This window comes from Lathamus discolor, chromosome 1 (assembly GCF_037157495.1).
Source record: "Lathamus discolor isolate bLatDis1 chromosome 1, bLatDis1.hap1, whole genome shotgun sequence".
NCBI lineage: Eukaryota > Metazoa > Chordata > Aves > Psittaciformes > Psittacidae > Lathamus > Lathamus discolor.
In genome coordinates, this window is record NC_088884.1 from 138,499,937 (window position 1) to 138,607,108 (window position 107,172).

The 107,172-nt window shown below is 37.3% G+C and overlaps 1 protein-coding gene across 2 annotated transcripts; it reads left to right on the top strand.

The window, feature by feature from the left end:
• The first annotated feature begins 21,642 nt into the window (after nt 1-21,642).
• GABRA2 (gamma-aminobutyric acid type A receptor subunit alpha2) lies at nt 21,643-82,991 on the top strand. 2 transcript variants are annotated; one of them, XM_065665282.1, is made up of 10 exons: nt 21,643-21,836; nt 22,601-22,688; nt 25,170-25,285; nt 51,526-51,593; nt 62,519-62,739; nt 65,089-65,171; nt 67,941-68,084; nt 68,862-69,014; nt 78,264-78,466; nt 82,429-82,991. In XM_065665282.1, the coding sequence occupies exons 2-10, from the start codon at nt 22,618-22,620 to the stop codon at nt 82,735-82,737; spliced, it is 1,368 nt and encodes a 455-aa protein (XP_065521354.1). In that variant the 5' UTR covers nt 21,643-21,836; nt 22,601-22,617; the 3' UTR covers nt 82,738-82,991. The 2 variants fall into 2 exon arrangements, with proteins under 2 accessions (XP_065521354.1, XP_065521355.1); XM_065665283.1 differs by lacking the exon at nt 21,643-21,836 and adding an exon at nt 21,955-22,020.
• Nucleotides 82,992-107,172: the final 24,181 nt, after the last annotated feature.

The following is a 107,172-nucleotide window of genomic DNA, read 5'->3' on the forward strand; positions in this document are numbered from 1 at the left end:
TCTGGGGCAGCAATGACTTGCATTAGGAGCCTTAGATACTTCCATCAACAGCCTGATAGCCTGAAGAAGTCCAGAAAACTTGATTTTGGCATTATAAGGAAGTGCATTGACCGTGAGGCTACAAATTCCTAAAAGTAAGCAAAAAAATCCAGGCGGCAGATGCTTTTGAATACATAGTAAAGACTGTGAACCATGGCGGTCTGGCTACAGTCCAAGTATTTACTAAGTTTACGGAAAGTGGATGCCATGGTACCCTTGGAGCACACAGTCCCTTCTGGAAAATGGACATTTTTGCTCTTGGATGTATCAGAAGGCGTTCAACCCTGTGGCTTTTCTTATGGCAATAGATAAAATGAGTCCTTACTATTCTTTTTTCCTGGCTGTGGTGTAAGAATGGGTTTGCTGCCTGTACCTTAATATACAGCTTTCCTCAGTCTTGGACTCCATTCACAAATACATTCCCTGGTCCAATAAAGTAAACATAAGCTAAACAAAGACAGCAGTGCACAAACTCATATTATGAATGAATCCTGCAAGGTATGGAGTTCTTTTCTTAAGCTGCCAGAAGTGAGTCAGTGGAAACATAGGATCTTCCTAGGTGAGATTCTGTCCTGATACCAGGCTCTTATTTATCATTGTGAAGGGGAAGTTCACTGTGGCTAGCAATTGGTTAATAAGAAACAAACTCTCTCTATAAAAGGTAAAAGATACAACTTGGTGGGTATGTTCTTTTTTACACAACAGTTTGTGAACACATCATTAAATACTTATTCGACTGTGGGCTTGATTTATGGCAGACCAACTCAGGGATATATAATCAAGTTCCAGTCTTGCCTATTTAATTGATCGATGGGAAAGTAACTTGCTGTAATTTAATAAAACTGAAAGCATCAAACATTTTCAGAGTGGTGTTATTTATCTTGGGAAATTGATCATAAAATATGCAAGGCAACCCTCAGTACTTGCTGGAACTAAAGGTCCTAGCTGCCTTTTATGCTTGGGTTTCTTTTTTTTCCCCATAACACATCTAAGAGCCTTGTCTTTCTCTCTTTGTCAACATAGAGACTTAACACTTTCAGGCCTGAAGTATTCTACATTGTGAGCACTCAGACTGCTTTATTTCCCCCAACATTCCTATCACTTTCCCCTTTCCAACAGAAAAAAAAAAAAAAAAAGGCTACTAATATAATCTCCCTGCTCTGTCTCTGTAAATTGCTCTTTCTTGGAATCCTCATATCCACTGATCTCTATATCAACATCCGTAGTAATTTTTAAATGTAAAGTGGCGAGGAGAAAAATCATTACTGTTGTACATTTCTTAAGATATTTGTAAATGTTAACTTGAATCCTTTGTGCGAGCATTTTATTATTTGCTTATGTAAGTAAAGCCACAACTAATGAAGTCATTCGGTCAAAAGAAGCCTCAAAGGCTCAAAGCAGAAAGCATATACCCTCTGGTGACACAAAACTCACTATGTTTTTTAAGCGAACATAACATTGGGGCTTTATTGCAAAATGTTGCTGTAAGTTGTTCAGTTACAGAGAAGGAATATAAACATTTTATCCAGAGAGAATTAGCTGAAGAACACACTCTACTTATTCTTGCTCTTAAAGAAAGGTACAGAGAAATATGTTTGCCATTGTCATTGATTTTGAAAGGGATTTTTGGTACTGAGGTATTATTTTTACTTTGCAAATTTCCTCCTTAGAACAAATTTTACTGTTAGAAAAGCATAGTGGTAGAGGACATCCCTTGTGCTGGCAGGTTTCTCGAATCATAGTGGCTCAGTGTGCCTTATACATCTTGGCAGTGAGGATGCCCTGTAATATATGCTAATGCTCAATAGAACATTAGCAGCATCTGTGGTGGGAGGTGGTAAGAGTGGGAAGGCATGACTAGGGAGATGCAACAACCCAATTCCCAGATGAACTTAAAAAGTCTTTTTAGGGAAAGATGCAGTCAAGGGTTACAATAAAATCTTCACCATGACAGTAGCAAGGATTAGCATTGCTTAGCAGCCATTTATTTTAGTATTAAAGAGATACAGGAATTATAGCTGTGTGGCAAACCATGCACAGGGTGCAATTAGTGCTAGAGGATAAAAATAACACAAATCAAAGAAAGGTGGTTGGAATCCAGTCTTTCTTTAGAAACTGTTCCTCCTCAAAGTAACTAAATTGAATCAGCTATTAATAATGCAGCGACCTTCTGAGAGATTCAGCCCGTAGATGTGATTTACTCTTGATGTGCCCAGAGAGCAGTGTTTTAAGAGGATAAGCAAAAATTTCAGACTGCAGGTTTTTTTTGTTGATTATGTACTTATTGATCCTTCACTGGAAAGAGGACAGCAGGTATATGCTGGGATCTTACTTTAATATGAGACTCAAGGTAAGCCTGGATGTGCATCAGATCCTGAGAAGAAGAAAACACTCCAGTTTCAGATTGATCCGTGTGTCTGAGTCTGTTCATTAAGTGCATTTTCAGGTTTTAAGGAATTCATATTGCCCCCCTCCCAGCAGGGAAAAAAAAGAAAAATAAAGTACCTGTTCCTGCTTGTATCATGGTGGCAGACCTGGTCAGGTGTAACAGAACTCTGTTGAATAAAAATCTTCTTGGCTGACAGTGTGGCTGGAAGTACAGTTGAGCCTGTCAAACAGCTGCTGGCTGATACAAAGGCCAGACCTGTTCCTCTTCCTGCCTCCCAGTTAAGCTACTTCCTTTCTGAGTTCCAGCACAGGCTCATTACACTGGGGTCCTGTTCAGCAGCAAATTTGTTGAGGAAGCTGAGCCAACAGTAGTTAAGGTACAGTTGTGTTTGTTAGTTTACTGTTTGGGACTGGTTCACTGAAAGTGAATAAGCATAAGGAAAATGGTGGGACCACTTGGCTGCAGCTAGGGGTTATTTTTCCTTAGCTGCAGCATGAAAATGTATCTTAATTGCATATAAACATATGTGCATATGCATAGATACAAATCTACTAACAGGCTTTAAGGAAGAATCTGTATCAGTAGAACTGGACATTAGATGGGCACAGCTTTGCTGCCTTTATATTTACTGTCATCTGCTGTTATTTCCCTTTTTCTGTTTTCTTCCTCTTCTCCTCTGTGACTGGCACATTTCCCAGCAGTATGACCCAAACATCAGATCTATGTCCTAAGACAACTGATCTCCGAACGTCCTGGGGAAAAAAGACAATCCTGTGCCAGCCACAGCAAAGGCGACTCGCAGAAAGGCAGGCATTTGAATGCTGTGACTTTAGCTATGGTCCTGTGCAGTGGGTGTACTACAGCGGTCCTATCATACGTCTATTTTGCTAAAAAAAAAATATGCAGAGACTGAGTTCAAATATTGGTCTCCCGACTGTCTGAATTACCTAACAACTAGCCGTGGTTTGGACCATCCTATCTCACTTTCCAAGGCTATGTCAATGTCCTTTGTCATGTGGACACATCTGTCTGGCTTTTATTTAGCAATATATATATTATAATATATATATATTATATATATATATATAAATCTTATGTGATTTAGAGAAAAGTCTCCAGGGAAAATTGCTCCACATATCCCACAGCTGTAATTTAATCCTAGCCCTTTTAAGCAATTATCACCTTTTGTACTCCCTCTGATGAGTCAGGTACCTAGTTCAATGTGCAGGACTCCGGTGAGGACTCCCTTCCCCACATCTTATGACTGATGTGAGTAGGTCCTGCCCCTGCAGGCATGAGATTTTATTTCTTCGTCCATGAAGAGGCTAGGTTCTTGGGTAAGACCCAAGTCACAGACAAGCCCAATTTATGTGTGCAGAGAAAGATAATGTTACTCAGCAATTAGTTAATACTCTTGATCTTGGCATTCAAATTACATTTACTATCAGGTCTGTGAATCTGGTTGGAGTTTGTGTTGAGATCACAGAGTGCGTTTCCATGCTTATTTTTCTTCAGTCAAATCAGCTACTGAAAGAAAAGGGTGTTTTATCTAAGTCACCGCTGAATAAACCCTCAGGTCATGTTCTGGCACCCCTGCATACTAGGTACCTTTGCATTTGTCCAGCAATCCTACTGCATTTAGATTAATAATGAGGATGTGACCCCAGGAAAACAAAAACCATCTGGGTTCTCATGAGTCTTCGGAAGTGTAGTTCTCTGAGAGTAAAGCACTACTAGATAGTGAAAGTGATCAAAAGTTTGAAACAATATTAAAGTTAGTACATTGTTGCTTACTCCTTTTGTAAATCTGGAAAGAACTGTGTGAAGAAGCTGACTGTGGTTTAATTGAGACATAGCAGAAGGCAGTGTTCCTCTGATGTTACTTTAATTACAGCAGAAGGAAAAATAGCAATAGCAGAAAGTACTTGAGTAGTAGTTTCAGCAGGTGCATCAGCAGTAATAAGAAATCTCATTCTTTCTTAACATTGTCAACAGGGGGGATATTGTTCCTTCAGCCCTTTGCAGTGAATCACCAGATTATCACAAATCAGTCCCTAAGTGCTATTTCAACAGCCTGAATTCAGGAGACTACAATTTTCTGATGTACTCTCTATCTGATCATTTAAAAAAATGGCTCTTTCCAGTGAGTAATACAGGAAATAAATTCCTACCTCCTCCTGCTGCCACCATTGACACATTACTTGTGGGTACCATTATCTCCCTGATGTATACAGTGCAGTGATGTTCAACCACTACATGTCACCATGAAGACTAAAATGCTAGCCATACTAATTCTAGTGCCATAGTGAACAGGAAATGAGAAACTTGAGATGCATGTAGAAGTCAGAAATGTTTATTAGTTGTCCATATTAAAGGGATGTTGATTTAGAATGGATAGTAATAGGAGCTGATTGATAGATGCATAAAAGGACAGTATTTCTTTAAAAGTCATTTGTTTGTTTACTTTCTTTAAGATGCCAGAGCACATATCCCTGATGAGAGGGAGCTCCAACTGGTCACCAGAACTGAGCATTAAACAATGAGGGTATGTTCCAGTTTGATACAGGCTTTAACAGCAACTAAGTGTAACAAAGATACGGGTTCAAAATATCTTAGGTAGCATCTCTGGATTCTTTTAAGAGCTGAAATTAAAATTTCAAAGGATTGAAGTAATCTTCCTTTCTAAGTTCTTGGAAAAAAAAGAAAAAAAAATTCTCACATGGAGAAAAGAAAAGCTTTGCTATACTTTGGAATATCCAAGCAAAACATTGGGGATGAAAACTACTTCAGCCATACCCTTCCACTTCTGCATCCCTGTGTCAGAGCTGTCTAAAATATATTTGAAGAGACAGTGTTATCGGCTAGTGAGCCTTTACTTTTTTAAAGTTTTTTTGACAAATACAGTGTCTAGTAGCACCTCTAAGCACTGAGATCCACTGAAATGAAATGCTTTATCAGAAGTTTCTTTTATTCTTTTTGAGGTAAAGAAGTTTCAAGGCAAAAAACCCTGATAGCTAATGTCAATAATTCAACACTCATATGTTCCCATCTCTTTTTGGTGGTGAAGCTAAAACCATATTTTACAGAAAAGGTAGTGCCTTTTTGAGTAGGGCAAGGACAAGGACAGTGAGCAAGCTATTGATCTATTTCATAAAGCAGCTGATACTGCTGAAAAAGACAAACTCCTGCCCATTCAAATGACTGCACTTTCTGCCTCTTTCCTGGTACCGGACTCAACTGTAGCTATTGTGAAGTGTCATCAAAAATGTTAAAACTAGATTATTGGAAATGTTCTTTTCAATCGCTTGAATAACAGTGGGCAAAATAACCCAGATTACGTTTCCATAACATAGCATAGTGTTGAAATTGGATTACATGTAATTGATATCTCTAACCTGAATAACTAGGGTCATCTTTGCACAAAAAAGCAGTGATGTATTTGTCAGTGATGCCTGTGGGATGAAAGTAAATATTACATACCTGGGCTAAAATGTGCATTCCATATCACACGAGTTCACTGGAAAAGATACCCATGAGGCGGAACAACTCCCAGTTCTCTCGAAATCAAAGACAGAAAAGATTCTTATTGGGCCATGATGACTGAATTTCAGTAAATGTCTTCTTAAATAAGATATTACTTATTAAAGTAACCTTTAAGTCTTGAGAAAGGCCCTAAATTGACACATATTAATATAAAATCTGACATATTTGTATCCCTGGCCTGAAGAAATTTAAGAGCTGTTCAAACTCTAGATGTCTGTTTAAGCCTTTATTTGGATTGGAATGCTTATTGAAAAGTTCTTTTTTCTTATTCCCTGCCTTAAAAATTCCATATCACAAATGCAACGTAAAATTTGGAGGCTGATAGCAGAACTATACATATGAATTCAGAGCAAAAAGGAACATAGCAATTGTGTAGTTTGTCTCTTCCAACACTTGCTTTAAAGACTGATTATTTAACACCCTAGTTAAGTCTGATTAGGCATGTTAAAACTTTACATAAAATCAAAAGAACAGCATCTTAATATATTAAAATAACAAGGGATAAGGTCTGTTGAAACGGCTGGGGAGGGATTTGCTTTATACTGTAAAATAGGTTTTCATGCAACTTCTACATGGGAATGAGAGGTTGGGTTAATGGCTCTTTTAAGTACTCTAGTGAACTAGTTTTAAAAACTAGTACTTACTTTGCAGTTTCCCCTGCATAACACAGCTTGCATTTTCATGCAACATTTTCCTGTGTCATGTTGCATAACCCATTGAGGTTTAAACTTTTTCTCCAAAAATATGTTTTGTGTGACTTGGGTATTAGACACCTTTAGTAATTGGAAGAGAATAGTATTTCTTGCAATAGTATTGCACAACAAGTTCAGATATAGACTTATAGTCACAGGCACCTTTATTTCATAGTGTATATTAATTTGAGGTAATGGATTGATTAAAAGGATTTGCGTCAGTTAGGAATGCAGTCTGTCACCTATACGCAGAAGCTTGGAGGTTAGGCTCAATAATCATTTAAAGATCTTGCTGTTTCTCCTTTGATAGCTCCTTACACACTTTCTCCTCTGCCCAAAATGGAATAGATTCTGAGTCTTTATGCACAACTGGGGCAACTGTCATTGAATATCCACAAAACTCATGCACCACTCTATTTAAATTAGACAATTCTGAAACATGGAGAAAAAGAAACAGTAACTTAACTTTTGTAATAATTTTCGGTTTTAAGCCATTTCTTCAGGCATATGTGTGAGAATAACAGAACAGAAAGGTTGGTTTGTGGTGGGGTTTTGTTTTGTTTTTTTGGGGGGGTTTGGTTGTGTTTTGGGTTTTTTTTTTGTTTGTTTGGTTTTTTTTTTTTTTTGTGGTGGCAGTGGTGGTTTTGTGGGTTTTTTGCTTTTTTTTCTTTTTCCCTTCAGATCACATAGCTTCTGAAAATCACCTGTATAAAGTTTCTGCAGGCTGACTTCCGAGCCTGTCTTGATACTCAGCAATATTCTCAGGATTTCCATCCCTGTTTGGTCATTCCTTTTGCTTCTACATAACAGCATGGGGTCTCATAGTTGAGATGAGGTTTTTTAAAGTAGTTGTAAGCTCATGAGAAGACGTTTGTAACTACCATGTCCTCGACCTTGTTTTACCTCTCTCTTCCTCATGCCCTGTGTATTGAGGTATCAAACACGGGGTTTGGATTCTGCTTAAGTCCCAGTTTGGATGGAGCCTCAACTGCCTGTCTCAGCACAGTGGCCTAGGAGCTGGTGACTCTGCACACACTAACAACAGGAGTAATGAGGGACAGGCTGGACCATGATAGATTCCATTTTCCTCCTGCCTGCCATATGTGAGGTGACAACTGCATATGCAGAGAGAGGGTTTGCTCTCCAGAATACTCCTCTGGCCCTCAAGAACATGCACAGCGTTAAATTGAGTTTTTTAGTTTGTTGATACATTTTCCCTTTCCTGATAGAAATAAAGAGACTCTATCTGACTGAAGGAAGAATTTCTAATGAGTATATCCCTTTAAAATGAATCACCACAGGCAAAGCTCTTATATGCAATTCTGTTCAATATATGTAAGCCAATTCATCAGTTTAACACTGTTCAAATGGGAATTATATCCTTCTGCTTCCAGGCAAACCTTTACAATCAAATAGTACAAATGGTACATGGCACATTCACTGGTTGCAATCAAGAGAAGGCTTGAATGCTGTGGTGGTTTTTAATTTGTAATGTCTATGGATTCCTCCCTTGAGGGTCTGACAAATGGAACCATAAAAAGTTTTTTATTAGTAGGCTCAAATTTGCCATATATCTCTGCTGGGAGGTTTCTAGAGGTCTGCAGATTTATAACAAATGGAAAACAAACTGCATTAGGTCATTATATAAAAGGAGGGACAGAAGGATTATAAAAAAATGTATTTCAAACCTTTATATGGAAATCAGGGCTTTTTATTTGAAACATAAAAGTGTATGAGTTAGAAAGATGATCATTGTGTTTTCATAGGCATCAGAAGAACTAGTGGTCCAGTCTGAACTTGTTAAATGAAACAGAGAATATCTAGAGAGGGCAGAAGGCTTGTCTGGCAGGTAAGGGAGACAGAACAAGGGAGAAGAAGGCTCCCACTGGCTGAGTGCTGGTGTCAACCTACCTACAAACAACCTGCATAATGCTGAGATTTAACTGTATTGTACTTGCTGTATAATTAAGTCTTAGAGAAGTGCCTTTGTCATTTTAAATCTAAACAAATCCCTTTGTTCATTAGGGGGAAATGCAGCATTTTGATGTGTGTGTAGGGGTGCTTCTTTTGAAAGCTCGGGCACTTAACTGAACCTCCAGGTGGGCAGCTTTCCTGCTGCAGTCTGGTGAAAAGCAAAACTCTTTACCTGGCAGCAGCACTGCCCTGCAGGTGCCTTTTCTGCGTAACTAAGTCAGCTTCTGCTGGGCAGAGCATGACTCAGGCTTCAGCAGTCCCTCTCCTGGCCGAGTGTGTGAACAGCTATTCCTGCATTCCAAGAGACAATTCCTTTATTTTATCCTGATACTTACTTGCTTTTTGCTAAAGAAAGTATTCTAGCTTCAAGGTTTATGAACTCTTTGCTACATTTATCAGTGTATTTTATTCTTTAAAATAAGGGCAGTGTGTTCTGTAAAATCAGAGAATGACATTTTGCACAAACTTTTCTGTATTTCTGGTGTATAATTCTGGATAAGGAACTGGAAGCGAGCGGACAGTGATTGCAAGCTAGTCTTTTAACTGTATCCCATATAAATAACAGCCCAGTCATTGCAAACTGGTCTGTGCTCTGTAACTAAACAAGGTTGAAATGAAGGCTGTAGACTTCTTTGGGGAATACATCCCCTGTAAAAAGGGAAGAGAGGGGGATTCCTGACCATTGAGAATGGCTTTGTCAGATGATTGCACTGCAAGAAATCTATAAATGTGAAATCCAGCTTTAATGTAGCAAAACAACAGTATCCAATCTAGCTTGTAAAGAAGCTTTTTCGATTGAGTAAATACTTCTGCCCACCCACCTTTGTAAAACTGACTTGTCTCTACTAAAAAGCATTTGTGTTCCACATTTTCTTGTTTCAATGACATACAATTCTACATTCAGGTACGTCTGAACCTCTGGTTTCTACTTTTAGCCTTAGATATCAAAGTTCCTAATTGAATTTGTGAGATAATTTTCTTTCCTTATTATGATCTTCCATTAACCTTTCTCATTTCTCTGAGATTTATTATCTATCCTTTGCTTGCCAGTGGCTGGAATATATTTGCCATTTACTCTTGAAAGGTCTGGGTATTGTAATAGGGCTATGGATTCTAATCACATTAATTCTTAAATGACTTTGCTAATCTTTTACATTCATTTTTTACTTTCTTGATCCCTTTTGGAGCCCTAATCAATCACAGTTTTCTAGAGTGTATATATATATATATCTAAAAAAATCACGGCTAACTGATGGAGAAAGAATAAATTTGAGTAGCGTTTCAAAGAAATTACAGTGATGTTGTAGGACCAGTAATTCTTACTATACAGTAAAGTTATAATAAGACGTTATTTTGTGAAAAATATTGTTTTAAAAATACTTTAGCAGTTTCATAAAAATATTCTCCCATTCGGCAGAAAATCTCCAAACTTGATCTTCATCCATGCATACATTTTCATGAAATTTTAGAAACCTCACTTACTTCTGTTTTATGTAAGCACTTATTTTACCCTTCTGAGGCATTCAGAATATATATTGTTAGAAAATATACAACTGTGATATCACTGAATCCATACTGAGCACTAAGTGGGGAAAATCCTAAGCTTATTAAAAAAGGAAATGAGCCGTAGTCTGTTCTCCATGTCTTTGGAATAAGGTAGAGTTTGTCTCAACCCACTAAGAAATCTTGAAAATAAAAGTCATTATACATTTAAAAACTCTGGAGCAGACATGGTAAATATTTAGGATAACCAAAATACTCACTCATCATATTTTAATACTATATCTTTTTCTTAACCATAACCAGCTGACAGAGTGAGGTTGCCTGGAAAAGGGCAGGTCTCATGTGTGTTTGGGATGGAATCAACAAGAAATATTTGTTCTACTAAAACCCAATTTTCTACAAAGACAGCTGTGTCCAAAAACTTGACAGAGGTGGCATTTAAATACCTGTGCTATAGAAGTTATCACTGTTGGCAGGCTGATATTCATTAGGCTATTATGATAAATTGTGCTTCTCATTTTTGTACCATGTTCGTTGTGATATTATTGCTATCATTAATTAGTTTTTATTTTTCTTCTACCACCATGCAATAGTGCTGAAACATTTAAGATGTATAGAGGTAAAATGCATTACTCTGCTCTTACCTAAAGCTTTCCCAGTCAATGCTCTCTTTCAGTAGACCATACCACTGGGGATGCTGAAAGAGGGCTCTCCAGTCAATAATTTCAAAGTTAAAACAAAGAATATAAAACATACCCTAAACCAGCAAACATCCAAGAAAGGGATTGCTGTTCAAAGTGCTGCTTTGCTCCCTTTAGCTTGCCAGCTACTGTGTTTGTCCCTCCCTCAGTCTCCTGTTCCACTTTGATAGAAACCCTCTAATTTCTTGAGTATATCTATTAAGGATCTGTGGACACCCACACCTTTTGTCCTTCAGGGGCAATGCCTCTTTTTTACTTTGGTGTTTTCTAGAGACACTTCAGCAGAGATTCCTTTCTCTCTTTGTCCTTCATTCTCCAGCCTTTGCTATAGTAGGCACAAGAAGACAAGTCTTGACATTCTTCAGCAATACAAGTAGCCCTGTAATTTCAGTGGCCCTTTTGAACACACATTTTAAGTTTCAATTTCTTCTGAAACACCAGTTTAAAAATTGATCCTTAATATTTCTGACAGGGTCAAATAAGCATCTTATTCTCAAACTTTATTTCTCCTGCAAAAAAAATTCCTGGTGTGTCCTAGGATCACATTTACTTTATGGTGCCACTTTACATTAGTGATTCAGAACCACCTTTCTTCTCTGATTAAAGAACACCAAATTTAGCAACGCTATAAAAGGAGCTACTTACAGATGTGCGACACACTGTACAATGAAGACCCTGCCACAGTGGAGCAGCCACCATTCATACCTCCTGAGGGGAACTCGTATGCCTGGACTCCTGCATTGTTTATTCAATGATCTCACTGCATCCATGGGCCTGTTTGTAGTGCAGTAGTAGTGGTCACTATCTCCTGAGTAGACTTTGAGAATCTTAAGGAATCTTGCTCTTCTACAAATGCGAGAGATCTTCTTTTCTCTTTCCTATCACTTTGTACACACAAATTTATTCTTATTTCTCTTGCCTTTGATGTTTCATGCCTTGTGAAAAAAACATAGTGATTCACAAGGTCTTAACTACTCAAGGCCATAATATGCTGCATTTTAAACTAGTAACCCTGAAGTCTTTGAACAACCCCCAGTTCAACATTAATTTTCCTGGGTTACTTGCCTTGAGTTAATTAGTTTTCTGTACTGTCTGCCCACATCTTTGATTTGTTTTAGAGGTTTCCTTACTTGCACAGGAAAAGATTTCTTCTTTCTGCATGTGAGTGAAGTGAAATAATGGTCTTCAGTATTCTGCAAGATTACTAATTCAGGAAGTTGAAAATCATATTGTCATTCTCTATGGGGAAACCTATTATTATATCACCATTAAGTACTGATTAAATATTCACTGTCCTTGTATAAATATACTATGCTAATAGTTCTTCCATGATCTTATAATACTTCAGGATTATTGCAAAACCAATACATGCAGAAAATACCTCTTTTTCTTTTTCTTTTTTTTAAATTGATTATGTATTGAATTTCCTCTACACAATCTATCTGATAACAGGTATAGGAGAGAGATTATGGAGCTCAGACAAAACACTGGGGTTTTGCAACACACTTTATAAAAACTGTATAGCCATCATAAAGTTTTCAGGTGGACTCATCTTGATACAGCCAGTATATAGTAATCTGCATACAAGCCTGAATTAATAGCACTAAAGCCATTGTTAGCTGAAGTTACCTCCTACTACGTGTCCACCCTGCCATCTCAAAAGTGCCAATTCTATTGAGCAATTTTTGTTCTTCATACCACCAGATTCTACACCATTAACAGAATCTGAGCTGCTTCAAAGCTTCTTCACATTTTTCTCTCAAATAACTGCAGCATAAGAATACTGTCATTCAAGTATAACTTCATTCAAGTATGGCACAGGTATTTGGATGGAATAATGTGCTAGTCCTTGCCATTCTTGTGAGAAATATATCCAAAGGAATCACATTCAAATCAGACTCTGAAGTGAAGTCATGGAAAGAATTATGGGCCCTATGAAAGTCAAGAGCATTGGCTGGGATTTTAACACTACAGCTTGGATTGCCAGATGACTGGTATGCGGTGATACATAAGAATTTGAGGAGACATAGTCACAATGTGCAATTGGATGCATGTGATTAACATTTTACAAAGTGTATTTGTGAGAGAGTTGAAGTACGATCTATATAAAAACTAACAAAAATTGCAAACAAGCAGCGTTTGTTTAAATAATGTGTTAGAATAGTATCCAGGATCCATTTACATTTACTCTTTTATATTCAGCCAAATAAAGCCATTTTGTGTCATTTGAGGAGAGTTACATAGCTTTACAAGTACTATTCACACCTTTTGAGACGTTTTCAACACTGTTGGTCTATTAATGAAGTACAAAATTCTTCAGTGCAAGTATATTTTTTCTGTTTCTTTTAAGTGATGGAACACCACAGACTCATTTTCCATTTAAAATAATGTACACAAAAATAAATTAAAAGTGTTGAATAATATTTAACTTTGAAATACTCATTTTTCCAAAGTATTTATGATGTAACAGAGGAGCAACTTGAAGACTGTAATTTCTTTCTTAAGATGGAACAGGCTGGTAGAAAATGTAGGAAGCTGAGAAGAAAATCACCTTAAAGAAGGATGACAGTTGAGTAAGAGAGATATATTTGAAGAAAAAGTTATTTACGGCCTCTTTGGATAGCTGGATCCATTTGATTATGTTTGGGACTTTTTTATTTGTTTGTTTTGTGGGATTGTTAGTTTGTTTGGGTTTTACACAGGATAAGGATGAATTTGAGGAAACACTGTTTACACCTGAATTAAAGATAGACCGCTGCTGTGCCAAAAAAAATGCATTAAATATCCCCTATCTCCTGAATGTACTTGTGGGGGCTTGATTAAGCAACATAAAGCCAGGGAAGAAAGCTGTTCTCTGCCATCCAAAATACTCCAGTGAAAATGTGTGAAAGCTACAATTCTGGCAAATTGGGCTGCAGGTACATCTCTAATGTCACATAGACAGTGCATGAAGACTACTTTGCATATTTTGTTCAATTTTTGCACATAAGCTGTCGATGTTTTTTGGTAGGGTGGTCTCTTAGTTGGCTACTTATTATAATGTAGTCTTTAGGCAGAGCAATAGAAAGGTGCTTATGCAAACAGAGCCCCCTGCTAGTCCTTTAAAATTTCAAAAACTAAATAAGACTCAATTCAGCTACATTTTTTTCCTTGAAGAGGAACTGTGATTTGGAATCATAACAGCCATCTATACTTCTCTGTGGAAGTAATCCTGCTGGGCAAATACATAATTCAAAACCCCCACAAATAGTCAAGGATATGACAATATGAGGTTCCTAATGAACTGTTGCCTGTAGTACGTGGGAAGTAAAAGAGAAGTGGGAATTCTGTGAATAGTGTGGAGTTCAAGCTGGAGATATGTGACTTGGCAAGCTAGATTTAAAAAATGACTTTTTTTGTGTGTGTGTGTCTCCAGTCCCTTGCATCCCAGATCAACGCCCCTCTGCCTCCGGTGTTTGTGAGAACAGATTCAGATTTTCAGGGAGAGTCAGCACTGGGGAGTATTCCGCCCTGGCTAACAGGCGTGTTTGTGACTCCTGGCTGTGCTCATACCTGTTTTTCAATATAGCAGCAATTTGGGGTTAGCTAAAAGTTTCCTTCATCAGATGTGGCACTGCATTCCCTAAGAAGGATGGGGAAGGTGCTGCCCCTGTGCCCCTCACAGCATCCCTCAGCGCTTCCCAGGTGAAAAAAAGGAACAATACAGGGACTTGCAATACTCCAGAATATTCAAGCCTCTGAAGCCAGACAGTGCTGTGAGGACTCATCCATGTTCTTAGACAACAGGGACCATCAGCAAGAGATCAAAGCACAAAGTCAGGTACCACAGTGTCAATTAGAAAGAACATAAGTTCTCAAATAATGCTGGTGATGTTGACAAACTCTTGTCCTGGGCACCTCTTTTTGTGTAGCAGATGGGAACAGCTCTATCCAGAGCTTTTGGGTAACACAATACTTGTTTTGTAGAGGATAGCATAATATTTTGCTAGCAGCTGCTCAGTTGCTCTCTCTTGTCAAGCAGTTGCTAGTCAGATGCTCACTAGTACAATACCGTGTTGACACAAACTATCTGCCATGTGCAACTATTTACAGGTTCCTGCTGTTAGTGACGTATGAGGACAGCCTTGCTTTTCCTTAAAAATCCCTTTGCACTTAAGTCAGTTTTGATCCAGTGTTGTGAGAGCCAGTACTAAAATGCAGCCTAGTTTCCTCCCCCTTCAGAGCATGGACAGCCACTGCAGGCTCACATAGGAAAGAGAAGGTGCGCTTTGGATTCCTGTAGTGAGTCACCTCTGCTTCACTGGTGATTCATCGCTTGAAAGGAGAGGAAGGCAAATCAGGCCTGTTTACACCAAGTGTTATCCATTTATATGGTTATTTATTTATTGTAGCCCAGAGCATTCTCAAAGCAATATAATGTGGCTGGACTGACAGCTGCAGAAGGCTGATGATTTTTCTCAGGTCTTGGGCTGTGCTTGGCACCTGGATGTATGGAAGTGAGTAGAGATGAAGAACGTTCACTCGTGTAAAGAACACTTGCACTGAAGCATGAAAGCGTGGGGAAAGGATTCATACTGACAGCCCAGGAGTCTGCTGGGAGTGTCTTGTATTTGCGCATCCTTGGGTACTTCAGCCTCCTCAAGCAGGGCTGGCTGAGAATCCATCTAACCAGCTCCTCAGGAGCTGGGGTGGTACTCATCTGCCCAGCTAGGGAGTCTCCTGATCTCTCTATCTGTTGCTGCAGCAAGGGGAAATTTATAAAACAGCAATATATGGAGCAGGTACTGAAATCTAGCAGGTTGTTTATGCAAATGTCTTTACTATGATTCAATTATCATCCTTCATGATATGTCATCTGCAGTGTGCAGAAAAGCTAAATTCTTCTCTCCAATGTATAAAAATAGTATAATGGCAATTACTTAACCCAGATATGTTTATAAATAGCTCAATATTTTTGCAAAATATGAGCAAACTGTCACAGGCTACAGCTACATTCATAAGCAATTATGTGGTTTATGTTTTTATCTAACAAACAAGGGACGTGGCACAACACTTGTCCTAAATTTTACTATCTAGAGTCCACAGACAAAGAAGGTGCATTTGTGTTGACTCAGTATGGAGCAATGTGATTTTTTTGTTGTTCTTGTTGTATCTAGGCAAGACATTTCATGTTAGAGCTGTCTTTGGATTATTTGTTGTTAGTGATAGAAGAACACATTCGCATGTGTTTTAGCTAACATTAGTCACAGACAGGAGAAACTCTTTGAAGTCCTGGGAGGCAGAATCATTTTTAAAACACAGATTTTTTGCCACCCAAGATAAGGTAATCTTGGATCAGCAGCAAAAGCTTTCCTGACTAGGAGCAGTTATTGAACAGGCTCCTAAATTAATTCTGGCCATTCTTTTAAGCAGCTGAAATTAGGGCAAAGGCTGACATCTATTATTAAGATTTCAGAGAAGCATCCATGTTTAAAAATTCAAATTTTCATTGTCCTGTTAGCAGGAATAATAAAAAAACATCACCAACAAAAAAACCCCATGTTTTCTTTCTGCTCAAAATTGGTCACTGCCAGAACTGTCAATTTCAGCAGTTTTCAGGCAACCTGGAGGTCTATATTGTGCTTTTTATTCTAGAGTGACAAAAAGTGTCACAAAAGACAGTACCTTTTAAACCAGCTTGTCTGGAAAACTCATCCCTTGTTAATCCCTTTGTTTGCCATGCCTTTAGCTTTCTGCTTATTTTTACTAATCTTTCATGCTACTGAATCTCCAGAAGCAGAATTGAACTAATTAAATATTTTAGACATAAAAATATCACTTCTTACTTGCATCATCTGCCTACAGGCTGCATTGTGGTGGGGGAAAAGATGTTCAGGAACACTCTCAGAAGTCATCAGAGGCCTTGAAGCTTAGGCAAATCCATGGTCATTGATAGATTCATGTGTGTTGAACGTCATTTAGGATGGCCAATATTAGCTAGTGAAGACAGGAGATGAGGCCTTTGCAGAAGCAAAGACAACCACTGATGAATGATTCCTGCTATTTCCAGATTCAAAAGTCAGCATATGGCAATTTTGTGGGCAACGCAATGTGGCAGAAGTCCAGTGTTTCTCCTTTGTATTCCTGGAAAAAAAAGGTTCATCACAACTTGCCGTACATCTGTAAAATTTTCTCTGAACATCAATTTCATTGTAGCAATAAAGGAAGATTTTCTTTTGAACTTCAAAATATATTCAAACAAAATGAATCTCACAGTAGTTCCATATTGTAACTTTAATTTTTAGAAATGCTGTATATTTCTATCCCTCTAATAAACAAGCCCTACTTGCCCCAAGCTGGACAAGTGGAAATCGAAACACCACAGATATGCGATGCTTTACATGAAAAACATCTCCTGAGTCCAAGGAATATTTGAGTGAACAGCTGAAAGATAAAAATAGACTGTATATGTACAAGTAACAAAAATGTAAAGATACATATGAAATAACATATATTTGCGTTTTCTGAATTCTGTCTTGTCTACCCAGAGCAAAAGTCTTGCTTTGCTATAAACTTTCTTTCAGCCTGCTGTGATATGTGAGCTCCCCATAGATGTAAAAAGAAAACAGGAATTAGCAGCTGACGAAAACCATAGCTTTTAAAAACTTAGATCTTCCTCTTACTAAAACCAGGAGTTATGAACCAATTCCATATATCTGAGCTTTCCTTTCCCAGTTGGTGTGTATGTTGCATTGCCCTTTACCACTTGCCTTACGTTTGTGCCGTCGAGGAAGAGCTACTCTAAAAGGATGATGCAAGTCTCTCCGCTAATGATATTTAGCAAAGATTCTCTGCTCATTCTTCCTGTAGGTGTATTTGGAGAATGAAAAATCCTCATGTGTTTTTTAAGATTCAAATTTGGAAGAAGTATAATATCTAGGATGGGAAAGCTCGTTTCAATTTCCTGTTCTGCTGAACTTCCCAGCACACTTTGGAAAGTAACTTACAGCCAATTAAACAGTGTTGAATTAAAGCTGGCAATGGCCACTTCTGCTCTTCCATTAGGAAGTCTGCATGATAGAACTTCTGAACAAGCACAGCAAATCTTCTCAACCCATGAATGTTACACTTAGATGGAAAACCCTAAAGTTAAACGTTCTCAGGCACTTACAACAGTGGGTACTGCACAAGGCTGTACGATTGTTCTTGCTTTCTTGTTTATTATACTAGCATGTACTGTTGAACAGTGCATTCCAAAATAATTTAATCTCTCTGGGGGATTTCACAGAATCACAGAATGGTTCCGGTTGGAAGAGACCTTAAATATCATTGAGCTCCAAGTCCCTCTGGAATTTGGGGTGCAATCTTGCAGCAAGTTAGTGACTAGAGGTGTTGTGGAGATCCAAGTCTTCTTTTCTTACAGGAACCATATTTCCATCACCATTCAATGGGGAATAATGTAGAGCTGCTCCTGAATGGAGCCAGCTCTTCCCTCCTTTTTGCTCAGATTAGGATTCATGTTAGTTACATGATGAAATAGTCTAGGAACTTAGTCAGTCGAAACCTAATTTCCTCCTTTGACTTTTTATTTTGTCATTATTCACCTAAATAAAATAATGTACGTTTAAAATTACATAGACATTGTATCTTCATTAGATATCTCAAACACTTGCATGTGGATGGTTAATTATTTGATATCAATAGAAATTTTAAAAGAATAAAACAGTCTTTCCAATAATTAATATCATATCAATTGAGATGCGGTTTATGCCTTTTTAGAGATTAAAATTTTTTTTAATGCACTAAAAAAAAATCTGCTGCTGTATCACATATAAAAATTGGATATATCACTTCAGTTTTCACATATATGCATCGCTTCACTTAACTCCAATAATAATTGTTCTTATCCTTACAGCTAAGAGTGTTGCTGGCCTAGATATAAAGGTGAGGATTATTCTCAAGCAGCACAAACTATATGATGATTACCTCAATCTGCCAAAATTTTTGTCTGGAACTGGTATACTTCAGAACATACCCCAGATCAGCATACTGTGTTAAGTTCTGCTCAGCACTACCTGATTATATCCGCCTCTCCTGTGATTCTATTACTTCTAAACTGGAAGAAGTGCTTACAAAATGTCACATACTTGCCCTGCTATTCAATTTGTCCTCACAGAGGTAGTAATTCCAGTCTCACAGAAGTATTGTGAAACATCATTTATTAGCATGTGCAGAGTTTGAGACACTTGGCAAAGGGGAATAATAGAATTGTTAAGTGCTTTTTTTTTTTTAAATGTATTTTTTAATATCAAAATAGGGATTTAATTCTATTTATATATTTCAGTAAATACAGCAGAAAAGAAATAAAACCTTTTAAGTAAAATATTTTGCTTGTACTTTGAAAGTAACAATTTGTTATTGATGCCTTCCAATGGATTGTTTCAAGTCCTATTCAAGCCAATGGCGTGACTCTCTACTTCCAGGGCACTTGCATCCAGACTCAGGAGAGTATCACAAACCCCGGTGACATGTTGGACACTGTCCATGACTCAGAACTAACTGAAATTAGTTCAATAATGACAGAAATAATTCAATATCACTCCACAGATAATAACACAGAAGGAAGGGAGAGCCCTGTTGACTGTGCACCGGAGGGGGCTCAAGTTTCTAACCAATGAAAGTTACCACATCTAGTGTTTGTGAGCCATGCATGCATGCTCACAAACCAAGCAAAACAATAAAACCCAAGCAATACACTTTTCTTCTCAAATACTTTCCAGCTCGTTGGCAGCATGGGCTTTAAGCCTGTGGGACTAGCATAAAGAACCTTCACACTGGCAGTAATTACATTGCCTCTGATCTCTCACACCCTGTCACAGTAGTCTGTCCCTTTACTCAGCTTCCCGGTGATTCAGGATACCCCACAGGGCCGTGCAACTTGCCTGAAATGGGAATGAGGGGTTATTTTCAAGTTTCTGATAGTTTCAAGGTATGTGGTTTATCTGAAGTGTGACTTCAAGGCATGAAGCTATGGTAAATCTCAAAGAACATCACAGGCAATAATTGTGATTAGAGCCTCAAACCCAGCACATTTTTCTGGGGGAAGGCTTTGAGCACAAGCTCATTATAAATACATATCTACCCCATGTGGCTTTTGAAGAACGACAATATGTTATCACAGCAACAAGGAGCCACTGTGACTGCTTTCCTTAACAAATATGTTCTTCTATTTTTTGATTCATCTCACATACAAAGATTAGATTCTAGTTTCAGTATTATGGTTACTTGAAGTGTCATTTGGGAAGGAATGCTGTGAATGCCTGTGGAAAAAGTTATTCTGCTTCCATTATGCAATGTATTTCACATAAGAATAAATCACAAAGACTCTTCACTTTTAATGATTTTTTTTTTTTTCTGCATACTGATATTTGCGAAGTCACCTTTTCTTAGGACAAGCAGTTTTCTTTACTGTTGAGGGTTGATTCTGCCTTTATGTCAACTGTTAATTCCTAATACGTGGGGACTTACAGGCAAATCCAAAGAAGCCTTTAGGTCACACAATGAAGGTCTGTGAGCAGAGTGCATTTTCACATGTGGACAGGAAAGATGAGGGCCTCATACCTTAGACACAGTCAGGGTTAGATGACTGCTGAATGCGTGTTCTTTCGATTTTGGTTTTTGCACTTGAGCCCTTGTCTTTGTCATTTCCCACAGTCTGGACTGTCATTTTACTGGTTATTTAAAACCCCCCAAATCCAGCTTGCTCTCTCTCTCTTCCCAGTCTTATTGCAAGTTATGAAATATCTCAAAGTTGGAAGTAGCAAATTATCTTGACAGCCCAAGCACTTTTCTTCCTTCTATTGCCTCTCATTGCTCTGTTGTGGAGTTGTTACTCCACTAAAGGAGAAGAAAAATGAGGGGACCTCCAGGTGCAAGCACCACAGGAAACAAAGGGAAAACAGGAGAAAGGAGAGTGGGGAGAAGAATCCCCCAATTTTTGTAGTTGATTCTATAGTCAACTGAAGAATTTGATGTAATTTTTTTCTTTATTTTTTTCCCCCACCATGTCTGTGCATGTGACTTCACATGTTCAGTTTGGAACTGGTAATGATTCAGAAGCAAACTTCAGCAAAGCAGCTTCAGTCAAAACACAGTAAGCAGGTAGGCCAGTGATGCTAAGAGAATAACTGAGCTGTATTTTTAGCAGTTCAGAAATTGAAAAAAAGATAGATGGGGATTAGTTAAAAAAAAAAAAAAAAAAAAAGAAAGAAAAAAAGCTGCAATGTTACTGTGTTATTGCAGGTGTTATTTAACTATTTCCAAGTTAACAATGCGAAATGGGGGTACACTAAATATAACCCCTCATCTGTAATTGTCAAACCTGTCCTGATCTACTTGTGCTGCAAAAGCTAAAATCAATGTGGATGAATCCTAGCAGGGGTCCAGTTCCTACCAGAGAAGGGCTGCGTGTAAGAAAGGAGGGCAGCGTGCTTTAGAAGGCAACACAGCCGAAAGTGGTGCCATCTGAGCGGAACGAGCGAGGTTTGTTTTCTTGGCTGCCTGCATCCTGAGCTCACTTTAAATGACAGACTTCCCTCCGCATTTCAATTAGACTGTGCCAGTGGGCAAGCGGGGAATATTAATGAGGCAGCCTCGGAGGACCACGAGGGCGGGAGCCGCGGTCTGCGAGTTGTTCGTTCCCCCCCAGCAGACCGGAAAGGGCGCGGGGCCGTTGTTGGGGTTGTGCCCTGTCACACCCGCACTTAACGAGAGGTGATTAAAGGGTCGGGAAGGGCCGCGGGAAAGGTGGCGTGTCGTCCAGGGCAGCACTCGGTTTACTGCTCGCGCACAGGCGGAGTTGTCGCGCAGGCTGCAGGGCCGCGGCTGAGCCGCCGCTCGCCAGGGTGACTTGCATCTTCCCTGCCCCGCGCGCCCTGGGGCGCACCCGCACCCCTCCGTCGCGCCGCGCCCCGTGGGGCAACTCCGCGCCCGCGCAGCCGCCGCCCGCGCTCGCCGGTACGCGCAACCCTCCCCCCCCACCCCCTTTCCCCGCCCGCCTCCGCGCACCGGCACGCGCGCGCCCGCCGCTCGGGATCCGCTCGGTCCTGGCCGCGCTCCGCCGCCGCCTCCTGCCCCGCTCGCTGTCGGCACCCTCCGCCCCTGTTCCCCCCTCCCTACCCCAGCCGCACGCTGGCTCCAGGTACGGTCCCCGGGGGTCCCCGCCCTGCCCCTAGCAGAGCTCTGCTGCCGACCGCAACTTGTCGCCCTGCGGGGCTGTCCCCCCCCCCCCCGCCGCCGGTGTACTGCCGAGCAGCTGTCAAACGTGCTGGGCGGCCGGCGGCGGCGGCGGCTGGGGGCGGCTCGACCGCGGTCTCCGCACCGAGCCCCCGCGAATGGCGTGACACCCCCCCGCCGCCCCCCTGCTGCGGAGTGCCTTGTGAGGCGAGGAATGGTTAAACCCAGGTCCTTTTGTACATGCGGGGGGTATTTTTATTTTTTTTCCCCCATTCCTTTTCGTCTTGGGGCTTACGGAAAAGGAAAGCATCTGATGCGTCTGCTCACATGCCACTTTTGATCATACGTTGCCTCTTTGCACAGAGCAGGATCGTTGGGAAAGATGGAGATACAATAAGTTGCTAGTAGTGAGAAGTGCTGCAGAAACCCAGTGGTTTCCTCTCTCCACCGAAGTGACATATTTTTCCTCGGGTTAAGTTGAAAGCACTGCGTGGCGAAGACTGACTGTAGCTGAGAGTGGGTTTGTGTTTTTCTTGCACGGTTAGGTTTTGCAGGAGCAGTGATGAAGAGGAAGCTGGTGCTCTCCGAGATGCAGTTGGTTCTTCTCGTTTTATTGGTGTGGCTACCAACAAGGTGAGAGGATGTTTAGTTTTCTTGTTCCATACAAACATGTATGTTACGGTCTGGTAAGGGTAAGCCTGTGTGAGAGGTTATGAAAGTATGGTGTATAGTAATGTCATAAAAAAATCTTTCTTGGCTCTTTGAATGCAGTTTTACATAGTTTCCAGAGCAAATGCATTAGAAGGTAGTCTAGGGACCGTATAAGCCTAATTGCTTGTCCTTAAACAGTTCGTGAATAGATGTTTTATTTCACCATTAAAAACCAATTCCTTTAAATGCCTTATTGAATCTTAAAGATTTAATGGAATTACTGTACCACTGTGATTGTGTACCATACAGAGGAGTTAAGATGGAGACATAGATTAGTCTATATAGCAAATCACAGTCTCTGAATTAATGCTTGCATGTTTTTTATTACAGGCATGCCATGTTTTTTGGTTTTGCTTTTTTTTCTTGATCAACATAACAGAATTCAAAACGATACTTAAGCTTTAAACCTCTAGGTGGAGATAGCATACAACTTCACACATGCAATAAAACAATAGCCTCATTTACTAATCAGCTTTTCTTATGTTGTTTAAAGTTCTCCATTTCTAAAGTGACTGCATAAGAGAAAGTAATTTTAATCACCTAATAGTTTGGTGTTGCTCACAGTCCCTAAATGTGCGATTAGTTGCAGTTTGTAACTTGGGTTCACTTGCTTTGGTTCTGACTGCAGTAGGTCTCGTCCTGCACTGGTAAGGGTTATAAGCTAAATAATGCAAGTTTCCTATGATTTAAAAACTCTGCATTTATTTTTGTCTATTTCCTAGCTAACAAAACATTTCCTGAAACTATCTCCATGCCTAACTCTGGTGCAGTATTAGTTGAGTCACAGTGGGCCAGATCCTGCAAACCCTACTCAAGTGAGTAATCTCACTGACGTCAAAGAGACTACATGCGTAATTAAGGAGTTCATGCCTGAGTAAAGTTTGCAGGATTCGACCCTAATTTGATATTGTATGATCTGATTTTTTAGTGGTATCTCTGAGATACAACAGTTCTTTTAACTCAAAAGAGGCTTAAAAGATGACAGAGACAGTCCAGAAAATAATTTTTTTTTTAAATGACCCATCTAGTAATTAAAATTAAGAAAAAACCTCACACATCAGTGAAATCACACATGACATTTTGGTATGGGCTTCGTAAGTTAGTTCTGTGACAGAAAGCACAGACTGCAATGATTTACATTTAAATACTTCCTCCATGCTGTTGAATTGGGGACCAACATAAAGCCCTGCCTTTCATAATTTTATAGCTTGCTTTAGGGAAAATGCCACCCAAGCCTACTTTTGGCTTGGAGGAGGAAGGAAACATTCTTGGTTTTATGGCATTCAGGATGCCTTGATCAGTAGTTCATGTAGAGACAACAAATACTGATATGTTTCAGGTTAAAAATGTAGATGGCTAGAAAAGGTGTAGATGAGTGTAGCATATGATGCTTTACTTCTGGATACTAATATTCTACAATTAAACAGGTAGGACTGATGAGCTCATGCATTTCACATGCATGGTGCTTAAAATTGTTGGCACAGTAACATTTGCTTGTGTACATCTTTCTGCAAGGGAGTGTTTCCCTAGCAGACAAAAGCTTTGATCTGGGTCTCCAGATCATCACCACAGCCAGCTGGGCAGCAAATTCATGCTCCAGCCCCTAGTGTTTTCTATAGAGATATGACCCATGAAGGCTGTAACATCTCTTTCTTCATCGGGGAAGTTAGAAACAATTGACGATCTATAGATTGTTCCTGATGCTTCATTTAATGTTTTTCTATCCAAATTTTACAAGGTCTGTCTGCATCTAGTGGAGCGTCAGATACTGCTTCTATAACAAAATAGCATTTTAGTAACATGAAATCAACCCACAGCTGTCCTGCAGCTTGCTAGTCAGCATCATTGTTCCCACCCACCAAACACTGACATCAGAGGACTCCCTGAGCATGATCACCGGAGTTTTCCCTCATGTTAGTGCTTCTAGTCATGTACGTTACATGACCATTGGGTGGAAGCATATCCACAGGATTTATCCAGAGATAGGGTATGCTTAGGTGAGGACAGCTAGAATAGAGCTGGAAGGAGACAGTTTGGTGTGTGGGAACCCAGGTTGTCTGTCCAGGAGTGACATGCCACTGAGGCCTGGGAAGCTCTTTTAGAGTTTTGTGCCTGCACAGCCAAATCTGTTAGTGGAACTTGAAGTGACACCCATGGTGGTGCAATGTTGACTAGATGTAGAGGCTACTGGAGAATTACTTCCTGGAAATTTTAAGTAGTAAATCATCTACTTTTATGTTTCTGAACTTGTTATGTACAAATTGTGTATTCATATATCCGTAACTACACCCTTCCTGTTAGTGGGCAGAAAACGAAGTATTCAGGGCCAGCCTGCAAAAACTGCATGTTGAGTGTACATTAAAAATTACATAGCACTTTCTAAAATGTAAAATGTCCATTTAGATCAGTGCTGGCTGACTCCCTGGAAGATGAAGCTAAGAATAACATCACCATCTTTACAAGAATTCTAGACAGACTTCTGGATGGTTATGATAATCGTCTCAGACCTGGATTAGGAGGTAATAAAAACAAAGATTGATTAAAAAAAATAAGCTTTAATGTTCAGATTTTATGCAGTGATATGCCTTCAGGGCTTTCTTTTTTTTTTTTTTTTCCCCAAACAACTGGTATGTATCTTGAAAAGTTATTTATAACTTTATATTCACCCAGCTGATTCATGTGAAGTTTGAGGAAAATAGCATCTGTGAATGGAAAGGAGGAAAGGAAGCACTTTCACACATTTATCTTAAGGAAAAAGAAAACAAAAATCTAGTGATTTAACATAGTAAAACAGAATGAGAACAAAAGTAACATCTAAAGCTGTTATTCCAGTCAGGAAATTCTGGTTGAACAAGGAATGCAGGCTTGATTCCCTGCAATGCGATGAACATATTGTTTTCAGAAATCTGCACAAGTGTTCTGTGTGGTGTGTGCACAATCCACATTTAAATTCATTCCTTATTCCAGTAAATTCAATGGATATGTTGTATTTTTCACTTCATTGGAATTAGGGTTTTGCTGGTAAATAGCATTTTGTTTCTGGGTACCTTGCATGTATTTGGGTATTTGAAAAAAAACCCCAAAACACCAAAAGAAACAAGGGAATATTAGAGGGTAGAGGTCACTGCACTCTTGTGCCATGACTGTCAGTTATTTCTCAAAATGTCAGTTCACATTTTCTTTTCAAAGCTGTATGCCAGCTCATGTAGATATGTAAGCAAGAAATTTAAGCAATTTGTTTGGTGTTGGAAAAATCAGAATCATAGAATTACCGTGCAAAAAGGTCTCTGTGGTATGGGGAGGGGCAGAATATCTTGAGTTTGATAATATTTTATCTACTATTATTGTTTATCTGCTATTGAGGCTAACAAATATAAATATTCATGTATCAAATAGAACACTGTTATTATCTGTAAGAGTTTTGGTAATTGTCATTTTCAACCTGGAGACTGTTTTAACTTGCTTAAACTGATTTTAGTGCAAAATCCCTGGGAGCCATTTCTATTCCTGTTGATTTCAGTAAGATCAGCCCCAAAGCTAGAGACCTGCTCACAACTCTGATCAAATCAGGAATTAGTTAAAACTCACAGTTTTTAGCCAACCGTCTTCCATCCTGACCCGTGGCTCTGCTGCTGTTCTGGTTCTGGAGAATCTTGGTTTATAGCTGACACAGCAAAAAGTGGGAGCTGGCACTGGCTGGAAACCACTTTCTAATGTGCATTAATCTTAACCTAGGATATCTTTTTATTTCCATTTCTGGACTCTGCACAGGGGAAATATGAAATATTTTATATTTAAGGACTTTTCAATTTAGGTGATACACAGAAAGAGACTTGATGTGAGAATTTCTGTAGTGTTTTACACAGGGATTCAATTAATTTGCAAAATACTCAAATTTTAGAATTTAGATATAGTATGAGCATACAAATGCCTTGCAGGTGACTTGCAGAAACATTTCATATCACAGAGCTCATGTTTAATTGGCAGAGCTTTTAAAATCCTGGTTTTTATTAGAAAAATAATGAAGAATTCTGTTCTTGTTTACCAAAAGGACTGTGCCATTTAATAAGAGCAGTCTGCAGTTCTTTTGCATATCATGTATGCTTTTTCATATTAAAATGTATGCTGTTGAAAATAATTCCAAAAATTATTTTGATAATGGATTTTAATTTTAGATTGTCTATTAAATCCAATTCAAAATGCCTCCCTCTTTTTCTTTGCCAAGCCTCCTAGGTAATTAAAATATACTTTGGGAGCATAAAACTAAAGAATTAACATCTGTTTGATGTTGGCATACATGGCAATCAATCCATGCAGAACATGTGTGAAATGAAACTGTGTCATGCACATTAGACCATGATGATTCATGATACATTAATCTTAATCTGTGAGAATACTTCAGTGGTGGATGGGCTAATTCTTGTAGTTAAAAGAATGCTTATAAAAGCCAGTTGTGATAATCCGTGATCTGACATACACCAAACAATGCCTTTGTACGTAATGCTTAGTAGTTACGGAATTTCATATTTCAGGAATTTTGTAGCACTTTATTCCTTTTTTTCTATTAACCTGTATTCAAAAAATAAAAATGGAAAGAATTATTTTTTTTTTAAACACTGTGTGCATAGTAAGTCCTCATAGTTTCTAAGTGTTGTTGTGTAGACTGCTGCATTTTGACCATGTCACGTCATTAATTTAATATGCTTAGTCTCAGTTCTGTTCCACTTGCATTTATATGAATCTGAAAGAATTTAACTGAAACTAGTACAGCATTTACTTTGCATAGCAGCTTGCATTATCCTGACTACACTACTAGGACCGAGATCATCCGACCTAAAATGCTGCAACAGAAACAGGCCAGGGTCTGAGATGGGTTCTTCTAAGGTCTTTTGAAAGCAAGAGCTTTTCACCAGCCCACTTTCACTTGTTGTGACAGACATTTCTAGAGATGACTTACAGCAAAAATTCAGCTCGTTGCAAAGAACTATTGATCACATAAATGTTTTTAATAATGAAAAGTGTTAGCTTCACATTGGAGTTGTATGTAGCTACTGACCAACCAAATAGAAATGTATAGGCTCCTTCAAAGACTCTGTATAAATTCAACTAATTAATTGTCTGTTTGGGAATTTGGTCTTGAATTTATAATTAGTTTTACTGGCAGACTTGGTGTGAGTACTTACAGTATGTAACTTGATGTTTTTCTGAGACATCAGTACAATTCGGAACTGAATACTATTTTCTATAGACTGTTAAGGCAGCTTTAACTTTTACTGATGGCGCAGCTCTGTCATATAAACAGGTTTTGGCTGTTGGTAGTTCTAGGACCTGGGATCCTTGAACACTCTAGTGATGAAGTAGCCTGCAAATGGGTGCGGACAGGGAAAAGAAGGCACTGCATTGTCCCCTAAATCCAGGGACATCTCATATGAATTAGGTAATACCCTGACCTACTATGTTGATATGGGTAGGCATGAGAGTATTCAAGGAAAGATATTTTTTTCTCTGTACTCATTTTATGCTAAGCACAGGACCAGAACACTCTTGACTGCACTTTCAGTTCTGACATAAGCAATTTTACCCAAACATTCCATACCATTTCTGTTGAGACATCAAAACAAGTTATAAGCTCAGTTTCAAAACAAATTCCGCATGTCATTAGCACTGATTTGCATGAAATACAGCCATGTAAATTACAACTTATAAAGAGTTTGTTTATGAATTTCTTCAAAATCATGAAGGTATTTTGCTCTATTTATTTGTTGTAATGTTTGCTTTACTATGAATCCTTTGATTTTTGTTAGCATATAGCAAAATAAATACACAAAACAACGGACACTAAAATTAAGGAAGAGACCAAAAGAGTTTAGATCTTCAAATAATAAGACAGTAGAATGCTGAAACTGAGATACAGCTGCATTAAAATCTCAAAGTGATTGAATTATGTGTCTGTTCTGTTTGCTTTCCTCTACCCCATGGACAGATACAATTAAAGGAAAAAGGGACATATGTTAAGGCAGTCTGCTCTTTTAATATGTTGATGTTCTTGTGTATTAGGTATATCAGCAAAAACATACAGATTTTTTTAAATGGCATCTTCTTTTTAAAGATGAAAAAGAGAAAGGAAAGGAGAAATAATGGGGATGGTGCTAGGTTTTTGATATCATGTTGGATACTTCAGGAGTCTTACCATAAGCTATTCAGCCTGCTTTGCTTTCGATTCTCCTCTTTGTCCCTCTGGGAGTAGGGGGAGGGCAAGATAAGGTGGGGGGGGGAGTGAGTGGACAGGCTGTGTGGCTGGGTTTAAACCACGACATCACGTTTGAAATTCATAGAATCATATAATGGTTTGGGTTGGAAGAGACCTTAAAGATCAGCTAGTTCCAACCCCTCTGCCACGGGACACTTTTCACTAGACCAAGTTGATAATTTTCAGCAGCTATAGAATGTCTGTCTGTTCTACTCTCCCAAATTTATAAAATATAATTGAGTGCAAGACTTAGGATCTATAAAATTCAAATCTTGGGAGAAAAAGCCCAAAACAAACCCTCCACCCCAAAACCCCACAAAGGGAAGTTACAAAGACACAGGACTGGGCCTCACAGCTTGAAGGCCAGATTTTGAGATGCTACATTAACATCGGAAAGAGCTATGCAAATTGATACAACTTGAGGGTCTTTCCACAAACTGTGGTCAGTCTCACCAGCTTCTGGAATGGTGTTCCATTGTAACCAAAGAGGTGAATTTGGGTTATTAAGGAAACTGAGGAAGATCAAACAGTAGGTAGGTGAAAACTAAATACCACTGTGCTTCCATTTTGAAGGATCCATCTCTGTTGCAAGATGACTTTCAGATGCTCTAATTGCTTTAAAAAAGAATCTCCGTTGTGTTTCACTTATAGAAATGCCAAAACCTTTTTTTCCCACAATGTTTTCTAAATAAATTGAGCAGGAAAACTGATGAGAACCGAGAAGAATTATTACTATCAGGGAGATGATGAGCAGTGTGTACTTAAGGGTATGATCATTTATCTTTGCAGCACTGAATATATTGTTGCATACAATTGGTGTAATAGCACAGAGTATTAGACTCCGGGATAAAAAGTTGTATGATGTATTTATATGAGCTAAAAGAGAAAAAAACAATTTATTTCATAGAAAACTTTTCCCCCATTCCTCACCAGATCAGGAGATCTATATATACATATGTATGTGTATGTGTTTATCAAAGAGTTGTATCTCTTCAGTTGCCAGGAAACAAGGCCATGATCACATGCTTATAATTGGGAATATGTTAAATTTAGGACAGTATATTTATATGTCTCTGTGATTCAGAGTTTTAATCAGCTGTAGAAGAGTTTGTATCTGCAGCAATCCCCTAGCTAGTCATTCAAAACTTAGCAGTGTTTGTCAGCCTCATCATGCTTAATACACATTCAGAATACCCTAGAAAAAGGTCCTTCGACTATTTTTGATGTAGAACACTACAGGAAAGCTTTCATTACTGTTTTTAAAGGAAAAAATGCAGGTCACCTGCTCAGTTCTTGTTGCTTCCTTAGCCCTTCTTTGTTCTAGTTTAATCTTTCGGAAATCGTAATCTCTCTTTCCCAGTGCTAGTGCAGAGCAATTCAGAGCAGCACCTGCTGGGATACAAAGGAGTAAACTACTGTATGCTCACTCTTAGACATACCTGGAAGGGTCACATGGAATCTGGCTGTAACAGTGCTTTCAGAAGAGTCAGTGAGAAACTCAGATTAATTTATGTTAAGAGTTGTGGATAATGTATATTGGCAAAAAGCATTCCTTATAAAAAATGGAAAAGCAATAGAGATGAGGATATGAAAATCTAATTAGTTATCCAGGGCATGCAGATGGTGTTAAAATCCAAGAACAGAACTAACTCAGTAGTTATAAGCATTCTGGGAAATGAACCATTAGGAAAGTGAAAGGATAAAAACCCCTCAGAAGCTGTTGTGATACTGAAGAACAAACCAGCAAAAATGCTGTAGGATAGGATAGTGGCTGAAGAGCTAAACAAAACTTACTTATGTATGCATGTATCTGTCTATTTATTGGAAGTCTGTGGATAAATCAACAGTGAAAATATCAAAATAAAATTTACATTGCAACTGTGCAGAGTATTGCAGTTGTACAGGGGTAAAATGCTATGCTTCACCACAGTTAACAAAAATCTATATGCTTTACTGTAAAGTTTATATGCCTATAAAGGAGCTCGTCTGGAAGGATCTCCCAGTTTGCTGAACATGTTTGTTCAGTATATTTTTATTTTTATTTTTTAATTTTTTTTTCTTCCTCTCTTATCATCAGCATTTACTTCTAATGCTTGAAATACTGCTGATGACACCATGGCTGAATTAAGGTTTTGCTTACTTTTATCTCAGCTACAAGGAAGATGTGAAAGCAGATACTGCAGATTTCTGTGGAGCTTATTGAAGCTCATTGTAAAACAGACTGTTGGGATGGTTTCATTTTTCAGCCAGATTTGATGGGCTGAGATAAACTGCCTTCTTTCAGTGATAAATTTATTCTGGATTGTTTAGAAACTGTTTGAAAAGCAGCGTCCTTGCTGATACCCGAAGTATTCTGCTGTTGAGTACTTCCCACTAAGGCCTCTTACCATGTTACATAAACCTTGCAATGAGTTTGCTATCCAAAATACAGAGCTGCTTCTCACTCAGGCTGACTAGTTTTAAGAGCCAAGTACCAAAGGACTACTGTATCTATATTATAGTTCAAAAATTTTTAAATTTTTATTACCCTTGTGAAATGACAGAATATGTCTAATGCCACCTGAATTGGAAAAATAATTATTTAAATAATCTAACTCTGAAACGTTTTCAGAAATGTTTAAATGCATTAAAAAATTCATCCAGGATATCTTTGGGGGATTTTAATGGATTTAATGGGTTTTTAGTAGTGGATTTTAACCAAGCAAAAAGTGATTTTAAAATACAGAAATCAATGTATATCTTACTTACAATGAAAAAAATGTTGGTCATTCTGTAGCAGCGGAGACATATTTTGTAATGCAAAAGTAACAGTATTCTGGCTCACACTTAAAGTTGAACTTCTATGATTCTATGATTCTACTTACAAACAGTATCAGGGAAATCCTTTAATGTTTACTGCTTTGATGTAGTCATGGAGTACTCAGTTTCACATATCCTTTCTATAGGAGGCACAGAGAAAGTTATGTTTCAAATATTTCTTTATACCAAAAAAAGTCATAACTAAAGAATGTAAGAGGGAAACTATAGAAATCTCAACTATACAATCACCTAAATTGTTAAGAAAGTTTTGGTGAAGAAAATACTCCATTCCTGGCAGCATTCAAGGCCAGGCTGGACAGAGCCTTGGGTGATATGGTCTAGTGTGAGGTGTCCCTGCCCATGGCAGGGGGTTGGAACTTTATGATCTTAATTTGCTTTCCAACCCTAACTATTCTGATTCTATGAAGAACTATTAAACCAGCAGTTAATAAAAGCATTAATGCTCTTTGAATTCTTAGGTTTAGATATATTAGACAATATTTGGAATACACTGTCCTTCACTGAGTTGGAAAAATAGACCTTAGGAGTATTTTGGTTTAAAGAAAATGGTAGTTACAGCATACTGTGATATGAGTAGGCACCACTGTTTTAGTGATGTTATTTCTGCTTATGTGACAGCAACCAATATTTAAGCAAATAATCATAGAATCATAGTATGGTGAGGGTTGTAAGGGGTCTTAAAGATCACCTGTTTCCACCCCCCCTGCCAAGGGCAGGGACACCTTCTACTAGACCAGGTTGCTCAAAGCCCTGTCCTATAATGAATAACTTACTTTCAAGACATTTCATTGTCAATTTTTGACATTTTGTTTTTAATGGAAACTAAGACCTTGTGATTAAGTAGACATGCAGAGCTCCTTCAGCTTCTTTGTGTAGAAAGGTTTGAGTTTTTTTTAAACTGAGTTCTTGCAGCCTCTATGAGCAAATATGTATTTATTTCCTGTATTTTAGCACCTCATAAATGAATACTGCTGTAAGACATCCCTCTTACTATGTGTTTCATTCTGCATAGCACAACAGGCTTCTACGCTATTCAAGGTCTGATTGTAGTGAAAACGATGTAACAATACTATCTTTTATTTATGAGACATAATCTAAAATGATAAAATAATGAAGAAATATTACTTTTTCCCCACGTCCTTAGCTGTAGTAGGCAGGGTCATAACTAAGGCAAATGATGGTGATTTTCAACACAGTTGCAGATGTAATGGCTACTGAGTGGCGAAACTTCTGTGGAGACACTTAAAATTTGACAGATTTTTGGGCAACCTGATCTGCCTTCAGAGTTGTCTCTGCTTTGGACCTTCCAAAGGTGCTTTTTAAACTTACTTATTGTAAGATTTCTTGACTTACAACCAGCAAGACATTGAAAATAGCTGAAGTTTTCCATTTTAATTGGCAAGTGTGAAAAAAAAAAATAGAATGTCAGTTCTGGAAGATACAGATGAATAAATATACCTGTGTAGATGAAAGGTTTAGACTGCCTATGGACAACAGAATGCACAGTGTTATACAACTCCTGAGTGTATTGTTCATAAGCAATCCACTGTCATGAATTAGAGTTAGGGTAAATGGGAAAGATCTGGAAAAACGCAGAAGACTTAAGCTTTTTTAATGGTGTTCACCTTGGATTTTCTAACATTCAGCAAAACCGGGGACTTGACTAATGAAATTACTCTAGCCACATTTTTCCCACTGTCACCATAACCTGGAGTTCTGAAAAGGGTTAAATATGGGAAAAGACAGTATTTTAAAGGAGGGGCACTATACTTCATGGAATCATTCTCAGTTTACTTTGTCATCCCTGGACAGGCTACAGGGAACTGAACAATGCTGTATCCTAGAGCTCAACATCTCCTCAGGACACACCCAGGAGCCTCTAACCCTGCCCTTCTGAAGTGTCCTGATGGAGGTGTTAATTTTTGTTCTGTTTTCATGTCTTACATTCTAGAAAATGCCCAACTCTTACTTGTCAAAAATGTAATGAATTTATTATACTCCATCTAAGCACAGCTTTCCCCAAATAACATGACATGTAGATGCAGCTGTAGAAAGCAAAGATCCTTCTCTACCCAAAGATTGTATGCCATTACTTTTGTGCCAGTGTAATTTTATTGGTAGTGTTGAGTGGTTTGAGATAGATCTGTTGCTTCTGGCAGTATTCCTGACTACATATTCCTGCTTCTTCATTCTTGCAGTACCACTGTTTCATGACCTTTCTTAATAACCTTTTCAATGCACAATCTAGTGCATCTGATGTTTAGAATTAGTGGTGTGTGGAGAGAGGTATTTCATCAACAAGGATCATGGAGAAGGACATTGTAATTGCCTGTACATTAAAAATGCATCTGCTTTGTCTTTTACAGTATTTTGGTCTCTACTAATTGTTGATGTTAGCAGCTCCTGTTAGTGGCTACTATCTAACAGTAGCTTCTAAAGACTCCCAGGAAACAGACATGAAGTAAAACATAACACTGTTTTCAACAAACTAGCATTAGGACAATACAAGCCAAGGCAAAAAAACCCCACTCTGAGCAAGGAACAGGGGAAAGGGCAGACCGAAAGAAATAGGAGAGTGAAGGAGGGAGATAAAATGGCAATACTAACACTGGCTGCTTTTAAACAACTGGCATATTAAGACAGCTGAATGAGTTTTTTCAATTACCCTTTGGAAACTTGATAGTAGAATAATGTAAACAGTTCTATCATTATGATATATGTATGTATTTACATTTCTGATGTTAATGTTTTTCAACAATGAGTCATCTGTCTCAAGAAGCAGCTATAGTGTTGCTGTACAATTCACCAGCCTGCTAAATTAAAGCATCAGCAGAAGATTTTGAATTAATACTGTCAAAAGTCTAATAAATTTTAATGATAAGAATCAAAGCACTTTAATATGCTGAGATTAATCTTTAAACACATTTTTATAGCTGTTTTTTTCAGGCTAACACTCAATCACAAGCAAAAGGAAGTTTTGTTTACTACTCTCATCCGAATAATAGTTTGCATTATAACGCAGAGTATGTCAGTACTAGTTTTCTAAAACTGTCTGTATTTCACTAAAGTATGATTCTGCTAACCTTCTGGAAGTCATGTTGCTGTTTGGGAGCCATTTGTGTGATTACTTTGCAGCACATGGCTCTCAATTTACATTCTGTAATTCCTTGCCATATGCGAGGGCTATTTAATAATTAGAGCAGTTAACTCTGTGAAAGCAGTGTAGGTCAATTTCCCTCTTACCTGGGATTATTGTGCACATCAGAGGACATGAAACACTTCATTAGTGTAGCTGCAGTGTGAGTTTGGAGGTAGTTGCATCTGACCAAATTCCATTTTTTTTTTTTTTATGTCCTTATGTATTTGGTCCTGCACATGCAGTTTTTGTTGAATCAATAGGGGTCATGCATTCTAATCTGTAATTTGGTTGGTAAAAGCATGGGTTCCCCATATTCTATCTGCTTAATTTGTGTTTTTACAAACTATAAATTAAGTATCTTGTAATCTTGTAGTGTTGTAACTAATAGATCTGATTGCAATCCAAATTCAGTGCATAGACCACTGACCTTCACTCTGTTCTGACACATACAGTTCAGTAAGAACAAGTTAAAAACTGATCAGTGCTGTAGAACTACATGGCCATTATATGTACATCATGGTTTTTCTCACAGCAGGAACACTAAAATTTTGTATCTGAGTAAATACAAAAGGTACGTGAGGGTGAAGTAATTGGGAGGTATGATCCGCTATTGGCAATGGAAGAGATCCATGTCTCCAAGCCCCAGTACAGTGCTCTGTTTTACAGGTCACATAATTTCTAACACAGATTTGACTTGAGTGGAGAGGTTTATGCAGAAGTCCACCTGGAAAGATGACTTCTAAATAAGCTGTTTTTTGAAACTTCTATTTTTTTTCTTGGAGTGTTTATAGACTGCTTGCATTTGTGATTTTTCATGTGATTGTAGTTTCCTGGAGTTACCTATCTGCATTTAACACCTTCTTCTGTTTAAATTTTTAAAGTTGCATCCAGTTGTCTTCTGGCACATTCCCTGCTTTTTCTTTCTTGTATTAATTTTCAATTGTCATAAGATAATAGGTTCTTCAGATAACTTCCATCAGGAGACTAGGAGTTATTAGAGCCATCCTTTTCTAATCCCTCAAGCATATGAGCCTTTTAGCAGGACACTAGAGAGCAGAAAGGGAATGGAGAGGGAAGGAGAGTCTGCATTTGTCTGTAAGAATTGAGAGGGGGGTTGAAGGGGCGAATCCTGCTCTAAATGAAACAGCCTAATGTTTTAGATACTTCCTTCTGACTGAGAGTCTAAAGGCTCCTGTAGATGCCTTTTTATTCTCATTATTTGAAGTAATTTATGTGTTTTTCAAAATTTATAGGCCCACTGAAAGAGAAATTGAAGTCCCTCTGGATGAGAGGAAGCTGAGAAGCAGTTGTAGTGTGGCATATATAAATGAGGAAAACCAGAAGTCTGAGCCTTAGATTCAATGGTGTGTTGATAAATGTCCTCTACCATACTGATGGCATGCCATAGCACTTCATACACTGTCCTTATCAGTGTCCATAGTATTAACTGAATACCAGTGAACTTCTTTCTACTAGATCTTTAAATGTTAACTTGGTACTGCATTACTTCATGCAGTTTCTGAACAAAAGGGAAGACATTTTCCTCCTGGAAAAATAAATAAATATGAGAAGGGAGAAGTATAAATGCCTCTTGTTTGAGGTAAGGGAATGGTTACATCCATAATAATCCCTTCCCATCTGCTGGGTGCTAAAAGCTGTCAGGATTCTTTATTTTTTTTTTAACAGGCATTTTGTATTTAGCTGCCTATTAAAAAAAGAGCAGATAACCTTTTTGTTACTGCATAATATGCTATTTTTAAAATAACCAGTTGTTTTAAAATAATATTGTGTGGTAGATGCTGTCTGCCTTCACAAAGCCTTAGTATCTGCTTAGAAGAATACGCACTTTAAGAAACTGGGTTCCAATTAAACTCATATTTGGTATTGCTTCAAAGAAAAAAACCACACCTGTTCTTTATTTTTAAATTTTTACCCCCCCCAACCTGTTAATTTAATATTAAAAGCAGATTCTTGTCTCAAATATATAGCTTTTCCACATACAGCAGCTCGATGGGTTCTGAATGTCCCAGTGATGCTCTCATGAACAGCCAGAGGGGAATTCTCTTGTCACAGTCAACCATAAAAGACAAATTTGAGGCTGCTTAATCTAAGCCCTAGGAGTATCCTGGGAATATGTTTTAGAGGAGATTCTGGGAAACACTGCTATCTGTAAAATAGCTTGGAGACATTCAAGTGACTCAGCTGTGGGACTTTTTGAGTGTTACAGTGCACTTGTACGCGCATTACACAGCCTTAATCTAAGACCTTGGTTTTTTATTATTAACTAGATGACAGTAGATGACAGAAGAGTAACTGACAACTCTGGAACATGTTAAAATGAGATTTAAAAAAAGATTGCCCCCTTACTGTCCATGTTACTATTTTTTTGCTCATTTGGGGGTACTTGTTCAATTGAAGTATTAATATGATTCTCTGTGCGTTCAAGCCATGAACTCACGGTTTGTCAGTGCTCCTGTTTAGTAAGAAGCTTATTATCCATGACCAGCCCACAGGTTGTCCTGCCAAACAAAATGATGTTAAGAATTAAAAAAAACCCAGGTGGCTTGGCAGCCAGTCTGATTTGTGCTGTCCCTGAAACCCTGTACCTCTCTTCCTTCTTTCCCTGCATTTCAGCAGCTGTGGGCATCAGGGAAGTTTAAAGAAAAAGTCTGCTTAACTGTTCTTATTCACCCTGGGTATTTGGGGTGTTAACATACACACAGTCTCCTGCTGATTTTAGTAAATCCATGCTAGCTTTTTTTGGGACTATTAGGGCAGTCTGGATAAACATTAATTTCCTATACCTCATAGTTATTTCACCTGGCTTAAAATGAGAGATGCTGGCTGGTTGATAGAAGGATTAGAATGCTTTCTAGTTTTTTTTTAACAGTTTGTCACAATCTCCTGAATGCTATTACAGAATTTCATGAAGTGTTACCTATTAAAAATATATTTGAGGCTCCTGCTGCAAAAAATGTATTGAGTGCCCACTAATACATGCCTCTATTAAATAAAGGCTCTACCTTTTTCTGCCATTGGTTCCTGTCATGCTTGAATGCAAAGTACAAGACTAGCAAAAGATAAAAGAACTGTAGCTCCATTTTTAATGACTCTACAATCCTGGACTGTAGTAACCAGGCACTATATATGGACAATAAAATTAATCTGTCTGAAAGGATTATAGTTTTCAATGCTTTTCTAAATCTGTTGATTTCTAGAGGAACTCCATCAGTCTTTGGGACTTAAGAACATGTGAATTTCATACTTTGCTCTGATAGCAACAAGCCTTGGAAAGATGCTGACATTTAGTGATAGTGAATGTTTGCCACAGAACAAGCAAGACTGTTCTTCCCAGGGCATCATCCTGGTCTGTCATCTCCAAGGTGGCAACGCTTTTTGCCATGGCTGACCACAGAGAAAGGCGTTCTCCAAAGGCTTCTTCTGACGTTGGCCGTCATCAGGGGAAACCCTTCACTGACCTCAGTGGGTTCTAGTGTGCTACCCAAATCTTCATTAAATTATTAGCAAGGGTAATAAGGACTGAGACAGTGCCTGATTCAGCTTAGAAAAAGTGTTTAGCCAGAGGGTGAAATCCTGTATGTATTATGTATGTATTACTACAGTTCCTTGGTCATTCCAGCATGAGTTCTGCAGCCGTTTCACATGTCCTTGGTGAGGAATGACTTTGACTTCTGATGTTCTTCCAGGGAATTATGAGAATTTCTTTTTTTTAATGTTTGGAATATAGGAAGGCAGTGGAGAAAAGCTGCCTTTCATAGCCTATACTTTCACCTGCAAGTTGACACGTTACCAGCCTAAGCCAAAGTGGCTCCTGAAATCCAACGTGAAGAAAACCTAAGCTCAGTGATCTTGGTTAAAAAAGAACCTGGCCCTGCGTAGGAGGAGATAAACAATCAAATAAGCTAGCAACTAATATCAAGTTAGTCAAGAGCCACTGTGCAATAAAGGCCTATCTTATGCAGCTCAGACTTGGCCACTTCATCACCAAGAAGAGAAACTAGAAGCTGCTGCTTTTTAAAAATGATACTGCTGTTATGGGGACATGTGTTTTGGAGTACAGGAGGGGCTGGCAGAGTGATCTTATCAAATGAGATGAATTATAAATGCTGTGACTTGGAATAAAACACAGATTAAACCAGAAATTAACGTAGAAGAGTAATGCAGCAGAATTTTACATGGTCTTGCATGACTCTTAAGTACCAAGGTCATACAATTCAAACATTAAAAGAAAAAAAAAAGAAATTCTGACTCTAAGTTTCTAAATCTGGAATATTTTTGGGAATTGTTCTGCCTTATGTGCATGTTATGATTTCCTTTCTAATAGCACAAGTGTCTAAGCAGAGTAGATGGAAATACAGTTGCATGGGAATAATAACTTTGCCATCCCTACTTATGTGATGGCACTGATTTAGGTTGGTCCAAATAATTACTGCTCCACTTGATCAAAGACCGCTCCCTTCCATTTCTAGACTTGAGTGCTCATTCTCTTTGTCTTCCTCTGTCACATTCTTTAGATTGTGCTGGGTCAGTCTGGTTCATTTTAGCTTTATCATGCTCATCCAGTTGATCTAAACAATGCAGTAGTCCCATTTGTTACTCAGCCTGGTTATTATATACAACCTCTTTGTGTCTTGATGGAAGCTGTAGTGTCTAGAGGGATAAGGTTTAGTGCTGATGTTTTATTTTTCATTTGAGTGCCATGCAGTTTTGGTTTGCTGCCAAATGCATTGTGTTAGCTAAGTTCATTTTACTTCGACCTTTTAAGTAATCCATCTCAGCAAGATCACTTCTAGCCAAACTCAACTATGTTTTCACTTTCATGTTTCTACTGAACATTTTGTGCAACTCCAGCTTACATTTGTTGTTTATTTTAGAGCTGAATGCTCTTTAATTACTTTCCTTTTTTCTTTTTTTGGTGTGGTTCTGAAACTGTCTTCCACTTTTCCAGCTCTGTTAACTAGACACAGGGCTTTTGATCCTTCTGGTAGAGTGATTTCTTCCACTGGGGATATTTTACTTTTTATAAAAGATCTACATATGTGTCAGAACATGGAGCGAGACCTATTTTTTGTACTGCTGGATGTACAGCCATTCACAGTCTGTCTAGTCAGCCCCATACAGACTTAAGGCTTAGGTGTGGCAGTGCCTACATCTCCTGGAATCCAGGTATTGTGCAATTAATTGCACAATTAATTGCTTCAGGTCTCCTTTGTAAAACATGGGGAAAGCTAGGAGGCTTGGCACACCTCAGAAATGGTGTGGGCATGGCCTTAATGGTCTGCAAAAGCAGTTCACAAGGTCAGTAAACTGAGTGTGAATCTGTCAGCTAATTAAAAAATGCTGAAGAGAGACATGCAGCTGAAGCCTTTTCTTACCAACACAGGTGAAACATCCAGGCTTGGATGAGAAAACATAACCAGTCTCCACTTCATCTTTCCACAGTGGTGTGCTTTCTCTACAGCTCATGCCATTCCTCCTTTCCTGAAAGGACCCATGAGTGTAGCTGATAGCCTGGGATGACGGAAACTTGTGGGAGAGTAACTATCGTCAAATGCATGCTCTGATTTAAAGCAGAAATATGAACTAAGGTTACTGTGTGTCAGGGTCTTTCCTGACCACAAAGGTGAATTTTCTAAGGGCATGCATCATCAGTCTTTGAAAGGAATTGTTCTGCTTTGTGTAAATAATTAGATATTGAGCAGAGACTTCAATTTATGCCTACTACATCCCATGAGTACTGCTGGGCTGTGGAATCAGTCTCTTGCTTGATTTCTTGCTTTCTCTCTCAAAGTCTTTCTGGCACAGTAAATTTGTAATTATTTATAGTCTGAAGAACTCATTGGGATTTGGTTGAGAGCCAGTTCTTTAAGCTGCTTGGCAGTATTAGGGTATTTTTTTTCTCTTAAGGTGGAAATAAAAGCAGCCAGGGAATTTTGGGTACTGATAGTGTTAGGAATTTCAAAGTAAAGGGGGACTCAGATATCATGCAAAACAGAGCCATTATGATCTGGACAACAGCAACATTCAGATTAACTTTTATCGATTTAAGTGGAAACTTGGAGCCTGAATAACTTTTTGGAGCTTGTCCAATATACTGAAAGAGATAATTGGGCACCAAAATCAGTCTGTGGCACTATCCTTGAGTGACTTTTTCAAACTCGTGGAGGAAGCCTATAATAAAGTTAAAACTTCATCTCAAATGTCACTTGTATCCAAGGCACTTAATTTATAGGACCCTTTGGAAATGTGTTTGGTTTTGTTACCTGAAGTAATAAGATTTGTAAATTAAAGGTTTCTTGTTAGAGAAGAAAAAGTAGCAAAGATAGTGTTTGTGTATGTGAGCTGTACTCTTTTGTGTGAGAATTAAACCCTAAGTCTGTCATACGGATGTGAAAATTATCTTAGTAACGTGTAAATGTATCACTCGGCACAGAGAGAACATTTTAATTTTCTGTTCACTAGCTGGAAATAGTGCTTTTGGAGGTTGCACCAGTGTCTTAAATACATGACAAATCTCAGTATTCACCCTACTGTGGAGATGTATCATGTCATCCGAGTTGCAGGTATGACTAAATTTCATTCTGTGCACATTTTGTGGGTAACCTACAAAAGATGTTAGCTCAGCTAAGAATGTATCTGACAGTGTTTTCGCAAGTCATATCTTTTGCTACAGAAGAAAACTATGTTGGCAGTTAAGCTAGGTTAATGTGTAGTTTTTCGATGGTCAGAAACTCTTTGAAGGTACACCTACTTTTGACTGGATTTTTGTATTACAGTAAATTCTTCCTCAAGTTTAGATTTTCTTGATATTTCGGGCCTGCTATTCATCTAAATTCTGGAAAAAAAAAAAAAACTTTTCAGAACTCCAATTCGAGAACGGGCTTATACTCAGAACCAGGTATTTAGTTAATCTAAATGACATAATAGTATTTATTTCAAGAATACGGTATTGCTTTACAGGGTTACCCACCTTCATGACTTCTGTGTAAGCCTTTGGGAGGGACTCTTTGCAAGTAGCTATTTAGTATGTGGTGTTATGTCTGTTATTAGATGTAAGATATTGATAGGGAAATCAGTTGGGGTCTGTTAGCCTACTGGCTTTCAATTCCTCTATCTTCCTCCAGAATATTTTCTCCAGAATATATACTCTTGTTTCAGTCAACACCGTGAGAAGTCAAGTACAGCGCCTGATTCAGGTCACATTTACACCAAAACAAATCAAGAGAGCAACTGTTTGCAGTAACACTTACAGGTATTACTAGGTCTTACTGGTAAGCTTATTCTACATATGCTTCATGAAAGATGGAGATTTGAAAGAGAAGTCTATTTATGGTTCATATTAAGAAATTGTCTTGCTGATAGTTTGAGGATAGAGAGGCTACTGGAAATAAAGTGATGATGTCGAGGGAAGTGAATTTGTTTCTTCTCACAGCTGGCTTAAATTTACAAATTGGAAGTGTATTGTATAGGCACACATGGCTGGGTAATGAATGAAGATGATGAGCTGTTGGACAGATAAAACTGTCACATAAAGCACCAAAACCAAGTATAAAGAAGAATTGGCAGAACACTAATTTGAAATATTTGCATTCCTATGGATTTTGCTGTTCTTGCAGCTTCACTTTACACGACTTCCTCTGACCCCCATTCCCTGGCAGCCAGAGAGTGTCTTGAGCTGTCAACAGACATGCTAAGGAGCTTGTCAGATAAGGACAGCATGTTCAGTTGGAGCAGTGTTTGATGGATTAAGACCCTGGCTGTTTCACCTGTGCAATTTGTGACTTGTATTATGAATGACAATTTCAAAGCCTTTGGGCAATATTGCCAAGCATGCCCTTGGAGACCATATTACAATGTCAGAACAATGTCAATTCCAGTTAAATACTTTTCTGTAGCAAAATAATTAAAGTAACATCAGGCTTTTGACAGCATTCCCACAAAACCTCAGAAATCCTTAGTTAAGGCTCCCACAGCACTGCGACTTGACCTTTTTTATTTTTTGTTGACATAATTAAAGAGCAGTAGTTTATTTTAAACTGGTTTTTTTCATGGTGTAGCAGCCCTTCAGTTGCAGCTTGCAGTGTTCTCCTGGGTAATAATTACTTCACATTTAAAATGATGTTTGTAAGAAATTGAGCTCTGTATGTTTTTTTAAAAATCTCTGTCCCACCAAGCATGCTTCTGGTGGTTTTGGATTGTCTCAACCAGAATGGTTTGGGGGTTTTTTTTGTTGTTGTTTTTTTTTTTTTAGCTGACCAAACCCATTTTTAGTTTTATTGACAGAAAATTCAAGTGAAATAAAAGTCCAACCCAATTTGCTAGCCTGTTTTCTTGTGAAGGTAATTTTGACACATTAATGGATAATACAGCTAGCTTCTTGCAAATGAATATCTGGAACCTTGCTGATGGTCAATTCTGAAAACTCTCAATGATCACATTCCTTTCCCAACACACCCAGTCAGTTGCCAACACCTATAATAAATGCTCAGAGCAATGTAGATATATTCCAGCCACCCCAGCCAACGAGCCGGCTTCATTTGGAGCTTGGCTCAGATGCCTCTATACAAATGCCCGTAGCATGGGGAGCAAACAAGAGGAATTAGAGATGTGTGCCCATCTACGGGGGTATGATATAATAGGCATCACAGAAACATGGTGGGATGGCTCCTATGACTGGAGTGTTGGAATGGAAGGTTACAGGCTCTTTAGAAAAGACAGGCCTGGCAGGCGGGGAGGGGGAGTTGCCCTTTATGTTAGGGATAGGCTGGAGAGTATGGAACTCTGTCTGGGGGCAGGTGAGCAGTTTACAGAGAGTTTGTGGGTCAGGGTTAAAGGGAAAACAGCCGTGGGAGACATTACTGTGGGGATCTGTTACAGGCCGCCTGATCAAGGAGAACCTGTGGATATAGCACTCTACAGACAGATAGGAAAAGCCTCACGCTCACAGGCCCTTGTTCTCATTGATGACTTCAACCACCCTGATATCTGTTGGAATGATGGCACTGCACCGCACAAGCAATCCAGGAGGTTCCTCAATTGTGTGGAAGACAACTTCCTTCTGCAAGGAATAGAAGAGCCAACAAGGAGAGGTGCCATGCTTGACCTCGTGCTCACCAACAGGAAAGGGCTTATTGGAAATGTGACACTCCAGGGAAGCATTGGTTGTAGCGATCATGAGATGGTCAAATTTGAGATCCTCAGGACAGTGAGAAGAGTGTGCAGCAAGCTCACTGCTCTGGACTGCAAGAGAGCAGACTTTGGCCTCTTCAGGAGCCTGCTTAGTAAGGTTCCATGGGATGTAGCCCTGGAGGGCAGGGGGGCCCAAGACTGTTGGTTGATATTCAAGGATCACCTGCCCCAAGCTCAGGAGTGCTGCATCCCAACTAGAAGGAAGTGCAGCAGGAGGGCCAGGAGACCTCCTTGGATGGATAAGGAGCTGCTGAGGAAAGTTCAAAGGAAAAAAAGAGGATTATAAAAAGTGGAAACAAGGACAGGCGGCCTGAGTAGAGTACAGGGATGTTGTCCGGGAAGCTAGGGACCAGGTTAGGAAGGCTAACGCCCAGTTAGAATTAAACCTAGCCAGGGATGTTAAGGATAACAAGAAGGGATTCTATAGGTATGTAGCAAACAAAAAACAGACTAGGGACAACATAGGCCCCCCGAGGAAGCTCTCGGGAGAGCTGGCTACACAGGATTTGGAGAAGGCTGAGGTTCTGAATGACTTCTTTGCCTCAGTCTTCACTGGCAAAGGCTCTGACCGCACCACCCAAGTCTTGGAAAGCAGACGCAGGGAGTGTGAGAATGAAGACCTTGGGCCCACTGTAGGAGAGGATCTGGTTCGAGACCATCTTTAAAATCTGAACGTGCACAAGTCCGTGGGACCTGATGGAATCCATCTGCAGGTCCTGAAGGAGCTGGCGAATGAAGTTGCTAAGCCACTGGCCATCATATCTGAAAAATCATGGCAGTCAGGTGAAGTTCCCGATGACTGGAAAAAAGGGAAATATAACCCCCATTTTCAAGAAGGGGAAAATTGAAGACCTGGGGAATTACAGACCAGTCACCTCTGTGGCTGGCAAAATCTTGGAGCAGATTCTCCTGGAAGGCATGCTAAGGAATATGAAAAACAAGAAGGTGCTTGGTGACAGCCAGCATGGTTTCACTAAGGGGAAATCCTGCCTGACCAATTTGGTGGCCTTCTATGATGGGGCTACAGAATTGATGGACATGGGTAAAGCAGTTGATGTCATCTACCTGGACTTGTGCAAAGCGTTTGACACTGTCCCACAAAACATCCTTGTCTCTGAATTGGAGAGACATCAATTTGATGGATGGATCACTCGGTGGATAAAGAACTGGCTGGATGGCCGCACACAAAGAGTTGTGCTCAATGGCTCGATGTCCGGCTGGAGACCAGTAGCGAGTGGTGTCTCTCAGGGACCGGTGTTGGGACCGGTCTTGTTTAACATCTTCGTCACTGACATGGACAGTGGGATTGAGTGCGCCCTCAGCAAGTTTGCCGATGACACCAAGCTGTGTGGTCCGGTTGATACGCTGGAAGGAAGGGATGCCATCCAGAGGGACCTTGACACACTTGTGATGTGGGCTGATACCAAACTTATGAAGTTCAACCATGACAAGTGCAAGGTCCTACACCTGGGCCAGAGCAATCCCAGGCACAGCTACAGGCTGGGCAAAGAAGAGATTCAGAGCAGCCCTGCAGAGAAGGACTTGGGGGTGCTGGTCGATGAGAAAATGAACAAGAGCCGGCAGTGTGCACTTACAGCCCAGAAAGCCAACCGTACCCTGGGCTGCATCAAAAGGAGTGTGACCAGCAGGTCGAAGGAGGTGATCCTGCCCCTCTGCTCTGCTCTTGTGAGACCTCACCTGGAGTATTGTGTGCAGTTCTGGTGTCCTCAACATAAAAAGGACATGGAATTGTTGGAACAAGTCCAGAGGAGGGCCATGAGGATGATCAGGGGACTGGAGCACCTCCCGTATGAAGACAGGCTGAGAAAGGTGGAGCTGTTCAGCCTGGAGAAGAGAAGGCTGCGTGGAGACCTCATAGCAGCCTTCCAGTATCTGAAGGGGGCCTATAGGGATGCTGGGGAGGGACTCTTCCTTAGGGACTGTAGTGACAGGACAAGGGGTAATGGGTTAAAACTTAAACAGGGGAAGTTTAGATTGGATATAAGGAGGAAGTTCCTTACTGTAAGGGTGCTGAGGCGTTGGAATAGGTTGCCCAGGGAGGTTGTGAGTGCTCCATCCCTGACAGTGTTCAAGGCTAGGTTGGATGAAGCCTTGGGTGGCATGGTTTAGTGTGAGGTGTCCCTGCCCATGGCAGGGGGGTTGGAACTAGATGATCTTGAGGTCCTTTCCAACCCTGACTGTTCTGTGATTCTATGATTCTCTTCTTTTACACACACCTGGAACAAGCCATTCATCTTTTGTCACTACTCTCTGCAAAGAAAAGATTGTCAATTATTTTGGTCAGAAGAGAGATGGAATGAGCAAAACACAGGTCATTCTGGAATCTGAGAAATATTTGGAGAATTTATTTCAAGAAAGATAATCCTTCCTCAGAGTTCTCCAGGAAAGGGAGAGCTCTCAGGTGTCCCCAGCCTTGCATGTTGAACCCGGGACAGGACCCTACATTGCAGACACTGAAACTGCTTCAGAGGTGCAGGTACCCAAGAAGGGACATCGGAAAGAAAGCAGGAGTTTTGAAAACTTCCTGGCAGACAGCAGTCCAAAGAAACTCATTCAAAATAGAATTGCCTTTATGGAAATTTCCAATTTTGACAAATTGGTAAATGATGATGAGGAACCTTTTCATCCAACTTCTCTGACCACCTGCATCTTACTTAACCTGTGATTGATTTAGACTTTAGCCATCTCAAATTCTCTGCCAGGCAGCCTACATCAGCTGAGCCAGTTCTTCTACTGAGGAACAAGTATCTTTAGGATTTCAGGCCACCAAAACCGGTATCCCAGCAAAAGTGTTGGTATAATGCAGTGGGCAAAGGCACTAATATAAATTCTAAGTTCTGAACTCCTAATTTTTGGTTAGTCAATGATGCTGACATTTTCAAGTGTGGATACTTAATGTTGGACAGATGTAGTCAGATATGGTAAACACCCCTACTCCGTATTACTTACACTTCTTTAAGCCCTTCTACCTCAGATTCTCAAATACAGAAAAATGAAAATAATAAAATTAGTATCTTCAGAGAGAGGTTATTATAATTGTTTGTAAAATCTTAAATGTCTTTAAAGCACACAGTAAACCTTTCAGCTAAGGATCTATAAATCTTCTGAAATTTGGTGTATTTATTGCTTTTTCTTACTTTTTAAATTTTTTTTAATATTGTTATGACAGTTGAAGTAAGGAAAGGGAATCAGAAGAAACCAATGCTTCAGAACCACATGGAACATCATCTTGATTGGTTTTGCTTTTACTACTTTCATAGGGTGTTTTTCTTCCTCTCTTTATTCCTAATTTTCCTGACATTTTTTTCATTGTTTTACCTTTGGCTTCCATATTCTGAGAAATTGGCCTAAGCTAAGTCAGCTAAGGCTTCTCTTTTAACATTTTTTACCAGGGCAAGTTAGAAATGGTGCTATAATAGTATTTCTTGAATTTCAGAGCATTTCATGTGATGATTGCATCTACATGTCATCTTCAAGATTTTTTCCCCTAAAAGAAGCATGAGAAATAGAAACTATATCCTTACCCTTTCCTGTTTGTATTTGTTTAACCTTCAAAGGCAGTGATTCAGAACAATTTAAAAGCTTGCAAATAGAAATAAATCAGGCCCCACTCATCCCAACAGAGGTTTCTTTAAAAACTAGACTTTTTCAAAAGCATTAGGCTTTCATTGATTAAAGCTGTTTTGAAAGTCAGGCATTTTAGATACATGTTTACATGTCAATTGAAGAAAAAGATTTTTATAATTCAGGTGGAAAAAACTTGTCCTTAATTTTCCTCAAAAGAACGGACTCTAGATTGTTCATGAACACATGTTGCATTGAACATTTTTTAGCCGAGTACACTCCTTTGGCTTTTCCACAAGTACTGATTATCCAGAACTGTTTGAATCTCCAGTGGGTTGTGATAACTTCTGTTGTTCTTGACAGAACGTGAGTTATAAAAAGACTGTAACTGTGGTGCCTGCTGGGTGAATTCTGATTAGAGAGTCCATCTAAAACTGCTCTTTGTGCCTCTGAATTGTTTTCAGTGAGTTACTAGAGGGGCAAAGCAGTATGTTTTAATACAGACTTTATTTGACAAGCATGTATTCTTTCAAAGCAGTAACTGAAATATTTGTTGTAGAAAAGGAGGATTGTTTTGTTTTTTTTTTTTTTCTTTTCATAGACACTGATTCTGAAACCTTGGATTCAAATCAGTAATTCAGAGGAGTCTTTATTGTAACCCTAAGTAACAAAGGAGAAACTTGTACAAGGCTTAGGCTGCTAACGCTAACAGATGGTAACAGGAATAATTCAAAATTTATTACATTTCAGCCTCTTTTGTCTTTAAGGACCAGTTTCTTTTTATGTAGGGTATGAATAGAAGCTTATAAAATATGCAGCATTTTGAGAGAAAATAGGAGGCAGAAATAAAAATCTGCCAGTTCATTGCCATTGTACTTTTAATTTTTTTCACTGCCTTCCTTTGTTCTCTTTTCTTATCCTTCTTTTTTCTTCAGTCTTATAATTTCTTGTAACTTTTCAGCTTCTCTTATCCTTTCATACCCTTTTGCAAGACATTCTGTCTGCTCCCTTCACTGTGCCATGGCATGGCTCTCGCCTGAGGAGAAGCAGCCTGGTGGAGTGGCAGCTGTCAAGATGAACCCTCAACTTGGGGGAGAGCAATTGGTTTCGTTGAAATTCACTGCTGTCGCCATTGCCTGGAGCTACACTGGTTTAAGGCAGTTTTGGCAAAAAAAAAAAAAAAAAAAAAAAAAAAAAGAAGGTGCATGATTACTTTGCATCCATTCCCATTCCGGAGGCTATCATGGGTGAATTTTCCCCAGGACTTTTTATGTACATTGAAGAACTTATCTTAATTATATCATCCTTAAATGAAGCTCTTGCAGCTGAGGATCTGTGGATAGCAAGCCTCCTCTTCTTCCCATCCATATCCTCTCCAATGCCCAAGTCGTGATCCTTCACTCCAAGGGGAATCAACAGACTGTTGTAATATCATTCAGTAATATATAGTGTTCAGTTTGTTTGTTTTCAGCTCTGTCTTCTCTGCTCATTTCTGATGGGTGGATGGATCCTGCAACATGTAGAAATAATAGGATAGAATATGGGATGATTTTTTAATTAAAACTTAAAATACAAGGCAAGCCTGAAGATTCCATGTCCTGTAGTTTACTATATGCAAATTGCAAAGTCATTCCCATGTGTCAAGTAACATGTCAGATGCAAACAACTGATAGCAGTAGGATGAAGTTACAAGAGGACTATGCTTCCAACCATTTGAGGGGTGTGTGTGTAGATTAAGGTTTGCCAAGAGACTTTGTTGGCTACAGTAGGGCTCCATCAGATTATTATTGTTATTTGAAATTAGCTTTCATTCCCTGCTGTGGGGATACTTGACTGTCAGTCATATTTTTGTAACAACAGTGTTTTTCATGGAATTGTAATTAAGATTTTGTGTTGTCGTTAATAGCACAGGCCGAATTTCACAGTCCCTGCAGCCCTGTTTTACCCCCTGAAGAGTAGCTCTCCTGTCACTTTTCAATTTCATGTCAGCTGTGCCAGGTATCCATTTGGAGAGAATAATCTCTTTTTCTGGAAAGTCTCCCACAAGCAATTTCAGTCACTGGTTTTCTGGACTGCACCTGTGGTTTCCGTATGATATTTCAGCGAGACCCATACTTATCCTTGTTGAATACTAAGAATAGTGCAGACTCAGCTCCTCTTGTTGTCCACTGACTTAAAATTAATTTGTAAAATGTTTGGAGTAGAAATCAACTCAGCTTGTGTATGGATGCTGCATATGGGATCTATCACACAAATGAACATCTCCCTGGACATGGAGGGGAAGTGCAATTGTGAACTTTGTGTGACACATAATAAGAGTCAGTCTTTAGCTATTGGCTTAAAAGCAGAGATGATCCTGGAAAGAAGATTTTTTGGATAGGAGAGGCTTTACAAAGTCCTTTATTCTAATAAGCACATCTAGTGTTTGGCTGGAGAAGGAAATTCAAGTTTCCGTCGAGTTGAGAGTGCAGGAACGTGCCTCCTGCATGCTCCAGAAGGTTTCTCAAAGTACTCTATCGCCCCATCTCTGCTTTGGGTGCAGCTGCATCTCTTTCAAAATTAACTGCTCTCCATGCAGCTGCTCAGGGAACAGCCTCGCTTTTGCCTGGTGGCTGTTAGAGCATCTGCTACCATGGGTGAGCACTTCTGATTTCTCCCAATAGAGGGCAGTGATTATACTGTTGGCCTCAATGCAACGAAAATAAAAAATCTGCATGTGCTGCCTATTTGTGAACGGGTAGCTCTTAGGAATATAGAAATTATTAGCTATCAATATTAAATAATGATTAAATATGGAAATCATGATATAGCAGCAGGATCACTCATATAACAGGCAGCTGTATTTTTAGGAATGGGAAATTCTGGGGTAAGTCAACTTGTAGCTTGCAGCTACTTGTATTCGAATTTTTATTTTCCAGCCACCAACTGCCTTGAAGGCAGAGAATTCCTCGTGTTGACTCTCTTGAATGCAGACAGTAGTTGGCAACTGCTGTAAGAAATTTCCTGTGAGTGTGTTCTATCCTTCTTAGTGAATATCATTCCATTCTGAGCCTAATTGAAAACTGAAGATAGAAAACTGAGCAATTATTTGTCCTTGCAGTACAATATATAATATTCCTATTTCATGGCTGTCTGACTACCATGATTAGGAAGAACATTTTCTTACAGTATTTACAGTACCACAGCAATGTATCAGGAACATTGTGTATCAAGAGAAGGAACTGTTATGTTAAAATACGTGCCACTTAAAAACATACCTAATTAAAAAGTAGAATACTGTTGAATGTTACATTTGGTGTAGTCAATAATTGCTTTGTAAGCCTTTTCATGTCTTTGGCTTTGAAAAAGCTATTCAGGATGAAGAAAACAGCCTTGAACTAGAAAGTCTGTAGTGGGAATGATCTGCAACAAAGAAGAGAGAACCTCTGCGACGAAAGGCATTTCATGTTTAGAACTGTACTACTGTATTATGTCCGAAGCAGTGTGGTTATTTTTTCTGAAGAAATGTGAAATATGTGTGTAGCTGCTGATGGTTGCATAGTCTTTTAACTGAAACAAACTACTCAGTGGGACAAACTCTTATCTGGTAATCTCTGTGGAAGTGCGGTAGAGACCGTCAGTACTTACAACAGGATACTAGTTAGGAGAAGTAAATAAGATAGAAAATTGTTTAAAATGTCCAATAATTTTGCATAGACAGCTTGAAGAAGTACTATAAATTTAATGTATTTGTTTGTTTTTTCTTTTTATATCAGATAGTATTACTGAAGTCTTCACTAACATCTATGTGACCAGTTTTGGACCAGTTTCAGATACTGATATGGTGAGTTTCTCTATCTTTTTCACATATGCTAAATGATGTAAGCTATATACTGTTAACTTCATTTAAACTTGTATTCTACTTTTACTTACTGTGCACATGTTGGGAATAATTTCATTGAAGTCAGGAAGTGCCAAATCCCAATAGTTCTAGAGACGGGATTTGGTCTTCATAATAAGTACCTTGTGTTAGCTGTTTATTTTGCACTGGTGAATCTTCTGGTTGACCCCACTGACTATACTTTTGGTTATATTCTGGAGCAATCTTGAGATGGGTGAACTGGATTCCTCTTGGATGAAGCTAGAGCGGAAAATGCACTGTAGAAGCACACTTAATGTTGCCATCAGAATGAGGCATCTGACTGGACTCAGTCTAAACTGAACTTCTAGAAAGACGTGTTATTCTATAGACCTGTCCTTTATAGTTTGCACAACTTAAAGGAAGTTAGTGACATTAAATAAAGACAGAAACTGTCAGAATACTGCTCTGGATTGCAGTTTTTCATGAAAACAGAAAAAACTCTTAGGGTTCTTGCGTAGTCTCACTGCAAATTGTATATAGGTTAGGGAGAACGTGTCACACCAGAGAGAAAGATCTTCATAGGTATAACATCTCTAAAATGAAAGCAGGGAAGGACAATTTGAGAGTTACTTTAGCTGCTCTTGCCATTTTTGCAAGAAATTATTTCCTACTTGAAATTATTTTTTTAAGTGTTTTCAATGTTCATGATTATATATGAGACATATAAAATGCTACTTATGTGTATCTATAGGTATTAAAAATTGAGTGATTATAAAAATGGACAAATATGGAAACTTTCAGGTTACACATCATACAAACCAGGAAACATCTTGATGTTACCAGTTAGGCTGAAACATAACTAAATATTTCATGGTACAGTGTACATTTTAGAAGTTATTTGCCCACTAGTAGTCGTAGCTTTGGAAAATATATCCTGGAGTTTTGTGTTTGCATTTTGTGTGTGATAGTTTCAGTTTTCAAACTTTGTTTTGATTCTGATGAACACATTACTGAGGCCTCATATGAAAAGTCATTTTATAGGATAAATAGACATTTATTTTGTTTCTGTCACTATAAATGTTACTGATTCTCTTGTGGTCTTGTTTCATAATGAAGTTAATTTTCCAAAATTATTCTTGTTTTATTACTAATTATTAAAAACAAGTATCCACAGCTATATACAAAGGTTGTATGAACATCTTGACTTTGTTAGTCTGGTATCTCATGACTCCACAGTGTTCACATAGTATTCCCATGGAATGGAGAAATGATATTAACCCAGTTTTAAAGATCTGGTACTGAGGCACAAGTACTGAGACTTAACCAAGGCTGTGCTAGTCATCTATTCTTAAATGGAAATTTAATGAAAAGCTCCCTAAGCATAATCCCTGGATCCTGAAACGCTTTTGGTATCAGTGTGTAAATGTGTCAAGAACTCTGGGTGTTCATTTGCACAAACAGATTCGACCACACAGTAAGGGATCAGGTTGGTTGATGCTACAGGTCTAGCAGCTCTGTGCAGGGGTGTTAATCAAAACAGAGTGTCAGCTGTTACTGTAATGGGTAGGTCTGTTTACAGATAAGCAGATAGGTAAGTAAGAGCCATTTAACTTCCAAGTTTCGGGTTAATTTAGCTTGTTCAGTTGATAATTAAAAAATCATTTTGAAATGTATGAGCAGTCAATTAGAAAATTTCAACGTGTGAGTTTGGAAATAATAGCTTCCAGACTATCATATATTCCCTCAAACATGAAGGTGACATTAGGGTTTTTACCATGAATACTTTTTCATTTAGGTATTACATTACTGAATTGATAATGTAAGCTACTATATAGAGGGTTAACTGGTATTTTCTTCCGTAAATGTTGGAAGCTCTGGAATAGTCTCATTTTATAAGCTTCCTTCTTAAAAGGCTTGGAAGAATAAGTTTGACTCTTGCCTATGACCTCCTAAATCTCCAGAGGATGCTAAACTGAATCTTGGATCTTCTCAGGTCCCAGCCCTTGAGGTTCTCTGCATTCAAGGTATGAATGGGGAGGACCTCAGTCGCATGATGTTTTTGGGCTGGACACTTCTGTTGCCCAGAACTCTCGTAATCATTGCTGCCAGTAGGATTCTTTCCCCATCATTTTTCAGATCAACAAGTCAGCAGATGGATGACTGTGTCACTTTGCATTATCTCTTTGCCAGTTTGCTTTTTTTCCCCTTGGTTAGCATCTTGTGAAGAATAACAGTGCTTAGGGGAAAAGCGTATTGAAAATGGGAAGGGGCTCACTACCATGGGAGTTGTTTAATACATGTTTATAGTGTTGGAGAGGGAGGTGGCACATGGAAAATGATGGGTGGACAACACAGTTGTCGCATGGCAGTGTCGATTCACAAAGTTAATAAAATGTCATTCTAACCTTTGTTGTTGAATTGATAGCAATTCGTGAGGTTTCTGTTTTCCTCACTAAGTGTAGTAGTTCCCATTAATGACAATACAGTATCATGTGCAGTCTGTGACTCAGTATGATTGCAAGAATGTAAGCTTCTATTCATATTCCCTGTATTTTTCCAGTATCACAATTTTGCCAAAAAAAAAAATTAAATCCAGGGAGATTTGGTCTTTGATTTTAGGCTGGCTGAAGTTGTCATTGATGAATTTAGGAGATAAAAGCTGAGGTTGAGTTTTTTCTCCAAATGTGTGAAGAGTCAAAAATTTGTTGTGGTTTAATATTTTGGCTAAGTTAAAAAGATGTTACTCTCTGTTCCACTCCAAAAGAGTCAGCTACCAAATCTATTGACTCTTGGACAGAATTCTGTAGCAAACTGTCCTTAAAATGAACTGCTGTGACTAAAATATTGGTGTATCTGTATTAGCTGTGTCATAAAAATGCTATTGTATATCAGCCACCACATTTAATGTCAAAGGAAATGCCAGTACACAACAGGAATTTTCAACTTCATTTTGCAAACTAATGAGAATCAAGTAAGGCAAACCAAAACATGAGATTAAACAGATTTTGCTTTTACTTTTCTGTCTTTTTGAGTTATTTCTCTGAAATGTTTAAGTTCAGTATCATGATGCTATGCCTCATAGGCTTCCAAACAGATCAGTGATAAAAATTTATTTTGACGTTAGCCTTAGAGAAGAGCTGCATTGTTTAGAAAAACAAACAAACTGAAATTTGAACAGAACAATTGAAAAACTAAGCATATCTGAGTTTCTAAAGAGTTAGAAGAGTAAATGTTGATTAAAGAGGTTAATTAAAAAAAATGTAATTAACTTTAAATATTTAATATTTGAAAATTCTGAGGTGAAGAATAATTTTTGTTGGGTTATGATTTGTAGGATAACAAGTTGAAAATAATTTATTTAAACATTATAGCTAATTATTGTTCTGTTGGGTTTTTTTAGTTAATTATTTGAAATCTGGTAGAATGATGTCTATTTACCTATGCCGATAACTGATGTTAGCACTGCAAGCAAGATACTTTACAGCTTATCCTGAGACGTGCTTACTTTCCAGGGCCTTCTGAGACTTTGGCTTCTAAAATTTCCTTCTAAAGTGTATAGCTTTACGTGCTGATGTCCTTGATAGAAAAAAAAAAAAAAGAAAAGAGTAACATATTTACACCTCAAGCAATAGTTACTGCATTGTCCAGGACTGAACATAGGCATTAAAAGCCTCTACATGAGGTCTACTGTGAAGGAAGCCTTGCCAAGGTTTTGCCAAATTTTGCCTCAGACCAGTCTGCTGCAGCAGTAGGACTGTAGCAGTCCTACAACAGGTGACAGGACCTGAACCAGTTTTGATTGAATATTAAAACTAGCAACCTTTCTAAAAGTTTTGAGTTTCAGATTTCGACCTTAGCTTTTCATTGTCTTTGGGGAGTTCTGGTTACTGTGGTTACATCTTTGTTTTTCCCTATATGTTTGTATGAATTTTTTTTTTCTAGTTTCTTGATGGTAGACCTCTATTTTTTTACTCTTGAGTCAAGAAATATGAACATTCTCTGTAGAGACAGCCATACCCGGCTAGTTCATCACTACACACACTTCTGCCTTCTTAGTTTTTAATTAACTTTTCAATGAGTGTTTCTGATATATAGCTAGAGTGTTTCAAATATAGCTAGAACAGAAATTTTTAATGAAGGCTGTAGGTCAAATACAGAAATGACATAAAAGATTGTTATGGCATCTCTCACTAAAACTGAGGATGGTTCTTTAGAGACAGTTGCTGAAATGGGAACTGCATTTCTTTTTTTTCTGTGTCCTTTTTTCAAATTCCCTCATTCTATTTTAGATTTTTTTTCCTACAACATTTATTTTTCAACTGTTTCAAAGTCTAATTATTAGCTATGATTCCTTAGCTGGAGAAGAGCTTTAAAAGGGTTATATGATAGGTAAGTTAGGAAGAATAATGGAATGCACCAAGGTAATTTTTTCCCCCACAAAGATTAAAAGCATTGCAATAATCTTACTGTAGCTTTTATTTTAACAGAAGACTAAAGTGTAAGAGGCAAAAAGAAATTATAGATACACTTGGCTTTCTTGGATGTTGGAGAGCATATAGGTTATCTTTTTATCATTCATACGCTTCTGAAAAGTCAATAAATTGGTTGCACTATTCCCTTTTAGTCTCAGGTCATTGCCTTTGGAAGTAAAATGCATAGGCTGAAATTTTGATGAGGATATCTCTTGTGTTCTCACAGAATTTCTGCCCTTTTATTCTGTTGGGATGGCTTGTTCCCCTGTGCAGCATCCTGCCAAGTTGATCAGTATTGGAAATTGATTTGTCAGGGCCTGTGTCCAAGCCCTTCATTGACATTAGCTGTCAATGTACCTCTTGTTTGGATTCCTGTCCCTGGCACCAGGCATCCATTGTGTTTCTGGGTTGCTCTTTCTCCAAGTCTGAATAAAAAAAGGGTAATGAGAAGTGTTTATATTTTCAGTGGCAGCGCTGTGAATGATATCCTGCAGTCTCTTTTCTAAGTAATCCCTATTTGTGTCTTTTGTATTCCTCTCTTATCCCTCCTCAGTGCTTATTTTAGACTCAGAGTTCATTCTATATCAGGTCTGTGGAAAGAAAAAGAAAGAAAATTGTTCAGAGAAGGACCTTTTTCATAAATGAACATGAATAGGAAGACATTCTCTTCCCTAGACACTATCATTCAAAGTGGTTAAATACATTTTTTGCAAATTTTTTAAAATACTTCATGTTTAGATTAAACACTTAGACAAAAATGACTGAAGCTGGCAGATGAAGCAGAAATAAAAGGCTTAAAATGAGTTCTTCACATAGATGAAAATCATGCAACAATTCCCTAGGGATATACCAGACATTCTTATAGTATTAGAGGTTGTATACATCTGACAGACATTACTTAAATATTTAAAAATGCATACATGTTTGAAATGTAGTGATGCTATGGTGTTCAGGTTTTTAACAGGGCTATTAAGGACTTTGGTGAAAAATAACCAACAGTGTAGTTTGAAACCAAGACCCTCCTTCTAAGAAAATTTATTGAGAATATTTTCAAGAATTCTATTCACTGGTATATAAGATTCACCCCTCCCAAAGATCTGAAAGGAATTTCTGGCTGTCTGCTATTTTATTCTACATTCTGCATTTTGTACACACCAGAAGGTGAGTTTTGGTAAAGAGCAAATAGACACAGTTTATACATCTGTGCAATGAGATTTGATGTTAGATACACAGCTAATGAAGTACTTCTACAGAGCCTGAGCAGTCAGTGTTTGTGGCATTGAGGGGTTTTGGGGGAGAAGAGAATTGCATCCTGAACTCTTTTCAGTTCTAGTATTGTTAGACAATTAATTTTTTTTAGAGAGAAGTGGAGTGGAAACATCAGAAGCATTGTTTGTCCAAGTTTGTACCACTTGGTAAAGTCAAGCAGTGTACTTCAAGAATTACGCGGTTTTGCATACTGTTGTAGTGTGTTAGCCCTTGCGTATGCCGTTTACACCATGCATAAATCTGTTCCACACAGAATGAAATGACCAAGACAAGAAGACAATTATTTGATCCTCCCACTGTAAAGCTAATTTCATCATTCACTCAAAAGCTAGAATCCAAATGCTTAGTAAGGAAGTTTAGTAAATCAGTTTGCAGAAGTTGTCACAAACTTGCACTCATCAAACCCACAAATATCATATGATAACAAGAATGCATATACTTTGCATATTATTTTGGATTGAAAAACTACGTTTTTTTGCATCTCTTGTATAAAACTCATTCTTGGTTTTCTTGGAAGTAGTTTTGATACCTGCATACCCAACCATGTTAGTATTCAGCAGTACTAATTGTATACTAATATTATTCATGTTTTTAAGCTAAACTGAAAGAAAAATTGCACATTGCCTTAAGGCAGATATGATACCAAGAATGACCTTTTTAAAAAATGAAATTAAGAAATCACACTAATGTAAAAAATAATATTAATATGAAGCCCTTATATTTGTATGTGAGATTTAGGTCCACAAATCTTATGCGTTTATCTTGTCAATGTATAAACCACAGTGTTTCTGTCTTGGAGGAATCAATAAAAAGATACGTGTGCCATTTACACTTTCCTTTTTACTTTTTTTTTTTGTATTTGCCTTTTTAAAGTTTCATATTTTACAACACTTAAAATTTGCTTTCATGGTTACATATGTGTGTCAGTTTAACAGCTTTAAAGTAAAAGCCATACTTTCTTTAGAGAATTGACTGAGTAAAATCTTTACAAGTAGGGAATGAGGAACCTTGGCCAGAACCATCTACTTAACAAAATGCTGTGTTCCAGAGGATGCTTAATAAAATGTTCAATCTGCTCCACTACAGTACTGCTTGCTAATGGACACTAGCAATTTCTGAGATGTTTGGAACACTTTCATCTTTACTCCAGATGGAAAAAACTGCCAAAATCTGCCAACCATTATGAGAGGATGAGAGTACATTTTTTGTTGTTTGAACTTTTCCCATATAAATCTGGCCTTAGCAAAAAAGAAGATGGCCATGTAGTGAGAGGGATTGTTTATACTTGGGTCAGTGAAATCTTTTCCCAGAGATACTAGTATCTTTTTTTTTACTGTTGTCATGGTTTAGACCTAGCCGGTAACTCAGCACCATCAGACGTTCACGCACCCACCTCCTTTCCCCCTTTTCCCAGGGCGGTATGGAGAGGAGAATCAAAAGAATGTAAACCCCATAGGTTGAGATAAGAACAGTCCAATAACTAAAATAAAGCAACATATAATGATAATAAAAAGAATATCAATAATACCAATACTAATAATAATATGAAGCAACAAGAGAAGTAATGAAAGCTCAGAAAACACAAGTAATGCACAATACAATTTGTCACTACCTACCAGATGATACCCAGCCTGACCTGAGCAGCAATTGGTCCCTTCTGGGTAACTCCCCCTGGTTTATATACAGTGCACGATGTGCTGTGGTATGGAATATAAGCTGTTACAAAACATACTTGAAAGATTGTGTTTAATTGTACTGTGTTCCAGTCCAGCTGTGAAAGTACCTTTTGAGGCACAAATCAGTAGGAAGCATTCACTTGTTTAGAAATGATCACAGGAGTCCTTTATAGCCCTGAAAGTATGCTCTTGTGATTTTGTAGAGATACTGTACTATATACTGAGTGAGTGGTGGGTAATGTCCAGTAACAAAACAGATTTTTTTTCATATAGGAAACTATCTGCAGATTGCATGAAATGAGTATCAGGTATTAAATGGAGGGTTTTTTTCTAGAGTCCAGATTTGTTTCTGATACAATACTAGTGTTTCTTGGAAAGTAAACATTATACAGCATTTACCACAAAGTAGTACATGTATGGAATAGGAAATACTTATAAAATCTTTATGTAGCATCTTTTGATAAATGCTGGCCTTTTATCACATCAGTTTTATTCAAAATACTTTAATAGTTGCCTGTGTTTTAATTTGTTTTGTATGTTAATCATCATAAAGATATTGATGATCATAAGCAGAATAGATTTGGTTCTGAAGGGGACATGGGATTGATTAATATAGTGCTGGGAAGCAAAAGGCATACATTGTATTCTGCTTTTCATAATCAGTAAATGGACGGGGACAAGTTAATTTCATGTCTGTGCCTTGGTTTCTCTTCATACAAAATTGAGTTACCAGTACGTGAGGTCCTTTCCAACCCTAACTATTCTATTCTATGATTCTACTTTATTTGAAAACTGTACTGATGTTTATAGAAAGATAAGTTATTTAAGAACTACGTGAGATTTTATTGCTATTATGGTAAATGGAAGGCGAAGGCATTCATTCACACCAAACCTTGGTTCATTCTGTGCTTCCATCTTCTAAATGGGTTATTCAGCAAATAAAGATTTCCAACATGGATTGGATAGAGAGATTAGAATTACCTGTGAATCAGCCAGAGATTTATCAGTGGGATCATTCGAGGTTGCAGTTCAGATTCTCTCCTGCTTATTCCACTTCCTAGGCAGTTTCATGCATCGGATGTGGTTTTCTGAAATGTTGTTTTGATTTAGTGGCATTTAATGTTTGCTTTTTTTTCCCCCTGTTTTATATGTCATGTAATTCTTTTTATATATGGTGGAAGACAGTGAAGAAGTGGGACCTTTGAAATTCTTTATTGATGGAAACATTACCAAAACTTAAGATTTATATTTTAATCATTTATATGTGGGGGTATTTGTCAAAGGAGCCTGTAGGACTTACCACTCACTTCTGTTGAATTTCAGTGGCATTTCAAAGTCTTACTCCCTCAGGCTCTTCTTTCCACTTCTTTATACCTCAAACATCAATCTTATCATATAAAGCAATGATTTTTTGGCAAAGCCCCCCAGACAGAAACAACAAGGAGGCTTTCAGTACAATTGTTTTCCTTGAATTACCTGGTATTTCTAGCTAGATTTAATATATTCCCCCTGCTTCAAGCACACTGTTCCTTCTACTCCTAATCCTCTGTGATTTTATGCATTTTTTTTGGCTTTCCATGGTTTACAACGAAATTGATAGATAACTTCGAATTTGTAAATGTGATTTTAAGTCACATGATATTTAGCAAATAAACCAACATATAAATCAGCAAATAAAACTGGATACTTGAATGTGATCTATTGTAGAAAAATGGCAAACTATTTGTCATGAGGCTGTGTCTCTGGCAGTGATGAGAGACAGTAAAAGATCAGGTATAATGTCAAAGAAATTAATGTTTTAGAAGTCATAAATTTGTATTTCACAGTTATATTTGCTAAAATATTATTAGAGGTAATAGTAACTAGCATTAAAGAAATTGAAGCAAAATAATTTTCAGTGTACTGTAGTGTTAGTTTTATTTAGTATTTGTTTGAGTAACTATGATTTTAATTATAAAAATTGAAAAATTGTATTGTAGTAATGTGAGACCACTTGATATGGCTAAAAATTGTGCTTGTGGTTTTGTCAGATTAGTTTATAAGTATCCCATTACATCATTCCAGAAAGATGTCCCCAAGCACCTGTCACAGCTCCTAATGACAACTGCTTTCTCTCCTTCCCTGCCATGCTCCTTCAGGTATCAGGATTCTCTTTTCTTTATTCCGTATGCTTGTCTTAGCCCCTGGCCCTGACCTGGAAAATGCAACTCACAGCTCCTTGGCTCACAGACCAAAGGAGCTGAAAAGGGCTGTCGCCTCTCACTGTCTATGCAGCAGTCCTTTTATACTGCCATATGATTTACTGAGAAAGAACGTAAGCCTTGTTAATCAGCACACAAGGAAGCCAGCAGAAAGTGATGGGCACTGATAAGTTTCTTGAAATCACTTGGTTATTTTGTATTTGTATTTTATCAGGACTTTTTCATTCAAAGATAATTTACTCAAAAATGGTTTGTGTAAACTGTAGCATTTACAGTGTTATTGCAATACTACAGACTGTTGTAGCATACTAATATTTTGAAACAGTGGGTCCATTTTGCACCTGTGCAACAAAACTGAAATGGCACCCAGGCTGCATTTGCAAATACACAGAATACAGTTTGCTTCCAATAAAGTTTGTAAGCTCTTCCACTTTCAATTGGTATTCTGTGCTGACAGTAGCAAACCACTAAATGCATTTACAGGTCCAATTTGAAGTTAGTTGATGAATTTATATTATCAGTGTTTAATCGGTCTTTTTTTTTTTTTTCTTGTATATTTAGAAAAGCTACAAAATCCAGCAGATGGGATACCCACGTCTGGTCTAGGTCATCAGTCTGTTTCTGCTTACATCCTTTCCTCCAGTCTGTGCTTCCTTCCCAATATAAGGCATTGGAGTAAAGTTCAGTGGACAGTGTCACCTATTAATCATCAGCTATTGTTCCTTACTTATATACTCTTATTAATAAAATCCATACCACTGCAGAGCCTTACTTTCCTGTTTGGAAAAATCTTCCTTAATATCGCTCTGCTTCAATATATTGTGCCCTTTATGGGTAGCCTTGTTTCCTTCCTTCCAGTCCCAGCCATTCTCCTGTGCTCTTGAAATGATAGGTTATTCTCCTTCAGGTGCATCTGCTGCAGGAACTATTTAATATTCTTCCATTCAATATTCTTCTGTGTATTTTTTTCTTACCTCTTAATGTAAAATAGCTGTGTTCTTTAAAATTACCCTTGTCACACATACTGTCTGCATCAGGTACATAAATTAAAGACAGGAATGGAGCAATATACAAACAACAGCTAGAAATCATGAAGAAGAATGTCATACCTTTAATAAATGACTTCCTATTTATTATTCTCAGAATTATACAATTTCGTGTGATGGTTGTTCTCCCTTGACAATTTTACCACAGGAATTTTTGCAAGTAGAGCTTTTCCACTTTGGCCTTCAAAAAGCAGATTAATGTTTTGTTGCATCAAAACCAAGCACATCTTTATTCTGTTACAGGAATACACAATAGATGTTTTCTTCCGTCAGAGATGGAAGGATGAGAGATTAAAGTTTAAGGGCCCGATGAACATTCTTCGATTAAACAACTTAATGGCCAGCAAAATCTGGACTCCAGATACATTTTTCCACAATGGGAAGAAGTCAGTGGCTCATAACATGACAATGCCAAACAAACTTTTACGAATCCAAGATGATGGGACTCTCTTGTACACCATGAGGTAAGTCTTTTGGTCTGTTCTCTACCTAAGCTATTTTTTGATGTGATTTTTCAATATAACAAATTAGTTGCAGTAGTACTCTCCTTTGTTTCATTTCTGTCCGAGCAGAAAGAAAGCTAGGAAAACACATTTTGTTTCTAGTTTTGTTACAAGTCTGTTGGCTGATTATGAGTTGAGTCAGTTTTCCTACATGTTTCTCAGATTTCATGCCTCTATAATGTATTAAAAGATACTGATCACCTGCATAAAGTGCTTTGAGACCTTCAAATGAAATCAGTGTGTAAGAACTATTAAGAATACTCAAAGTTTACCAACTCCATCTCAGAACAATTAAAATAGTATATGTTAATTGCCTGCTACTTCACCCATCACACCAAACGCGTGAATCCTTAAGCAAATTTACTATTAAGATCAGTGGCAATAAAAAATAAAGAGGAAGAAGAAAGGGTTAATAAGGCCTCAAATTCTTTCCAGCAAGAGCTACAGGGAAAATATGTTTTATTCTGTAATAAATCTTTCTTTATCTCTAATTACAATATTTTACTCAGAGTTTTATTTTTTTGCATCCTGTGTATGATTAGCAGCTAAGATAAAGACGGTAAAATGTATGAAATTTGGTTATAAAATAATTTATGAAAAATCATAAATATTATGTTTGCATAGGCATAAGCAGCAGTTGTATAAGACTGATTTCTTCTTTGATTATTCTTTCTGCAATAATGTTACCTATATGAGTTTTCTGGAAAATCCTTATCCAAACTTCCAGAAACATCTGATTCATTTCTTTTTCTTTTTCTTTTTTTTTGAGAATATTTAAGAAATTGAATTTTTTGTAAATATAGACTTAAAATTCCCAGGCTAAGGAAAATATAAAATGTGAGCTGTAAAGCAAGCATGTACTGTGCCTTTTTTAACATGCAGCAGTGCCAGCATCTCTTAAGCCTGATTTACTACACAACACACTTATAGTATTGGGTGTTGATGGGTAGACTGGTAATAATGTTGAATGATGTGGTGGTTGGAGAGGTTCAGAAAGGTTTGCTGGAAATAAAGACCCCCATTTATAGTATTTTTGCTTGGGTTCAAATCAATATTTGCACTTGTATTTGTATAAATTGACTGAAATTCTCTTCCTCCAGAAGGCATTGTAATCATATGCTATAAATAATAAGAAATACTGTTTGAAAGCATTATGAATTTTTTTTTTAGAAAAGAAAAGATTGGTTATGTCAGCTAGAATTAGCTAAGCTTTTTCGTGACTTTTAAGTATGTTGCTTCTGAGGGTATGAGATTAACGTGTAAACTGTTTTCATTGTCTAGATTTTCAACAGCCATTTTTATCTGTATATTTAAAATCATAGTGTGATTTATATCAGGGGCTCATGTTCTTTCACCTTCAGCTGTTTGCTGACTCATCTCTCTGCCCCTTGTCTTCACTTTTATGTGGAGTGGGGGAATAGTAATATTTCATATTTTGGGATAGAAGGGTGGGAAAACATGGTGGAGAATACAATGACTGTGAACCACTGGGAGTACAGGAGGATGTAGCTGACTTTTGAAGCTGGATGAAATGGAATGAAGACATCTACAAAAAAATCTCTAACCAGAGAAGACTTTCAAGATATGAAGGAGAAATAGAGTTTTATATTGTTTGTTTGTTTGTTTGTTTTAAAAATAACAAGAAAGAAAAGTCTATCAAAATCCTTCTTCAAACTTTTTTTTTTTAAATCCCTATATTTGATACTGGGATATTGGTGGGATTTTTTTCACAAAAGAAGCAAAAGTGAATGAATTGTTAACATATTGTCGTGATTATATGTACATAATAATAATAATAGGAAGTAACATGCAGAATTAGTAATATCGGCAATCTTTTCAAAGAACACAAATGGGGTTTTGTCTATGTCTTCCACATCTTCAATTCAAACAGAAAAAAAAGCCCCAGGAAACTATGGAGTACAGTCCTTTGGCAAATTAACTGTATTTATGTGCTTTTGAAATGAGCCTTTGAGAGCCATATAATCACACATGTACCTCAGAATATTATGAGAAGAAAATGACTGTTCTTAACAACCTGCAGTTACATGGTTACATAACTTATGTTTTCATTTAAATGGCCTTTGCTCACAGTTTTGAGGTCAGTTCTTTCAAGTTTTTGATGTGATAAGTCAATGCCTTCCAAAGGAACACATAAAAGGGAAGAAGCAAGAACTGATTTAAATTTTAATTAGTTTAATGTAACATTTCAATTTCATCTACTAAAACAGCATGAACTCTGTTCATTTCTGTTGAAGTGATTTTCTTGTACTGTTAACTGACTTAAATGCATAGCGGTCTTTTGCCTTTTAGGCTTACAGTCCAAGCTGAATGTCCAATGCACTTGGAGGACTTCCCTATGGATGCCCACTCATGCCCATTGAAATTTGGCAGCTGTAAGTATATAATAAGTATAGCCTAGGTTAGTGAATACGAAACGTTGCCCACCATCACTTTGTTTCAGCAAGTTGTTACATGAGAGGTTTAAACACAAAATGGTTCTTTTTAAAAGGTTTGTAACCTGATATATCAAAATCTCTTTGTGTGGTATCTTCAAATGTATTTTAAAGCTTTCTTGACTCCAGTTAACAATAAACACTATACACCTAGTTCAGCATTTTATTCCAGTGTTGAAACCATACTGATGAATGCAGGCCTGGGAGCATGTAGCCCATGAAGCGTTAATGAAGAGCAGATTAAAGACTTCAAATAATGGGTTGGGTTTTTTTCATTTATTTAAACACCTACTTTCTCTATATTATTAGTGAGATTTGTTTTTAGATTCTTTGTCAATGAAGGCTTCTTGTGTTAAAAAGTTTCACTTAGCACATCTACATGTTATAAACCGGTGAACTTTGATCTCAGTAGTATTACTTTAAGAGCAGCCTAACTCCATTTACCTATACTACAGCCTTTCTTCTTCTCCATAAACTGGAATCACATTATTTTTATGTCCTGGATTTTGTACACAGAAAGTTTTCTTTTTTTCTTTGCCTGCAGTCTACACTCTCTGCTGGGCCCAGGAAAGAGAATGTTTTTTTTAGGAAACAAGTTATTCCCTTTAAATTCTGGCTCATTTTACACCACAGGTTACAAAACAGGTGGTAAGCTGCCACTAAGGACAGCATTAATCAAGTGAACATTGTCAGGGCCCTATGCACACTCTTTTCCTTGGAGTTTGAAGCAAATTAAACCAAGCCTGTGTTTCTGATGATGCTTCCACACTAGGGGGAAAACTTGGCTACGGAGATAAAGATCATTAGAACTAATGATATTTGTATCATGTAACATTACCCACCCCTAAATATTTTATGTATAATATATAATACAGCTTAACTAACACTAGAGATGTTAGCTGAAATCAGCTGCTGTCTAATACTTATTTATACGTATGTTCACAGCAAAGTATGTTTGATTTATAAGGTATGGTAAGAAAAAAACCTCATATGCAGCCTTATTTGGTTGGGTCTTTTTTGCTTACCAATTTATTCTTTGTTCTGTGCCCATGATTTCTGGTTTTCTGGTAAGAAGGAAAATTAAAGCTGTAAGCAATGTGATTTTAGAAAATCTGTCTTTCATTTCCCTCATACTCACCTGTGTACGTTCAAGGGACTGTTATTTCTGTCCATTTAGAATAGCTTCACACTCATTTTACTTCTTTACTGACAACTCATTTCTAGACTGCTGTGCATTTTTCAGCTGTTACTCTGGGATAGAATTTGAATGATGAATAGTCATAAAAATAAACAGGAATCCTGAGGATTTTGATTTAGCTGAGACAAGTTTGCCAATGACATATATTTGTTGCAGCTCTTCCTATGCTGCTACTCTTACATTGCTAGGAGGATCACAAGCCTGTTATGAGTGTCTGTTTGGGTGGTGTTTTTTTATACATAGGAGAAAAGCCAAACAGAACATTTTGGAAAAAACGTAGCTTAATAGATAGCTTAATAGCTTCTTTATCCTCACCATAAAATCTAGCCAACAGTGGGGAGAATTGGGACAAATCAGCAGTTGGCAATACTGTTGGTAATACTGTTGGTTTGCATCGAAGCAGAGGTCTTCTTGTGGGAAGCTGGAAAGATTGGAGGGAATTGTTAAAAATCTCTACATGCTACCCACCTACTAGATTTTGTTAGTCATGTAATCTATGGCTACTTGCATGAAAAAGCTTCTTTCTGGGCCTTCAGATATTTCTCAAGCAAAAAATATTTGCAGCCCAACAGAAATGAAATGTGGCTGCTTCCTTCTTTTTTTCTTTTTTTTTTTAATCCCCACTGCAGCACAGTTGTGGTATAAGACTTAAAATGTACTTGTCTCAGTCAATCAAACTGAACACAAAGTTTCATCCATCAGTGGTTTACCACTTTCCTTTCATTTTCCGTTTGTTGCTAGGGTGTTAGACTGGAAAAACTAGGAGCACATACTCAAATTATTTTCTTTTTTACTTATGGGAGAGGCATTTATTTAAAATTTAGTTTAAAATAAACTATATAAAATACAGTTTTCATTCTAGTTTATTTTGACAGACCCTAGGCTAAATGTGTGTACTGAGAGAGCAAGCAGCCTGCTTAATGTCAGTGTGTCCCACAAAAAGATGCTATTTAAGAGGGTAAAATTTAAGAGGGTACACAGAGCAAGGCACAGAGCAATTACAAGTTTGTTAACAGCATTATTACTGAACCTGACTTCCCATGTTTATGTATGAATTTTATTTAATATTAAAATGCTTATGATACAGTCCCAAAGCGGAGAGCGGGGACAAAGAAAGTCAGAACAATATAGGAATGAATTTTCAGAAATGTTGTACATTCTAAGTCTTGAACTCTGATGCTTTTTTCATCTGGTTTACATGAGTTTTAGGATACATATAATACCTGATTTCTGACAAGTTCTTTTAACAGTGTAGAAGATATGTTTGTAATTTAGCAGCAGTAAATTGTGGCTGATAAGATCACAAAGGAGTGCCCTGTTCCCATGCTGCAATAGGAATTTACCCTACAGTAAAGCAATTTTAAATGTCAAAGCATATTTTTCCCATATAAGTTTATGGTGTCAGCTTTTTTTTTTTTTAAGAAAAAAAAGGAAGTAGCTCTTCTAATTCTATGAGTTTTAATAGAAACTGTTTAAATTTCTGACAAAATATTTAATCTTATTTCCCACAGATGCATACACAACTTCAGAAGTGACATACATTTGGACTTATAATGCTTCGGATTCAGTGCAGGTGGCACCAGATGGCTCAAGATTGAATCAGTATGATCTTTTAGGCCAAACAATTGGAAAAGAGACAGTTAAATCCAGTACAGGTTAGTAAAAGTAATTTTGACAAAAAAGGCACTCACTTGGCTATGAAGAACATAGGCATTGCTGGTGGTGTTGGAAGGCTTCTGAAAAACACTTGCACAATGTGATAATGTATGGTACAAGTAACACATAGCAGCACTTTACTGACTCTTTCAAGTTAATAAGTAAACTGGTGATAGCAAAGGTGATCTTGTCCCCGGTAACTGTTTTTTTAACGCTGTATCTGGAGCTTAGCCTTGAATCCTAATGTTTTTAACGCAAGACTGGGATAATTGTTTAATTTCATGTGATAAATGACACTTTTTGTCCACTAAATGGTGAAGCATACAAGTTTCAGCCATTTTTCCCTTCCATCATGTTTTCGGCATAAAACAGTCTACCAGACTCTAGACTGTGTTCCTACATGTGCCAGGCTGTGATGGGCCCCCCTGATTGCCTTTTGATTGAGATTAAGTTCTGAGGGTGCCTTTGCGTGAGCACAGAATGTTGTTCATGTGCAGAAGCCTGCAAGACTAAAGTTCTTGTCAGGGTGTGCAGAGTTTCTGTAAATTCCCAAACACTGATCTTCCTTGGAGCTCAATGGGAATAAGATGTGGTTGTGCTCAAAAACTTCCTTTTATCCTGTGGGATGCTTTCTACTACAGAATATGTTCTGTGCAATTTAACCCTAGCACATTTAGTTCACATAAACATACCAAACTCTTTTTTACCAAAGAAATGGACTTCCTTAATATGATAACCTTTTGTTTCATTATATTTTGTTTGTTTGTGGCTCCTAGGTGAATATACAGTAATGACGGCTCATTTTCACTTGAAGAGAAAAATTGGTTATTTTGTCATTCAGACTTACCTGCCCTGTATCATGACTGTGATTCTCTCTCAAGTGTCATTCTGGCTGAACAGAGAATCTGTACCTGCCAGGACAGTTTTTGGTGAGTATACTGGGCAGCGTTAGCTTTGCGGCAGATGAAGCTGTTAGGAAGCATTTCTGAAGTATGCTTGGTAAAGGCCTTTTTCATCCAAATTGGTGTGCTTGTAGAATGTGATACTCTTTCTAGTCCAAATAGGTTTCATCTACAGCTCACAGATCTCCTGAGAATCCTGAAGTTTTTTTGAAATTAGTGCTTAGGAGAAAATTGTCCATATATGTGTGACTCTTTTGAGAGGAAAAAGTTTTCACAAAATAGAAAAAGACAATAATGTTTCTATTTAAAAAGTAAATTTAGATTATTTTCTGAAATGTCTGTCTTGATATTATATGAATAATATTTTGGTACTTGGTAGATAAGCACATTTCTAAATGCATTTTTTAAATTAAGCAAATTAAATTTGAATTGGTTGAACTTGAATGTGTTGAACTTTGCAAGCTGCAGTTGTTTAAAATTAACCCTGTTCTGGGAGTGTGGGCAAAACCTTCCCACTAATTCAAATTGGAATGTACTACAAGGCAGTGAACAGCATCAACAGTGCAAAATAATGTTGTTTCTCTTACAATAAATTTTTGCATTCTTCTTTATTAAAGCAAAGTAACAAATGTCTTTCTTATTTGCATAACCTAAAGTTATTTTAATTTGTTTGTTTTTAAAGAAAAAGAGACTAGTGCAACAAAAGAGGGAAAGCAGTGTCTGTGTGAAATCAGCCATCAGAAATGCTGCATAAATCATATGATTAGTCATCAGTAAACACTATGCACTCTTCAAAAAATAGGTCAAACTCACTTTCTGTCTCTCCTTGTAGAGAAAATGCCACACAAAGCATTGTGAAAATTGCAGATTCTAGTATGAGCCTTATTGAAGGCAGACGAAATGGATCAGTGCTTTTAGTGGGACCAGAATTCTGCCACGTTTTCCCAGGCAGTTATCCAGCCAAATTATTTTTTTTTTTTTTTCTGGCTTTCTTCAAAATCTTCTGTGAATGTGTCCATTTCTGCTCATCAAAATTCACATTTTTATTTTCCAGCCTTGCAAATATACTGTCAAATCCTTCTATATCTCTGACTTCGCCCCTTGTACTCTCTCCTGTACATTTAATGCAGTGTAACTGGTCTGTCCATAAAAAGTCTCACATCTTACTTTCTTAAAATGCACTTTCTATTACTGTGTCAGCAGTAACAAGGCATTAGGACAGTTTATATGAAATGTTGTGTCCCTTACTGCATACCTCTTTTCTTTCGTTTTTGTTTTTGTTTTTTTTTTTTTAATTTACGGTGTTTTCTTTGGAAATAAGTAATACCTGCATGGTAGCCTGCTGCTTTATTCTCCTGGGGGTTTAGCATAATATGGATAATAAACAGTGTCCTGTTTATTAGTCTCCTGAGGAGCTATTTCTTAATGTTCTTTTACATTCTAGATGAGATTGTCAGCATAAGATGCTGGTGGCTTCTCTAGTCACATAGACCCAGGTGAATCTCCTAGTCTTCATACTTAGTGGAAGCAATTGTCACTGCTTCAAAAGAAGCATGACCAGCAGGTCGAAGAAAGTGATTCTTCCCCTCTGCTTTCATGAGATCTCACTTGGAGTATTGAGTGCAGTTCTGTTGTCCTCAGCATAAGAAGGACATGGAGGTCTTGGAGCGAGTCCAGAGGAGGGCAACGAGGATGATCAGGGGACTGGAGCACCTCCTGTATGAGGACAGGCTGAGAAAGTTGGGACTGTTCAGCCTGGAGAAGAGAAAGCTGCGCAGAGACTTCACAGCACGCTTCCAGTATCTGAAGGGGGACTACAAGGATGCTGGGGAGGGGCTATTCATTAGGGACTGCAGTGACAGGACAAGGGGTAACAGGTTCAAACTTAAACAGGGAAAGTCCAGGTTAGATATAAGGAAGAAGTTCTTTACTGTGAGGGTGGTGAGGTACTGGCACAGGTTGCCCAAAGTAGTAGTGAATTCTCCATCCCTGGTAGCATTCAAGGCAAGGTTGGACAGAGTCTTGGATGACATGGTTTAGTGGGAAGTGTCCCTGCCCATGGCAGGGAGGTTGGAACTAGATGATCTTAAGGTCCTTTCCAACCCTAACCATTCTATGATTCTATATTTATGATACTCTTCTGGTCTCCTGCCTAAATTTGTTTCAAAAGTGTGAATTTAGGTACAGTTTCATAGCAAAGTTCATCTATTGCTTCTTACTGTTTTCTGCCTCTTACTGAATTAATCTTAACAATTAGAGTTGCGCAGGTGTACTCAAAATCTCATCTGGGTGCTACTTTCACGTATACTCCAGCAGTAATACATGAAGCCCGTATCACAACCAAGTTAATAAAATAAGATACTTCCAGCAGGGAATATAAAACTTGTAGGAGATTTCACTTTACATTTTTATTGATCATACTTAATTTTTAGTTTTTATCAGGAGTTGTCACTAGATACCCGTCTTTGCATTGTATAATAAATATATAGATATAGCAATAATATATTCTACATAATGTATAAACATAATAATGTCCTGGGTATATGGATATAATAGTATAGCAATAATTAATGTATAAATGTTAAAATATTATTAAGTAGATAATATTAGTTTTGATACAGTGTTTGTCAGAATAAATAAGAAATTTATTTCAAGTATCTTCTTGAGAGCTACCAAGTTCTGGAAAGGACTAACTCCTGGAGTACTGTTGTTTTCAAAGAAACATAACTGCCAGATATTCAGAACAGCACTTACCATTTATTATTTAATGTTTGAAAGAAGTTACTTTTCTTTCCCCTTTCTATTCTCTTGCAATATAGTTTCAAGTTCTAGGGTAACATTAACGGCTTGGTAGAATGAAGCTTCTTTTACAATCGAGCTCCTTAATCCCTTTCCTTTATGGCATCTATTTAATATTGTTGACCTAAGTTATCCCAAATGAATTATGGGCTAATGTTACATTGTTTCAACTTTGCTTTAAATTAATGGAAGAAGAAAGTTTTATCATCATTAATTAAGTCTTGAATATGTTTTCTCTAGCAGATAAATTTGAAAAGCATTTGATTGCATTTTTAATGAAAGAGAATGAGCTTGGTTCATAATGCTTTCATTTAGTGCAAGATTGCAATCTGTTTCATTTAGTAATGTGTTTATTGTTACACATTTAGTGTCAACAATGTTAGCAAAGCTAATCTTGTGCAGCTTATTGAATTCTCCATTTTTAATGGCCATAACCTTTAGAATCATCACATATATTTGAATTGCAGCACTACAGGCAGGTGACAGAAAAATCAGAAATTAGTTTTCTTAGTCCTATAGTTATCTATGTGGTTTAATTCTTACACAGAATAGGAATGAGACTGTAGTTTATATATATATATATAGTAGTTTATATATTATATAATATTATATAATATATATTTTATTATATATTTTTATAATTTATTATTTTATATTTATATTATTATTTATATTATTATTTATATTATTATTATATGTTTTATTATTATATAATATATAATATATATATATTTTTGCTTTTGCCTGCTTTGGTACCTAAAGCAGGCAAGAGCAAAAATTAGGAGTTGCATTATTTTTTAGTACATTGTCCAAGAAGCAGAATATTAAATTCACATAACCATGTTCTTTTGTCAGGACTGTATTCTCTGTGATCATATAATTATGCTGCTTTCCTGTCCCTGTGTTTTGCTTGCTCTTGGTTTATCTTTTCTGAACCTATATTAATTACTGTACATTTTGAAGCAAAAAGACATTTAGACCTGAGATAGGCAGACTATGTACAAGCACAGAAAGGGAAACCTAAGAAAAGTGCAGATTTGCTTTCTGGTTATTTTTACATGGTAATTCAATAATGTATACATTTCCTTTTGAACAATTCTGTATATACAAATTATATTTTCCCATTCTGTCGAAAAAAACTCTATTTGCTTCTCCTTTCACATGTTGCTGATTATAATTTGTGCCTTTAGAGTTGTCCCAGCACTTACAACTTTCAGTCTATAATTTCTTAATTGGGAATTTCTGCTAACTGTAGATATAACACTACTGGTAGGCAGTGGTCAAGCATACCTGGAAACTGTAGACCTTAAGTGACTGTGGTGGATGCAAACAAACTAATATGTCTTCTCAGCTCAGTGGTGGTGAAGACGGTAGCTCATGTTCCAATAGTGGCATAATGATATGTAACTTTTACTAGAGTTAGGGTAAATAGCACTTACTGTTTGGCTTTAGTTGTTGTCTTGGTTCAAGCCCAGCTGGTAACTCAGAACCACACAGCCAATCACTCACCCACTCCCTTCTCCCCTCCTAGGCAGGATGGGGAGGAGAATTGACAAAATGGAATCCCCACGGGTTGAGATAAGAACAGTCCAGTAACTGAACTATAATACAAAATAAATACTACTACCATTAATACTGGTAAGAGAAATAACAAGGGGGGAGAATATAAAGCTAAAAGAGGAGAAGGAAAAGAAAACAATAAACACAAGTGATGCACAATACAATTGCTCACCACGCGCCGACAGATACCCAGCCTGACCCAAGTAGCAATCTGCCCTTCCAGGTAACGCCCCCCCAGTTTATGTACTGAGCATGCCATGCTGTGATATGGAATACCTCTTTGGCTAGTTTGGGTCAGGTGTCCTGTCTCTGCTTCCTGCTGGCATCTTGTGCCCCTGCTCACTGGCAGAGCATGAGTGACTGAAAAGTCCCTGATCAGGGTAAGCATTGCTTAGCAACATCTAAAACATCGGTGTGTTATCAGTGTTGTTCTCAGACTAAAGCCAAAACACAGCACTGCACCAGCTACTAGGAAGAAAAATAACTTACAGCTGAACCCAGGACAATTCAGACTTAGTTGCCAGTGTCTAAGCAAAATCAATGTAAATTTCCTTTGTATTGTATTCTCAAGTAATACATTACATAAATAAAAAAGAAACAGTATGGTGTGTAGCCACAGTCATGGTATAATACTTCAAAATTACACTATCTATTTCCAGAATTTTTAAGCTTTTGTTTAGACCTCCAACTGTTTACTCTTGGCGTGATAAAATGGGGCAGCAATCTGTATCTTTCAAAAAGGTACAACAATCTTTTCTTTCTGTTATGTTATTTGTATTTATAAATCTATTCAGGTTTTGGACCAGGCTGGGTGATCTAATTGCCTAACAAAATTCACGATTACTTTTATTAAAAAAGAAAACATGAAATAATAGAGCAATTGAATTAATCTCCTCATACAAAAAGAGCAATTTATCAGTCCTTTTGTGAAATGTTCTTCAACTACCCTGTGTATCTTTGCAAAGTGTTCTGGTGAAAAGATAAAATTGTGGGAGGAGTAGCACGATATTATAAGAAATGGAACACATTTTAGACATTTTGTACAAATTATTTGCAGAGCTGAAGTACCACTTTTGTTACAGAAATGTTCTTTAGTAACTCACTGTTTAGGCCTTTGGCATTCAGTATAGAATCATAGAATCATAGAATAGTTGGGGTTTGAAAGGACGTTAAGATCATCTAGTTCCAGCCCCCCTGCCATGGGCAGGGACACCTCCCACTAAAGCATCTCACCCAAATGACCATGTCATTTTCAAAGGATGTGTCTACATTCTAACATGAGAAGGCTAGGACATGATATAGAATCATAGAATGGTTAGGGTTGGAAAGGACCTTAAGATCATCAAGTTCCAATCACCCTGCCATGAGCAGGGACACCATGCTAAACCATGTCTTGACCACCACCAGGGATGGAGCATTCACAGCTTCCTTGGGCAACCCGTTCCAGTGCCTCACCACCCTCACAGTAAAGAACTTCTTCCTTATATCTAATCTAAAGTTCTCCTGTTTATGTTTTGACCCATTACTTCTTGTCCTATCACTGCAGTCCCTAATGAAGAGTCCCTCCCCAGCATCCTTATAGGCCCCCTTTAGATACAGGTCACTAAAATCTGTTCAAGTTACAAAAATCAGTTGATACACAAGAGGTGAAATTAAGGTCCAAAAGAGCTTGCTGCTGTCAAGGAGTAGCTTGACTTTTTGTGCACAAATTTGGGCATAAACTATTCATCATGGAAGGATTTTAACTTTAATATTTATGTGATAACTCCTTCAATTTCCACTGAATGTTTTTAGCTAAACATTCCTTGGTTTTCAGTTTACCTCTTCTGCTGTTGTGTTTGACCAAAGGTGGCTGTCTGACTTAAAACTTATGTTAGATGGTATCCATCTGTCCTGGAATCAAAAATATGTCAGAGCTGGTATTTTCCACATATGTAAGTTTAGTGTGAGTTAAAAGTGTTGGAATCCTGGAGATGGGTATCTTCCCTCTGCTGAACAGATGCCACTTTAAAAGTGGCACCATAAAAAAATCCTAGGTAGTCAAATAGCTCCAGAATGGATAAAACTGCACTGGTATAATATATTTAGCATTTATAAGTATGCACTGCTGAGAAAAAAAAAAATTGTACAATGTTGGGTTATATCTACTGTCAAGTATAAAATGCTTGGTCCTCTTTGGAGAAGAGATACATCAATGGTTTATGTTTTGGATCTTTTTTAAAGACAAATTGATGGCTACTCATGGTCTCTTACAAGACGGTATGTGGCCATGTCCTTCTGGCGCCTGCTGAGTGCCATATCTGCTATAGATGATAGTTCTTGACATGTCTATAAACTGGTCTTTCTACATCATAGTGAGATAGCATGCAGTCTTTATGTAGCATGTTAAATTATTTAGGCTCTTCATAGTCGTATATGATTTAGGAGAGCAGATTGTTTTTCTCTAATTGTTTGGCTACCTCATTGTACGGGGACAATCTACTCAGTGGGTTTTATACCAGTTTTAGTTCACTAGTGTTACAAATTAGTGGAAAGAGGAACGTTTTTGCTCTGGTCAGTGTATGGGGTTTGAGTTAAATCTTTGTGAAATAATTGTGTTTTGTTTTAAAAGTTGACCATATTCTTCCACATTAATAATTTTTCAGTCTTATCAAATTTAGCAGTGACAAGGAGGGAGGTTATTTCCATTCAGTCCATTTTTGTAAAGAAGACTTCATAATACTGATGTTTTAAATGAACAATAATGTGCAAAAATATCTGTCTTTTGACTGAAGAAAAATAGCAAGTATAAAAATATAAGAGATTCCAATACTGACAGGTTTCACAAGTGAAATTTTCTGTCAATTTTTTTCCCACTCTGATGTTCAAGCTATCACAGGTTAAATCACTGTGGTAGCTTGAACATGTCTGAATTTATAGGGTGAACGAGTAAATGAAAGTGCACTGGCAATTGTCTGACAATGGGCTGTTCAGCTGACATTTGGGTCCCAAAGTGGTGTGGTTTTGCTTAACTTTTTAGAGAAAGTGTCATCTGGTACCAAGATACAAGATGTAAATTCATAATGTTTTAATTGAGACTAGAAAAGGTCAGCAGTTAAATTAAATTTCTGAAGAAGCCAATGAGGCTTCCAGAAGATTAGTTTATTCTAAAAGGTAGGAGGACTTAAACAGAACATTACGTTAGCAACTGTATATATTTACATGTGGATAAGGTCACCTTATCTCTGAGAAACAATCACTTTACTGATACTTCCATGTAATTAAAATGATTTATTTGCAGCTCAGGACTGGTGCTAAAATTTGCATGTGATAATTTTAAATGTAAGATAGACTGTCTTTCCCCGAGGTGCTGAAAATAATTAAGCCATATGTTGTGTGTTAGGAGAGAATAAGTTCTTTACAAAATATATTGTCTACACATTTTCACACAATATAGTATGATAGCTGCTTCCTTTTCATTATATAGGCTAACAGTGTCATGGCTGATTCCAGATTAAATCCACTACTTTCAGTTATGGAGGTTGAAAAATGGCAATTACGAAATCATGTTTGCTATGGTGTCTGGATACTGTGTGACTCAGCAGGTTGTTTCTGTGTCTTGTTTTCCCTGCTGCACAGGCCTTTGGAAGTGTTATCAAGGGAGAGTAACACTGAGGCTGAGACCGCTTAGCTTTGCTCTGTCATCCTGTGTAGCACCCTCAGAGATGGAGATTCTTCACAGGAGGGATGGAAATTGCAAAGCCTAAAGAGGTCTGAGTAGGCGTAATTGCTGCCTCTCTTCCCTCTCACACAGCAGTTTAAAAATGCTTCTCTTGTAGCAGAAGGAAAATCTGAGCTAGGTCAATCCTGCAGAACCCAGGTGACAGGTTGCTGACAGTGAAGGATCTGTCTTAGGAAGAGTACCTTTACTTTCTCTTAGGAATCCTTTTATAACAGTCCTTCAACAACAAGTTGTTGAAGCTGTGATGTGCTGTTACTAATATTTCTGCCATGGCGTCTGCTTTGCCTGTTGTAATGGAGTGTAGGTTTGTTGATTTGTGCTAAGTATATCGCTTTGTGTTGCTTTTAATTCTGGAGACGTATTTAATGGCTTGCCACAAAGGGAATAGTTCAGTTTGTCTAAATGTGATTCAGTCTCACGAGGGAGAACTGATTTACCTAAGGAATGGAGACTGTGCTTGTGGCTGTGCATTTCTGCTTGCTAAAACTTGATTTAAAAAAAAAAAATGTTCTTTCTTTCCTCCCATTTATCTATTTTCTGATCTTTTTTTTGTTTGTTTAGTTTGATTCCTGGCTTCCCACTGGGTCTTCACCATGTAGAAAATACTGCGAAGTGCTTTTAATAACTGCTACAGTGAAAAACAATCTTCCTGGGTCATGAAGTCTTGTTTTGTGACTCAGTTATAATAACCTAACATTTCAATATGCTGTTCTAGAAAAGAAAATCCATGTTACCTGAATGAAGACTTTATCTGTTTATATCTTCAACTATGTCACTGAATGGTTAGTGAGAAAGGGTGCCAGACCTGCAGTTACTGCAGTGAAGCCATCCACAAAACATTAACATATGAATCATTTTTACTTAATGCTGCCAAATATTATGATTCCATTAAGGAATTGCTATTTTTTTTCCTTACCTGTACTGACAGCTAAAAATATATATATTCTATCTCCTATAAGTAAAATCTTAACCTGATTAAAAAAAATGGAAGTTCAGACAACAAAATTGAAATAAAATATGTCAAAGGAAACCCAAGATGCAGCTTTTAATAAGGTTCTGGCAGTCTGTCACCAACCTAGATAAGAAAGTTTTCCACTGTGTTCACAAACATACCATAATAATTTTGGGGTTGTATTTTTGCTAACCTTAAAAATCCAAGTAAAATTGTTACTATTGTGTTCCCCCCCCCCCTGCAGGAGTCACAACTGTGTTGACAATGACAACATTGAGCATCAGTGCTCGAAATTCACTCCCCAAAGTAGCATATGCAACAGCTATGGATTGGTTTATTGCTGTTTGTTATGCATTTGTATTCTCTGCGTTAATCGAATTTGCAACTGTAAATTACTTCACAAAGCGAGGATGGGCTTGGGATGGAAAAAGTGTAGTGAATGATAAGGTAAGTACTAAGGAAATTTCCCTATTTCCATTCAATTGCACTAAAGCAGCTGTACTACATAGTTCTGATAAAATTGGCTAGATAAAAACAAATAATATATGATGTTTTAAATCAAATGAACGTAGATGTATTTTCAGACCTGAACAAAAATATATCTGCCCTGATGTAGCTAATGTTACTTGGTCTCAGTATTCCAGGTTTATATATCAATCACATTGCTTTTTTTACATTGGGAACTGACTTGTTTCTTGACTCCTTAGATACAACTGCTTATCTGTTTATTCAGAAAAATTAATCTCTATTTATTGGTTGATCACTTTTTTATTATTTAATCCATTTAAATTGGAAATAAGAAAATATTAGAGAGAGATATAATGTATATTAATTTTCATGGTAATTAAAGATAAGAAAAAATACTGAATGCCCGTATATGTAAAAAACTATTAATGACAAAATCTAGAGGTTTTGAACATTTTCAGTACTCTGAATCTTATCCTAAATGATATATAAACATTGATTTTTAAACTATTTTATATAGCAATTTTACAAAATTCTCAGTACTTCTTCACCTATGATGCATTGTTGCTCTGAGTGCGCAGAAAAACAGTCATGCCTTAATTTTCTGGTATTGATAGTAGTGTAGGTGTGATAGCATGAAGAAATTTTCACCTGATAGAATTTCTCATTTCATAAACAAAATTAACTGGTGATATTCCTAAATTTGTGGCAAGCTTTGCAGTTTGTAATTTTAATAACACAGAACAACTGTTAAAGCTGAGTTGTTGTTTTGACTATGTTATGTAATTTTTCCTATCCCAGTCCCTGATTCTACCAATGGAAAAGTATTTCTTGTGATAAAGAATATTCTGATTTCTATCTTTCTCCTTAAATTAGGTAGAATATTATTTGCTTCCTAGATGATAGTATTACATGTAAAGCAATGTTTAATTGACTGGTGGTTTCTCAGCACTTTGAATGCACAATGCACAATGCGTAAAGAAACAAAATGTTCAATTAATGGCAAAGGAGAATTAGAGGAAAAAGTACATTACTTATTATTTCCTGTGGCTTCCATTAAGACATGAGCTGTCCATAGCTTCAGGGTCTGTTCCCTCATGCTAGAAGTAGATACAGAATCACTACAAGTTTATCAGCATGTCACAAGTCAGGCTTTTCAGATGGGCATATTACCCTGGCATTGTAATAGTGTAGAGAGCCCTTATAAAATCTCTGATCATACTTTGGCTGTTCCTTCAAATTAATATAACAGTGTTGTCCCCTGATCTTAGGAGTGGCAGCTGTTTAACAGCAAGATAGCATTCTTATCCAAGAAAAATAAAACTATCTATTCCATGTGAAGATTTACATACAATTCACATGCCCAGTTCTCTATTTTCTTCAAACTGTCTTAACAAAAAGCTAAACTTTTAATTTACTCATAGTTTGTCATATAAAAATATGGTTCATCTTTATTATGCAGGTCTCTTTAATGGTTTTACAGATACCTTTTAAAAACACAGTAAATGTGTCTGAAAGGAAAGAATTATAGATCAGTTAGAGTGTTCTTCTTGTAATTAGATTTGGCAATTATTTTTTCTGAATGCATCTGTGCACCTAAAGCCAGGCTTACTCTTCACCAAATAGAGTGAAATATGTTTCCTCAGTGACAGTCATCTGTGTTCACATCATACAGAAATGTCCATCTAAGTGCGGTCAACATGGAATTTGTCTGACAGGAAAGCAGGTGAAGGAACAAGGAACAGATTTGATCAGCCCTTTTTCACACTCCAGTCAATAAGGAACAGCACTGAATTCCCACCCGATCCCAGATTTTATGTGACACCATCTCTTGAGACACTGTATTAGGGGCACAACATGTAACAATGAAGATCTTATCAAGATTTGTAGATGGCCCTAATAAACATCAAATTAGAGCTAATTTAAAACAAAAATTGGAAATTCTGTAGATGCCTCCCAGTGGAAGTAAAAAATTGGAATGTACCTGTAGGGAAAAAATTCACATGGATTCCTTTACTTGTGCCATTTTAATTAGATCAAAAAATCAAACCAAACCAATACAACAGTCAGAAGTTAACTGTTTCTTCATCTGTTTAATTCTGTATTTTGTGAAAGAGATGGACTGAATCTACTATTTATTTGCCTATTTCTAAATTCTATATGGAGAGCCTTGCTTCCTGATAAGCTTCTCTTCCATTCTTTCCTGTCAGTTACTTGAAATTCCTTAGTTTGGGATTGCTGTAAAATGGTGAATCAATTCAGTCTTGTTGCAGAACTAGCCTGTGTACCTATACATATGTTTAAAAACTCAAGCCTATACTCTTTTAACTTTACATCCCTGTATCTATCTATAGACGTAGTGTCTCCATTGGATTGGCTTTGGCTGAAATTTAGCCATTTGACAGAATACACAATCTCATAAAAACACAGAACTGCTGAGGTTGGAAGGGACCTCTGGATGTCATTGAATTTAATTACCCTATCCCAAGCAGGGGCAGGTGCTTAGGGTCATATCCAGACTGGGTTTTAGTATCTTCAAGAATGGAGACTCCACAACCTCTCTGGGCAACATGTTCCAGTGCTCAGTCACGCTCACAGTAAAACAGGTATTTTTGTATATTCAAGTAGAATATTCTGTATTTCAATTTGTGCCCATTGTCTCTTGTCCTTCCACTGGATATCACTAAGAAGAGTCTTTTCTGGTCTTCTTTACTCTCTCCCACCAGATATTTATATATATATTGATAAAACCTCCCCCCTGAGCCTGCTGCTGTTCTCCAGGCAGAACAGTCACAGCTTTCAGCCTTTCATATTTCAGATGGTTTGGGCTTTAAATGATCTTTGTAATCCTTTGCTAGACTCACTCTCCATGTCTCTTGAACCAGGGAGCCCAGAACTGGGTCCATCACTGTGGATGTGTCTTATCAGAGCTGAGTTGATGGGAATGCTCACCTCCTTCGGCCTGCTGACAACACTCTTTGTAGTGCAGCCAGGGCACATTTCTGACTTGTGTTCAACTTGGTGTCCACCCTGGGCCTTTTCTGCATAGCTGCTTTTCAGTCCATTAGTCCCAACCTCTACCGGTGCATGGTGTTATTCCTCCTGAGGTGCAGGACTTTCATTTCCCTTTGCTAAACTTCACTAAATTCTTGTAATTCCACCCTGCTTTTCTTATATTCTGTTACTTTTTAGGTTCTAATTCCCAAATTCATCACTGTTACACATTTTTTAAACAATAATTTCTGAAGAACAGAAATAGTTCTTGGACTAGTTCTCAGCTTGATTTTGCAGCTACTAGGTTTGAGTCCTTCTTTCTCTCAATTGCAATCTCTTTCTGACATCAGTGTGTGTGTCTATGTATATATACATGTAAGCACACACATATTTCTCCAGAATCTCTTAAAAATGTAGACCATTGCTGAAATTTCATTATATATTAGTGGTATATTAAGGGAGGTTCAGTTAATAGTGATGCTAGATTTACGTGGAAAAGATGGCCTAATTTTCCTTTTATTACAATGCCAGGTAATCCTTTTTTTTTTTTTTTTTTTTCAGTCCACTCATTCACTTTTTGTAGTTCTTTTAACAGAGAACATTTTAAACATCTTGCAATTATATTGTAAGGAGCCAGATACAAAGCAGCTAGAGATAAAACTCTTTTCCAGTTATCCTTACAATCGCAGTAGTAGATCCTTCCTCATAGAATTTCAGTAGGGCATTTGATAGTGCAAGAGTCTATGCTTTTACAGCATTCTCATGTTACCTGTACCTTCTTTTTTGGTAGATTGTAAGTGTCTTTCTTTATATTTGAATTTATCAGAATGGTATTGCTAGTATTTATTTTAACATACTCGTTTGTTTCCTTTACATTTGTAATGATGTTTAATTAAGTCTATTCTGGCAAATACACATTAAATATTTAACTTCATGCTGTCTTCCAATAGAAAAAAGAAAAAGCGTCTGTCATTAAGAAAAACAATGCCTATGCAGTGGCTGTTGCCAACTATGCTCCAAATATTACCAAGGACTCAGTGCTACCAACTATCTCCAAGAGTGCTACAACTGCAGAACCCAACAAGGCAAAACCAGAAGCGAAGCCACAGGAAGCAAAGAAAACATTCAACAGTGTTAGCAAAATTGACAGAATGTCTAGAATAGTGTTTCCAGTCTTATTTGGTACTTTCAATTTAGTGTACTGGGCTACATATTTAAACAGAGAGCCTGTCTTACTTGGCTTTGCACCATCAACCTAAAATCTGAATTGCACTGAGGACTTAAGAATCATTCTAATCAGATAGGTTGTTTGCTATGTACAGTCCGACTAATAACTGCTAATCTGTGAACCATTATGTACAGAGTGTATATAGATGTCTTATCGGTGTATCTCCAAAGGAGGGACACACTGTTATTTCATGGGTCTGTAAACAGATAGCACCCATGGCAAATATAGCCAGCTGTTTAAAAGTTATACCCAGGAGAGTTCTGTTAAACTAGGATTCAAATATACAGAATTATATTCTCTCCGTACAATGAAATGAAGATATGATCCTACATAATTATTTAGGAACAGTATTTTTTTAATTTAAAGTTAAAATATTTTTCTATAAAGTAATTCTACTTTAATGAAAGAAACTGTCATTTAAAAAAGGTAATTTTTTTAAAAAGGTGTAATTGTTTCATACAATAGTGGTATCCATGTACATAACAAAGTATGGAGCTCGTACAGTTCTACTGTTCACAAACATTCTGGATACTAGTTAGGCTGAAGAGGTAGTAAAGACTACTATATGGCAAAAGCCACAAGTTTCTTCTGTCCTGCTTGAAGTTCTTATTAAACCCTTATAATTGATTTCAGGCAAAAGCAAGTGTTAATCAAATTTCCAATTTCAACCAACTTCTGCTACTGAAAAATCTTGTTCTTTTCACTGTTTTATTTATTTGATGTTGCTAAGCCAGGTTTGTCTGGTTCAGCAAAGTTGGATTTTTTTGTTTGTTTTTTTTTTTATTTTGTTCTTAATTGGATTATTGTGAGGTTCATAAAAGTGCTCAGAAATCTTTCAGGGTAAAGTATATCAGTGATATAATACACTGTTTCCTTGCTTAATGTTAACCTAAAACCTGCCATGAAAATATTTACCTGTACTCGTCCCAGAAAGCTTTCTTTTGAAGGGAAACAAGAATCATGACTTAAGTTCAGGAAATTGTCCATAAATAAAATTTACTGCTGCTTTTGTAAATTGCAACTTTGCATTTCGCTGACATAACTTTACAACAACTTTGTATACTAGAAATGGTTTTGCTAAGATTTGAATGTTATTTTTTTAATAAAAGGTCATGCATTTTCAGTAGGTATAAACTGTATTTCATATACACAAATATAAGAAAATTGGAGCTGCCACTTGCAATTTTATATGAACATTTAATACTGATCAGTAAAATTGTTTCTCATCTGAGCCTTTGCAAAGATTCTTTATGCCCCTAAAGGCCTGATAAATCATAGCATAAGTAATAATTGTGTACTGTATTTAGATTTTAGTATACTTGGCCAATCAAAAATACTTCGATTCACACATACATTAGCAGTTATTAGTTGACCTTTAAAAAAAAATACACCTTTATGATGATGTCTTCTAGTAGAGACATATGTAGTCGTATAGTGTCATTTATTGCAGTTTTGTACAGTACTTGAGTATAGTGCATAAAATAGATATGTTCAGAGTTTAACAAAATTGTACAAATGTTTCTAAAATCAAATAAAAGAGTATCTTAAGACATGGAAATGTGCTAAAAACAACAAAGAGAAACACTGCTTTCATTTGCTGATTTATTTTCTTGCTTTTTCTTTGCTTTTAATGTGATTCTGTTTTGTACTTTGTGTGACAGTATAGGTGCCAAGGTCACAAATGCATATTATGAATTGAATTAATAGTTAAGACAGAGTTGACATCAGGAAAATGTAAGTTATAAATGAAATGAAGAAGCATGGACTAGGTGTGTTTCCCTTGAAGGCCCTCTAATTAAACTGTCAGATTAAACCTTTCTCATCAACAGTAGTTAAAAAATGAGCACTTTACTGAGAACATTAAAATTAAAATATCCTTATTTTCATATATATTTATATATAAATGTAGATTTTCCATGTAACATGGAGATATGTGCAATAGTGAGATTATGAGCATAAGGCTGGAAGGCAAGCAATAAACAAAGGTTTATTTCATGGTATAATTATACATTTTTAAAATGTTTCATTTGTAAATTATAAATGATCCCTTTAATGTCACATTGTCCAGGTATTAATATATAAATATGTACATATGTACAAACAATTGTAAATATTAGGACTGTAGAAAAATCCCTTCACCTTTAACTCTGTTTTTGGCAAAGGGTTCTGACTGTATAGTTTAGTGGAGGCCCATGTTTGTTAAACTGCTCTTGAACTTGAGTAGCTCGATTATGTTTTCTATGGCAAAGGTCTCCTTCCTGTGACCTAGTGCGAGTTCTTACCTTCTGTTTGCATCAGCAAGATGTAGGAACCCTCTGAGCCTCGCTGAACTGGGGTATGAGAAACAGAGGTTTGTGTTTCACCCTTGGTCACTCCCAGGTACTCCAAACTCTTAAAAATATTTAAACAATGTTGTATATTGCTCCATGCATGACACTGTATAGTCAGAACTCTCCCCACTACAAATACGAGTGTGCTTAGAGGCATATTGGATTAGCTGATAAGGAAGGATTTTGCATCCTAATCCAAGAACCGGGAGCTCTCAAAGGTTTTTGACAGTACAAGTCTTCTACAACAAGACGACTTCTCTGGAAAATAACAGCCGTGTAATTCAGAGCTGCATGAAAAAGTGTATCTTCAGTCTATACAAAAAGCCTGATGCTGTCTCATGTTAGCCAGCTCTGCTGCTACTGCTTTGGTTTTTTTGGGTAAAATGATGTTTTCACTCACTGACCATTTTCTCTATGCTTGTGTTACGCTTAGGAGTCAGGCAGGCAAAAAAAACCAGGTGTTTATCACATGCTAAAGATACATTTATTGCACACAAATATAGAAGAATAAGTATAATGTATAAATTCAGTCAGTGAATGAGAATACATTTGAAATATACACATGCAGTTATTGTGGGCATTAGCAAGACTTTTGAGTGTGTATGCTCCACAAAACCTTCACTTTTACATTTAGTTCAGCTGGTCTGTGTTAAAGCAAACACCTCCTGTGGGAGGAAGTCTGCTTTATTGTTTCACTACTGAAACATTTATAGTGAGTAAAATGACTACACGTAAGTTGCAAATTTGTAAAACTAACGACTGGATAAGTGAATTTGAATGTAAAGATTTAAATGAATGCAAGCATCATGCAAGGAACATTGGAATACAAGAATTAGGCCTTCTTTCAATTTAGTGGCATTGAATCTGTGTCTAGGATTTGAAAACTGGTGTCACAAATTTATGAGCCAAATACCTAGAAGTTTCATTTAATTTAAGTAAAACTTGCTGGTCTTAAATACTTAAAAGTGAGGAGAGGAAGCGTAAGTGAGCAAATGCAAGTAATTTTGCTATCAAAAGACTTACACAGTGAAATTTTTTACCAGTGAAATTTTTGATTGACATGTTAATATAATTTATTTTTCCCATTATTCTGGGGTCAGGGTGTTCATTTTTTATGTGAGTTTATAAAGGAACACAAAAAAATACAGCGATATAACACTATGGTAAACTTCAATTGAAATTACCATAATTACAAATGAGGTTTCATTTTTGAAACAGGTTTCCAAGGTAGTACTGGGGCAAGCACTGCTGGATGCACACGGTCAGTACTTTAACAATAATTTATAAATCAGCATGAAGAATATACAGATCAGCAGGGTTTATCAGCCAGGGTTGTCTGCTGGAGAGTTCTTAACTCCTTGCTTTTAAAAGAGTGGCTTCCAAAATTCTCAAATTATGTTGTAGCTAACGAAATTACCTTCACGTTCTGTATCTGGTTAATTCAACTTGTAACTGCTGCATTGTTGATCATCTTCAGAAAAACATTATGCTGGATGTTCCATGGTGCAAACTTTAGGTTAGGAGACTACTCATAAAACTGAACATTATGCTAAATTAAGAAGCACAAAAGAGCTTCTCCAGATGCCAAACAGGAGCCTTACTGAATTCCCTTCCCAGTGATTATAGATAACATCTGACGTGGTGAGACTTTTCAGAAGTGAGGTGACCATAAATTGTCTGTGTGAAAGCAACTAGAAGCAACTGGGAAGAGGTAGGGACGTATGGGGGAAGGAAGGAGGAAAACAAAGAAGCAAATGTATTTGTTACTCTTAGTGGATTGTGAGATGATTGAGGAAGAAGCTATTGACAGAGGTAATATGTATTTTTTGTATCAGCTTCAGTTCTGAGCCTTCATTAGCATGAGTTGTGGGAAAGTAACTTTTAGGACATAGGAGATTTAAATGCTACTTGCATAATTCTGCTGAACTTGAGGGACATGAATTGTGCCTTTGAAAGTGAGAGGCTTCTGCTGGCTGCATTCTGAAAACCATGCAGTGTTGTGTGCTTCCTGCCATAAAAGACATCTAGGGTGAAGGGTGGAAAGAAACTTCATTAATGAAATAGAACTTTGTTAATTCTATATTTTTCTTAAAAGGTGTGACTTTCACTTAGGCACAGGTTGTCAATAACTATCCTCCATGCCACTCATTCTGAAAGCTAAGTGGTGCGCAAGTCTTTGCCTTGGCCTTTCACAAAACAGAGGAAGCCTATACTTCTGAACATTTCCATTCCTAACAAATATTCATGGAAGATGATTTCAGTATGGATATGAAGTTATCATCAGTCTATGCCCGATTATGGGTAAACGTATAATGCTATGAAAAAAGAGCAATTTAGAAAGCAATGTGATGGGTTTTAAGGAGATAAAGATATTTTAAAATTAGCTCATAAGGAGATAAAGATATTTTAAAATTAGCTAAGAAAGTTAAATAGCCTAATTTAAAAAACACAGAGCATGAAAAATGCACAAATGTCTAAACACATCTAAATAGAATCTCTGAGTGTGGTATAATTTGATGTCATATGAAGTTTTTATCTTAAAGACTTTGAAGCGTTAAAGTGGTTAAGTGATTTTATATGAAAGTCAGCTCACACTTCAGCCTCCAGTACAAGGAGTGGTTCTTTCAAAATCTGAGTTTTAGGATTCCTTCCACCTCTTCACAGTGACAACGTACCTTCTGCTAGAATGTTGTCAGTTTGCAATAGAACTTAAAGTTATATCCCTTTGACATTACCTTCTCTCAAATTTTTTTAGTCTAGGAGACCTCCTCCACCTCATTTCTGTAGATAACCCAAAATCCCTAACAATCAGAACTTCTAATTCTGGTCTGAATTCAGCTGTCTGAGAATCAGTGAGAGACTTTATCACTTTAGACCTTCAGTAGTAGAAGTTAAAGGCTTTAAAGTTTGTTTCTATGAATGGTAGATATTAATCACATAGGAATTTAAAAAATATTTTAAACTCATTTACTTTTCTAGATTCACATCTCTCTGGGTGAATCCTTGAACTCGTGTTTTGGAGTTTGTGATTACATCTGACTGGAAGATGCTTAACATTGCAGGCTGGACTGAGGTCAGGGCAAAATTTGCACTGAATTTAAACTAAGAGTGATTAACATCCTGAGGATATTTATCTATGTCACTGAAGTCAGTCAGGATTTTTCACGGAAGGGGAGTACACCTAAGACTACACCAGGGCTCTCCTTTGGATAGAGGTGGTTTAGTTCTTTAACCTATAAAAATAAGCCCTTAAAAGAACCAACCATACTGAAACACAGGACTTGATGTCTGTTTCATTCCTAGTATATATTAATGCCTTTTGAGAATATTGAGAAAGTGCCATGAGTTAGGAGCAGGTGATAATGCAAAAAGAAATTTAGAGGATGTTTTAAAATATGCAAGATAATGTATACTTTTCCTCTAGTGTTGGTGTCTACATAAATATATATGAATATATTTTTATCGTTGGGTGTTTCAAAAGTTATATTTTTCTTTCAAATTTTAATTCCTTACATAATGTTTTGAATACTTCACTTGATCAGGTGGCCTGGGGAGTGTCTTTATGCATTCAAGTTTTTTAATGATAGCACTGAGTGCTTTCATACATCTGACATTCAAAAAGATGAGCTTCAACAGGTTGAAGTGTTATATTTGTTTTTCAGTAATTCATCCATCTATATATGTTGTTGAGGATGGATGGAAATACAGAATGGAACAAGGTATTGCTTTGATCAACTGCTTTTGATATTTTTATTAGATATTAATTTTGGCTGAATTTATCAGTTTATACAGTACTGTAGCTGAGTATTAGCATGGAATGCAATGTAGTACTTTACATCTCTTAGAATACATATGCACCATATCTATAAACTGTTAAAAATCTGTTCTTAAACAGCACCCATTCACCCTCTCCCCTCCAGATAGTCACTTTATTACGAAACATTTGAAGGCACTTTAATTTTAATGGAAGTGATTACACTCAATCTTATTACATACTTGATTAAAAAAAAAAAGTAAATGTGGAGTCTGATTCAAACATTGTTAGCAATTTCTCAGCTGGGCTGGAGTCAGAGAGCATTTATGCATTCTATGACAAATCTACTTTAGTGAGTCACTTAGGTGTGAAATATATAGGAATCTGAAAATAGATGCTTCTGGTATATTAACAAGAAATAAGCAAATGTGAAGAATGGAACCAATAATTTTAAAGAATAAACACCAATCAAATATGCACAGTAAGAAACTGCATGATAAATGTAAGTATACTTAAGCTTTAACATCAATGTCATACAAAATCTTCTGGGTGACAGTTCACTTATTTAGTAGGTTTCATAGTTATAAATAATTAAAAAGGATGATAATGTGCTGTAATTTGTGACCTTGTTTTAACTGGAAAAAAGTTGTTACTTTTCTAAAATGTAAAAGAAATAACTGGATTTAAGTTTGAATGTGTCACTGCTTGCTGTTGAAGAATATTTATTAACCACATGCAAAATATTGCTTAACATTATCTTTTTGTACTTCTTATTAAAGTTAATTTAAATATAGCACATTTTGTATTTTTGCTTTTAATGCTTTGACAACATAACTGTGTAGTTTCCCTCACGGCTTTTCTCTCAGGATCTGTGGGGGGTGTTTGTTTTTGTTTGCTTATTTTTAAGCAACCCATTACAGCATCTATGAAGGTGCTTTTTTATTAAGGATAGAATTTCCCAAAGGAAGCAAGCAGTATATTGGAAAGAAAATATTGGTGAGAGTTTAATAGGGTTTTCTATTTATATAATGAGAATGTCCTCATGTATTCATATTACAAATGACAATATTTAATGTTTCCAGAAGGTTTTAAAATATACTGCTGCAGGGTATACGCTTTCCACTAGATAATGGGAACACAAGAAACCTCCTACCAGACAACTCAGCTCATCAAAGGAAGTAGATGGGGTAACAAACCTTACTGAGAAATTATATCCTGTTAGTAGTATGTGGGGTTTGGGAGTTTTGTTTATTTGTTTTAAAATGAGTATTCTGAGTTCCAAGTCTTTCAGTGGAAACGCTATAAATGTTTCAAGCATAGCCCTTGCTTTTCCTGTATAGCTGCATCTTTTTATGACAAACACATAAATGTTCTTCATGGAAGATGGACGCAATATTGCTCATTGGAAGGGATTTGGGGCTCCTTGTATCTGGGCTGGGATTATGTAATGCCCTCCAGGAACACCTGGGAATGCCAGGACAGTGAGAGAGATCTGTTTTGTGAATAGATAAATATAGCAGAATTGCAATAATTTACACTGGAAAGGATCCCTGCAGGTCACCTTGTCAAATCCCACACTCAAAGCACAGCCACATTATATGAAGCTACGTGAAGCCTTGTCCAGTCAAGTGCTGAGCCATCACCATGAATGGAAATCGCACAACTTCTTTGGCCCTCTTTTCCTCTGTCACCACTCTCATGACATAAAACCATTTCTTTGTATTTATATATATACACTCCATCTGCAGACTGGTACAGGCTAAGTGAGGGTATTGCCTCTCTGTTAATGGACTTGCTTTTTTCTGGGTTGCTTTGTGATGGCTCAGAAGTGTCGGTTTTCTGTTTTGTTTGTTTCGGTTCTTTTTCTTTGCAGCACACCTAACACAATCAATCTAGTCTTGATCCTGAAGTCCTAAAGAGCCTGTTTTAATGTGTTAGAGACTGTCATTGAAGTACAACACTAGCAGTGAACTCCAGTCCTACTACAACATTGTCACAAACACTGTTCTCAGGGAAAAGCCTATGAATAGCACATACGCTGCACACTGGGCTACATACCGGGCAACGTGTAGGCCTGATTCTTCTCACCACTTCATAGCTTGACATTTCTTTGATAACGCTCCAAACAAACTGCCCTGCCTGGAAATAGTGCTGACTGTTTGGCCGACCTGTGAAACATGAGATTCACACTTAGGTGCTGCTGGCAAGAGACTGGATGTGGTTGTGCAAACACAGTGATAGGTATGTACTGGTTTTACCTGGTCGTTGCTTCCTGCACTTCATTAGAACTGCACATCAGTAGCTTCTGAGTATGTACCAACAGGGTCCTATCTATCTCAGTAGCATGACCAGTACATTTCTTATGTATCTGTTCAGGATATTTGCTATTAAGAGATGTACTGATGTATTAGGAGAGTGCAAATAACACCCCCTGGAGCCGCTGGATGAATTTTACTTCCTTTTCATTTCTTCTCCTACAGAGAGAATGTTGTAATATAAAGCAAAGCAACATCCTAATGCCAAGATAAAAATCAGGATGAATTTATTGGTGAAGAAGCAATCTGTTTTGCTTGTCTGTTTTATACATTTCCCTCATGGATGCAAAAATGTATGCAGACAAAATATGCTTGGGGGCAAAATATTCTCTTATTTGCAATTGTCCAAACACAGCTATTGTTCCATTAGAAAGTGTATTTCTTTAGTTAGATATTTTTTTCTGAATATTTCACCAGTATCAGAGTATTTTTATGCTCTTATGGAATGCTGAAGGATTAATAGCAATGCAATAAATGGTCTGTAATATAATATATTTTTTCAGTAAACTTTTAATCCAAAAATCATATTGTAATGAATGAGGATTTCAACAGTATTCTTTATGTACAGATATAAAGTAAACAGGGGTGCAGAGTAATATTTGCACAGTTGACAAATAATAGAATCATAGACTCACAGAATAGTTAGGGTGGGAAAGGACCTTAAGATCAACGAGTTCCACCCCCCCTGCCATGTGGGTGAAGAGAAGCGTTTAACTAGATCCAGCGTGGAAAACATTTTGAACAGTTGTCCTTTGCATTTGTGGTGGATTGGAGCCAAGTAACAGTGAAAGATGAAAATTCATAACATTTTAAATATTGAGAATGAACTCTTTTTTCAATTTCTTTGCAGCTCTTTTGACACCCTAGTATAAATTATTAAAGTGGAAAGAATTTAATGTCTCTTCCTCTTTACAAAGACTGGCATCATTTTTTGCTAATACTGGGCATGAGTGGCAAGTGTAAAGAACGTGACTGAGTTTCATGAAGATTACTGTTTTACTGCAGAGCAACTTATTTAACTGTTGCACTCCTCTCCCCTCCAAGTCAATTATTAATATTTTGAGAGAGTCTGAACTGACAATGAAAATTCCCCTAAATTGTGGCTTGGCATATTACTGTTAAACCTTTCTGATGGAACACATTCTCATTCAAAATCCTTTTCTGTTCTTGCTTTCTATCAGAACCACCTGACACTAAACCCCTTAGTGCTTGCAGAAATGACAGTGATGGGAGTTTAGAGTCAAACCACGCTTCAAGCTGCATTATAGGTAGAGTTTAACTGCTTTTACTGTGGGCTGTGCATAGTGTACTATGTTTCTATTTAAAAAATAAAGAAGTCTGACAGCATTAATATACTAGAACAAGACTTCCTGCTGGAGTGGACTGTGGGTCAACCTGATACCAGCAATAGCATTCCTTATGACGCATGCTGCAAATTAATGTGTTGTTCCCCTCTTCACTTTCAAATCCAAAATCTGTAAGTATAGCAGCCAGATTTTCTTCAGATCCTACTACCAACATAGGCTACATAAAGAAAATGTAAGTTAGAAGTCACAATGATAGCCCTTCAGCTCTAGAAATAGACTGACTTGTATTTAAATCTATTACAAAAGAAACGAATACCTACCTCTTTTAAAAGGAGCCTATAGATACATTAAGCACTTAAATTATCAAAGTCCCAATGACAAACTTACAATTGAGCTTGAGGCATTCTATGACTGATCTTGCTTTCTGTTACCTCCTCCTAGCTAATCTGAAAAGTTCAGAATTTGGTTCTTCATGAATTGCGTGGTACATTAACAACAGTCTTGATTTAAGAGGAAAAAAACAACCAACCAAACAACCCAAAACCAGAACAAAAACCAAACAAGCCCAAGCAAACAACCAAAAAAGCAAAGGCAGGGAGGCTTATGTGGATATACATAAACGCAAGTATGCATGCATACATGTCCATCTTTGAATTCTGAAACACTGTAGGAAATGGTTGTGCACAACAGGGAATATAGTCTGTTTCTCTATGGGAACAAACACAGATCATTATACTCTAGCCACTGGTTTGCCTTCTTTAGAAAATGAGGAGCCTCGTAACAGGGAAACATTGAGAGTGACTGAAGACAAAGGATTCAGCACAGCTGTAGTTAACACACGCACTTTGCTATTTTGCCAAACTTTGCCAAATTGCTAGTCTTCCATAAGCCTTTGGTTAGTGCTTGCTTTCTGATCATGTCACACTACACTACAAACAAAGCGTATGCAATGTCAATCGCCTCAGAAAACATTGCTACAGCTGTAATTCAATGTAGATCCATATTTGCTTCACTAGAAGGAACAGTCATACTTTAGAAATATGATACAGCCTGGATTTTGTTATTCAAGTTTGTGCTTTTATGAAAGTCATGAGTAAGTCATGGCAAAATGTATTCCAACAAAAAACCTGAATCACACTGAACAGGGGATGTGAGTTATGCCTGATATTAATGAACCATAGATTATTAGAGAAATATTGTCCATAAGATACATGGCTAAGCCACGGCTTTATGGCAATTATATCTGTGATATAATTTGTGAATAATTAAAAGCTATTGCTTGCATCACATTTTAAAACACCTAAAGGAGAACAGCTAACGCCTCTTGAACCAAACTAGTTTATATCAATGAGGAAGTTTCCTAATATGGATAGATATAATAGTACAAAATACTGAAACACTACTACTGATAGTGATGCTAAATGATGACTTCCATTGATTGATTAATTGATTTGACTTTTTTGCAAGATTAGCTCAATTTGACCAGTTGAGCTAAAATAGAGAACAAGTACTAGCCAAATGAAGGAATGGGAATAAGCATCCAGAGGTGAGGGAAGGGCTTAGCATATCTGTAAACCCACATCTTTCAGTTTTGCCTGTTCTGTTGTAGTTCGAATCCTTGGGTGAAATGCTGGCTTGATTTCTGCAAGTTGTGAAGCCCCTTTTGGCTCCAGGGTTGGTCCTCCACCTTGTTACTAGCATATATTTTTTTTTTTGTCTTGTCATTTAGCCTTTTAGTAGATGTCAGACTTGTAGGATGTTTTACATAGGAGGCATCTCTCCTGTCTATCAGCAGCTTCTTTGTCAACTGAGTTCTCTTTATGTTCAGTGGCATGCTCCTATAGCCTGCTTGGTTAGCCAGCCAGAAAAGCAGAGTTTAAACTCTGTCTAAACTCCATGGCCCATATCCTGCTACAGGGAGGAATAACTTCACTATGTTAGCAGATCCACTGAACTCCAGGAACAATTTGTGCGTGTGACATTACACATCAAAACATGGCATCAAGAAGTGCATCTTTTGCAGCATTAGCTGCCTGTAGTAGGACATTACAGTTAAGGGTGTTAGGATTTTTTGCTAATTCTGCAAATATTTATCTCTTACATTGAGGGAATTTAGGAAAAAATAGCTAGATGTCTTTTATTCGCACCACAGTAGGCAACCCATCACTATTGCTGTTTCTTATCTTGTGTGCTGATGTCTCATTTTTCCTTACAACACCAGCTTTTATTGCTTGCAGTTGCAAAGAAAGCATCTGAATTGTATGCTCAACATCAAAAGTTACAGCACACTCTGAATCTGCAAGGCAATCTGGCAGATCTCAACAGATCTTTCCTGAGAAGTGTCATTTTAGTGTGCTGTGGACTAATCAGTTAATCATTTAGTTCATACTCCAATTAAGATAATTTAAGTAATTTGAGCAAGGAAGAGGTTTGTTTCCTCTTCCAGGCTTCAAATACATGTTTTTAACTGTCTATAGTGTATAGGAGATGGGAAAGAGGAAATTATAAGAAAAGCAAATGGAGATTTATGCAGGGCTACACTATTATGAATCAAACAGAACTAAGTGTTGCAGGTTGTAAGATAGGGATGGACTCATTTAAAAATACCTACAAAAGTTACTAGAAAGCCATAGATCCTACTGACAATACAAACACTCGCCCTCTAATAAGCACTATTTCCCATGGTGGGACACAGACTAGAATTGCAGCTATGCCTCATTTTGGTGATGGTAGGGAGAATTCTTTTGGCCACCACAGAAAAACCAGTGTGTGAGAAAGCTTTTCACATGGCTCATGCTTTCAGCAGTTCATTCTGATGTGGACTATTGTGTACAAGAAGGTATTGCTTAAGTTACACAGCTTGCTTAACAGATATATCGCTCAGCAAATACTTATCGTGCCTTACCAGGCAGTACCAGAACATAACCTCCTAATAAGGAAAATAGGTATTTAGGTTTCAGCAAAAATCATTTGGACATAGACCAGACTCATCCAAGCTCCTAAAGAGCATGCGTGAAGACCAAGGGTGAAAAGTTCAGGCCTGAGGAAGACTCGTTTACTTCATCTGGAGACCCCTGCCCAAGACCACCAGGAGGCACTGCGCATGCGTAAAGGACCTTTGAGCTCATTATAATACGAAGCGGGGATAGAACATAAATATGTATAGGCGTGTTGTGCAACTAAATACATATGTATGATTTTAGAGGATAAATGTAGAGGAAAACGACACTGAGGCGCACATGCCTTTGGAGGAGCAATCCCCCATGCGCCTTCAGCTGAATAAACGCATACCTACTTTACAACTTTAACGAGTTGTGGAGTTAATTCCAATATCAATTCCTCGTTGCGTATCTTGATCTCTTATTACACTCTGACACCTAATGTTTATTAAAGATGCATGAAATTGTCCTTTTCATGTTAAGATCCTGCAACTGAAGCAATGTATTTTTCTGCAATTCGTTCTCCATTTTCATAAGGAAAATTTCTAAATTGTCCTTTTACTCTTGCAGAGCATTAATGACAATCAGATGGTATCAATTTATTCTGAGCTTATCACAATGTCATAAAGATCTGAATAACTGAAACTATTGCCTTTCTCACTTACACATTTGTTGCTAAAGCCTAAGTATTATGTAGGAAGTGTAGTTGTTTTGTTGTCTAGCTATAGTAATGACAAAACTTTAACCTTCAAGGCCAGTGGCTATGATGCACATCTCAATGTTGTCTGAATTATTCACTGTTGATGAAATAGTGATCTTCAGTGCTAAAGGAATAATCACAATTAAATGAGAATTTGCAGCGAGTGGTATTTTGTTAATATTGGCAGTGTATTTGCATTCTGACAAGAAGTATGTCTCAGCTATTACTTCACCCACTAACTTCCACTGCAGATCTTAATCTTTTCTGTTCAGAGTTTCTACCTGTTTTTATTAACTTAGGGGTTTCTATGTTTGGATAAACTATTCCCTTTCTACATAGGAGAATTGCTTCTGACATTTATTTTTTTATGGATGTTGGCATTTGATTTCTCATGGTAGTAATTATATCTGAATTCCCTACACCTGCTCAAGCACCAACTGACTATTATATTCTTGCATCCAATTACATTTTCCAGTAACAATTAATTTTTTTTCCCATTGTGGTATGTGATGCACTCACAGATTGAATACTGCTGTTCAGAATGTTTGGAAGTATCCATCAGAATTTTATTTTGATCAGTGGTGAAGGAATCTTGTAAGTTTTGAATCTCTAATTAATACATGGTACATATATTATTCACATTGTTTAATGGTTTAATTTGCAAGTTCACTTACTGATAGCAATTTCTGAAATGTAGCCCACATATAAAATCTGAAACAAAAGGCTTAATCCACCTAAATATTTCTTCACTAGGGTAATGGGTCACTGCATATCAGAATTACATATCTGTATTAGAATAAATTGTGATTCAGACAATAAAGCCTGAATTTTCCTATCTATTTCATAGATATAAAAGTTTCATATCTATTCCTTGAGGAAAACTACAGCATTTGATTTTGCAATTAAGTACAGCATTAAACTGCAAGCAGCCAAGAAGGCTGCAGTTACACAGGCAAGTAGACATTTTTGACCTGGTAAGCACTTGACTTTATGATCTATCAGATGTTCTCATATGTAATTGTCTACATGTTAAATGTAATTTAAGGAAAAGGTCAAATCAGACATTATTAAGTACCAGTCCTTCACCTTGTGCCTCACCAGCTCAGACTTTTGCTTGAATTGCAGAGCAAACCCTTCTAGGTCACAGCTGAAGAAGATTGGTGTGGGTTGCATTCCCACTTAGATGAACTTCAAAGGCTTCTGGTCATGAAGTCATTCGAGCCTCTGATATCAGTGACCAGAATACAAGCCTGAGGAAGGCAGAAGGTAGGCCTACATTCAAGAGAAACTCATAGTGACCCAGAGAGCAGGATTCTGTTGAGGCAAAATCCTTTGGTACTCATTTCAGGTCTGATTTGCTCACTTGCTCAAGTGGTGGTTAATTTCCTCAAGTAATCCCATTTAAATTAATGGAACTCCTCACAAAGCCCTTTCCTGCCCAGGTGGGCTTCAAAAACAGCTCTGGATTACATGACTTTGGTTCCCTTCAATACCTTGCAGAACCACGGTAGAAGGGCAGAGCTTAATGGCTCTCTGTCCTGGTGCTCTTGTGAGGTCCTGGTGATCTGTGACAGTTTATTTGGTCTGGTACCTAGTAAGAAAGCCACTGAACTGGCTAAGGAAGATAAGCACCCTGCCAATCACCCTTTCATGGTGCAGGTGTAAAGAAGGAAGGGAAGGTCCACATTTGTCTCTCTGCCATCTGACCTGCTCATTTGAAAGCTTAGTCACAAAGCAAGATGGCGTGCAGTGAGGATGAGACTATTGCTCTGTTCTCCCATTGCAGTGGTCCATACTGTGGTCTTGTTGCAGGAAAGACAATGACTTTTTTCACAGGAGTAGTACCAAGAATTGTCTTCAACCTACCTAATCAAGGAATGACGTTAACAATTAAGCCTGAAGGCATCATTTAGCCTTCAGGGACAATTATGTTCAGATTTTGCATTTTGCAGAAAAGCTTTTAAAATATGATGTAAAGTTAAGGTTGTAAAATAACCTGGATATCTGTTTAGCAACCCACTCAAACAATATTTAAGTGAATTCCCTACAAAAAAAAAGGAAAATGGTTTGAATGAAAGAGGAAAAGCTATAAAATTGCATCTGTTGTATGGTACAGTACCATACGGAATCAAAGAAAATGAAAACGTTCAGTGTTTAAGAAAAGAGTTACTTTAATTGGAAATAATTGGAAGAGGAAAATCATCCAAGAAGAATGCTTTGGAACATAACTTGCACTATATTCATAGCAAGTTATAAACTAGTTGCTTAGAAGTTTGATATATTATTTGTATATTTAAATATTTGGAATGGCTTTCAAAGATAAAAATCTTAGAAAATGTTATTTCTAACCTAGACTGCTTCCCATCCAGACCTATTTTTAGAGAATTGATGATCTTAATTTTCTTTTGCACTAAAGAAATCTGACTACATAAAGGAACATGATTTATTTATACATTTGTTTTAAAAAGTAATCCAGTAAAAAGCAGAACAGACATTTTTCTTGCCAAGCCAGAAATACGACCATTTCAGTAAAGTGTTAAATTAGGGTTAAAAATGGAGATTGCACAAACCATATTTTATAAACATAAAGCATAAACCCAAAGTTTCTCATTCACAGGAAACACCTAAAACCAAAGTAAGTGAGAAAAGTCTTCTATGAGAGAGATCACTGATGCTTTAAGGATTATTTTTAAAGTAATCATCATTGATGTTCAGGGAAAAAAAAATAAGTTTTCCATTCTCCCTGCTCATGCAACTGTATAATTCCCTTTAAAGCATAAAAATATTTAACAGGCACCTGGATTTCAGTAAATTTAATATAGGATGAGAGCTGTATTTTCATTTCATGGTATATTTCCCCCACTGTGAGTCAGAAACTCAGTCTAGGGAACTGTCATTTGTTAGATAATTAGGGAATAACTCAGAATCATCTCACACCCAATGCAGCAGAATATGAATATTGGCACCTGTATTATTTGTGAATAATCTAAAATAAGTATTAAAGTGCTTAGGAAAATGTATTGCTAACTTCTATGGCAACTCATATCCTATTGAAATCTCTGAATAAATGCACCCTTGATTTCATTTCTTCCCCTAGGCAGATGATGGGGCAAAGGTGTAGCTCTCACCTGGGCATGTTTCCCTCCAGTATGGGCACACATAAGGAAAGGGAAATACATGTTCCTTAAAATTCATGCAAAAATATGTATCAGATTTTGTGAGCTGCTTTTTATTCTTCTGTATCTTTTTTTCCCCCCAAGGATTAATTCTTAGATGTGCTTTCACAGAAGCCATGCTACTGAGATTTTGGAAGAAGTGGCTGTACTGAATTGGACTTTAATGGTGAGCTCTTGTCACAGTTGACTTTTAGAAAACCTTCCTCTACTTAAAGTGCCTCCTTTTTTTTCTTGCAACCTTCTATCAGGTTAGAAGAGGCTATATAACAAAGGGTAGGTTATGTAATAATGTACCACTTCGACTAAAACATGTTTCATATTCATTCTTCAGTACTATATATCCCTTTCATAGTAATACTTGATAGACACCATAAATAAATTCAGGGTTAGATTGTAGCTCTCAAGGTGACTTGTGCAGGATAAAGGCAGCTGTTACTGTATTTCAGCTCTTTGTAATGCATGTGGAAGGCAAGGAGTTTAATCAAGAGAAAAATATTTCAGTTTCATGGTGGGTTTTTTTCATAGCAGAAAGTCAGACAAACACAAAACTATTGAACTTGCACTTTCTCAAAGAAAACTTCCTGAGCAATTGAGAGGGAATAGGTTATTACAAAATCAGTTTGTTTAAATTCCATTTGGCTTTTTGTTTGACTTTGTTTTTTCCTAGTACATTTCATCCTAGTGAATTTTTCCTAGATTCCTGAAAAGAATTATTCTTTACAGTCATTTTTTTCCAGATATATTCTGATCTTTTACAGCTTCAAGCTTTTCCAAAATTTATTTATTTAAATTCCATTTGTTTGGGGGCTTAAGGGTTGGTGTTTTTTTGTTTGGGTTTTGGTTGTTTTCCTAACATGTTTCATTCTAGTGAATTCCTTCTTAGCTTAGTGAAATGAATTTTTCCTTGGCTTCAATACATCATATTTCATTCTATAAAAGTGTTAGAGCTCACAAAAGCATTTTTGACGACTCTACCTCCCTGCAAAGCCAAGGAAGATTAGATTCAACGCACCTCTTACTTCTGAGGCACAGAACTCTGAGAAGAAGCACTTTTATTTTCAGAAACTTCTGCATACATTGGAGAGAAGTGAATAACAGACAGACCTCAAATATGTAACATCCCTTGCAGGTACTTTGAAGGTATGAAAGCGCAAGCATTTATAATGTATGTAAAGCCATAATCCTTTCCTTAGCTTTTCTGAATTATCTGAGAAATTCTGGCTGGCTCAGCCACTGGTTCGGGGGGGGGGGGGATAAAGCAGGGTTTTTTGGAGGTGCAGGTGGGTGCAAAAGATGCAGTGAGCTCCCTGCTCCTGCAGGGCAGCAAGGGCAGGCTAGACCAACACTGCTTCTGCTGAGCCTAAGCAGCCAAGCTGTTTGCTGTGCCCCCCTTCCTCCTTTCCAAACTGAGTTCAGACTGTGCAGGGCAGGATGCAGGTTAGTGTGTCTCATCCTTCTGCAGCAGAAGAGAAGGCTCGAGTGAGATGAAACAGCAGTAATTGGTGTTATTCCAAAAGTCTGTGGTGGAGAATTAACAGTGAGTTTCCTGGAGAGAGTGGGAAAATTTACCAAGGCATAAAAGAGAACATGCACTTAAGTCAATTAGAGGATTTGTATCATTAGATTTTCTTTTTCCTACAGAAACCAAAATTTGCCCAGTAAAGACCTAGAGATGATTCAAACCCTTATTAATTCCCAGCAAATCCCATGTTAGTACTCTGTAATGAAAATGATGGAGTACATTTGTTCTGGTAGCAAGATAGTAGGTGCCTTAGAAGTGCCTTTGAGAATAAAATTCCCTTTACAGGTATAAGATGTCAGCAATAATTTTATCTGATACATTTTGGTGATGTAGCTTGCTATATTTTTTCCATTTAGAAGTAACTGTGATTGTTTAAGTGTTGGAATAATGTGGGAGACAATTAGAAATTCTAACAAGTATTAGATAGCCCTAAAGGAGCTTCTTGGGTCATAAAACTCACAATATTCTGATAAGGCATATTCAACTTAAGTTTATTTAAGGTATTTTCTACCTCCTTTCTACCTCCTTTCCTACCTACCTCCTTTCTACTTTCTGGTGTCTTAAATTATTTCTGAAATTCAGAATGAGAGAGGATATTAATTCTAGCACTTGAATGCCTTGGACTGATCTTCAGGGTATTCTCTTGAAGCAAAAGCTACCACAATGTAGCTTTTGATAAAATAAACTCAGATTTTTACAATTTATTTTTCTTCAGCATTTCCATTCCAAATTCAGTTAGTCTGAATTGCAAGAAAAAAAAAATAGTATTATTTTGCTTGTCCTTTAACTTGCCTCACAAGAATTTCTTCACTTACTTTGCATGCTTAAAGCACCTATCTGTGCTTCCTTTCTTTCTTTGCCTGGGCAGGAAGAGTGAAACTGTCCTGCCATTTCCTTCTGTAGAAATGATAACAAAGAAAGGTTATCTTCAAAATCTCCTTCTGCTGGGTATCTCTTCTTAAGTGTGATTCTGATGTTTATGAGATTTTTGCTAACCCATGAGGCTCTTCCCTCCAACGCTATAAAGCTCCTAGGAGTCTGACTATAAGCAGTGCCCTGCCACTTGCAGTTCACCACTGGAAAAGTAAGTTATTGGTGTAATGTGTGACAAGATGTCATTCCTCAGTTTTGTTACGGGTTTCTATTACCAGCAAATTTACCTCCACAACTTGCTTGCATTTTACTTGGCATGAGTATTTTACATTTATTGGCAAAAGAACATTTATAACTCATTGTCTGTGAAGAGGCAGAATTTTATCAGGGTGTTAGAGCTGCTATGCAATACCCAGTCACCGCAGCATCTTCAGGGTTCTGTGTTTAAAGCTCATCTGGTAACTCTGCAATTAATTTTACGTGGGAGTGGTTTGTTTTCCCTTAGAGCAGCCTTTACACAGCAACAGGTAGAGCTGGGAGATGACTGAGCAGTAGCAAAGTTTCAGCACTGAATAGTGTAAATGGTGAGGGAGAGCAAGCAGCCTTTTCTTATCCCAGACACTTCCATTTAGAGTATATGAAAACCTACTTGAGCCATATATTAATACCCAAGTAGCCACTGTGCTCTGCAAGAGACGTCTTCTAAAAAACTTGTTTGTGTACTACAGTATCCAATGGGTTGTTTTGTTTGGTTTGGGGTTTATTTTTCCTAAAATGAGTTTTCCACACTTAGATTTCATTTCAGTCTTGAAGAACCAGCGCTTTAATCTGCTGAATTCTGGATAGTCCCTAAGGTATTTTAGGACACAACTTGAAGTCAGCTTTTATAGTTCTTTTATGCTTTATGACTGAGACATCTAGTTTGAAGTGCAAAGAACGTCTACAAGCAGATACAGGGCAAACCAGATAAAATAATTATGTCTAGGCAATTCAGAATAGGAAAAGGAACAAACACATTATAATTTGCTATACATAATCACATGCTATCATCTTACTCTTTCAGAGGGAAATTTTCCCAAGATATTCTCCTTGAGGATTACTGACTTCTGTTAGGAGGATAGGTTATTTAAGAACTCCTGTAAACTGAAGGAACTAGACATATCAGGGAGGTAAAAAGACAGTGATTCCCTGAAAAGGACTTCAGTGTGAGTGTGTGTGTGTGTGTGTGTGTATTTAGGGGGATGCTATATTTAAAGATACATAACAAAAAATATGCTGTCGCATATAAAGTGATTTGTTGTTCTTCAGTAACTGTGTCTTGGTCTGACTGTGATTTTTATAAAAAATTCCAGCAGCTCATTCCACAAGTATTTACTACTATTTCATAAACATTTGTTTTCTCCAAACTGCCCCTACTAATGAAAACCTGCAAGTGTCCCCTAATAAATCTAAAAGACATATGGAACTTTTTTGTCTGACTTTCTCACTTCTGTCTCAAAAACATAATTTCAGATAGAAGTCTTTGCAGTCAGGCAGAAGTAGGGCTTTCTTTCAAAGGGAAGAGTTTGACCTGTTCAGGTGCTCTATGGGAGCATCAGAATAGCAACTGTATCTGGACAAGACAGACAAAACCTCCAGCCAGCCTGCATCAAGATAGGATTACCTGGCCATCTGCAATTGCAGCAAGAAGAGCATGCAGGCATTTCAGAGATGGCTAGGAGGTCAAATGGTGTCTGTAAGGATGAACTAAGGGTACAGTTAACTTGCTCATGTGTGACGTGGAGCTCCTTATGCATGTGATTTAGGAAGAACTGCTCAGTGACTGCAGCTAGCTAATGCTATGAAGGCTTGTGCTTTTAGCTGTTGTTATCCCTATTCACTTCCAGAGCATCAAGGGCTAGGGAGCAACCAGGACAGCCTTTTCACCAAATTGCCACTATTCTCATTTTTATTGGCATGGCATAAATATGATGGAACACACCTACTTATTAGGCACTAATATTTGCACAGTAATCCATTAAAAGAAAAATTATCCCATTAATCTGTTTATGCTTATATTGGAATTATGTGTTAAGTAGCAAAAGAATAAAAGATACCTGAGACATGTTACATACCTTTAAGAAGCAGTGCATCCAGATTACAGTCAGGCCTCAAGGGCGTGGTACCAGACCAAATGCTCTGTGGGGTAAAGAAACACATTTTATGCAAAGTCAGGAACTTACTGTTAGTCCAATTAAGGTATCAGAAATCTAATCAAAGACTTATTACTGATGAAGTTACAATGATGCTAACATGTACAGTTGAAATTATCCAATTACAGTTTTTTTCATTGCATGTTATTATTAGGTCTTAGTATACATATACTGTGTTTTCCATGTCTTGAATACTTGTCTTTTGCTGTATTTGTTATCTCTAAATCCAGTACTACTCTGGTCTGCATCCCTAAGGCTTCTGGTGCTTTTGCACTTTCAAGGCCCATTCCATTCTCTTGTGCTTGAATTTTTGGAGGCCCCTGTTTTTCTTCAAAAGCCTTGGAGCTGTTCTTTCCCAGTAATGTGATTGTTAATAGCCATAATTTATGGCAATGTTGCTGTTATCAAAATTTCTTTACTAGAGGTGGGATTTCAGTCACTAAAATTGAAGCGGCTATTTTAAAAATGTTTATTTTTGGTGATCATCCTAATGCAGGGTTATAACTTGTCAGGGCAAGTTAGTGGCTTCTAGAGCTCAGAGCAAACTTGAACAGTTGAACTCAAATCTTTAGTGTACTTTGCACATTGTCAAAAGCTGCATAGGATTAACAATGGAGTAATTCTGTTTCAGTGTACTGCATATGCAAAATTCACTGGGCAGCAGTGGGATGCAATTCCTAACTCATTGATTCCAGCTTATTGTTATTACAAAAATGATTTCATTCTGGTCACAAACATAATATGTGTTTAAAATCCATTTATGTTTTGCACAGATAATGACACCACCTTAAGCAGGCTAATAACAAGGGCAGCCTGAAACGCTTATTACCAAATACTCTCCCATTCAAGACCACACGTTTTGACAGTTACATATTCCAAATGTGATTTGGAATTCTTTACCCAAAACTGTGGACTGGCTCCGTTAGGAGAAAGAGCTAAAAAACGAAAATAAGTTACTTACCTTGCCCACATCTATCATTGCTGTAGGAAGCAGAGAAACTGTTATCTACTATCTACCTATAGAGACTAGATGGACAGTTTCTGGAAGAATGAAAAACGGTATTCTGCAGTGAGTAAAGAAGTATTCATTCCACTGAAAGAAAAGAATAGACAGGCACTTCACAATGAGGACAGAAAGCCTTCTGTGGACCCAATCTGGAAACATCTTCCAATCACATAGAACTAAGAATGTCACACAAAATGGTAGAATCAGAAACAGTAATTAACATAGAAGGAATGGAAAGGGATAGTCACACAGCTAAACTGTATGTTCTCTTATTCAGCTGAGAAAGGGAAACTGAATCCTGCAAAAGGTAATTATCTACCTCTCCATGGACTACATACTGATCCTGGGAAATAAATCTCTTCAGAACAACACAAAAGTTAATTGTATGCTGCATTTATTTAGATTTAGGTAGATTTACTTATTTAATAATGTTATTTAATAAAATCAATAAATTCAATAGTTTAATTAATTATTTAGCTAGATTTAGGTTAGATATTAGGAAGTTCTTTACTGAAGGGTGGTGAGGCACTGGAGCAGGTTGCCAGAAAAACTGTGGCTGCCCCGTCCCTGGCAGTGATCAGGATCAGGCTGGATGGGGCTTTGAGCAATCTGCTCTAGTGGAAGGTGTCTGTCCTCATGTTCAGGGGAATTGGCATTAGATGATCTTTAAGCTCCCTTCCAACCCAAACCATTCTATGATTTATCTAGTTGCTTACTAAACTGGCATCTTAGCTGTTCAGTTCCCAAGTGTTTAAATGTTTATAGCTATAATGTTATAAATATATCTGATTTCATGGGCACAAATACAAGAGAAATGATGAAATATTTTTATATTGGGTAGACCCATGCAGAATTACAAATTAGAGACCTTGACACAGTCATACAACATTGAGCTTTCTAAATGTGGTCACTTGTTTATTTTCTAGCAGAGTGAGGGTAACAAGAAATTATTTCTGCTAATGTGAGATGGTAATTTTTCAGTCTGAAGAATAACTTCATGTTAGTTAATGTATTTATCAGCTTCAGAGACAGCATAAATATCTGGACTAGAAGAGTGAGCTAAGTTTTCACTCTCTCCCATTCCACAGGTAGGAAGATACTATACAATAAGATTACATGTGATGTACCTATTTTGCAGGTAAATAGAAGTCCACAGGGCTGCCAATTCATGTGTTACCATGATCTCTATGTCTGCACCAAAGCCAAATATATTGGATCTATATCTACAGCACAATACTAACTGTTTCTTGCCTTTTCTTTCTTAAAACCTCTACAAAGGTAAACAAAAATGTCACGAGCTTAACTAATTAATATAAAAGAGCAGGCATAAAATAATAGGAGGTTCAGTGGTATGGTTTCTCTTACTCTGATAGGAAAATTACTATTAAAAGCTACCATCACAATTTACAATGTGAGAGTAGTGCTTGTGTGTACAATAGCTACTTTTATGTTTCTGACCTGTTCATCCCAGAAGCACTGTAGCATTGCAGTCACAATGCCATGCATACAGCTGAGAGGGAAGGACCTCTGCAATTACTCTACTCCTAAGGCATATAGGCTACTAAAGAAATGTGGTAGCTTAAATAATTTAGGCTAATAAATCTGTTTGTTTAGTTGTAGCTTAGCACTTGGCTACTGACATAATTTTGCCTATTCTCAGGAGTGTCTTTCCATTTGTAGACACCGATATTAATGTTGTCAAGATGTGCCTCCCTGAAGGAAAGCTGTAACTTGGACATAATCACCTTGCTTTTCAAACACACATACTAGTAAACCATACAGATTACTTTCAAAAACTTTAGGTTTTGTTTTGGGTTTTCTTCCCTATGGATAGATAAAAAAGTAAGATTGTTTCAGTATAGTGATTTTTTTTTTTTTTTTCCTAGATTACTTCTCCAAGGAAAACTGGACAGGATTTCAGGGAGCATTCTTATGGGATGAAAGCTTATCCTGCTATCTTGAAATGGCTCTAAAAAAGAACAAAAGGCAATCACCACAACATATATGAGCTAAGATTACACTAGGTACATATAGTAAGATGCCCCATCACTTTATAGTATGTAAACTCTATGGTGAAATTTAGTATATGGATTTATTTTCAATACTTTCTTAATCATCAAAGGCTTGCATAGAATTAATGAATTCATATGTTCTCAACAGATGACGATTGTAAAGTTACCAAGTTTTCACAAGTCTTGATGATAAAAAGTTTGTGAATATCCAGCTTACTCTGAGTCCAAACAAGAAATAGGTGCTCCTGGCTAGGATGTTCACATAAGGCTCCAGCAAGAACACTTGCTGCTAGCAAGAATCTCCATCACCCCAGTAAAGCAAGTGGCTTTACTTTTTAAA

What these genes read in the sequence shown, in the direction of transcription:
- GABRA2 (XM_065665282.1), top strand. Translation starts at nt 22,618, where the DNA reads ATGAAGAGGAAGCTGGTGCTCTCCGAGATGCAGTTGGTTCTTCTCGTT. An exon ending in CCCATTGAAATTTGGCAGCT is followed by an intron (nt 65,172 to 67,940) that starts GTAAGTATATAA and finishes TATTTCCCACAG; the next exon opens with ATGCATACACAACTTCAGAA. An exon ending in AAAGTGTAGTGAATGATAAG is followed by an intron (nt 78,467 to 82,428) that starts GTAAGTACTAAG and finishes GTCTTCCAATAG; the next exon opens with AAAAAAGAAAAAGCGTCTGT.